Consider the following 144,179-nt stretch of genomic DNA (forward strand, 5'->3'; position numbering starts at 1 on the left):
TTGTGTTTATCTTAGAGAGTGAATGAGAAAGGAAGAGATAAAACTATCCTCAGCTGAAAGAAAAGAGAGTAAGTCGATTTCCCTAGAGTTTCTAAGTAATTCCCCTTTTTGTTTTATTTGACTTAAATCTAAAGGGTTACCTCAAGGCTCGGGGTACCAAAACATCCCCGAGGGCAAAATGGTAAATTTTCCCCAGTATTCCTGCCTAGACATTCTATCCTCAAATATATCTCCAAATATTTATTTTCATGTCCTTATAATCCCATAACACACCTAGTACCCAAATTACCCCTCGACTCACCCCGAGTCTGAATCCCAACCCCGTTGTGACTTTCTGGCTAAGTGCTCCTCAGGACTGTCTCAGATCGTGCTGCACAGACAAATCACATATATATAACATTTATCACATTTATACCCCTAATATCCAGATGGGGTCCACATGCGTATTTAACTTAACTAAACATGCATGACAATCATATATACACATAAATCCACATATAAGCATATTAAACCACTTATTGCCCTCCAGGCACACTAATCAGGGCCCTAAGCCCGATTAGTAAATTTGGGTCGTTAAAGAAATAGTCTGGCTAAAGAAGTTCTATTTGGATCTTGGTGTTATTCCAGAAATGGATAAACCGCTTGTATTGTTTTGTGATAATACATGAGCGATAGCCAACTCGAAAGAACCTCGTAGTCACAAGAGGAGTAACCATATAGAAAGGAAGTATCACATTATTTGAGAATATGTGGCCAGGGAAAATGTGAAGGTTATGAAGATTGAAACTGAAGACAATCTTGCAGATATGTTTACAAAGACACTACTAGAAGCTACATTTGATAAGCATATCAAGGAAATGGGATTAGTATAATTAAGGCATTAGTTTCAATTAGTGCAAGTGAGAGTTTGTTGGGGTTTTATGTCCTAATTAAATCCCAATTTCTTTGTAATCTCATTTTATTATCAATAAAATAATAGAAATCATTTTTTTTACTTGCTCAATCACTTTGCTCACATGTTTTATTTTCATGATTATTTGTTTAATATAAACTTCTATTAAATCCCGAGCATATATCTAATCGTATTTATAGTGACGTAATCACAGTGGAATATAAATATGATTATATGTTCAAAATAAGTTAGTCCTAAGATTAGTCAATGCACAGGATTTACATTGACTTGCTAATCTATGATATGATCTACTTACACATTGTGGTGTTATGTTCTTTCCAGAACATTAGCAAAGTAGATAAGATTAGATATATTTGTTACATCGAACATGACCGATATTGACAGTTTATAAGATAAGTAAACATACTATTATTATCTATTCTAGTCATATCATATAGTTGACCATAGGTCAATTCAATCTCAATTCTGAGTGGTTAGTATTCTAACTGATTGTATTATTTGAGTTATTTGACTTGTTCGTTACCTGCTTACCCTACAGACTAGCCCATACTTACATCTTGGGAACTCGGTAGTATAAGTGAGTGGGAGTGTTAATCATAGATATGAACATCTATATCTTCTGATGAAGAAGTGAAACGATGGTTTCCTTTTAGTTTGGTTCAAGGTGTTAAATGATAGAGATCTCATTTCAGTAATTAAATTAGTTTACTGAAATTTCATTTACAAAGAACTGAGTGTTTTAAGGATAAAATACAATGAGGGGTAAAACGATATTTTAGTCCCATCTCATTATAGACTGTCTATAGAGCATTGAGTGAAAATTATGGTTGTAACAATGGATAATTAATAGCGTGTCTATATTTGTTATAGAGCGTTCTATGAATTCAAGAGTGCCATTCTGAGTCTTTAGTGGAGTCACGAGGAATTAATAAGTTAGTATATTAATTTGTTAGATTTATGATAACTTATTGGAGCTTGATTTCATAGGCCCATGGTACCCATTGTACCTTGGATAAAATCATCTAGATAGTCTTAATTAATTAATTTAATTATCAATTAGAATTATCAAAGTTGACCAGGTTAATTTTGGATAGTTTCACAGAGTTATGTAATTTTGAGAAGAAAAGAGAAATTAGAGCAGATTTATTAATTAAGATAAATTGGTATCTAAATTAATAAATAAGTTTAAATCAAGGTTCAAATTATAAATAATTAATTTGATAAAGGATTTAAATAATTATTTAGTCAATTAAATCAATAGAAAATAATATAAGCCTTGATTTTAAGTCCAATAGACTTATAATCAAATGGGAAATTTCACGGGCCTAAAGCCCATGATAATTTCGACCTAGGGCTTCAAATTGGCTATTATTTTATTGATTTTTTAATTAAATCCACTGGCCTAATTGAGTATATAAAATGAGTGCTAAGTGAGAGAAGAAAACAAAAGTCACAAATCAGATTTTCTTATAGTTTTTAGATTCTCTCTAAACACAAGTCATTATCTAAGCCTCTTTGTTATTTTCTCTTCTTCTCTGTGTATCTATCTCATGTGTTGAGAATTGCCCACTCTAGTCTAGGTGATTCTAAGGATACTTTGGAAGAATGTGAAGATTATAGAAGATCGGTTCAGTTTCTTGGTAATACTCTGCGATAGAAAGGATACAAGGGTTAGAGAAACTGAAGGAAGGACTCATCCATTCTGCTACGTATACTATAAGTATTCTTATCATTGTTTCTCTTTGAATTCAATTTTAGAAACATGTTCTAGGTTATCTCATATTAATTTGTTTAATATTAGATCTACATGAAAATAAATAAAGATCCTATATGAGTTTCCCATAAAAAAAGTCCAAGATTGAAGGCAAGGGAACTATTGATTTGTTCTTCACATCTGACAAAAAGGTTCTACTCACCAATGTTTTGTATTTACCGGAAATGAGTAGAAACCTTGTGAGTGATAATTTGCTTGGCAAACAGGGAATCAAGGTTGTGATAGATTTCGATAAGCTTATTTTGTCCAAGGATAATGTCTTTGTGGAAAGAGGATATGCTTTAGGTGATATGTTCAAGCTTTGTACTTCAATTGACAATATGAACAATAAAGTTTCTTCTTGTTGTTGTTATATGCTTGGCTCATATTCTATTAATTTCTGGCATGTTAGACTTGTACATATAGGATTTAGTACAATTAAAAGGGCTATCAAACGTGGATTAATTGATTGTGGTAATGTTGGGCATGATAAATGTGAACTATGTGTTAAATCTAAAATGTTAAAGAAACATTTTCCAAGTGTTGAAAGAAACACTAAGTTGTTAGATTTGATACATAATTACTTATGTGAACCCAACGGAATGTTTACCAGAAGAGGAAGTAGATATTTTATTACTTTCATTGATGATTGCTCTAGGTTCACATACGTATATTTGCTTAAGAATAAAGATGAAGCATTTGATGTGTTTAAAGTTTATAAAGCGGAAGTTGAAAACGAACTTGAAAGGAAAATTAAAGGGCTTTGAAGTGATTGGAGTGGTGAATATTTTTCAAATGAGTTTAACTTGTTTTGTGAAGAGCTGGAATAATTCATTAATGTATATCCCCTTATACTCCACAACAAAATGGTATAGCAGAAAGGAAAAATAGAAAATTTATTGAGATGATTAATGCTATGCTATTGCATTCTAAATTGAATTTTAGTTTGTGAGGTGAAGCCTTGCTATCTGCTTGTCATATTTTGAATTGTATTCCCATGAAGAAAAATAATATCTCTCCAAATGAGTTATGGAAAGGAAAGAAATCAAACATTAGTTATCTTAAAGTGTGAGGGTGTCTTGCTTATTGCAAGAGCACCAATCCTAAAAGGACCAAGTTGGGTCAAGGACTATAAGATGTGCATTTATGGGTTATGCCCAAAATAAGAAAGCTTATAGATTATTAGACTTGGAGTCTAATGTATTAATTGAATCAAGAGAGGTCGAGTTCTTTGAGAACATTCCATGCGATGACAATAGTTAGAACCAACTCAAACTAGAGAGCCTCAAGAGGAGACTCCTAGAATAGTTGGTGAGCAACCTCAATTTCCTAGAAGAAGCAAAAGGCTCAGAGATTTGGGATCAAGTGAGAAGTGTTCTCAAATAGAGACACTATATCTTGTTGAAGGTGATAATGAGGAAGTTACTTGAAAACATCCAATAGTACTTAAAATAGAAGATGATCCCACAACTTTCAAAGAAGCAATGTCTTCAACAGACTCCACTTTTTGGAAGGAGGCAATTGATGATGAAATGGATTCAATTATGTCTAACCACACTTGGGAATTTGTTGACCTTCTAAAAAGGTCCAAACCAATTGGGTGCAAATGGGTATTTAGAAAGAAATACCATACCGATGGCACCATACAAACCTTCAAGGCTAGGATAGTAGCCAAATGATTCAAACAAATGGAGGGAATATTGTTGCGAAATTTATAGCTATGCAAGTGCACACAGTCGCAATTCGTAATAAAAATGGTAAAAACCAAGTATCGTCCTCAAGGACTGATTTATCAATTACCAATCAATTAATCCTTTAATTCTATTTGATTAAACAATTATCAGAGATTTTAAACTAAGAAAAATACTAATGAAGCGCAAAGAAGAATTAAACAAATTAACAAAGAAAATACAATTAGGACAATTATGATTCTCTATTTTTCCACCCTGTTATTTCCTAATGCAAGCATCTATATCCCCTTCTCCCTATTCAAGAATAAGTTGCAACAACAATTCATAATCTGGTCAAGACTTATGAAATTCAATCTAAATGACAACTTCCTATATTTCTATGGTAAGTTGAATCATGTAGAGGGCATTAGCCACGCAACTCAGAAAATAAGCAAATAATCTAGATACTTTCGTTCTAAATTAAATTTGCATCCAAACAATCAAAGCATATCAAATTTCACTTTTCAGATTTCAATTTGATTCATAAAATTGCAATTAGAGGTGATCAATCAATAATCGCACAAATAACATAGATTATAAGGAATTGAAAGAGATGAAGAAAAACATCAATTTTGCATTAAACCATAAAGAGGGTTTCCAAAAGATTCACATAATAGCCCTAAAAGAAAATTTAGCCTATGATATTCATTCTAGCCATATGATAGTTCAATTACAAACATGGAAATTTAAAGATAAAAAGATGAAAAACCCAGCAACCAATCCTCCAAGATGGTGTTCTTACTCCAGCCGTCGTTCTCCCTCCCAGATCCCCTTTCAGTCGCATCATATGTTTCTCAAAAATCCCTACCAAAGTTCCCAAGTGAAAGGACCAAATTGCCATTCAAAAAGTGGTAAAAAATGTGAAAATCGCGTCTCTAGCGCTGTAGCGCTACTTCTGGAGCGCTATAGTGCTATTAACAGTGGCAAAATACCTCAAAATCTGGTGCACTAGCGCTGTAGCGCTCTTATTATGGCGCTGTAGCGCTAAAGTCAGAATCGACAAAACTCGGTTCGAACAGCCTACAGCGTCAGCTCATCGTATTTTGATCATAACTCCTTCGATATAACTCCGAAATGAATTATTCAAAAAGATATGGAAAGCTAAGAAAAATATCTACAAATTCTATTTCTAGAAGTGTTTCCAGAAAGTGAATAAATCATGGTAAAAATGGGGCTTGAAGTTTCAGACTTGCGTTATAGAGTATAAATGACGTGTGTTGAGCATCTTCAATGTATTATTTTTCACACATAATGTCTTGAAACTCCACAATCAACACGAAATTCATCTTATTTATCATATTTAACATGTTTCTTCTCATTTCACTCCATATTATGTAATTGACCATTAAAACCTGAAACAAGAAGAAAACAATCATAAATCTGCGCTAAACAATCCTAAATAACTAAAAACACAATCTAAAACGATCTCTAAAACAAACCTAAAATGACCCTAAAAAATTCCCCCAAACTTAACCTTTACTCGCCCTCGAGTAAATAATCTAATTAGACTCAAACCTAACAAACCAAGTTGACATAACTAACCAATTAAAACACTCAAGACTGTTATGCATATATAATTCTCAGGAAAAATAATCATGCAATTTAAACTTTAATCTAGATTTTCAGTCTTAACCACTTCACAATTCACTTCAATTTCTCAACATCAAAGATCATTTACTCATAACTTGCAAATAAAATAATTGAACTACTTTATGTACATCAAATTCTCACCAACTAACCACAAACTCAAGTATTCCATATGCCTGCATCACTTACTATTCTCCATTAATATAAACAAATGCACAAATAAGAATCAATAGGACTTTATAAGGGTTGAAATAGAAGGCTTAGGTATAGGTGGACAAAGAGACAGTTTTTAGGCTTAATCATACCACAAGCATTCCACCAAACAAGCTTTCCCAACAATTTCACACCACTCATCCCTTGTTACCCCTTTTTCTGTGCAATGATTGAGTATATATATATTTTTTCAATAAACTCCCCCAAACTTTGATTTTTCAATAGATAATTGTTTGGGGGCATAATCCTTTTTCACTTTCTTTTCCTTTTCTTTAATTTTTTTTTTTCTCAATCAAAAGTAATTTTCTGAAAAACACATAATACAAACATCCCATTACACATTCACTCCCCTCATATAATAATTTTCATGCTCATGGTATGGGTCAAAAAGAGTAAATGGTATTTCATTTTACAGTTAGGCTCAAAAGAGTGTGTTAATCAAGAAAATGGTTATAAGGCTCGAAAGGGTTGACTAAGGATAAACTTTAATAGGGTTGACTAAGGATAAACTTTACTTAGTTCAAGCTTTTAAGTAACTAATGATTTCAATAGGACTTTGTGGTATTTTCACAAAGGTAAGGGTTAAACTGAAACGTACTTTATTTTATGCACCAAAATCGTTTAAGCTAGAGAATGAGGCGTGTATTTAACCAAGTAGGGGATTGTTATGATTGGTTAAATACAGAAAGTTAATTGTTAAAATACAAACTAGGTATAAACACTTAGTAAATCTCACATATTAAAGATGTGAAATTTAAGCTTCAATTGTAGGCATTTTAAAAATGCATTTTTGGTCCAAAGTAATGCATGAAGGTATCTATGGGTTCCAAAAAAGATTGGTAGTATTTGGAGAAATTGTAAGACCTTTGGAAGTCTCCAAAAACAGAGAGGGTGGCGATGCGTCACCACCCAAGTGGCGTAGCATCGCCTGATGCTTAGGGTTTGAAAAAACCATAGCAGGCGATGCATCACCTGCATGTGGGCAACGTGTCGCCTGGCAAGCGATATATTGCCTGCATGCGGGCGATGCGTCGCCTACTAGAGTCCGTACAAGTTACGTAAAATGCTCTAAATGACTTGTTTTACAAGTCTAATCCTATTGGTTAGACCTAATGAAGGTGCCTACTCTACATAAGGGTTAAAATAGAGTTTTGGAAGACTTTTTCACTCTCTCAATTCTCTCTCTACCCTCTCACTCTAGAGCTCCAAGAATCTCAAGTTTTCTCAAAGAACTCATAAATAAAGTGCATGACTTTGTGAGTATAAGGCTTGTTCAATCTCAATCCTCATTTCCTCCTAGAAAAGGCCTCAAGCATCCATGGTGGCTAGCAAATTGAGTATTAGGACAGCGTTAAGAAATATGCATATGCCTTGGATTTGTGATTTTGTTTTGTTCTAAGGATTTTCTCAAAGTGGTTGTTCCACAAGGGTTTTGAAGTTTCATCAAGGTTGAAGAAGATCACTCACCAACTTGGGTTTGCATAATCTTTCTCAATCTTTATTTAGTCTCTCGCAATCTTTTTTTTTTTGTAGATTCAATATTTTGAGTTGGTGTTATCTTACTCTCCCCGAAAAGTTGCTAGATCATTTTCTGTTCATCAGAGCCCCATGACATACATACTTAGACCATGAAACACCCCACATCACCATGCATGCCAATGAGAAAACCTATCACCTATTGCAACGACCCAAAAATGTTAATAGGGTTTAGTCCCTTGATTAGCGTGCTGGGAGGGCATAATTGGATATATGTGTGTGTAATTGGTTAAATGTGTTACTATGTGACATGCATGATTTTTATGATTATGTGAATATATGAAATGCATGTTTATGAGTATTAGATATGCATGTGGGCCCTTTACTGCTTATGAGGGCATATTTATAATTTTGGCCCGTTAAGGGCATAAATATGATTATATGTGATTAATGGTTGAGACCACATTATTATGTGGATATATCTGTTGTATATGGCTCGAGACGATCCTAGTGAGGGGATTAGCGAAATAGTCACAACGGAGTTTACTACCCGGCTTGAGGGAGAGCCTAGGGGTATTTTGGGAATTTAGAGAATATATTTTGGAATTTATTGAATAATGAATAAGTATTTAGTAATTAATTGGACTTGACGAGATTAATTGGTAAATGGTAGGAACACTTGAGGAATTAGCAGAAATCAGAGAAATGATTGTATTACCCTTAGAAATTATTAGGGGGTTGAGTAAGTTAAGGGGCAAAATTGTCTTTTTGGGTTAAGGATATATACAGAAAAATCTTAGGAATGTATCAAAATCACACAAAATCCTCTCCCTCTTCTCCCACACATTCCTACTCTCACTCTCTCTAGAACATAATTGAGTTTGGAAAGTTGAAGGAGACCAAGCTGGGAATTGAGCTGAGTTTGAGCTGGGGAAAACTTGAGGAATTAAGGCTAGAAGTGAACAAAGTTTAGCTGGGGGATTCAAGTTATCAATTCAAGTAAAAATCTAATCTATGCTTATTGAATTATGTTGAAATGATGATGAACCTAGAGCTTGCATGAGAAGGACTTCTAAGGTTGAGTTTTGGGTGTTAAGGAGAGTAAGAATGGTTTGTGGACTGAATATGATGTTTAGGTTATAGGGTTAAGTTTTATGGGTTCAATTCTGAGAATGGCCAAAGATTGGGGTTGAATTTTGGGGTTTAGGCTTGAGCAAAACGCTGGAAAAAGGATGGTTTTTCTTGGTTTGGGGACTAGGGTCGCGGCCCTGTTCTTTAGGCGCCGTGGCCCGTGTGCTTGAAGAGGCTGGGATACTTAGAGGGCTGCAAGTCGTGGGCTGCCTCCCCCAGATGCAAGAGGTCGTGTCTCTGACTTGAGGCACGCCGCGACCCTCAAGACCAGGTCGTGGCCCGCCTAGACAAATTTGGCCTAGGCTAGTTTTTAGGCTCAAGGAGGTTCAAGGATTCAAACCCAGGTGTTCGGGACAGTTTCTACTACCCTATTTGGTAGAATTCGAGGTCCTAAAGGCTAATATTTGTTCCCTAAACATTTATTTGAATTAGAGATTGATAGTTACCCATTGTTATTGTGACTAGGGTTGTTGCTAAGGCTCAGAACTGAGGATCGTGCTCGGGACAGCTCTTAATTTATTGCTCGGGATTCGAAGTAAGAAAACTGCACTCATATGGTTGTGAACGAGAGTGAGGTTCCCAGTAATGGAATATATGTAGTATGTGATTGTATGGTTTTTATGCATTGTATGAAAGTACGACCTAAGGGTGTCGGAGTTGATGATAAGCGTACTGAACGCAGCTCGGCCTAAGCGAGCCGGGGTCAGCTAGATAAACAGAGGGCTCGGCCTAAGGGCGCCAACCTTGAACATTTGTATCACTGATTGAAATGTATGCTTGAAAACACATATTTATTGTTGTTTAGTTGAATGCTCATACTCTACTGAATTATTGAATTAACTGAATTAAGGTTGATTGGATGCTACTACTGCTATATCTATTTGTTGTTTATGGTTTTCTTGCTGGGCCTTGGCTCACGGGTGCTATGTGGTGCAGGTAAAGGAAAATGGAAAGTGGACCAACCATGAGTTGGAGAGATCTGGGGGCGGAGTGTACATCGTCAGCTGCTCGACCGCCATGGCCGAGGGAAAGTTACAGGAATAGAGCTCTAAATTGTATTTTGCCATTAGACTCGCTTTTGTTGTACCAGCTTTTGAGGATTGTATTTACCACACATACCCTGTTTTTGGGATCCCATGTTTCAAATATTTGTTTTAATGAAAATTAATTATTTATGATCAAAATCTTTTAACCATAACCTATTAGTTGACTTTAGGATCACATTTATGTTCAAATGACTTGATTAGCAAGTCTTGCACTATTTTAAAATACATAGTGTACCAGGCTTGGTTATCTAGGGCATTACAACTACCTTAAAGTTAAAATAAAGGGAGTGAGCTAAATGCCCAGTAAGGAAATGCAAACAAGAACAATAATTCACATAAGTACAATACAAAACTATTTTCATAGCACATAAGCTTAAAATGGCATATCATAGACATATTATAATCTCATACACTTTATATGCAAATTCATCATAAAAAATAAAGCAAAGAGTTCTATGAGGTAATTGGTTCAACATAATAGCATAAGAATTCTAGCTAACTTCCTTACCTCAAGTCCAAGAAATTTAAAGAGCAGGATACTTCACAACATGGCTAGAATAACAATCAAACACTCATCTTAATATCATGTAAAACACATATGAACACTTCAAGCACACCCCACGTAAGCATGGGCCATGCACACGTGGTACCTATCTCACATAAGTTGCACCATAGTCTTAATTATAACAACAAATCCATAGATCAAATCATACTCACAAGTCTCACATAAAATCATTAAAAAAATAATGTCATTTCACTCATCAACCCTCAATAATGTTAAACAAGAAACATAGACTTAATCAAATAGCATATAATTGTGCGTAAAAATGAATTTGCATGTAACATGCATATGTGAGACCATTCTCAACAACTCAATTAAAGTTGAAATAATAGACTTTTATTTTATTGATGATTTTACAAAAATGCAGCAAGTATCATTAATCTCAAAAATGAATTACAAACTTTAGTTTGCTATTATTTATTCTCTTAAAACTTACCAATATCATACATAAATTTTATGTCAAAATTTATTTTACTCATAATTCTTTTTTATCAGTATAACATTTTAACCTAACATGTTTCTACACTTTGGACACCTTAAAATTACAACAAGCATGCAAAACTAACAACAACAAAAATCAAACTACTCTAAACCAATCTATACTCACAATGCCAAAACCCACATAGCATACTAATATCCATTTTTAAAAATATAATCAAGAAGCAAAAACAAACTCACAATCCCTTTTTAAATACCCTAGGCTGAAATGCACATAACACATTACTAATATCCAATTTGCATCTTTTCATCAAGACATAAAATTTATCAAAACAACCCTGAGCCAATATTATTCTTTAGAAGAAAAATAAAATAAAATCATAACTCATAAAATATTTTGAAACCCCAACATGCTTCTATTTTTAAAAATATTAAACATACATATAATCAATGCTTCTGCTATACATAAGAATCCTAGATTACGCCCAACCAAAATCACCTCATCAAAAACATAAAAAAGATGATTGAAAATAAATTAGAAACTCCACATGCATATCTAGATCATGGAGAGAACATAAAACGAATAAGCCACACATATACATGGAACAATCCTAACAAGTTTTATTACAAAATTTTACATAGGTGAAACCCAAAAATAAAAACAACATCAAGAAAAAATCCTTCCTCATCTTGAGTACGCTAGGCCAAAATCTACAACCCTCTACTCTTGATTGTTAACTCCAACACCTTAGCATAATCATCAAACTATTAGACCACCCAAAACCAAATTCTCATCAATCAATCATAAGAGACTAAGAAGAATAATCTTACCCTTGTAGACAAAACCCTAATACAAAACCTCCACAAATGCTCTTGTGAAATTCACCTAACATCACCATGAATTTCACAAACTTAGAACCAAGAAGAAGAAGAAGAAGAAGAAGAAGAAGAAGAAGAAGAAGAAAGAATGAAACCATAATCCTCAATTCATACCTTAGAAAATTCAAAGACCCTTATCTTCTCTTCCTCTTTCCTTTCTATATTTTCGCAGCCCCAAGGAAAAATGAATCCCCAATATTCATTTTTTCCTTTTATACTTACCCTAAATCAAAACCCTAAAATAATCTCGCAACCCAAAATATCTCGTAGATTGGGGCCCTATTTTACTCTTATTCGTTGCGTTTTAGGGAAAACTCTATTTCACAAAAGTTGTATATATTTTACTTAGATTTCTAACAGTACCAAATTCATCAAAATCGGACTTCTATAGCTCAAGTTATGGTCATTTTACTGAATCTGGGTCCAGAGTTATGGGAATTTAAAAAAATGGCAACTCTTTTCCTCTTGCTCACCACTTCTCTCTCTTTTTCACTATCTTGTCCAATCATGGAACAACTCACATAATCAATTCCAATTTCCACTTACTCAAAATTAGCAAAAGACAACTAATAGAATCAATCACATAGTGATTACTTACCTAATATTGTTTTCTCTATTTTCAATCAAGGAAAAGAAGACAATGAATAAATAAGGAAAAATACTTTCTCCCTAGTTCTTCCAAGCTCACGCTGTTAGAATATCTTATTAAATTAATTAGAGTTACCAAAAATCGTAATTCTAATTAATCATGATTAAAGTCAATATTGAGATTAATTAACAGATATTCTTAATATGGTCAGTATTTAAGGTAGTTACCCAATATTTCATATCATGTTGATTTTCATATATTCTGACATAAATTGTGGCAGAGATCTTGATGGAATGTCTCACCTATATAAATATCGGGTTCTGGTCCCCAAACTCAACAATCATTCTCATACTCCATCTAAATAGTTAGTGAGAGCTTGGAAGTCCTATACCCTCACTAATACTCTTTTCTTTTCTTTTTGCAGATCTAAAGATGTTAGATCGAGATTATCAAAATCAATGGCTGGAGGTATACTCTAACGATCTCGTTAATTTTGTGACAATCCTATTCAGTCTATTCCTAATATTAGGATTGTTATGCATCTAGATAAATCATCTTACATTTGGTATCAAGAGTCATGTTTGCATCTGTCTTGATATTGTTCCATGCATATATATATATATATTTATATGATTTATATATGTTTTTTCTTCATATATACACATACTCGTTCATGAATATGAATTGTATATTTGTGTTTTATTGCTTGTTGATGTTATGATTAATGCTTCATTTATTAAATTTCTAACAAATTTGGGCAATAAAATTAAAGAATAGGTTTCATTATATATATATATGAAAGTTTTGTTGTTAATTCAAAATTGTTTTTCCATAAAGAATAGCATTAGAAATCATTTAGTTCATGTGTTATAATGATTTTGTGAAAGAAATATGAGTCTAAAAAAGAAAAAAAAGTTTTTAATTTTTTTTTTTTTGCATATATGTTCATGGTTGAAACTTAAGGAAAATAAAAATTTGATTTATTGTTGTAACGCCCTGGGTAGCCAAGACCGTTACACTGTGTGTTTATAAAGGTGCAAGACTTGCTAATCAAGTCATTTAACTCGAAACATGTCACTGAAATTACAATAGAACTAGGGTTAAAAGATTTTGGTCTCAAAAGCTTCATTTCTTTTAAACAAACATTCTTATTACATGGGATCCCATAAGTAGTAATGTTAAAGATCGTTTACAAAAGATTTAGGATTTAAATATAGTTGTTAGCCACTCTAAGGCAAAACAGACAAATGGGCTTTTCTCGTCCTGTAGCACTCCTCGGTCGTGGCGGCCGAACAGCTGACTATGTACCCCTGTAGCTCTCCATCTCAGGATTGGTCCAACTTGCCCTTGCCTTTACCTGCACCACGCAGCATCCATGAGCCAAGGCCCAGCAAGAAAACACAATAGCAGAGCATAATCATTAAGCAAACAACCAGATAACTCATACAGCATAAACATATACTAACCAGTTCAGACATTCATGTTGTTCAAGTATTTAGCATACCAAGTACATCATCTCATATCATTAATCAATTCACATACGATAACTAGGGTTAACGCCCTTAGGCCGCACCCTCTAATTATCCCACTGACTCCGGCCCGCTTAAAGCGAGCTCGGTGAATATTAAGCTGTCCTCAGCTACCAGTGGCCGAGCCGCGCCCTGTGCGCAAGTATTACTTACAGCACCCTTAGGTCGTTTATCACATGTCCCATGGCATAATTGTAATGCCCCAAATTTCCTAATAAGGTTTAGGACCTTGATTAGGAGGCCGGGAGGGCCATAATTGATTTATTATGATATTTAATGATTATATGCATGTTTATGTGAATTATATTATTATATGATGGTGAGTGCATGCATATGGGCTCATAATTTTAATGCAAGGGCATTTTGGTAATTTGGCCGTTGGGGGCGTGATGGTGTAATTTTATGCATATGGGTTATAATTTTACCACATTATATGTGGATTGGTTCGAGCCATTCGCCATGAGACGATCATGGGAATGCAAGTTTTCGGTCTACTCATAACAGGATTAAGTTCGGGGCTCGGGGTGAGTCTCGGGGTCATTTTGATGATTAGAACATTACCGGGAATTAAGGGGTAATGGGGTATGATTTGTTGGCATTTGAGAATATTGAGAATAGCGGGAATTGGAGAGCGTTAATTATAATTAACGGTATAGGTTGGAAATGACGTATTTACCTTTGGGAGTGTTTAGAAGCTTTAAATTGGCCTAGGTGCATTATGGTCTTTTGACCTTAAGGATTTATATCAGCTTTGGGGTTTAGAAAGCTGTGGAAACAGAACAGAAACAGAGTCTTATCCCCATCATTTTCTTCTCTCCCGTACATGCTCCACCCTTCACTTTCCTTTGAATTTTGAGAGGCCAAATTGAGGAGTTAAGCTAGGAGATTAAAGGTAGGAGCTTATGAACTTGATTCAGCCATGGAAGGGGATTCAAAATCAAGTTTGAGGTAAGTTCCAGCCATGAGTTTCATGGTATACCCCGTTTTTCTATTAAGTTTTCAATTGAGGTTTTTGATGTGTTAGTTGTGAATTAATGGGAGTTCTTGAGTTTGGAAACTTGGGTTTTGATGAGGGTGAGATGTTGATGATGTTTAGGGGTTGAAATGGGTGTTAGGTTGGTGTTTTGGGTTGGTTTGAAGAGCTGGTTCCAAGGGAAAAACGCAGGGGAGTTTGCTGGTGCATTGCTGGTTTTTGGGCTGATCAGGGTAATGTGCCGCGGCCTGGCTATGGCGTGTCGCGGCCTAAGTGTGTTTCTGAGGCAATTATGCCTCTGTCAGGGGAATGAGCCGCGGCCCATCAAGGCAGATTTGGCCAAAATGGGGTTTTTGACTTAGGGATGCTTGTCGTAGGCCTCGGGGTTGATCCTAGTACCCGGTTAAGTGGGGATTGATGTCCCGGAGGCTAGATATTGGTTTGAGAACCTATGTTGGTCATTTTTATTAATGGTATCCTATATGTTTGGTTATGACTAGGTGACCGCTAAAGGACTAAAAGCTAATCGTTCTCAAAGGTCGTTTGTTTTATTAATTCTCGCTCGAACCCAAGGTAAGAAAACTGCACCCCATATGTGACATGCGTGGCTATGATTGATGCATGTTGGATGTTTAAATATAAACATTGATAGCATAATGAATGCTTGGCAATCTTGCCCATTTGCATATGATTATTACTGAGGCATGCTGGATGGTTAAGTGTGATGCATGTGATGCACGAGAAACATGTGATTAGGGCATGCCATGAATGATGAATATGAGATTGGTCAGAGCTTGTGTCTCTGTGTTTGTGCATGATCATAATTATGCTAGCAACTGTTTAGTAAGCATGCTGAATGCCCTGTTCTTGGATAATTGGCATATGATACACATTGATAGCACTGCTTACTTGTGCATGGTACTGACTAATTAGTCAGATTTGGCAAAGGTGCTAGTATCAACTGTGAAGCTGTGACTCACTAGTCAGGTTCGGCAGTGGTACTGGGCACTGGTCACACAGGGCTGACTCACTAGTCAGAATTGGCAAAGGTGTTAGTATCAACTGTGAAGTCGTGACTCACTAGTCAGGTTCGGCAGTGGTACTGGGCACTGGTCACGTTGTGCTAACTCACTAGTCATGACAACCCTAGTGTGTAGTGCAAGCTATGTCGATTGGACCTAATCGACCCTCTGCATTGAATGACTCAAAGAGAATTAATGCAGGACCGACCTCAAGTTCGATGAATATAAATAAGCATTTATCTAGCCAAGGGCTAGCCATGTAGAGCCATTGCGGGAAATGGGCACTGGGCCCCTAGTGACTTGGTTGTCAGTCACTCAGTATGGTTTACTAGAACCTCAAGTGATATTCACTCATTTGATTAGAGCTATGAGCTCTGTATGATCATTTTGATCATCATATGCATGACTTGGGCACTGAGGCCCCTAGTGACTTGCTTGTTGGTCACTCAGCATGGTTTATCGGAACCTCTAGTGTTACGACACTCATCTGATTAGGATTGACTTGATAGTCCTCCAATCAGAAGGCCAGGACTTCTTGTCCTGGATACCCCAGGATCTGTTTGAATTCATTTGCGTGCTGAAGAGAGCTATGAATGCTAGGCATGCCAGATATGATTTGGTATCATGATATGACTGTTTATTAGCATATGAGTTTTCTTGCTGGGCTTCGGCTCACGGGTGCTTTGTGGTGCAGGTAAAGGAAAAAGGAAGCTGGACCATCCTTGAGTTGGAGAGCTTAGGTGATGAAGTGTACATATGCAGCTGCTCGACCAATACTTGGGCGAGGTTTCAAAGTGGAACTAGGGCTGAACCCTGTTTTGCCGCTTAGAACGGCCTGTTGTAAACACTTTCTTGTAATAGACTCTGAAATTATATTTTTGGGATCCCAATGTATACAGTAAACGTTCTAGTGAAACGTTATATCCTTAACCAAAGTTTTTAACCCCTAAACCGCTAATCATACTTAGATACACGTTTATGGCCAAACAACTCGATTAGCGAGTTTAGCACTGTTTGCAATGTGCACTGTAGCGGTCCCTGGAGTTGGGGCGTTACAATAATACCATGTATGACATCATACAAATATAGGGAGCTCTTAGTCCCATCACAAACACATAACCGGGTATAATTTTCTTACCTTTAGATTCGCTAGCTTTGTTCAATTTAATCCTCAAGCACGATCCCGTCTGAGCCCTAGCGCACACCTAGTCATAGCCATAGATCAGAATCATCACTAAACCTCAAATCCAAAATCCTAGCCTCGGGACCAATCCCGAGCCCTCGGGAAGCCCTAATTCTACCAAACGAGGTGGAGGAATCAAACCCCGAACCTCCGGGCAAAAACCCTAAGAAATAACCCAAAAACCCCTTTTTGGAAACAGGGTAGCACTATAGTGCCCTAAGGAGAGCACTATAGCACTACAAACAGAGCCAAAGGGCTCTGGAACTTTGGGACATAGCGTTGTAGCGCTCCCAGTGACTAGCGTTGTAGCGCTAGTCACAGCACAGCCCAGCACAACTTTTTCTCCTTCGAGTTTTCCCAAGCCAAACCTACTCAAAACTCAACCAAACCTCAACCAAACTTCAAAGCAAGCCTCCCAACATCCTCAAATCATCCCATAAGTCCCAACCACACAAAACTCAATCACATGCACCCCAAATCACAAAATTTACCATGGTTGATCCTAGAGCTCAAAACTCAATAGAAATCAACTGAAATCACAGAACTTGAACTAGAGTTTCTTACCTTTGATGGATGAGATCAACCTAAGCTATCTTCCACACTTGCTTTGCCTTCACCTCCTCAAAGCTTTAGCCTCAATATCCCTAGAATTCCCACCAAAGCTCAGCTCAAAATCCATGTTTACATAAAACCAGAAACTAAAGAAAAACAACCCTGGACTTTACCTCAAGTGGATGGATTACTCTTGCTAACTCCTCAAGCTAGACCAAGGACCCTAGCCTCAAGCTCCTGCCTAGAATCTCCCTGAGTTTCAGCTCCAAATTCCTTCAGAAATGAGGAAGAAACCTCCAACCGAGAGAGAGAGAGAGAGAGATAGACTCCTAATTCCCCTTCTTTTTTCCTTTTCTTTTCTTTCTTTCCTTCAGACTTCTAAAACCTTCTACATATTCCACTAAGGTATAAAGCCTAATAATACTTATCCCTTATAAGACAAATGACTAATTTTCCCTCCCTTTATTCCTAAGCCTTTAATCAACCTAGGGGCATTTTGGTCATTACACCAAATTCCCGCTAATTCCTCGAATGTCTCTAATGTTTACCGCTTACTTCTCGACACCTAACTAATCACCAATTATATTCCTCAATATCAAAATAGACTCCAATATATTCTCTAAATTCCCAGAAATACCCCCAGGCTCGTCCCGAGCTGGGTATAAATCCCTGCCATGACTTTTTCGGTGAACCGCTCACTAGGATCGTCTCGAGTCACAGATTACAAATATATCCATATAATAATGTGGTCTCGACAATTTATCACAAATACATACAGTTATGCCCTCAACAGGCCAAAGTTACGAATATGCCCTTCTAACCTAATCAGGGCCTACATGCATACTAGTACACATAGTCATGCACCACAAATATTTAAATAATCATATAACATGCTTTTAAATCATTAAATCACATATAATCCAGTTATGCCCTCCCGACACACTAATCAAGGCCCTCAAGCCTTATTAGTAAATTTGGGTCGTTACAATTGTTGTTTCTTTAACAACCCAAGGTTATAAATCTTTAGGTTCATGATTTTAAGAATGGAAAACTTGTTATAAACTCATAAAAATGAGCTTTTGATATCACATGTTCATGTTCAAAGGTTCATGGACTAAGTTTTTGGTTTTTTTGATTCAAATCGTTTTTAAATCTAAATAACATCATAAACTCTTAAGCTTATGTTTTCTAATGTTTTGGTGCATTAAAATCGTGTTTTCCAACTCTTGAAAGTCATAGAAACTTCATAACCCGTTAATGGCCAAATTTTTATTTTGATATTCATGATCGATTTTTGGTTATATTTTAAGCAATGAATTCCATAAATCACTTTAGACATGGTTTTCAATTAGATATGGGCTGAAAAACCATTGAAATTGACGTCAAAAAATGACATTTTACGACAGTGTATGAACTGGGTCACGTGATTCGCTAGCAGAAAATTGGGTCAAAATGACCCGACTGAAGGAATGGGACGATTGAAATGACGTATTGTTTCTGTCCCAGTTGAAGAAAAATGTCCCGTCGTTTAAAGGGTCATACGACACCAATATGGGGAAAACGACTCCCTAAGGTAGATTTAAAAAGAATAAAAAATTAAGAAAAATCCGAAAATTAATGGTTTTTAAAATATTTCTAGAATTTATATTTTTTTTCTTAATTTCAGCATTAATTTAGGAAATAAATTTAATTTTTAATTTTTCTTATTTTAGTTATGCATATAATTTTGGTAATTTATATTTTATTTGGAAATTAATTAAAATGTTCAAATTTTTTGATTTAGTATATTTATTGCATGATTTATTTTTATTTATTGAGCATGCAATAATGATAATTGTAGTGATATAGGTATGTAATTACATTTAATGTTTTACAATTAAGCTGTAGTATAATTATTTATTAATTTACCAAATTAATTTATTGTCTTATTAAGTATTATTTTTAAATTAATTCTGCCATTTAGTTATTTATGGAATCATTGCATTTATTTTGTCATAGATATAAATGTAGTGGATTGTACTAACTTTTTATGTTTAAATTCATGCAATATTTATTATTAGTACAATTAATTTTGAGATATTATATGTATAATTTTAGGGTTTAAATGCATGATATATATTCTATATTTGTACTTTCATGTTTAACTACTATTGACATAAGATTATTCATGTTATGTAATTTATTACATTTTATGAGTATAATTATGTGCATAAAAATAATATAATATACATTTAATTATAATTAATTTTTTCTATATAAAATATACTCATAAAATTTCAGAAATTTTTAAGCATAAATAAAATATGTCTAATTAAATCATATATTTTTATTTAATTATAGAGTAGCCACAATATATTTAATTAAATAGAATTATATATCATGGCAATAAGGATCACATAAATATTTTAGACATTAATTATAATTTAAGTGCTAAATAAAGTAAATTCATAAAATTTTCACATACGGTTAGTTAAAAATTAGCACTTTAAGATTCATAAAATATTATCTAATTAATTAGAATAATTAAGTTATGAATGATACATTAACAATTTTGTGGTTAACATGAGAAAGCATGAAACTGAGACAATGCTCAATCTAGAACGGTTTTTAATGATCTTCGAACAACCATACTAGGAGCACTCTTAGTAATTGCCTATTATGTTGTTACATAGTTGTTCTTAAGAATTAAGTAGAGCCTAAAAACATAATGTCTAGTGAACCATATAATTTTAAATAATTAGAGAGTAGCGACATCATCTTTAATTATATAAAATTATATATTAAGATGATAATGATCACATAATGGATATAAATTATGATTAATTATATAGATATAATAATTTTACCCCACATAAATTTTATTATGTTTATATAATTAATTAGGATATTATATTATTTTAAGTTTCTTAATCTACCTACATAAGTTATGATAATTAATTTAATAGTTTTATCATAAAGTTTATTTAGATAAAAATATTGGACCTTAAGTTTTTCAATTGTTTGATTAAACTGTCATAATGTACATATAATCTTATTAAATTAAAAATTTAGCCCACGTGCAATTTTTGTTTCATTAGATTTCGTCTTCAGCGTGTTTTTACATTGGTAAAACATGAATTCATATAAACCTCAAAAACTGTATACTGTTAAACTTGAAATCCTATTCATGCAACATCACAAACTCATTTATGCTAATGTCCCAAAAGAACTTCCCAAAATTTGGGGTGATAACTCGAAAGTGTGGGAGGAGAGTATTCTCCTCCATCCAAGTTGAACATACATTTACTGTGCAATTAAGATCAATAAAACACCTGCTATCACCACTAGAACTCCAATTTCATATGTATATTATGAATCTAATATGCTAAATGTTAATATTAACACACAGTGAATTGATTATGGGTCAACAATTCACATTTCAGATTTCATTCAAGGTTTACGAATCTTAATGAAGCCAGTAGGAAGTGAGCAAAACATCTTATCCAGAAATAAGACGGGTTCACATATGGAAGCTAAAAGAATGTGCACTTTAGTTTTAAGTAGTAGTTTTGTTTAAAAGTTAGAAAATACATTTTGTATTTCAAGTTTTTCTAGAAATTTGATTTCAGTTTCAAGACTTGTACCTTTTGGATATTCTCTTACATTTTCAGACAAATATTTTAATCTATTGTATCAGTCTGAATGTGTTGGGAACGGTACAATGTCTGATGGTCTTTACTACATTAATATGCAAACAATATAACTCATAATGATATGCATGTTCAAACTAGTATTAAGAGATGTGTTATTAATTTAGGATTTCTCTACATTGTATCACCAGAGATTGGGACATATCTCCATTAATATAATTAAAATGTTAGTAAATGATGAGGTACTCAATACCTTGAATTTTACTGATTTTGAAACATGTGTGGATTGCAATAAGGGAAAGCATAACCAACAAGTCTAAGAAAAGTGGTGTACATAGGAATTTCAAAATATTAGAAATCATACATACAAATATATGTAGTCTAGATATGGACTCATATGGTCTGAAATACTTCATCTCCTTTATAGATGACTATGCATGTTACATATATCTCTACTTACTTCATAACAAAAGTAAAGCATTGGACGTCTAACACACTTAAAGCTGAAGTAGAGAAACGATCCAATAGACAAATTAAGATAGTGAGATAAGATAAAGGTGGAGAATATTATGGTAAATACACTAAAGAAGGACAAACACCTGGTCCGTTTGTGAGGTTTCTTGAAGAAAATGTGATCATTGCCCAATACACCATGCCTGGTACAACCGAGCAAAATGGTGTTGCAGAAAGAAGAAACCGAACACTATTGGACATGGTTCGGAGTATGCTTATCAGAAACTCCAAACTTCATAAATCCTTGTGGAATGAAGCTCCAAAAAAAGGTTGTGTACATATTAAACTGTGTTCCAACCAAGGCCGTCTCAACAATGCCTTTTTAATTATCAAAGGATGGAAAAACGAGTTTGCAACATGTACGAATTTGGGAATGCCCGTCTGATATTAGGGTATATAATCCACAAGAAAATAAAATGACCCTACGACCATTAGTAGGTATTTCATTGGATATGCTGAAAGGTCCAAAGGTTACATATTCTACTTTTTATCTCATAACACTAGGACTATGGCATCAAGAAATGAAAAATATCTTGAAAATGACACAATTAGTGGGAGTGATCAATCAAAGAATCAAATTCTGAAACCTCCCATCCAAGGATAAGATTGATAGTAGTTCATGTTGGGGTTTTATGCCCTGATTAAAACCCAATTTCTTTGTTACCTCATTTATTATCAATAAAAGAATAGAAATCCTTTTTTGACTTGGTCAATCACTTTGCTCACATGTTTTATTTTCATGATTATTTGTTTAATATAAACTTCTATTAAATCCCTAGCATATAGCTAATCATATTTATAGTGACGTAATCACAGTGGAATATAAATATGATTATATGTTGAAAATAAGTTAGTCCTAAGAATAGTCAGTGCACATGATTTACACTGATTTGCCAATCTAGGATATGATCTACTTACACATGGCAGTATTATGCTCTTTCCAGAACATTACCAAAGTAGATAAGATCAGATGTATTTGTTACATCGGATATGAACAATATTGGGAGTTGATAGAATAAGTAGACATACCGTTATTATCTATTCTAGTCATATCATATAGTTGACCATAGGTCAATTCAATCTCAATTCTGAGTGGTTAGTATTCTAACTGATTGTATTATTTGAGCTCTTTGACTTGTTCATTTCCATCTTACCCTACAGACTAGCCCATACTTACATCTTGGGAACTCGGTAGTATAATTGAGTGGGAGTGTTAATCACAGATATGAACATCAATAGCTTTTGATGAAAAAGTGAAACGATGGTTTCCTTTAAGTTTGGCTCAAGGTATTAAATGATAGAGATCTCATTTCAGTAATTAATATTAGTTTACTTAAATATCATTTACAAGGAACTAAGTGTTTTAAGGATAAAATACAATGAGGGGTAAAATGGTATTTTAGTCCCATCTTATTGTAGACCATCTATAGAGGATTGAGTGACAATTATGGTTGTAACAATGGATAATTAATAACGTATCTATATTTCTTATAGAGCGTTCTATGAATTCAAGAGTGCAACTCTGAGTCTTTAGTGGAGTCACGAGGAATTAATAAGTTAGTAAATTTATTTGTTAGATTTATGATAACTTATTGGAGCTTGATTTCATAGGCCCATGGTCCCCACTGTACCTTGGATAAAATCATCTAGATAGTCTCAATTAATTGATTTAATTATCAATTAGAATTATCAAAGTTGACCAGGTCAATTTTGGATAGTTTCACAGAGTTATGTTATTTAGAGAAGAAAAGAGAAATTATGGCAGATTTATTAATTAAGAAAAATTGGTATCTAAATTAATAAATAAGTTTAAATCAATGTTCAAATTATAAATAAATCATTTGATAAAGGATTTAAATAATTATTTAATTAATTAAGTCAATAGAAAATAATACAGGCCTTGATTTTAAGTCTAATGAGCTTATAATCAAATGGGAAATTCCATGGGCCTAAAGCCCATGATAATTTCAACCTAGGGCTGTTAATTGGCTATTATTTTATTGATTTTTTAATTAAATAAATGGCCTAATTTAGTCTATAAAAGGAATGTTAAGAGAGAGTTTAAAACACAAGTCAGAAGTCATAAGTTGAAACAAAATTTCTGATAGGTTTTAGATTTTCTCTAAACATAAGTCCTTTTCTAAGCCTTATTGTTCTTTTCTCTTCTTCTCTTTGTATCTATCCCATGTGTTGAGAATTGCCCACTCTAGTCTAGGTGATTCTAAGGATACTTTGGAAGGCTGTGAAGAAAATTGAAGATCGGTTTAGTTTCTTGGTAATACTCTGCGACAGAAAGGATACAAGAGTTAGAGAAACTGAAGAAAGGACTTTATTTTTCCGCTGCGTATAATCTAAGTGTTCTTATCATTATTTCTCTTTGAATTCAATTTTAGAAACATGTTCTAGGTTGTCTCATATTAACTTGTTTAATATTAGATCTACATGAAAATAAATAAAGATCATTTATAAGTTTCTTAACAAATGGCCTCAGAGCCTTTGGTAATCTTTATTTTCATCCATTAACATGTTAAAAATTGGATTATTTGATGTGTTTGAGTAATTTGATGGATTTCATGATTTTATGAAGCATATTAAATTCTATGTGATTATTAGAAATTTTTAGGTTATTTAGTTGAGTTTTCTATGCCATTAATTTGTATATATGCTTTATTTTGTGTAACACATGGTAAAAATCAATTAGAAAATGATTTTGGTTTGAAAAATTGTAAAAAAAAAAAATTCGAATTTTTTTTTGGCCTCACTGCCAGCACCCACGCGCACCACCCTACAGCTGCGTGCGCACTCGCACACGCCTTCACGTACGTCCCTCGACATTGTCACCCAGCCTCCGCGCGCGCCTTGCGTGCAGCTCCTCCATGTGCGCACGCCCATCTGTCAACGCGCACTGTAAACAGTACCCATCTCGGGTACTGTTCATCCGAATTTTTGATTTTTTTTAAATAAAAATTTTGAAATTGATTATTTATAGTCAAAGCCAAAAATATCAGATTTGTTTTTGCATTTAAAAATGTTTTTTAAAATAAGATATTTTTGTTGGTTTAGATTTAAATAATTATATATTTTCTACAAAGATTCAAATTCAAATTTAAAAATAGACTAACAACTTAATTTTAAATCTTTTAATATATTAAAATATTAGGATTAAGATATCAAATATTTAAGATATTTTCTTTTAAATACTTTTTATTTTTATTAAATCTTTATTTGAAAATATAAATATCTGTCTATTCTATAGTTCTCTAATATTTAAATTATTTGAAATTTGAAATTTGTTAGTTAGAAATTTTCATGGATATTTGAATTTGTTTAACTGTTTTGAGATATTTTAGAGTTGTTATAACTATTAATATTTTATTTTTTTAAAATGGTTAAAATATTAGTTTATTGTTGTAACAACACAAGATATTTTTGAAAAATAGTTAAGATATTTTTACAACCAATTAATATTTTTTTTTTAATAAATTGGATTTAAATGAACTTTGGTTAGTTGGTAAATCCTATTTAAATTAAATTGATATTTTTTTTCAAATCAACCTAAACTAAGTTGATTGTTAATAAATGAATTTTTTTTTTTGATAAATCAGTAAGATTATATTGCACCACAAACAAATACAAAACAGAGAACAATCTAACAACAATTAATTACAATCTCTCAGAAGAGATTCCACCCAATTCTGATCTACCCTATTGAACTTACTGAAATTTATATTAAAAAGCCTCTCACACACACTATGAATAATATTCCTAACAATTACATCAATTGGAATACTAATCTGGTTCCACAAAACAGAATTTCTACTGTGCCAAATATGGTAAACCAAAGCTGAAATTATGCTGATAAAAATCTTCCTTCTGCCTTGAAATTTTTTTTTTTTCCCAATCCACTTCAGCAGGTACTTGAGATTATTCCCCTGATAAGCTATATTACACCACTGCAGAATCTCAACCAGAATTTTAGAACTAACACAACAAGAGAAAAACAGGTGTGAGTGGCACTCTACAGCATTCCCACACAGCAAACAAGCAAGACTCTGAAGAGGTTTATATCTCTGAATTCTATCAAGAGTCGGTAATCTGTCAAGGAGAGCTAGCCAAATAATAACTCTATGTTTGGGATAAGAAAATCTGTCCCAAATCATAGCAAACTGCCACCTGCCAGCAACTATATTCAATTTAGACACTAGAGACGCTATAGTAAAATTGAACCTGTGAAACTCTTGGTGAGAAAACACAGATTTGAGTTTATCTTTCACTTGTACTATCCGTTTCCAATGCCAGCTAGCATCTATCGGCGCTACATGATTCCAGCAATCTCCTTGTTTAATGTAGATTGTGTTCACCCATTTAACCCATAAGTTGTCCTTCTTAGAGGAAATATCCCAAACATGTTTACCCATGGCACAAAAATTCCATAAGGCAATATCTCTAAACCCCAATCCTCCCTCTGATTTAGACCGGCAGATAACAGACCAAGAAACATGGCCCGGATTACAACTCCAATCAACCCCTTTCCACAAATAAGCTCTACAAACTTGTATAATTCTTTGCAAAACTGAACGAGGAAGAATCACTAATTGAGACCAGTAGGGGTTTATAGAAAGAAGAACTGAATTTATTAACACAATTCTACCAGCATAAGACAAATTCCTACTGCTCCAAATTCTAATCCTACTAACCATCTTATCCACCAAACTCACACAGTCAGCTTTAGAGATCCTTTTAGCACAAATCTTCATGCCTAGATACTGAAAAGGCAAGCTACATTTCTGAAAACCAGATAAAGCCACAAGTCTATCTATAGTATTCGAATTCATACCTGCCCCATAGACCGCGAATTTACTGATATTCGCTTTAAGACCAGAGGAATTAGAAAACAATTTAAAACCTTTCAACAATAAATGAGCAGAAATGTAATCTCCTTTACAGAATAAATGAAATTTAAATTAACTATTGTTGATAAATTTAATTTAAATTCACTTATATTTTGTAAAAATTCAATTAATTCAAATTTTTGATAAATTCTAGATAATTTATTGTGATATTTTTGCAAATGAAATAAATTGTGGTATTTTTGCATAAATTCATAGACTTGCTCATATAGTAACATGATTAGGCACATCCAATTATATCATGCCTGTTTGCACTATATGTGGTATTTTGCAACTTGGCTTAGATGCATATAATGACTCATATGTTTGCTAGATATATGGATTTTTCCAAATAAAATATTCATAAAATGATAGGTTTTATTTGACCCCATTAGAAAATGTAAAGTTTAAATTCCTCTCTTGTGGGTGATTCTACTTGTGAATGCCCATTTGCTTTGCATAACTATAGTGGGCCTAATCAATTAATAACAATTAATAAAACAAATGTTTAAATTTCTGTCTTTTGGACCTTGTATGGAAGTATCACATGCTAGACCCAACCCTCCTCCATACAAGCCTAATTGTTAAGACCCATTTACCTACGTTGGATTTAATTGTATAAGTTCATTATATTAGTTAAACCTAAATATTGATTAGCAACAAATTAATTCTAAATTAATTGAATTTGTTTCAATGTGACACTTTAGAATTAATAGGAAGTTGTAGGACCTTGGTTTTAAAAATTTAATCTTTTCAATTTTTTGGAAAACCATAGTCATTAATTTTCTAAATATAAATAATAAAAAATATTGTTTTTAATTTTATAATGAGCTTATTTTAAGAATTATATTCAATCTCCACTGTTGGTTTAACAAAATCAATAGTTTAATGGGGCCTTGAGACGATTTGATTCGTCCCCCTACGGAAGGTGTTCATTAGTTATTTTGACAAGGTTAAATTCCGAAAGATAGATAATTATAGGTCAAATTATACTAGACTCAATCCTACGGTGACTACTAGGACTTAATCTATTGATTATCGGAACCGTGGGTTTAGCTCATAAAATAAGAGATTTTGTTTTCTTATTTTGATCGAATAGTGGGTTGTTAATAATGGTGTCCATTATTAAATAGGTTTACAACTTTATTTAACTAGTAGTATTTTTGACTCTCACCGACCGGGACAAGGATATCATAGATTTGTTAAAAACCTAGAGAAGTAGAGATAAGATTATTTTGGTATTTTTTCTCATATCTTACATATTTTGTGTATATGTTGTGCTATTTCTTCAAATTTGTGTGAATAGGTGTATTATTGAGGAAAAGTGAATGATTTCTATTTTATTGATAGTTTGTAGTATAATTATGGTTGTGTCGACTCTCATCCTTTCTCAACTTTCGATGGAGAAACTCACTGGAGAAAACTTCCTTAAATGGAAGTAGAACATCAACATTGTGTTGATTGATGACAACTCCAAGTTCGTCATGACTGGGGAATCCTCGGAAGTTCCAGCAGAAGGAGCTACCAAGTCTGTGAGGGATAAGTTTGAGCGTTGGCAGGCAGTTAACAACAAGGTGCGGTACTACATGTTGACTAGTATGGTCGACACTCTTAAAACAAAGATGGAGAATGTCGAGACGACCTACAAAATCATGGATCAGCTCCAAGACATGTTTGGTGCCAAGTCAGCGCAGACTCATTTTGAGGCCACCAAGAAATATGCCAATGCTTGGATGGGACCTTCTCAACATGTCCGCGATCATCTGATCAAAATTACAAACTACTTTCAGGAAGCTGAATTGCATGGAGCAACAATAGATGAGAAAACTCCATTTGGCTTAATCCTCAACAGTCTCCCTCCAGCTTTCCTGCCGTTCACCACCAACTATGTGTTGAATAAACTCAACTATGGTCTGACGCAACTCGTGAACGAGCTTCAGAGTTTTGAGTCTATCATGGGTGGATCGAGTAAGGGAGGAGAAAAGAAGAGAACTACTACTACTACTACTACTACTAAGCCTTCAAAGGATGCACAGATGAGTGCACAACCAAATGCACAGACACCTAAGGGGAAGAACAAGAAAAGAAATAAAGGTAAAGGTAAGTGTTTTCACTGGAAAGAGAAAGGGCATTGGAAACAGGATTGCCCCAAGTATCTAGCAACAAAAAACAAAGGTAATGATAATAGTTCATTTATCTTAGAAACATGTGTTTTAAATAATTATAAATCCGTTTGGATTATTGATTCTAGATCTACTAACCATATTTGCAACTCTTTACAGCTTCTTGAATCGTGGGAGGAAGTGGACGAAGGCGGCTTAAAGCTTAGAGCTGGGAACAGAGCGTTTGTTGCGGTCCAAGCTAGAGGAAGAGCTTGTCTGAAGTTCAGAAATAAATTTTTAATCTTAAATGATGTATTTTTTATTTCAAATTTTAGTAGAAATTTAATGTCAGTTTCAATGTTGCAATTAGAACAATTTGTTATGGCCTTCACAAGTTTATATATCTATTTCTTTCAATAGAACACAATTGTGTATTGCATGTTTGGGAAACGGGCTTTATATTCTCGCGACCGAATGAACCCCTCGCTCTTAACTATGATTTGTTCAAAGTAGCTAAACCTAGGACCAATAACCATCAAAAGACCGATAATGATAATATGACATATTTATGGCACTTGAGACTAGGTTACATTAGCTATGATAGAAATCAAAGACTTACAAAGGACGGGCCTTGAGGGAACTCACCTTAGGTTAATTACATGTCTATGAATCTTATTTAGAAGGCAAACTGACCAAGCGTCCATTCTCTGCAAAGGGTGATAGGGCCAAAGAAACACATGGACTTTTGCATTTAGATGTTTGTGGACCTTTGAATGTACAAGCTGAGGGTGGTTTTGAGTATTTCGTCACTTTCATTGATGATTACTCTAGATACTCATGTCTTTACCTAATGCATAGGAAATCAGAAACATTTTCTAAGTTTCAAGAATTCCTAGAGATGGCTCAAAACCAATTTGGTAAAACATAAAGATCTTGCGGTCTGATAGGGGTGGAGAATATTTGGATATTCAGTTCCAAGATCATTTAACTGAACTTGGGATTTTATCACAACTTACTACCCCAGGTACTCCGCAACAAAATGGTGTAGCGGAACGCCAGAACAGAACTATATTTGAAATGGTTAGATGCATGCTTAGTTACTCAACTCTACCAACTTCGTTCTGGGGACATGCATGTTGGAATGGTCGTGAACCTAGTTTACGCCATTATAGAATCTGGGGTGTCCCGCCCACGTCTTGAGGAAATAGGAAGGAAAGCTTGAACCGTGAACTGAAGATTGATGATAAAGTGAAACGATGGTTTCCTTTTAGTTTGGTACAAGGTATTAAATGATAGAGATCTCATTTTAGTAATTAACATTAGTTTACTTAAATATCATTTACAAGGAACTAAGTGTTTTAAGGATAAAATACAATGAGGGGTGAAACAGTATTTTAGTCTCATCTCATTGTATACCTTCTATAGAGGATTGAGTGACAATTATGGTTGTAACAATGGATAATTAATAACATAACTATATTGCTTATAGAATATTCTATGAATTCAAGTTAGTAAATTTATTTGTTAGATTTATGATAACATATTGGAGCTTGATTTCATAGGCCCATGGTTCCCACTGTACCTTAGATAAAATCATCTAGATAGTCTCAATTAATTGATTTAATTATCAATTAGAATTATCAAAGTTGACCAGGTCAATTTTGGATAGTTTCACAGAGTTATGCTATTTAGAGAAGAAAAGAGAAATTAAGACAGATTTATTAATTACGATAAATTGGTATCTAAATTAATAAATAAGTTTAAATCATGGTTCAAATTGTAAATAATTAATTTTATAAATGATTTAAATAATTATTTAATTAATTAAATCAATAAAAAATAATACATGCCTTTTTAAGTCCAATAGGCTTATAATCAAATGGGAAATTTCACGGGCCTAACGCCCATGATAATTTCAATCTAGGTCTGTTAATTGGATATTATTTTATTGATTTTTTAATTAAATAAATGAACAAATGAGTCTATAAAAGGAATGTTAAGAGAGAGTTTAAAACACAAGGCAGAAGTCATAAGTTGAAACACAAATTTCTGATAGGGTTTAGATTCTCTCTAAACATAAGTCCTTTTCTAAGCCTTATTGTTCTTTTCTCTTCTTCTCTTTGTATCTATCTAATATGTTGAGAATTGCCCACTCTAGTCTAGGTGATTCTAATGATACTTTTGGAAGGCTGTGAAGAAAATTGAAGATCGGTTCAATTTCTTGGTAGTACTCTATGACCGAGATGATACAAGGGTTAGAGAAACTGAAGGAAGGACTATTATTCCACTGCGTATAATGTAAGTGTTCTTATCATTATTTCTCTTTGAATTCAATTTTAGAAACATGTTCTAGGTTGTCTCATATTAACTTGTTTAATATTAGATCTACATGAAAATAAATAAAGATCTTGTATAAGTTTCTTAACAGTTCAAAACATCCCTTAAGTTCAAAGGTTGTTGAACAATCACAACAAGTCATTGAAAATCTACAAGTCGATGATGAAGTTCTAATGGATCAAGTTGTTCACAAATTTCCTACAGTTGATGAACAACCAACTGAACCACTTGCTCCCCAAGAGCTTGCTTTTGTAGCTTTAAGAAGATCCACTAGAAAGAAAAACAGACAATTCATAGAGACTACATTATGTATTTGAAAGAATTTGACTACAATATCGGAGCCGAAAAAAGATTTAGAAACATTTTCACAAACCATGGATAGCCAAGAGTCAAAACTGTGGTACAATGCCATGAATGAAGAAATGAATTCTATGAAAAACAACGAAGTCTCGAATCTTGTTGAGTTTCCTAATGGGGTAAGGGTCATTGGGTGTAAATGGGTCTTCAAACAAATAAATACTCATTTGGCAACATTGAGAGACATAAAGTGAGAGTTGTTGCTAAGGGATTCACTCAAAAGAATGAATTGATCACACGGAGACCATTTCTCCTGTTTCTAAGAAAAATTCCCTTAGAGTAATCTTAGCATTTGTTGCTCATTTCGATTTAGAGCCACGACAAATGGAAGTGAAAACTACTTTCCTAAATGGTGACCTAGAGGTGAAGGTAAACGGTAAGCACTGGGTATGCAAGCTTAAAAAGTCCATCTATGTGTTAAAACAAGCGTCCCGCCAATGGTATTTAAAATTCCATGATGTCATCTTGTAGCGCACTAAAATTTTTATTTTATTTTATTAATTGTATGCTTTGTTTTATTAATAATTGTTAAGTGTTAGGAATTATTTTAAGTGTTTGAATTGTTTGGTAGGAATTGTGTGAATTTGATTGTTAGTTGTTTTACTTGTTTATTAAATTAATTAGTAAGAAAATGAGTTTTGGTTGAATTCACCAAAGTGCATGGTAGGTAGTGATGCATCTTAGCACTTGCGTATGTGCATGTGCATGATTTCAAGTGAACATGCAATAGATTTCCCATGCATTATTATAGATTTTTCCTATTATTTATTATTTATTTTTAATTTAATTTGAATGAAAATAATAGGAGAAATAAAGGGAGAAGACTTGGGTTCACACAAGAAAGAAATGGAAAGCAAATGCTAAAGAGTTGACTTTTTTTTTTAATTCCCGTAACTTTGAACCCAACTACAGTAAAACAGCCATAACTTGATCTGTATATATCAGATTTTGATAAACTTGGTACCGTTAGAAAGATATTTTAATCATCTACAACTTTTGTGAGATATAGTTTTTCCAAAAACGCAACGAATAAGAGCCAAATTCGAGTTCCAATTGGAAGAACCCTAGAACTACGAAAATTTGACATTTCCTTATTAGTGTGGTGTGCCAAGGAAGGAAAAAGAGAAGTTAGTGTACTGTAAATTGTCTAAAGGATTTGATTGGATGAGTACAATTATTATTTATTGATTAATGGAAATAAATGATTAATAGAAATTAGGTTGATTTTTCTTTATATTGGAAAACCTAGACACTATAAATAGAACCCTAGAACCCTAGAGAGCATTTTTGCTCATCTCTTCTCTATACCACAGCCGCCCACCTAAAGAATGAAAGAGAGAGAGGAGAGAGAGCTCGTGGAAGAGGGAAGGAAGAAAGAAGGAGAGAAAGAAAGAAAGCAAGAGGAAGAGGTAGTTAGGGATTTCGAAATTCCTAAGGGTAAGTATTAGTTCTTAGTGTTGATTTCATTAGTCTTCTTCTTCCATTGACTCTAAGAGTATATATATGTTTTTTTTCTTCTTCTGTTTTCTTGATATGGGTTTCGAAAACCCTAGGTGTGTTCAAGAGAGTGGCCATAGTTTTTGGGACCTTGATTTCTATCAAGAGAGGTAATGAGAATTCCTAGCCTTTTTGTTGTTTGATTGTGACTTTGTAATATTGGTTGGTGTTTTGACAAGATATATGCATGTTGGATCTTTAGTTTTGGAGGAGTTATTGCTTTGTTGTAGATTAGAGATTTTATATTAAATAATGAAATGGTATATATAATTTGATACTTGCATTTTAGAAACATGCTAAGGATCTCTATGTTTTGTCATGGGTTTGGAAGAATTAGTTATTGTTTTGAGCATATGGATTTAGGCTAGGGCCTTCTTTGGAAATCACGATCTTGTTGCATGTTATTGTTCTAGGTGTATTCTTGTTTTATTAGGAAGCATGTTAGAGTAGAATATGTGTTATTTTCATATTTTGTAACCTAAAGTTTCTTGGAAATTGTTTAGAGTTTTATGCATTTATTTATTTATTTAATTATTTGAACATATCTTTGTGAAATATTAAAATGGGAGCGTAGTGGTTTTAAGAGGCAATGATGTCTTATGATAAAACTTGCAAAAGTGATGCTAAAGTAATGATAGGGGTTTCGGCCATGGGTTCATATTATGGCCTAGACTTATTTGACTTAAGGTTGTTAGTTTTGCATGTTTAAATGTGGAGTGATGTGCATAAAAGCATGCGTTTCAATTTTATGCTTGCTGATTTTGTTATGCCTTCAATGGAAATATATATAATTTTGCAAGAGAACCAATCATGTTTTGGTAATTCAATTTATTTGATGCACTTGTTTTACTTATCTCATTTAAAAGATTTTTCTTATTATCAACCAACAATTCCATAAGCTATTTATTTAATTAAAATCACAATCTTAGATTAAAACTATATTTTCTTTCATAAAATATACAAAAAAAAAAAAATCTGCATGCATTAGATTGAAGAAAAATGCATATTTTCATGTGAAATGTACCCCTTTTGCTTGTCTTTGTTTTAAAATGTGGTTTAAAATCATTTTGTGATATTAAACAAATATTTAGCTTGCTGAAACTTTGAGTTATTAAAAGAAAAATGTCTTTTAATTTTAAGATAAGTTAGTCAAACACCCCAATAAATTAAGTCTTAAATAATATATATGAAAATGTAATTTTTTCACACTTTATTTATGAATTTTCACATTTATAAACATGCAGTTTTTTTAAGAGATTAGTAAAATTATTTTCTAAAAGGAACAAGAAACTTATTCAGTTACTCTAAATGACTATAAATTTTGTCATTTTTCTATGCTATTTAAAATAATAAATGGAATTATTATTTTATGAGAAATTAGGAAAGGTTAAATGAATTATTTTATAAAGTAAATATAATGTATTAAATTGTTTGATCAAACTTTGGGATTTAAAGAAAAAATTAATGGTAATTGAATTATGTTGCTAATTTTTTTTTTTAAGAGGCAGGAAATAAGCATGTAGTAATTATCGTTTTAAAACGTTAAATTTTAAGAACGCTCCGACGTATGCATGTTGTATGAAAATGCATTTTTACGTTCAAATATATGCCTATTGTTCAAACATATGGTTTTTAATAGGTCAAATTAACATTATTCTTTTATGATTTTATGTGAAAATGTGTATGTTTAGAAAATATGAACGGTAGATATCCGTCGTATCCCAGACGGTTGATCGCTGTCACACTGCTTGATTTTATTATGTCTGGTTCATTACTACGATGAGTAGCCAAGAGGTGAGGATTGCTGGTTAAACCTAGGGGCACCAAAATGAATGGGACCTAGGGGCCCTCATGCTTACTTAATCAGTGAACAGTTAGAACCCGAGCAACTGCTCTAATAAGTTATTCCCAGATAGCAGCCGTGAATATTGGCCATTGAGTGAGAGTGCGTAGAGATACTAGGGGTTGCCAAGTTGAGTGAGGCTGAACACCCTGGGGGAAACTGCTCACCAGCACCACTGATTAACATAGAAGTCTCTATAAACCCATGTAACTTCGATTATACTCTTGGATAAGTAGTGATGCCCTAGGTAACTTGATGGTTACCCTTGTGAGGGATTAACTCTTGAATAAGTAGTGATGCCCTAGGTAACACGATAGTTACCCTTGATGGGGATATTTATTGGCTAGATCTTAGTGTTGAGACTCGGTTCTCTCTTACAGATTAGCATTTATGCTAGAGGGTGTGTTACACCCGAAATGTTGGAAATTGTCGAGCGTTGGTCTCGAATTATATTGTGATATATTATATCTGCTTGCTCTGGGATTTTCTGAGTGCAGGAATTTATCTGTTTATATGATATAATTTTTCATTGGTTATCAGGCATGACCATGAGTTTGCCAGGACATTTTTTCGTTCTTGAAATTGATTGTGTAGGGTCCGAATGGATCTGGAACCCTAATTTTCTGCATGCTTTGTTTTAAGGATGAACTTACTAAGTGTTTTCGCTTACCTAGTTGGTTCCCGTTGTAGGTAAGAACAAGGGCAAGGCAGAGCAGTGAGCGCTGGAGTCTACCTTTCAAATGTACATGTGGACCGACCTTTTGGGAAGCCGTTTTATTTTTGGAGATGTTGTGTAATTTTCCTAAACTAGGTTCACTTTACTCTTTATAAAATATGTTTGTAATTAAATGTGAAGTATGGCCATACGACTTTTAAAAAGTTTTTTTATACGGGTTTTTGAGACATTTTGTTAAACGAAAACATTTATATTTTCGCATTATCGAGTCTTGAAAATCCGGATCGTAGTGTTAAAGATAGCTCTACTAAGAGGAGTTATGAGGTTCAGGAAAAAGGGCAAGTTGAGCCCTAGGTACATAGGATCGTTCGAGGTTTTGGAACACATTAGAAAGGCGACTTACCGATTAGCCCTTCTGCCTGCATTCTCTAGAGTTCATGATGTATTTCATGTGTCAACCTTAAGGAAGTACGTGAACGACCCCACTCATGTGCTCAGTTACGAAGAACTTACAATAGATCCTGAGCTAAGCTATGAGGAAAAACCGGTTGCAATTCTGGATCGGAAAGAAATGATGTTATGAAACAAAACAATACCTTTCGTAAAGGTGCAGTGGTGTAACAACGACATTGAAGAGGCCACCTGGGAGACAGAAACCAAGATGCGGGAGATGTACCCCCATCTGTTTTGAGTTTCAGGCAAGAAACTTTTATAAATTGTAGTTATTGTAACATCCCGTGTTTTGAACACCCGTTAGTAACCGGTTGGAACCGATGAAGAATTATGTGGAATATTATTTTGATAATTGATATTAAATGAATTGGTGATGATTAGTGAATTTTATAGCCCTTGTAATGTTCCAGTAAAGGATTTAGCTTTTTGCAAAGAAAGATTGGTCTCGAACAAGGAATAAACCCTTATGGGAGAAAATAGGAAATACTATGGCATAAAAATATTAATTTTGTTTGGCAACTAAGACTTTATAGACGAGCTAATAAGTTTAAGAAAAATTGATTGAGGTTTGAATTCCAATCAACCGGGCTTAAGAATGAGAATTTCTTGCTCGGGCTCTAAGGGCATTTTGGTCAATTTAATAAAATTACCAAAATTATGTGATATGTGACAAGTCTTATTTTTGGGTCACATTTAATTTAATTAATTAAGCTTGGTGATACTTAAAAACTATAGGGTAAAATTTAGGGAATTTTAGATAAGTAAAATTACCAAAGGGCCCTTGAGTGTCTAAGGAGAGAGGTGAAGATGATAAAGGGCATAAAGGTCTTTTCCAAGAGAGGAGAGAGAGAGAGGGTTTGGCGACAAGGATATGCCTAGGTCTCTCATGAGCCTAGGACATATACCCTATGAAGAGTAAGAGCCTTACCCCCCCCCCCCCCCCCCCCTTTCATTGGCTAAACCCCAATCATTTTCCTCTTACACATCTAATAATTTTTTTTTTTAATTTCCTTTTCCCTCATGAAAAAAAAAACAACCTCTTCCATTATCTCTCCCCAAAACCTAACCTATTCTCTCTCTACTCTCCATTGCTGCAATTTTTGTTTTCTCTGCAAGAGCCAAGAGCACTCATTCCCCCATTGAAGGAGGGAGAAGCTCAAGAGCACACAAGGGAAGAGTAAGTTTCAAACCCTACTCTATTTTCTCCCATTGCATGCATGTGATCTAATAGCCATCCATGGCTTTGATCTTTTTTTCTAGGGTTTAAGACAGGCATGTATGGGTAGTACCTCAAGGAGTTAGCACTTTCGTGATCTGGTGGAAGCAAGGTAAGAAATCTTGGTATTTTGCATGTTTTCTTCCTCTTCTAAGTTTTCTACCCTAATCCTTTTCTTAAAAATATGCATGTGAAACTTGGGGCTCAATTTTGAGAGTTTAGAGCACTAAGGAAAGGTGTTGAAGAGCTAAGGAACATATCTCCAAGCAAGGGCTTCGAATGGTAGAATCTATAGTTGAGTTCTTTATGTTTTGTGGTGGTTCTTGTAGATATAGTTGTATCGAGTGTTTAAATAGTTTTTCAGCTTATTTTATGCTTAAGGTTGAGATTTATGTGTGGTATGATGATTTGCATGCATGCATGTGGCTAGAGTTATCCTAGAAATGCTTATTGATGTAGGTTGTGTAAAAAAAAAATGCATGCTGCCAAAATTTCGTGGTCTAGCTTCACACGGGTCAGATCACTCTCTACTGCCTCTTTCTGTGTAAAAATATTTATGTTGCTACATATTTCTTTGTGAGTACTTGATGATAGGATTTGGAAAATCGTAAAAAGGTATTTTTAAAACCAAGTTATGAACGTTTTGACATTTTGATGTAAATCTGGAAAAAATTTATAGGAAGCATGCACCGCCCAGATTGTTTTGACTGTTAAACGAGTTTTACTAATAAAAAAGCTATAAAATTCTGTACGGTGATAGTTTAAACATGTATAAGGGTCACTGTAAATGTTTAGAGGAAAATGTCTTGAGGTATAAGAGATACGATTTTCAATGTTTGCCCTAGAATCTGGAAACAAAACATATAGGCAGCAAGCACTACCCAGATTGCATTATTAATTTCGATGAGTTTCACGTATGCATGACTCATGCACACGTGGGGTATATGTGTTGGACATGAGTATTGATATGGTATTCTAAGAGATGATGTTTGATTATGATTATAGCCTCAATGTGAAGTTTTTCTCATTTTTGCTTTGCTCAGACCTGAGGTAAGGAAGTTAGATAGAATTCCTATGTTTATGCTATGAATGTTGGGTAAAATTATACATGTTCTTTATTTATTATCATGTATATCTAATATTAAACAAGTTAATATGAGACAACCTAGAACATATTTCTAAAATTTAATTCAAAGAAAAATAATGATGAGAATACTTACATTATACGCAGCGAAATGAATGAGTAATTCCTCCAGTTTCTCTAACCCTTGTATCCTTTCTGTCACAGAGTATTACCAAGAAACTAAACCGATCTTCAATTTTCTTCATAGCCTTCCAAAGTATCCTTAGAATCACCTAGACTAGGTGGGCAATTATCAACACATGAGATAGATAGGGAGAGAATAAGAGAAAGAATAATGAGGCTTAGAAAATGACTTATGTTTATAGAGAGAATGTATCAGAAAACTAGTGATTAAACTTGTGTTTCGACTTATGTTTTCAACTCTCTCTTAGCATTTCTTTTATAGACTCAATTACGCCATTTAATTTAATTAACAAATCACTACTACAAAATTGACATGGGACGATGGTTTTAAACTGTCGTATGGACTCTAATACGTCGGTTCTATTACTGTCGTCTCATATAATGTCATGCCATGTAAGGCATGAAACGATGGTTTAAATAAAAGCGTCATCTCATGTCGTACATGAGACGATGGTTCATATACAAACGTTGTCTCTTGTAGTACATGAGACGACAGTTTCTGTGCAAGCATCATCCACTGCAGTAAATGAGACGATAGTTCCTACTCGAGCGTCATCCTCCTGTAGTACATGAGATGACAATTTATGTGCAAGAATCGTCCTGCAATACATAAGACGAAAGTTTTGTGGAGACCAGCGTCCCATGTAGAATATGAGAATTTTTTCATTTCTTTATCTTTAACCACTATATTCATTCATAATTTCCTATGTAATTACGACATAGTTTAGACAGAATCAATAGGCAGACAAAATCAATAGAACTCAGTATGTTCCAAATCTAAAAATTACAAGATCAAAATATACACTTGGAATAACTATGTAAGTGCTAACTAAAAACTACAATTAGTATATTTTTTAATTCTGATTTCAAAAGTTACTCTAGCTATGAATCATCCGCTCAAGAAGCTTGGCTGCCCATTTATTTCGAGTTTCATTAATTTTGCCAAGTGTATATGTATTCTTCCCACCACACTACAAAACACAAAATAAAAAACTAAGTCAGAAATTAAATTCAATAGAATTGTGGTTCAATAATAATAAATACACTTACATTACTAGTTAGTCATCGCATGGGTGTCTCATTCAAGCAATAGTCCTTCATCATCCTTATGATATAAAAGCCGCACTCTACTGAAGATGTTTGACGAGGGCAATTGACTATTTTCCACTTGTAGTTTTTTTCATTCCTTCCCGTCTTTCACTTAATGTGTGAAGAGATACTATATATACATCAATATGAAGAGCATCTTAATTTTTTATTTCCATATCAAATAACCATATTATATTCTAAAATGAGTTTCAAATGTATTACCTATTCATAAGGTTCTTCAAATCATTTGGAGGAGATTTTCTAAGTTGATCAAGATAGTGACATGTATGGTCATCTGGATCAATGATCACTAACATCCAGTGTCGTCTGCATTTAAAACAAAGTTATTAAAATAAACATCATAAGGTATAATTAAAATTAATATTAAATGAAAATTAATATTAACCCACTAGAAAACAAAAACATTCCCTCCTTTCTTTTCTTCCACATTGTATAGCACCATTTAACCTCCACATAAGGTTATATATTGTCATAAAGGATTCTTGATTTTGACCAATTCACTCATCTATAGGTTGAACTAGTTGGTGAGATAGTTAACAAGCATGGGTTCCGTTCTAGCCCCCTATATAGCCCAGACGGTGAAGGATTATTGCTAAGATAAGCATGACTACAGCCAAAATCATACCGGGTCTACCTAAAAGCCAATTCTTTGTCGTCTTCACACCTTCCACTCCCCTTTGCATCCTATCTGCCCATCGCATCTGTATCAAGAAGTAGCACCAAGATTTAACTTTCAAATTTGTACAAAGATAATATACACTATTGGCACCATTAAAACAACAAGTAAAGCTTTTTAGTTTCTCTTATTTTTGACAAGCTCAGGGGTGATACTCTTCCATGTAGCAAAATTTTAGTGAAGTCACAAAAACTAGTGTGGTATAGGGAGTGCGTGATTGCTCACCTATCATTAGTTTGACTTGCACTCAAGAGGACAAGGAAGCAAAAAAAAAAATCCAAGCCGTTAATTATACAACATTACCTTACTGGCCAACTTCTACAAAAAGAGAGGTCCTTAGATCAAGTTCCTCAAGGCAAGGAAAGGAGGAGGTTGTTTTAAGCATTCAAAAGGCCTCATTCATATTTACGAGTTCTACGCAGCGAACCAGGTTGTTATAACTCAAGTCAGTTGTGAACTCCCTAAATTCATCCAAGTCTAAGTAAATTAACTCACAGTCTCTATATTACATTAACTACTTTGGTATCATGCCCTAGTAGTACTAGGTTACTAGTACTAACACAACACCAAACTGAAAAAATTATAGCGATTAACCTAATAAAAAGAAATTTAGGGTATACATTGATAATTGAATAACATAAAGCCAAAACTTGGGATCTAAGAAAGTACCATTTTATCCAAGCTCTTTGGTGTTAAAGATGACATCACTTGTTGGGCTTTCTCTGCATCTTCTAGGGAAAGCTTGAAACCGAATTGTTCACCCATGTTTGCCATCATTTCTGGGCTCATATTTTTTTATCATTGATGTGAACATTTGCATATCATTTTAATGAAAGTTTAATGGATGTGTAAGAAAATTGTATAAGTTGAATGCTTTCCATCATCAAATGGTCAAGTACCTAGTCAAAATATTGTCAACCCATCTTCACTCAATAATTTTAAAGCATGGATCTTACTCTATTAAAAAAACCCATATAAATTGGCCCAAGAAATAACAAAAAAACAAAAAAAATCAATAATTTATTGGAATCCAATGTTACTATTAGTGAGTAGAAAACTGATCCCAGTTTTGTAAATTTAGTCTTGAAAAAAAAATTCTATAATGCAGCAATTTCTTGGTCATAAGATGCTATCCTCTCGAGTCTGAAATGAAAATAATTCAATGTACATAGCAATTTTGTTGGTAAAATATTTAAAAATAATATAGACATAACAAAAGGCTTCAGAAGATTATGAAAATGTCTCATAAAGTAAAAAAGGCAAACCTGCCGCATTGTTGGATCTTTCATTTGGTTTCTCATCTGTTCTTGCAGATCACCAGTGGGGGCGGGGAAGCTCAATTGAGCTGGAAAACTTCTTGAATTTAAAGATGTACCGTATGAACTACTTTTGCCTTAAACATTAGTTTCATCTATAACAGAACTAGGTCCTGCTATAAAACCACCATCTGAACTGGGTCCAACTGAATTTAGAGTTGTTGGCATTGGAAATGAGTTATTTCCCCTCAATTGTGATGCCATTTTGAACATCTTCTGAAGTTCCTCTGGGGACATTTTATTCATCATATCAGATGTTGTTTTAACATGTCAAATGTCAGATTTGGAGGAACTGGCCTAGGTTTGAAACTGTCATTAGTACCAAGGCCTCCCATAATACTTGGGTTATCCCCCTGAAATGAGGAAGCCAATTCAAACATTCTCTGAAGTTACTGAGCTGACATTTTGCCAATCATGTTTGATACAGACTTTACCATGTCAGCATTTACCACTCCAAAATTACCAGCATTCAAAGTTGCAAGAGTTTCAGGATCATCATTTGCGATGAATTTCTGGAATGATCTATTAATGAAGACACACATGCACAAAAATAAATTGCTTGGGTTGCAATGCTATGAATGAAAAAAAATAGACTAGAAAAAATTGCAACAAATAAACGATGAGAATAGTAGATTTTTTAAAAAGAAAAAAAGTAACCAGTTTTCCAACGTGAAAACTACAAATCTTGTATGAAATTTTAGTTCAGCTCTGAGAAACCTTACAACAAAAGAGACCCTAAAGGAGTAAAATAGCACTTCGATAGCATATTAGAATAAAAACACAATGTTGGCTTAGCTTCAGCACTAAAAATATCAAGCAAGAGGTTGTTTATATATAAGTTTATGAGAGAGGGAGGGAGGGAGGGAGGGAGAGATGTACAAAAGTATGTAGCATGAGCAAACAAAACTAGATGTCCTCTTACACAAAGAAAAACAAAAACAAAATTAGAGTGCCTAAAAAAAAGAAGACAACTCCTTTAGAGCAGAAACCTACAAGCCGCAAGATCAACATGGATGTTAAAAATAAAGGTTATATTTCTGTATTAATAATGCTCCCGCTAAAAATTCCTACACAATCTAATGCATCAAATTTTAATAGTAAGACCTACTTCTAACATTTGATATGAAGATACCAAGTTACCAACCTAATAGATCCAGGATCATTTTTTAAAGCCTGCAGATGCTCTTAATTGGTTGACAGACCACCATTGGAAGACACTCTCTGTTTTATCTGAGTCACTGATTTCTCCTGATTGTGTGACTAAACATTGTGTTGATGATCGTTTAATGTCATAGGAAGTTGCAGTCTCATCTTCATTTATCTCTTCAATTACTAAGCCTAAAAATTAATAAAAAATAAAATAAAACTTAAAAAGTTTAACATAAAGCTTCATACGAACTGCATGAAAAGTAATGAACTAACATCATCTGAAAATAAAATAAGTACAAAATTAACAAACGTCTTGGTGTACGTACACCTCCCTCCTTCATTAATCTTTCCTCAACAGCCATGTTAAAACAATATATGCAAGTTAAAAAAAGAAAAAGAAGGAACAATTGATGTTAATCTGCTATAACAAATTCCAAGAAGATCATTCACAAGAAATCACACCTCAAGACCTCTGCAATTGTTTCATCATCAGGAGAAACTTCATGAGCCTTGATAAGATCAAAGACAACATCCTAACAACAAGAGTGTCCCCCAATGGTTAGCAGGGCAATTGCACAAACATCGTTCAGAAGACATTTAAAAGAAACTCACTTGTAGTTGACCTAGTTCTTTATACGCTTGACCTCTTCGGTAAAGTGCTTTCACATTCTTCACACATATCCAATACCTGTAACAATGTAAAACATTTTTAAACTGATGAGCAAGTTAAAAAAGAAAAAGAGCATTATTGAATTGTTAATATCTTCATATACCTTCTGAACATAAAAGCATTATTTTCTAAAACAATTTTTTTATTATAAGATCAAAACTGATCGATTGAAAATGAGAAAATAAAAAAGCAATATTAGAGACAAATAGTCCTCTGGCTTTGGTGCTATTATTATAAATGTCTTGATTATTAATCACAGTTGACTTATATATAGTATAATAGAAAACAAAAGGAAAACAACTCAATACCTCAGAATCTTCTTTTGTGCATTTATCAAACTACTTTGTTTTCAAGTAACATGACATCAAGTTTAGTGAGCATGCCAACTATAGTGATTGACCTTTCGATGATGGAATGCCATTTAGGTTCTTTTTTGCCTAATATTTCAAAGATGAAAAGTACTAATCATACTCAAAAACCAAAAGTTCACATTGAAAGTAGAGAAAGTTTTCTTCAAGTAGGCCAAAGTAACAGTAAATATACTCACAAGATAGTACTTCTTCAAGGCATCATTGTACTTTCCTTGGCTGTGAAGCTCATTTCCCTGCCAAATTATATGCAAAACAAGTGTGAATGAAGAGAATGAAGAAAGACTAGGGGAATCTACGAACACTTTATGAAATATATGTTCCACTATATAATCGAATGGTTGACCATTGATGTTCTAATCAGTCCTTAATCAACAAAAACTGATAAAATAATTTGAATTGCAGGTAAGAGTTTTCTAAAGACAATATTTGATTTTTTCCCCTGTAGAAGCAGAAACATTGTAGATTAAGTGATATAGTTAAGATTTTCTATGATTAAAAGCAGTTATTTCTCTATTAGCAAGAACATTGCAGATCAAGTGATATAATTAAGATTTCTAAAATTACAGCAGTTGTTTAAAAACATTGCAGACCAAATGATCTAGTTAAGAAAGAAAGGGGGGAATGGTTTTATTTTTTAGTGGATCAATGAATCTTGCAAAGTAACTAAAGAAGAGGCCTTTAACTTCCAAAGATAGCAAGACTTGAGAGCCAAATCAATCAACTTAAACTTGGACTGCAACATGAACAAGAAGCAAAAAAAGAATCAAACCAATAGTAGCTCTTCTACAATATAAGACAATTTCTATAGTTTTATAAACCAATCAAGGTAAGATTTAACAAAACAAAACTCTACAAAAGACCCAATTCGGCATTCTGAATCTTCAATCCCAGAAATCAGAAGAAAGAAAGTTGAGAAGAATTTTTGGGAGTTTGAACTTTGAGAGAAAAAAAAAATAAAGAAAAGGGAAATATGAGACATGGCGAAGGTCCATACCTGGGGAATCCGTAGTGCACCTGAGGTGTTGTCGCATAAGGAGGAAACCAGTCGCCGGAGAAGAGAGGTTTCCTCCAGTCACACGAGCTATTGTGGATGTCGAACAATAGTGGGGTTGGTGTCCTGGGGTCGAACGGCGGCTGGGCTACTGTCTTGGGGTGCTGTCCGAGTTGTCGAACGGAGGTGGGGGGCGTCGTCACAGAAAAGGTGTTGTGCGCAGGGTTGTCGAACAGAGGTGGAGGGGGTCACGATTAACCTAGAAATAAGTCATTCTTTAAAAAAAAACAATGAAGAGAAATTTTTTTATCTATTTTAAAAAAAATAGTTTTTATTAGTTTTAAAAGAAAAAAATAAAATTAATACTATAAATTTTTAATAAGTATGGTTGTGTTTAATTGGTAAAAAAATTTATATTGTTTGGTAACACTTAAAAAAATTATTTTTTATTTAATTAATTAAAAATTTTAACAATTAAACATAAAATGTGTTTGGTAACTTTATTTTTATTTGTCATTTTTTAAAATTTTAATTAAAATTTATTAAATTTTGAAAATAGAATTTTTTCACTTTCAAATTTTTTTTTAACTGTTTTCGACTTTTCCTTTCTTTTTTTTTCTTCTATTCTTCAAATCAAAACCCTATATTGTTAAACAAAAAATAAAAATAAAAGTGATTTAACGTGTTTATTATTTTTTGTTTTTAAAAACAAAAAACAATAAACGTGTTTGATAACTTTTATTTTTATTTTTTGTTTAACAATATGAAATGAGGTGTTGATTTGAAGAAGAGAAGAAAAAAAAAAGAAACAAAAGGTTGAAACGGTTTAAAAAAAAAGTGAAAAAAAAATTCTATTTTCAAAATTTAATGAATTTTAATTGAAAATTTTAAAAATAATAAATAAAAATAAAGTTACCAAGCACCGTTTTATGTTTAATTGTCAAATTTTTAATTAACTAAATAAAAAAATTATTTTTTTAGGTGTTACCAAACAACACCATCATTAATGAATTTTTAATAAAAGAAATCTTTGTTTATTAAATATATAATAAGTAATTAAATTAGCAATTAATATTATAAAAAAGTATTAAAAATTTAAACAATTATTTGAATAACTAATTTAAAAACAAAACTCATTCTTTTGCATTAGACAACAGTTTAAGTAGAAATGTTGTCTCATGTTAAAAATAGACATGTTACAACAGTCTCATTAGAATTGTCTTTTCATGTGAGTTTTAATTTGCATGGCACAACAATTTGCGAGCGACTGTTGTGTCATGTATATTTTTAACATGACACGACAGTTCTACTACAAACGTCATCTCATGCATGTCGTCTAAGTACAATTTTGTAGTAGTGAATCAATAAAATAATAGTCAATAATCAACCCTAGATCGAAATTATCTTGGGCTTTAGGCTCGTGAAATTTCTCATTTGATTATAAGCCCATTGGACTTAAAATCAAGCCCGGTGTATTTTCTATTTATTTAATTAATTAAATAATTATTTCAATCATTTATCAAATTAATTATTTACAGTTTGAACCTTGATTTAAACTTATTTATTAATTTAGATACCAATTTATCTTAATTAATATATCTGCCTTAAGTTTTCTTTTCTTCTCAAAATTACATAACTCTTTGAAACTATCCAAAATTGACCTGATCAACTTTGATAATTCTAATTGATAATTAAATCAATTAATTGAGACTATCTAGATGATTTTATTCAAGGTACTATGGGCCTATGAAATCAAGCTCCAATAAGTTATCATAACTCTAACAAATAAATTTACTAACTTATTAATTCCTCGTGACTCCACTAAAGACTCTGAATTGAAGTCTTGAATTCATAGAACGTTCTATAAGCAATATAGATACATTATTAATTATCCATTGTTACAACCATAATTTTCACTCAATCCTCTATAGACGATCTACAATGAGATGGGACTAAAATACCGTTTTACCCCTCATTGTATTTTATCCTTAAAACATTTAGTTCCTTGTAAATGATATTCCAGTAAACTAATATTAATTACTGAAATGAGATCTCTATCATTTAACACCTTGAGCCAAACTAAAAGGGAACCATCATTTCACTTCTTCATTAGAAGATATAGATGTTCATATCTATGATTAACACTCCCACTCAATTATACTACTGAGTTCCCAAGATGTAAGTATGGGCTAGTCCGTAGGGTAAGATGGTAATGAACAAGTCAAAGAACTCAAATAATACAATCAGTTAAAGTACTAACCACTCAGAATGAAGATTTAATTGACCTATGGTCAACTATATGATATGACTAGAATAGATAATAACAGTATGTTTACTTATCATATCTACTGTCAATATCGGTCCAGTCAGATGTAACAAATACATCCGATCTTATCTACTTTGCTAATGTTCTGGAAAGAACATAACACTGTAATGTGTAAGTAGATCATATCATAGATGGGAAAGTCAGTGTAAATCCTATGCAATGACTAATCTTAGGACTAACTTATTTTGAACATATAATCATATTTATATCCCACTGTGATTACGTCACTATATATACGATTAACTATATGCTCAAGATTTAATAGAAGTTTATATTAAACAAATAATCATGAAAATAAAACATGTGAGCAAAGTGATTGACCAAGTCAAAAAATGATTTCTATTCTTTTATTGATAATAAATGAGATTACAAAGAAATTGGGTTTTAATTAGGGCATAAAACCCCAACAATGAAATGGTAAGATTTGTATGTTATGGGGATAATGATGTGCTATGTATGATGGTAGACCATGTAACATGAAAAAATGGAGTTCGATCTTGAAATTTTATGATGAGTATGATGCAACATGTGTTTCCTTGTTTTGATGTGAAATGGATTACACGTGTTTGTATGATGTATGAAAAGTAAAGGGTTGCTAGCGTGCTGAACGCGAAACAACAAAGGAGTTACTAAGGATATGACGTAACAAAGGAGTTACTAAGGATATGACGTAACTCATAGGGTAGACACACCGAGATTATTCGAGGACCTGAGATCATGTTTACCTCATAGAGGAGGTCTTTCCAGTTTTATGATTTTGTTGGTTACCTCAAGATGTGGCATGGACAATAGCGGTGCCATGATCACAAAGAGTATGATTATGATTATGATGTGTGATTGTGATGTGTGATTATGATTTTGATTATGAAGGTGATACGATGTAATTATGAAAAGAATATGTTTTGGCTATGGTATGATATGCTATGAGTTTTACGATATGAATATGTTCGTCTTGTGTTTCCTTGAATATTATTGTATTGGTTTGTACTTCCTTACTGAGCTTTTAACTCATCCTTTACTTTTCCCCTTTTAGGTAATAAATAGGGTTTCTCTCTGGCACGCGCTGTGATGTGGGAAGTTCCAACATCTGGGTGTATATGGCGTAGGGGTATCCTATGAATGAATAGACGATCAACATAAGCGTTGAGTTTTAAAAAATCATGTTATGGACTTTAATTTTAAACTTATTAGTGGGAATTAAAATTTTTTTTTCTTTAAACATTGAATAAGAGCACTTTTATTTTTATTTTAAACTATTGGGCCCAACTTGCATGTTTTATCAAGGCTCCACTAAATTTCATATGTTAAATGGTATTTTCTAATTATTTATGAGATGAGAGACGTTTTACGAAGTAATAGAATATGGCGCTTTACACATCTCTTCCTTTGGATTTTAAGAGAATGTCATGGATCAATGTATATATCAGAAGGTCAGTGGGAGTAAGAATTATTTTCTTGTTTTATACATGGAAAATATTCTTCTTGCAACCAATGATAGGGGTTTTCTCCATGAGGTGAAACAGTTACTGTCAAAGAACTTTGAGATTAAGGATATGGGTGATACATCTTATTCCATTGTCATTAAGAACTATCGAGATAGATATTAAGGTATTTTAGGTCTATCTCAAGAAGCCTACATCAACTAAATTTTAGAGAGATTTTTGATAAGAGAATGTTCATCAAGTGTTGCTCTTATTGTTAAGGGTGATAAATTAAATTTGAGCCAGTATTCAGATAATGATCTGGAAATGGAAGAAATGAAGAACATTCCTTATGCTTCTATTGTCTGAAGCCTGATGTATACTCAAAACCAACATTGCATTTACTGTTAGTATGATGGTATGATATTGGAATAACTTAAGTTTAGACCACCTAAGAGCTACATGGAAAGTGATGAGGTATCTTTATGATACTAAGGATTACATAAATATATTGAGACGAACTGACAATCTGGAAATAGTTAATGTAGGAAATATTCTTATTGCAGGATCTTTATTTATTTTCATGCAATTTACATATTATCAAACAAACATGCAAATCCCTAGAACATACTTCTATGAAATTGATACAAATCAGAGTAAAGTAAAAACTTACATTATGCAACAGAACTAGAACAACTCCTTCATTCAATGTCGCTAACCCTTGATTCCTTTCTGTGGCAAAGTATTAACCAGAGATTGAACTAGATCAGCAACACAGTCTTCCTCGCCAAGCCTTTGGTCAACCTAGAACTAGTGTGGATTAGTTCTCAACACATGAGATAGAGATATAGAAGAGAAGAGGAAGAGAGAGTGGCCAAGAAAAGTTAGACTATCTAGGTTTTCACTTACCCAATGAATCAACTGAAACTGACTTCCTTATGAAAACCCTAGATATCATATTCCTTATATAGGCAACTTAATGGGCTTTATTTAAATTTAACTTTAAATTTTAATTAATTAAAAATAATAAACAAAAATAAAATAACAGCCTTGGGTTGCCATAAATGGACTTGGGCCCAATCTCTTTGTTTTGAATTTAAATTCCAATTGGGCCTAAATTCAAAACCTTTTATTTATTTATTTTTAATTAATTAATTAAATCATTATTCAAATTAACTAATTATAATTTGAAACTTGATTTACTATTATTTGTTTATATTGATAGCAATTTATCAATATTAATAAATTTACCCAAAGCATCTCTTTTATTCTCCAAATCTCACATCTTTGTAAATTTTCTGAAATTTCCCTAGTCAACTTTTAAAATCCTAATTGATAATTAAATCAATTAATTGAGACATTCTAGATGATTTAATGAAAGGTGATGCGGGGACCATGGATCCATAAAATCAAGCTCCAATAAGTTACCATGAATTTATTTATGAATAATTTCACTACCTTATTAATTCCTTGTGACTCCACTATGGACTCGGAACTGAACTCTTGAATTCATAGAATGTATTTTCAAAACCCTAAATACGTTATCCATTGTTATAACCATTACAGTTAGTCAATCCTCTATCGATGACTTACTAACGAGCTGGGTGTAAATTACCATTTTACCCCTCATCAGTATTTTATCCTTAACTTCCACTAAGTTCCTTATAAATGATATTTCCGTGAACTTAATCACAGAAATGAGATCTCAATCATGTAACCTTTTGAACAAAGAAATTAAGGAAATCATCTTTTCAATTCTTATATAGTATTTATAGATTTCATATCTATGAATAATACTCCCACTCAATTACACTACTAAATCTCCAAGATGTAAGGATGGGCTAGACTGTAGGGTAAGCTAGTAACGAACGAGTCAAAAGATTTAAATAATATAATTAGCATAATATTATCACTCATAATTAAGATCGACTTAGCCTATGGTCAACGTTGTGACATTGATTAAATTTGATAACAATGACACTTATTTATCAATCAATAATGAATATCGGTCCTACTCCGATGTAACCAAATACATCTGATCTTATCTACTTGGTCAATGCCTTGGACAAGATATCACACCCCGAGTGTGTAGTATATCATATAGTAGATTGCATAATCAGTGAAAATCTAATGCACTGATCTAATCTTAGGACTTGTTCTTTTGAACATATAATTACAATTAAAATCCACTGTGACCTAGTCACTATAATTGTAACTATCCATATGTTCATAGTTTTATAAATGTTTGTATTATTTCAATAATCATGTCATAAAACAAGCAAGCAACATGGTTGTCAAACTAAATTATTTCTAATACTTTTATTGACAATATGAAATCGTGTTACATGCCCGACATGGTTTTATAAGGGCATAAAACCCAACAGTTAACTACTTAGATTCAGACCTCTCAGGTTATATTGATTCGTATAATTCAACATTTGATTATGTTTTATAAATATTGTTAGAGTTGTGAGGATTACGAAAAACCCTGATTGCAATTTCCACTTTAGAAGTCAGATTCATTTATTGTTTTGAGGATACATCATATGGTGTATAATTATAGAATTTTAGGTCTTAGAGTTGTAGATTGTATTTCTAAACCATAAAGAAAACTTTGCGACAAATTCAATTGTAGTATTTATGGCTTGAAACAACAATAATTGTAGTTGAAGCTAGTGTATTGACATTAAGTATCTAGCCATGAAGGAGCGTGCTAAAGAAAATGAAAGTGGTCATTAAGCACACAAGTACTAAATTGAATGATCGCAGATCCTTTGACTAAAGGCATGCCACTACATAAATTCAATGATCATAAAGTGAATATATGAGATTCTTCTTCCCTTGTGTAATTTTTCATTAAAAGTTATCAATGATTCTTATTTAGATATTTTCTCATATTCATGTGCGCCTTAATTTCATTTGAGAAAATTTATCTTCATTGGACCTGAATAAACATAAGGTTTATTCATTAAGTTGCATCGCCACATAAAGTTTATTGTTAAGTAATAAATATATTGTAGTACATGGAAGATAATACTCATAATACAAGAGGACCTATCGCTATGATTCATGTGTTTGTTGCCTAACAAGGATAATCATTGAGCTTATGTGGTACTTTAGTTTAAAGGCAGACCAAGTGGGAGAATGTTAGAATATTTTATTAAATTAATTTGAGTTACCAAAAGCTATAATTATAATTAATCATGATTAAAGTCAATATTGGGATTAATTGATAGATATTCTCAATATGGGCAACATTTAAGGTAGTTACTCAATATTAAGTTACCCAATATTTCATATTTTATTGATTGTCATATATTTTGACATCAATTGTGGCAGAGACCTGGATGGAAGGTCTCACCTATATAAATATAGAGTTTTGGTCCCCAAGCTCAACGCTCATTCTCATATTCCATCTAAAGAGCTAGTGAAAGCTTGGAAGTCCTTTACCCTCACTAATACTCTTTGCTTTTATTTTTGTAGATCTAAATTTTTTAGATCGAAATGAACAAAATCAATGACTGGTGGTATACTCTAACGATCTCCTTAATTTTGTGACAATCCTATTCAGTCTATTCTGCATATTAGGATTGTTATGCATCTAGATAAATCATATTACACATGCCACTCTCTCTCTCTCTTTCTCTTACAATTTTTGTTTCCTTTTCTCTCTTGTATGAAGCACAAACCTTCTAGAATTCTTAAGTTGATAGTCTTTCTAAAAATAGGGAAATCACTAACATTCTCACTATTTAGTCTAGGTTCTCTTGCATGCTCACCAAGCATGTCGTGCACTTGTACATACATGACCATGCATGTCTATCACTACTTACTATGCTCCCACATGCACACAATCAAAACTCATGCACAACCAATCGCCACTATTCAAATAAATAAAACAATTGAAATTATTTCAAACATTTAAAAAATTAGCAATTAAATAGTTAAATTCAAAATAACCAAACACATAAAATAATAATAATAAAAATAAAAATTTGGTGCGCTACAACCACTTCCTAAAGCCCTCAAATGAGAGTTTTACGTGACACGTTGCCTGACCATTTTATAGTTGTGACATGTTTCCACTTTTGCAGCCTGATGACGTGTTTTAACTCCAAAATATATGTTTTTTCATCAATTTAAACACATTGGAAAGATGCCTATTACAGTTTAACACTATATAAATTTACAAATATATATATATATTGTGGGTTTTTAGAATCCAAAGGCCTTAATCACACTTTTGAAATTTCTCTCTATAGCTTTTTCAGATCAACCCTTTTCTCTAAGAAACTCATCAAAAAAATTGCTTGATTGTTGAGTTTCAAGGCTTGTTATACCCCAATTCTCATTCTATCTTTGAAGAAACCTCAAACAATTCTCTTTAGTGGTTTGAAATAAAGAATTTGGACAAAGATTCTCATCTTGTTCAAATCTTTGTTTGATTTCTCTCTTTTGTTATTATTATTTTGTGATTATAGATTTTTCTACACTGTTGATTTGTTGTCTCATCCCCAACAATCAAACTCCCTAATCCATCTCTTGTATTCTTCATCAATTCAACCATTGAGGAAAGTTCTTCATCAATCTATACTCTCAAATTCATGTCGCATGACTTTGCACGACTTGATCGCTTTGATGGCTCACATTATGTAAGGTGGGAAGATAAGAGTTCCTTCTCACAACTCTCAAAGTCTCCTACATTCTTGATCTGAATTTAAAGCCACTTCCAACTCCTACTGTGGAAGAATCCATTGAAGGGATTCCTACAAGGAAGAAAATGGAGAGAGATGAGTTAATATGTAGGGGTCACATACTCAACGCGTTGTCAAATCGCATGTATGATCTCTACACTAATACAAGTTCTGCTAAAGAAATTTTAGAGCATTGGAAAACAAATACAAAACGAAAGAAGGTACTAAGAAATTCCTTATTTATCAATATATAGACTTAATTTTGTTTTTGATGAAAAGTGTAGTGCACCAATTTTTTTTATTTTATTAATTTGTGGGCGTTATTTTTTTAAAATTAACTGTTAAGTGTTAGGAAATTATTTCTAATTGTTTGCTAGAAATTATGAGAGTATAATTTTGTTAATTGTTTTATTTAATTATTCTATTTTAAGAGCTTTCTTGAGTTTTGGTTGGGTGCACTAAGGTGCATAGTTAGTAGAAATGCACCCTAGCGCTTGTGTGTGTGTGTGTGCATGTGCATAGTATGCATGGTGAGCATACATTAGTTTTCTATGCTTAATATGTTTTTCCTTTTTATTTATTTTTGTTAGTATAAAAAGAGAATATTTCTAGAACACTTGTGAGTAAATGGGAAATCTTTTTTTTTTCATTTTATTTAATATAATTTTGATAGAAAATTTAATAGAAAATAAAGTTAAGAAAGAGGCAAGGGATTGATTGGTTGACTTGAGCTAATTTTGGAAGGTGGAGAAATGAACATGGTGGTGTGAAAAGGCCATGCTTGGCGAGTATATATAGAGAGAGAAAGGATAAGGGGGTTGGTCAAGGGGAGAGGAAATCAAAACTTGAGATTAGTTTCCTTTTTGCTAGGTTGACACAATTTCCTTTAATTGTCTCCATTATTCTAATTGATTCCAAGACAAAAATCAAGGAAATTAGAATTTATGACATACCTTTTCCCATTAGTTAGGGTTTGGCTACTAAGACCTTTATAATAACAAAGAGAACTTGAGGGTTCTCATTTTTCTTGGCTGCTGTTTGCATAGAGGAGGAAGAGAGAGAGGGAGGCTCGGCTAGAGAGAGAAAGGGAGGAAGAAAGAAGGAGAAGGAGAAGGAGGAAAGGAATAGGATTTCAAAAATCCCTAGGTAAAGATTTTACTTTGTGCATTGAATACTCTAAGTTCACCATCCCATCTTCTTGGTTCTAAGTTTTTCTTTGCTTTTTGTGTGTGTTTCGAAATCTCTAGGGTGCCAAGATTGTGTGCTCTTGTGTTCTTGAACACCATCAAGGATGTAGTAAATCTCTAGCCTTTCTCTTGTCATGTTGATTATTTTGTTGTTGATTGTTGTTTTGATTTTCGAATCCCTATGTGTGTTGATGGTTGTTTTCCATGTATTTATATTTTGTTCAAGTTCATAGCAACATGCTAGGGTTGTGTGTGTGTGGTTTATTTTTATGAATGAATGTATTTATGGATATATGTATGTGTACATGTGGTGTGGGCATGTGTTTCCTTTTGGGTAGATGTGTGTGTGTTTTGTACAAGCATGGGAATTAAAATAAAATAGAGATCTATGGATGTGGTGTAGTGTATATAATATTGTTTGTGTTATATAAAGATATGCGAGGTTGTTTTATTTTTTAAATTGATTTTCTATCAACTTATTCATGTAATTGGAAAATAGGAACATGCTAGGGTTCATGTGGATTATTGAGTTTTTGATTGAATAATTTTTAGAATATTGATATTATTTTATGATCAAGGATTAATATTTTAATTATTATTGCTCCAACAAATCTTAAAGTTTGGATAATAAAAGAATGCAAGTTGGATATTAGAAACATGCTATATAATTTTCGGCATAGGCATCTTTTTAAAAATGGATGATGAGTTTGTGTTGTCCCTTGTTGTTATTTTTGAAACCATTAATGTTGAATAAGATTATTGGTATTATGTTCATGACTTCTTTGTCATGTAGGTTTCGGCCTAGGGATTATTTTCGCATGTTGGTTTATATTTTTGTTTGTATATCATGTTGTCATTTGTGATCTTAGGAGTATGCTAGGTTTTGCTTTGGGTTTTTGAAACAATAAGAGATAGGAACATGCTATAGGTTTCGACCTTGTGAGTATGGTAGGGCGTTAAAGTGGTTTGATTTTTTGTTGATTAAATTGCATGCTAAATTGTCATATTAAAATGCATAAAGTATAGAACCATGTTAAATTATTGTGAGAGTAGTATTCTAGGTGGATTTATGCTTCTTGAATTTTGTTAACTCCCAATTGGTAATTTGTGAATTAATTGGTAAGAAAGCAAGCTATGACTTAAAATGCATATTTTTAAACCAAGACAAGAAACAAAAAGTGATTTTCATAAGTTAATTAAGTATTTTCTTCAATCAAATGCATGCATTTTTTTTATAATGTTATGAAAGAAACTATACAACTTTTATGCTTACACGTTTTATTATTTATAAATTTATGTAATAAAATGCTTGCTGGAATTTTTGGTTTATTAGGAGAAAATGTCTTTCAAATAAAGTAAGTAAAGCATGTGCTTAAATAAAGTAAACTTTAAACTATGTATATGGTAAATGTAATTTTTCCACACTTTGAATATGTATTTTTCTCATTTATATGCAGTTTTTTTTTTAAATAATTAAGTAAAAATAATTTTGTAAAGATGATCTAGGAATTTATTTTATAATTATAAGTAGCTACAAAATTTTGTCACATTCTTTTCAATGTTATTAAGTAATATATGGGATTATTATTGTTGACTGTGATTTTAGCCAACGACGTAAGGACGTCAAATACGACAAGCCTTCAAGAGAATTATAAACGACAACAGACAGTTTTATCAATGAAAGTAAATAACACGAGATTTTATAGTGGTTCAGCCCCGATAATCGGTAATAGCCTAATCCACTTAGAGATTTTATTACTGTATTCACACTCAAGATCAGACGAACCAGTGTCAACTGAGTTTCTTCAATGCAAATATTCCAGAATACAAAAAAGGGTTCTCTCAGGAAAAACACACTTTCTCTCTCTAGAACACAGATTAACTCTCAATTTGCCAAAAAGTCCTTTTACGATCCTCCCAACCCTCTATTTATAGACCTGGGATTCTTAACTGATATCCCCTTTAGATAGGGATATTTTATTATTCACCTAATATTTATATTACAAAATAAATGTTTGAAATACAACTGGTCCTAAATTCGAGTGAGGAGTGAGAGATTCCCGGATTCTTAGACCAATTCTCACTGAAGTCGTTTCGGGAAGTTTGACGTAGTCTCACATGCATGTTGATTACTCCTTCAAGCTTTTCATGGGTCAAAGGTGGTATGTGCATGGCTCTCCTTGGACCAAAGGTCATGTAAGTTTAGCTCTCCTCGGACCAAGGTGGTCCGAGGCCACTTCCTTTGCTCCTTACCTCGGGCAAGTCCGAGGTATACTCCTTCATTGTGTCCGATCGGACACAATGGTTTTCTCCTTGGCTTAAGGTGGTTCGAACCACCCTCTTTGGCACCTCACCTCGGTCAAGCCCGAGCCCATTTCCTTCAATCAAGGTCCGATCGGACCTTGTACTCTCCTCCTCGGACCAAGGTGGTCCGAGCCATCTCTTCATGCCATCTCCTCGGACCAAAATGGTCCAAAGGCTCCTCTCCCATGGGCATGTCCGATCGGACATGCTGCCCTTCTCCTCGGACCAAGGTGGTCCGAGCCTCTCTCTTTCAACCAAGGTCCGATCGGACCTTGTACTCTTCTCCTCGGACCAAGATGGTCCGAGCCTACTTTCCTCCTCCTTCTCACTTCGTTCAAGCCCAAGGCTACCTCTTCCAAGGCATACCCGATCGGCCATTATGTGGCTTCCCCTTGACTAAAACTTAAGCCTTAGTCATTCTCTTTGGACACGTTCGAGCCAAAATATCAAGAGGTCCCCTAAGCTTAGGTCCGATCAGACCTATTGCTTTTATCCCTTGAACCAAAATCCAAATCTCTCCTTCAATCTTCTTGGACTTGGCTTCAAATCAATTATTAGGGTCTTCAAACTGGGGTCTGAGCCAAGCAACCCCCAGACCAAATATTCTATTCGGTCGGGTGTATTTGGCTTGACTATCTGTCCAATTTCTTAACTGATGTATTGGGCCATTGCTAAGCCAGATCACCTCACTAACTCATGCCATGTGCCAATTTTACTACCACGTCATTCTTTTCAAATTTTTGGGATAACATTTGCCCCCCAAGTTTATTATATGATTCATTCACATAATAAACTTTTTCTCCAGCTGACGTCATTACAAAAAATAATAACTGTTCATCTCCATGCAGCAGACCCACGATCACTGCAAAAATCCACCCATGATCGTGGAGAGAAAAAATAGTCCCAGAATGCCAAAGGTCCAAAAGTAAATAAAAACCCACTTTTTTTCCCTTTAAATATCCCCCCACAACACTCTTTTCTTCACCCATACAAAAATAACTTCTCAAAAACCTCTCATCTTCTCTTTTGGCTGAAATCCCCAAGGATCTCTTCTTCTTGCCGATTTCACAAGCTTCAAGGGGGAGCTCTTCATCTTCAAGCATCCTTCAAGCAAACCCAAAGTCCTCCAACCTTGGGTAAGTCTTCTTTTCCATGCCTCTTATATTGTTATATTTTTTTTTTTTTTAAATTTTCTAAAAAAAATTGCCATGGTCGAACCCCATTGCTTTGCATGTTCTTGAAGTTCTTGTGAATGTTTTGTACAATGTGTTTCCTTGTTGTCTTGATGAGGTTTGTGGCATGGGCAACCCGAAATTACCCCTAATTTCATAAGAATTTCAAGACAAATAAGCTATTTTGACATGAATATGAATATGGGTTTTGAGGGTTTTGATAGTGTAATGGGTTTCTATGAACATGAAGAAAAATCTTTCATTTTTATGCTTTGATCTTGTTTTTTGTATGTGTGAATGAAGGAATGTGTTTAAACTAGGGATTTTAGGGCTTTGCCCATTTGATTTGGATTTGGGGTAGGCAAAGTGTGCAATTAGGGACTTTGTCTACATGATTTTGCCAAAAATTTCTGGGTATACGTGTGGTCTGATCGGACCACACTTTGTCCTCCACGGGGGCTCACGTTCGATCGGAGATGGTGAGCTGTGGCTGAAGCTTGAGGCGTGCATCTCTTTTGAACGAGGCGAGTGATCATGTCCGATCGGACATTGAAATTTTTTAGACAAGTGTGTGGTCCGATCAGACCACACTTTCCTTCCTTTGCATCTAAGTGCCCAACTCCCTTGACAGCCAATTTTGAACCCCTTTAGACACCCATGCCCAATCGGACATAAAGTGTTGCTGCTGGCTACGAGTTTCGGAGGCACAAAGCACTGGACACTCGGACCGTGAGTGCATATCCTCTCCTCGGGTGTGCTACGTCCGATCGGACCTCCAGGGAACTTCACGCTGTGCTCGCGCTGAGGCAGGGCTGGACGTCTCCTTGGACTCCCACGGCTGTCGAACGCTTCCTGGGTCATGAGTATCCAACCATATCTTGGCATTCGATTGAATGCAATGGGCTAGGTCACCTGTAAGCACACGGTCCGATCGAACCGTCTCCAACTTCCTGTGGCTCGTACGCTCCTTTGGTCATGCCCACTTAGTGGGTCTAGGAATCTGATCGGAGGCATTTAGATAAGACCACCCTTGAGCCCAAAATGTGGTCCGATCGGACCACACTTAATTTCTTAGGCCTTGGCCTTCTTTCCTTCCAAATGCATAACCAACCTCTTAGCATGTTAACTTACACGCATAAGGCACTTAATTTTATAGGAAAACCTCAAAAGTGCCCCTTTCTATAAACTTTAACAAGTTCAACACCCCAAGTACTTTTTAGGCACTCTTGAGCATTAAAATTATTTTTTCCATATGTGTTATATTTTTATAACTTAGACAAAATTTTCCAAGTATAAAAATAACTCTTATTTTTGATGAATTTTTTTTGTATGGTTACTCACCTCCCCATTTTTTATTCATTTTTGTAGATGAATCGCCCTGACTATAGGGGAGGTGACAATCATACGGACTCTGAAACATCCGCCCCGCAAACAATCGAGACTCCCTTAAATAGCGATTCCTCACCAAACTCGTCTACTGGTTGCACTCCAGAGGACCGTCTTCGTCGTTTCAAGCAGATCCTCCCTTGCTCAGCCTTGTATCTTCTCCACAAGGAACAGTTCCTTCGACAAGCTTCTCAGTCGACGATGAGGGTGAAGCAATCTAACAGGCTCCCTCAGGAACATGATCCGCAGGTTGCCCGCAGAGCGGTGCAGAAGGTGGTAAAGTGCAATCATACTCGCACTACCACGGCTTCCAGAAAACCTTCTCAGGAATTTGCTACGGCGATCCAGGATTTGGCTGTCCAGAAGCCACGTAATGAGGGAGAAGAAGAACCCTCCTGGTTCATTGCTGAAGCTTCAAAACTTAATCCCGCGTTGTTTCAAAAACACATTGAAGCTTTAGGCTTGAGCTGGGCAACCGTGATATGTCCGGGCTCGCAACAAAGAGCCAATAGGCCCGGCGGAAGATACTGCGCCTAGTCCAGGCATCATGTGCACGCTGGAGCAACACTCCCACTACACATCTATTTCCGATCTGTAGCAGATTACTTCAACGTCTCCCCATTCCAGATCGCACCGAATGGGATCCAGGCACTCTCGGCGTTGTACATCCTGTACTTTTTGAATGGTTGGGACGAGCCCACCCCTCATGAGGTGCATTACCTGTTTGATCTTAGAACCAATCCTTCCCACAACAACTCAGGCTTCTTCCACTTCTATCATAGGCATAGGGGGATTGCATATCTCAACGGTATTTCTCATAAATCGAACCCCGGGAAATATCATAAAGAATACTTCCTTACATTGGACATTGAGGCCAACAATTTGGCCTTTACACACTCGGGTCCATTCGAGCGACCTTTGCCTACTAAAGGGATGTTCAAGCGGGCCCAGAAGTTGGCTAACATAAGTCTTAAAGAGAAGGATGTGAAAAAATTGGTCACCTTGGACTTCCTTCAGATGGTGGGCCTGGTGCCATGTGACCAAGATTTGGCAGTGGAAAGTACCACCGGGGAGAATGACACTACCGATCAGTCCAACGCGGGAACGGAGCTAATGACTGATCAGCTTTCTCCTGGACCTTCTCCGCTTTCTCGTAGACCTGGCGACTTAGTCATTAGAGAACCCGAACCTCAGCGCAGATCTACTATTCCTGCCCAGCCTGGGAAAGGAAAGGTTATCCAGGTTGAGGGGGAACTTAGCTCATCCTCGGACGAAGAGGATGAGTTCCTTGATCAGATCCTCAATGCAGGTAAGACATGTCTAGTGAACATAGGAAAATTTTTTATAGCTTGGTGATTCGAGAGTAACAAAATTGTAGTATACACTTGTACACATTTCATTATGTTTATATCTCTAACAACCTTGTGTTTTCATCCTTTGCAGATTCAGACATGTTCAGAGAGTGCGTTGCTTCAAAGAGGAAAACTGGTGATGGAAGTGGCTCTATGCCCCCACAGAAGACTCAATAGGTAGCACTGCCCAGTCAAGGGAGGCAAACTGAGGGACTGATTACACTTCCGCCATTGACTCCCTCTTCCCTTCCTCCTTCTGCGAGCCTAACTCCTACTCACCAGGGTAGTTCGAGCGAGCTTTTTAGTGCTGTTAGTGACCTAGGCAAGGGACTTCTCGAGGAGATCGGCCACGATGCTTCAACGCTCCAAAGCTTAGAATCCTACCCTCGACTTAGTGTTGAAGTCGTCTTGAAGAGAGGACTTGCTCAACTGATGAAGGTAAGTATTTTCTCTTAGGACAATTTATTATTAGTATTTCTGCATGTAATAACCTTTTGTTTTCCGTGCAGTCACTTGTCACCATTGGTCACGCTCAGCTCCGAGCCGTAGACTACAAGGAGTTGATCAACGTGCTGAACGATCAACTGGTGGAGGCCAAATCCAAGCTGGAGCAAGCAGAGAGGACCGTAGCTGAACGAGACGAGTCTCTCAAGAAGCTTTCTGACGAGAACTAGAAGCAGGCTCAAAACAACGCTTCCTTGACAACTCAATTGGAGAAGCAGTCCCTCGAGAACAAAGAGTTAGCTCGAGACAATGAGAGGTTAATCAGCGAGAACGAAGAGCTGAAACAAGAAAAGGAGCTTGACTTGATTCGCTTTGAGGAGGCCAGTTTCGACTGCTTTTATAAGGTCTGGCAGTTGAACAAACCTCTCAATCTTGATTGTTTCTCTAAGGAGGCTCAGGCAGAGGAGCTTGCCAGATGTGAAGCAAGGGCCGCTGAAGAAGCTGCCAATCCTCCTGCACTCACCCCCGCCTCCTCTGCTTTATCATTCCGAGCGAGAGGGGCAGTTGATGCCGAGGAGGGAGTCGATCAACCCACTAGAGGAGCACGCCAGTGACTCCCTCTCGTAGTTCATCATAGTTTATTTTACTTTGTATTTTGTTGCTCGAACTAGTGAGCTATTTTGACACTTAGCACTTTACTCTTTCTTTTTCGACAACTTTAAACTTTTAAGTTTTTATTGTACATAGCAAAGTTCTTAGATGCCTTTAGTTTCGTATGAGTATTTAGTTTTTTAACTTAGAAATTTTTACCATTCCATAAGTCCATACTAAATATACTTCCTCATGCTCTTATTGCTCTAAATTTTTATGAGCATAAATTTTTTATTACACGAATATTCGTTTCTAACTTAAAATTTGAAAAATTCTAAGTTACTTAAGCTTTGTAAAACAAAGTTAGCTTAATGGCTTTTTTTAGACTTCCAAGCTTACAAGTCAGCCCAAACAAATATATTTGCTCGTGTTCTTATTGCCTGTGTTGAAATACATATCAGTATACCCTATGTGCCCCCCAAGTGATTGAGGGTTGATAAATCCTTGATCACTTGCTACTTGACCGAATTTGTCCGAGTAGTTACTACTCGTGAAACACATAAAGTATACTAAATATCTTAGTAGTTGATCACTACAAAAACATTATTTAAACGTTGGTTCTTCATATCATGATATCGATCAGTTGAACACTGTCTGGTATACATTTAACTTAGCTTTTAGAAGACCTGTTTTGTTTAAATCATTATGACAGTTGAACACTGCCAAGCAAAAATAATCAACACATATGCAAAATTTGTAGCAAGATGCGACCATGCTGTGCGTGGTCTCTTTTATTACTCGTAATAATAGGTGACAAAACGTGTCTAACAACGAGTTCCAAACAAAATAACATTGTTCAAAATAGTACGACTGGGTAGCAAATAACCAGTTCACAAACAAAAATCTTTAAATAACAAGTTAAGCACTTGATACAAAGCTACTACTCTGCAAGCAGTATTTACTGATAATATTTTCTCAAGTGCTCGCCATTCCAGTAGTTCCTGATCAGTTCTCCATTCAACCGAGCAAGCTTGTAGGTGTCGGGCGGTAAGACTTGCTCAATTTGATACGGTCCTTCCCAGTTTGGTCCTAGCACACCAGCTGCTGGGTCTCTAACAAACACCTTCCTTAGGACCAAATCTCCGACCTGAAACTTTCGATCTCGCACTCTAGAATTGAAGTAGCGTGCTACTTTTTGCTGATGAGCCGCTACTCTGAGGCTTGCTTCCTCTCTTCTCTCCTCAAGGAAGTCCAGTGATTCTGCTAACAACTGATGGTTCTCCTCTTGGTTGTACATTGTCCTTCTATGAGACGGTGGGTCTATCTCCACAGGTAACATGGCCTCATACCCATATGCCAAAGAGAATGGAGTATGACCAGTTGCCGTCTGAGCAGTAGTCCTATATGACCAAAGGACCTCTGGTACCTCTTCTGCCCAAGCACCCTTAGCTTGCTCCAGGCGCTTTTTTAGAGTGTCCTTCAATGTTTTGTTCACTGCTTCAACCTGCCCATTGGCTTGAGGATGGGCTACCGAGGAGAAACTTTTGGTGATGCCAAGCCGAGTGCAAAAATCGGTAAATAAGTCGTTGTCAAACTGGGTGCCATTGTCAGACACTATCTTCTTAGGTAGACCATAGCGAAATATTATGTTTTTAACCACAAAATCTAATACTTTCTTCGATGTGATCGTAGCTAATGGCTCGGCCTCAGTCCACTTAGTAAAATAATCTACCGCGACCACCGCAAACTGCACTCCTCCTTTTCCCTTGGGCAACTTCCCAATTAGATCAATGCCCCACACTGCAAAAGGCCACGGACTTTGCATTTGTTTCAAAACATTTGGGGGCGCTCGGGGAACTTTAGAAAATCTTTGGCATTTTTCACACCTTTTCACATATTCTATAGAGTCCTCGTTCATAGTCGGCCAGAAAAATCCTTGCCTCAAGATCTTTTTGGATAGGCTCTGTCCCCCAGCATGATCTCCACAAAACCCCTCATGCACCTCAGCTAATAAGTTCTTTGACTGGTCGGGAGTTATGCACCTGAGTAGAGGTAAAGAGTATCCTCTCCTATACAACACTCCATCCACCATGGTGTATCTAGCAGCTTGCCTCATAACCTTCCTTGCTTCATTACGACCATTTGGGAGGGTCCCTTGCTCAAGGTAGGCAATGATGGGAGTCATCCAGGTGTCGGCTATCGTAATCGGCATGGCCTTTTGTCTATCAATGCTCGGCTCTGCCAAGTATTCTACTGGTACTATATTTAGAGTTTCGGCATCCTTTGCACTAGCAAGCTTTGCTAGAGCATCGACATTGGAATTCTGCTCCCTTGGTACTAACTTGATGGTATACCCCTCAAACTGGGCTAGCAAATCCTTGGTTTTATTTAAGTATGCCACCATGCGTAGGCCCCTTGCCTGGTACTCCCCCAGTACTTGATAAACCACCAATTGGGAATCACTATTTATCTCCACTGACCGGGCACGTACGTCTCTAGCCAGTCGCAAGCCTGCTAAGAGGGCCTCATACTCCGCTTCGTTGTTTGAAGCATTAAATCTGAATCTTAGTGCACAATGAATTCGGTGCTTCTCTGGTGTGACTAGTATAATCCCAGCTCCTGAGTGGTGCTCATTCGATGATCCATCAACGAAAAGTTGCCAAGCAGGAATTTCTTCTTTTAGCTCAGTAACACTCTCCTGCTGATCGGGGACCTCAACGATTCTGGTACATTCAACGATGAAATCTGCCAAAGCTTGACCTTTAATAGAAGTCCTTGGTTGCTACTTGATTTCAAACTGGCCTAGCTCGACCGCCCATTTAAGTAGCCGACCAGACGAAGAGGTTGGTCAGTAAGGACCTTGATGGGGTGTGCCTGAAAGTACGGCCGCAATTTTCGTGACGCAAGTACCAAACAGTAAGCCAACTTCTCGATCATGGGGTATCGGGACTCCGCTCCTATCAAACGCTTGCTAACGTAATATACTGGGTGCTGCACCTTATCCTCCTCACGTACTAAGGCAGCACTAACAGCGTGTTCCGTGACTGCTAGGTACATAAATAGGTCCTCTCCATCAACTGGCTTAGAAAGAACAGGAGGTTGAGCCAAATGCTCCTTTATCGCCTGGAAAGCTCGCTCACACTCTGCGGTCCACTCAAACTTCTTGCCTCCTTTAAGCAGGTTAAAAAATGGGACGCACTTGTCCGTTGATTTCAAAATGAACCTGCTTAGAGCTGCAATCCGCCCAGTCAAACTTTTCACATCTTTTATTCTTGTCAGAGACTTCATCTCTATGAGAGTCTTGATCTTCTCTGGGTTTGCCTCTATTCCTCGGGAGTTAATAATAAACCCAAGGAATTTTCCAGAACCCACTCCAAATAAACACTTGAGGGGGTTTAACTTCATGTTATACCTCCTTAATATTGCAAAGCACTCCTCTAAGTCTCCCACGTGCCCCTCAGCTTCCTTTGACTTCACCAGCATATCGTCTACGTACACCTCCATGCTTTTGCCGATTAAGTCACGAAACATGCCATTCACCAAGCGCTGGTAGGTAGCTCCTGCATTCTTCAATCCGAAGGGCATCACTCTATAGCAATACAGCCCTATATCCGTTCGGAAGCTGGTATGCTCTTCATCAGGAGGATGCATGCTGATCTGATTGTACCCCGAATATGCGTCCATGAAGGACAAAGTCTCGTGACCAGAGGTTGCATCTACCAACTGGTCTATTCTTGGTAAAGGAAAGCAATCCTTCGGGCACACTTTGTTTAGATCAGTAAAATCTACACAAGTCCTCCACTTTCCATTGGGTTTGGGCACCAAGACTGGGTTTGAAACCCAAGCCGGGTAGTATGCCTCTCTAATAAACCCGTTCTCCTTCAATCTCTCTACCTCCTCCTTAAGAGCCTTTTCTCGATCCTTGTCAAGCAACCTCCTCTTCTGCTGTACCGCTGGATATCTTTCATCCACGTTGAGCACGTGGCTGATGACAGTTGGTGAGATACCCACCATATCCTTGTGAGACCAGGCGAAGACATCTTGATTTCTTCGCAAGAATTCTATCAGCTGTACTCTCACCTCAGCTTTTAACTTCTTCCCAATCTTGACCCCTCTTGTCGGGTCGTTCTCATCTATAGGGACCTCCTCTAACTCCTCGAACGGTCCCACATCACTCTCATAATCCCCAAAGCGAGGATCAACATCTCTTCCCTCGCTTTGGGCAACGCCCTATTTGGTGACTTCATCACCTGATGGGGTCTTCTGCTCTTTTAAACTAGGAGTGCTCTCTTGGCCACACTCCTCCAACATCTCTTCATCGTTCACTACTACAAGATTATGGTCTACATGCATCTCATCCACCTCCTCTCTTTCAACACATACAATCATGTTGTTCTCCTTGGCACCTTTCTTCGCCTTAGCTATCGAGGCATTATAGCACTCTCTAGCTTCCCTTTGGTCTCCTTGGACACAGCCTATGCCAGAGCTGGTCGGGAATTTCATAGATAGGTGCTAAATTGAAACTACTGCATGCAAGTTGGTGAGTAGTGGTCGACCAATAACCACATTGTAGGCAGACGGGCAGTTAACAATCAAAAACTCAGTCATCACGGTTTCATGCTTGGGGGCTTCCCCCGTGGTGACTGGTAACTTTATTGTCCCAGCTGGTGACAGTCCCTCTCCAGTAAACCCATAAATGACGTGAGAGCATGGCTTCAAGTCATTGATGGATAGCTTCATTTTTTCAAAAGAAGACTTATAAATAATGTTTACGGAGCTTCCCGTATCAACCAGACATCTTTTCACCTTCATATTAGCTATTTGGACTGTCACAACAAGGGGGTCATTGTGAGGATACCTCACGTGTTTAGCATCTTCTTCAGTGAAAGTGAGGGACTCACTTTCACACCTTGGGTTCTTGGATGGTCGCTCCTCCACTGTCATGACCTCGGAGGTGGATGCCGCACCCAACTCATGACGAAGGGTGCGAGCATACCTCTCTCTCGCCTTGTTGCTATCCCCAGCAAGATGCGGTCCTCCACATATTCTATCTAGTGTGAAGTCCACAGGTTCAGGTTGTAAAGGTGGGGACTGTTGCCGCTTGAACCCAGGATTATTGCTGCTCCCCTCTCCCTGGGTCTTCTCTGCCTTATACTTTTTTAACTTCCCCGACTGGAGGAGAAACTCTATCTCATCCTTAAGGTGATTACACTCATTCGTGTCGTGACCATAGTCTCCATGGAAACGACAGAACTTGTTCTTATCCCTCTTACTCATTTCCTTCTTGATTGGTGGGGGTCTCCGGTAAGGGACCTCCTGATGGCTGGCTAGATAGATCTCCGCTCAGGTTGCCGAAAGAGTGGTGTAGTTGGTGAATCGAGGTTCATACTTCGTAGGCTTGTCATTCGATCCCGACTTAGCTTTTTTCTCATTGCGGCGGTCAGACCCGTTATTCCCACGTTTCTTACTACCGCCTTGATCGTTTCCGCTATCCTTCGGAGTTTCATCTGATCCACTTGGGTTGTTCAACCCGTTCTCTCCTTTCTCAATGGCGTCATCCAACTTCATGTACTTATCTGCCCAGTCTAAAAACTGCTGTAAAGTTGAAATTGGATGGCGGTGGATGGTGTCCCACAAAGGACTTCGATAAATAATACCGGAGGAGATTGCAACCATTTTCCCTTCATCTCCAACCGCGGTAGCCCGATTGGCTTCTCTCATAAACCTTTGAATGTAATTCTTGAGAGACTCATCTTTACCCTGCCTAATGTCCACCAAGTGGTTGGCATAAACAGGAGGGGTTCGGGCAGTACTGAACTGCCTGCAGAACTCCTTCCTAAAGCTCTCCCAAGAGGTGATGGAGTCGGGTTTGAACTTCCAGTACCACTCCTGGGCAGTTTCTGACAAGGTGGTGGGGAAGACTCTACAGCGGTAGTCATCACTCACCCCAAGCAGCTCCATCTGATCTTCGAACTTCCCAACGTGTCTCACCAGGTCTGCCTTTTCTGTATAAACTGGCAATACCGGTGCTTTGTATTTCCTTGGTGGTTGGGCCGCTCTTCTTCTAGCACAAAAAGGGCTACCACTTCTGTGGTCTACCGGATCAATAACTGGTTGTTTTGACAAACTTTGGACTGCTGCCGTTAAAGCATCAAGCTGGGCTTGGATGCCCGGGGCCACTGCTGGGGACACACTCTTGGGACCGTTTGGTCGGGCATTCCTATCCGGCGTATCAACATCGAGTATTTCTACTCGACTCGTAGGACGGATTGGCTCCTGCCCTTCGATCGGAACGGTCCACCTTCTGTCATCAATGACGTCCCTTAGGTCCTTCTGAGCAGTGTTCTTTCCCAACCGCTCGAACACCGTACTCCGAGTCTTCTCGGAAGGTCTGCTAGGTGGAGCGTGCTCTTTGCCATTACGCTGGTTGGGATGCCGTGGTGGCTTCCCCGTTTGAGCCGGTTGATCCTCTCCTCTTTGTCGATTATTATTCTTCTCCTTCGACTGGTTGGTGTGGTGACTGTCAGCTTCATCACGCCCATTCCATCTTTGAAGTGGGAAGTCTCCTTGCCACGAGGAGCTTTGTTGTGCCCCTGTTCAGAAGGTGTTTTCTTGCTGCCTGACTTATGACTTCCTGACCTGGAAGTCTCTGCTCTGGGGCTCCTTGAGGGGGTCTTGGAGTTCCCCCTCTGAGTCGAGGTAGTGCGCGATCGGACTCCTTCTTCCTCATGACCAGGTGGGTTACCACCATTCCTGCCTGGCCTATCAGTTTTCTTATGACCAGCCTCTGTGGCCCTTGCCTCTGGGGTGGATGTCACCCCAGGCACAGCTTGAGCATTGGCTCGGGTCAATTGCGTAGCTGCCTCCAGAGCAAGTGCAGCTTCGTGATGTCGCCTGTCGGCCTCCTCTTGCTGCCGATGGATCTCCTCGCTCCTAGCGTCCATATCCCGCCTCTACTTGGCCATTTCCTCAGCAAAGGCCTCCTGCCTAGCATTGAACTGAGCCAACTCCTCCTGGAACGCACTCATGGTCTCCTGGAGCTCCTCAACTTCAGGAGCTACATCCTCAAGCACGACCCTGGGCTCATTCTCACGATCTTGAACGCTGGGACCCTTTGATCTGGCATGTTCCCTAGAGGTGCTTGCCCTCTTGGAGGCCGCGGTGGTGTTCTTAGGCGCCATATTGCTTCAGGGATTGTTTGTCTTCTCTTCAGGCTCTCAATGAAAGCACCAAAATGTTGACTGTGATTTTAGCCAACGATGTAAGGACGTCAAATACGACAAGCCTTCAAGAGAATTATAAACGACAACAGACAGTTTTATCAATGAAAGTAAATAACACGAGATTTTATAGTGGTTCAGCCCCGATAATCGGTAATAGCCTAATCCACTTAGAGATTTTATTACTGTATTCACACTCAAGATCAGACGAACCAGTGTCAACTGAGTTTCTTCAATGCAAATATTCCAAAATACAAAAAAGGGTTCTCTCAAGAAAAACACACTTTCTCTCTCTAGAACACAGATTAACTCTCAATTTGCCAAAAAGTCCTTTTACGATCCTCCCAACCCTCTATTTATAGACCTGGGATTCTTAACTAATATCCCCTTTAGATAGGGATATTTTATTATTCACCTTATATTTATATTACAAAATAAATGTTTGAAATACAACTGGTCCTAAATTCGAGTGAGGAGTGAGAGATTCCCGGATGCTTAGACCAATTCTCACTGAAGTCGTTTCGGGAAGTTTGACGTAGTCTCACATGCATGTTGATTACTCCTTCAAGCTTTTCGTGGGTCAAAGGTGATATGTGCATGGCTCTCCTTGGACCAAAGGTCATGTAAGTTTAGCTCTCCTCGGACCAAGGTGGTCCGAGGCCACTTCCTTTGCTCCTTACCTCGGGCAAGTCCGAGGTATACTCCTTCATTGTGTCCGATCGGACACAATGGTTTTCTCCTTGGCTTAAGGTGGTTCGAACCACCCTCTTTGGCACCTCACCTCGGTCAAGCCCGAGCCCATTTCCTTCAATCAAGGTCCGATCGGACCTTGTACTCTCCTCCTCGGACCAAGGTGGTCCAAGCCATCTCTTCATGCCATCTCCTCGGACCAAAATGGTCCAAAGGCTCCTCTCCCATGGGCATGTCCGATCGGACATGCTGCCCTTCTCCTCGGACCAAGGTGGTCCGAGCCTCTCTCTTTCAACCAAGGTCCGATCGGACCTTGTACTCTTCTCCTCGGACCAAGATGGTCCGAGCCTACTTTCCTCCTCCTTCTCACTTCGTTCAAGCCCAAGGCTACCTCTTCCAAGGCATACCCGATCGACCATTATGTGGCTTCGCCTTGACTAAAACTTAAGCCTTAGTCATTCTCTTTGGACATGTTCGAGCCAAAATATCAAGAGGTCCCCTAAGCTTAGGTCCGATCGGACCTATTGCTTTTATCCCTTGAACCAAAATCCAAATCTCTCCTTCAATCTTCTTGGACTTGGCTTCAAATCAATTATTAGGGTCTTCAAACTGGGGTCTGAGCCAAGCAACCCCCAGACCAAATATTCTATTCGGTCGGGTGTATTTGGCTTGACTATCTGTCCAATTTCTTAACTGATGTATTGGGCCATTGCTAAGCCAGATCACCTCACTAACTCATGCCATGTGCCAATTTTACTGCCACGTCATTCTTTTCAAATTTTTGGGATAACAATTATTTTATGAAAACTAACACTAAGAAAATTATTTTAGTGAGTTAAAATTTTGTAATAAAATTTATGAATGACAAATATGTGATTTAAAGAAATAATGTAGGAGTAATTTAAGTGGCAAATTATTTTATACTTGTTGAATTTTTGTGAAATTGACAAGAAAATAAAGGAACAAATAATTCCAACTTCATCGCGGGTTTTAAGAACCATCCTACGTATGCATGTTACATGCAACCTAAGTTTTAGGTTCAAATATACGCCATTTGATTAAGTGCATGATTCTTGTTTTGCAAATACTAAGGATTCTCTAGTAGACTTAAGATTATGATTTTATGATTTTATGTGAAATTGTTGAATGTTGAGAGTGTGGTACAACATGTGCCACATGTCCATGACCCATGCACATGTGGGGTATATATGTTGGGTATGTGTAATCTTACTTGATATTAAGACGAGTATGTGATTGTGATTCTAGGCTCGTTGTGAAGTATTCCACACTTTACTTTTGCTTGGACTTGAGGTAAGGAAGTTAGCTAGAATTTTCTATGAATTTATTTTATGAAAAGTATGAACTATTATGTTGCAAGAGTTGTTGTGTTATGAAAAGTATGAGTTATGGTAAGCTATTGTCTTATGAAAAGTATGAACTATGGTAAGCTAATGTGTTATGAAAATTATGAACTATGGTAAGCTAATGTGTTATGAAAAGTATGAGCTTCTATGTTATGATATGTGTTGTTGTATAGTGCTTGTATGTGTATGAAAAGCAGTAGGTTGTTAGCGTATTGTACGCGACACAACAAAGAAGTTACTAAGGATATGACATAACTCATAGGGCAGACGCGTCGAGGTTATTCGGGGACCTGATATCATATTTACCTCATAGAGGTCTTAACAGTTTATGCTTTTGTTGATTACCTCATGATGTGACATGGACAATAAGGGTGCCATGATCTCATGATTCATGACTATGGTTATGAATATGAATTCTTATGATTATAATATGAGTATGAATATGATATAGTTACGATATGTTTTGCCATGAGTCTATGAAATAAATTTAGTCTTGAGTTTTCTTGAATATTGTTGCATTTGTTTGTAAGATGCACAATTTACAAAAGGCGATGCTGTTGGGAATAGTGCCCTTAAATCAATTGTAGTTGACAAATGTTTTAAATGAAATAAATAATTGAATTGAATTATTATTATATATATAGACTATGTCCAATATTATATTGATAATATTAAGTAAATATCATAAAATTCCAAAGTTTATCTATGTGGTCTTAATCTCATATTGGTTTGAGAGGATCAAGATTAAGATAATAAACTTAAAATAGTTAGTAGTAAAATAAAGTTAGGGAATCTTTAGATTAATTACTGCTAGTACAGTCCACTAGTATTATGAATATATGTGACCTAGATCCGGGTTACTAGTGTAGTAGGACACTTTAGTGGAGGTACTTTGCATGCTGAGAGCAAGTAGAACTGGACCAGATGTGATTTGTTAATACTTGTTTAAACATTGTTTCATAGTATTAATCAAACACATCAAACGATGATCATATACACCATGATCTTAATCCTGAGGTTGCTATGAACTCCTATATATGTCATCTAATCCTTTGATTCATGCGTTAAGGTTTGTCAGAATGATCAGGCTAAGAAAAATTATTTTGGGGACTCAATGATGTATATGGCTACGGATGTAGTTTAACAGATATGGAATCTATACCTTCTTATAGATTGAATAATGGTTTCCTATTGGGTTGGATTTTGGAACTGAAATGGTTATGAACTCCCACGTTGCAAACTTGTTGTGAGACAACCTTCACTGCCAAAGTCAACGGTACTCTAGGAACAAGATAGAGCTAAAAGGGGAAAACAGTAATTTTACTTCCTTTTAACTATGAACCATTAATAGAGGATTAACACTGTATGTAATGATTATATCAATAGATACTTTATTCTTTAATAAAGTTCTCAGTAAATATATGTCTATAATTATCAAGAGTTCAATCTCATATTTATAATGGAGTAATCATGAGATTAACAAATATGATTATTTAATAAAAGAGATTTTATTAATAATCTAATATTTATTGGAGCTTGATATTATAGGTCCCTAGGGTGGCTCTATCAACACCATATGTGGTAAGAGTTGATACAAGGGTAAAACTGTAATTTGAGAATTTGAGAAGAATTTTAATCTTCGGGTCAAGTATGTACTTATATGATAATTGAGGTTGAATAATTAATTTGGAATTAATTATTAATTAATGAAAATATATTTTTTAATTTAAATATGTAAATGTAACGACCTAAACTCGCTAATAAGGCTTAGGGGCGTTGATTAGCATGCCAGGAAGGCATAAATGAGATTAGAGTGGATATTGTTGACTTAAATGTGTGAATATTTGATTAATGTTAATTATATGATAGTTGATGATATTATGTGATAATATGAAATAAATATGTGATATATGTGAGAACCACATTATTATGTGGACAAGTTCGCAGAGCACGACTTGAGACGATCCTAGGGTCAGATAGTGGGAAAAGTCACAACGGGACTTAAGATATGACTTTGGATAAGTCAGGGGAGTGTTTTAGGTATCGGGTAGCGATTTTAACTATCGGGTCATGAAAATAAATATATGGAGATATATTTGAGGTTAGGATGTCTAGGCGGGAATATTGGGGGATTTTACCGTTTTGGCCTTGGGGACGGTTCCGACACCCCGAGCTTTGGGATTAATCTAGCAATAAGATAAACTTAAGGAAACTTTTAGAAGGAAATGATAAACCGACCGAAACACTTTTCCTCAGCTCTCTCTCTCTCAAGGAAAACAAAGGGAATAAGAAACACTGAAATTCTAAGGGGAAATCAGCTGATGTTTGGTGAGATTCAAGAGTAAATCTTGAGGTTTAGCTCAGTGAATAGACCAGGACTGAATCAAGATTAAGGTAAGGGTTTAATCCATCTGTTTTTTTTTTTTTTTTTTTTTTTCTGAAATTCAACCTTAAGCTTCAGCTGGATTATTGATGGTATTGTTGAATTGGTGATTAGGGTGGAATTGAGCAGGGGAAATCCTTGGAATCATCTGAGTTGTGGCTAAGGGAGGAGTTCAATCAAGAAGGTAAGCCTTGTTTTTATGAATTGGTGATTTGAGTTTGAGTTTTGACTGGTTGTAGCAGGGTGTTTGTGTTCATAGAGTCTCAAGGATTGGAGGTGAATCTTCTATGGTTTATTGAGCTAAATTTCTGTTGAAATTGTGTAGCATGAGTTGGGGATATGTTGGGTGTTGAAGTAGGAAGCTTAGGGGTGATTTTGGTTGAGGTTTTGGGCTTTAAAATGATGGCTTTTCTGGGCACGTAGGGAAGGGTCGTGGCTCTGTTCTAGAGCGCTACGGACCTAGGATGAAAAAGGGCCAAGGAGGCTCGGCCATGGGAGGGCGCCGCGGCGCCCAAAGCAAGGGCCGTGGCGCGTGTTTTGTTTGAGATGGAAATGGTTCTGTTTTGAGGCTAGGGCTGCAGCTAAGCTTCAAGGGCCACAGCCCTTGGTTGCACACATGAGCTTTTGAGGATTTTAGGCACGGGAAAGAGGTCTAGTGTGCTCGGGGTTGATTTCACCACCGTGCTTGGTGGAATTTGGAGTCTCGGGAGTTAGTTTGGCAGTTGGAAACCTATATTCGAGTATTTATGGCACTCTATACTTTGATTGTGACTAGGTGATAAAGGCTTAGGCTCGAGAACGGATCGTGCTTGAGGGGCGTTGCTCGTGATTCAATAACCGTACAGACTAAAGGTAATAAAACTGCACCTGGTTGAATATATGTGACGGGACTAAGGGCTCCCTATTGTAAACGCTTGAAAAGATGGTATTATTCCATGCACGCCATTTAGTGAACCAACGGCCTAAGGGTGCCAAGGGTTTCACTAGCGCACAGGGCGCGGCTCGACCACTGGTAGCCGAGGACATCTTATTATGCACTGAGCTCAGTTGAAGCGGGCTGGAGTCAGTGGGTTAAACAGAGGGTGCGGCCTAAGTCGTCAGCCTTGAATATTATGTGATATGAGTGTAATATGTGATTGATTGTATCTTGAATCTGAATGTACGTGTCGAATATTTTTTGTGGATTATCTGATGGGAATACATGCTTAGTGAATTAACTGTCTGTTATCATTGATTGAGTTGTATAAGATGTTTTCTTGCTGGGCCTTGGCTCACGGGTGCTACGTGGTGCAGGTAAAGGCAAGAGCAAGTTAGATCAGCCTTGATTGGAGAGCTCAGCGAGTAGAATGTACATAGCCAGTTGCCCGGCTGCCACGGTTGAGGTTCAGATAGGGACGCGAGACCTGAAGACTGTCTATTTTGCCTTAGTATGGCTTGTGATTACTCATGTACTTTTGGGAGTCTGTAAACTTATTTTAACTCTGTTTTCTTATGGGATCCTGTGTTTATAAAAGTTTAAATATATGAAATGAGTCTTTTGAGACCAAAACCTTTTTAACCCTAGCTCTTACACGTTTAGTGACACGTTTTTAAAATAATGACTTGATTAGCGAGTCTTGCACTTTTATAAGTACACAGTGTAGCGGTCTTGGCTATCCAGGGCTTTACAACTTGGTATCAGAGCGACCTAGGTTTAAGGGTTCCTGAAGACAGCCTGGACATGTACATTCACTGCTGGAGACAAGCTCAAATCAGGGTTTGGTAATGTGCATATGTGTGTTTATGTGCTTATGTGCCTGAGATGAGCTATGAATGTTGTTATTTACTGAATTACTAGGAAGCATGAGATACTGATAGGGCCTGGCCCTTGACTGCTGTGTGAAAATATTGAGGCATGTTTATTAACATCGCCGTGCATGTAAATGAAAATATGGATGATTAATTGTATATAGTGCATGGATGCTTATATGTTGGTTATCTGTGGTTGATTATGCTCTATTGATGAGTTTTGGAGAAGCTTTTACCCTGTCATCATGGTCTGACCGCCGAGTCATTATTTGCAGATTGACTTGGATAGCTATGTGTCCAAGAAAATCCGCACGACTAGCCGGCACTAGGTCCAGGACCGGTAGTGATGTTCAGGGCCAGATTCCCCCGCCAATCCCTGAGAACTGGCAGTAGTTAATGGCAAAGATGTAGGCTCGATTACTGAGTCAGGATGAGCAGATCCATATTCTGCGATAGCAGGCTCCATCAGGGAGTGTTGCCCCTGTAGTACCACCTGCAGTGGTACCAGTTGTGCAGCCTGGGGAGGTTGTTAACAGGTGGGAACCGTTATATGAGCGGTTCAGGAAGCAGTAACCCCTAATCTTTGAGGGTGGACCGGATCCGCTAAAAGCCGAGCAGTGGCTAACTATGATTACAATAATTCTGGATTTTATGAGAATTGAGGGGCAGGATAGAGTGGCTTGTGCCACTTATATGTTGAGGGAGGATGCCCGCATTTGGTGGGAAGTGGCATCGCAGACCAGGGATGTTACCACTTTGACTTGGGAAGGCTTCAAGGATTTGTTTGGCTAGAAGTACTATAATGTAGCTGTCAGGGTAGGAAAGGTTAATGAGTTTGTGAGTTTGGTACAGGGCAATATGACTGTTACTGAGTATGCCCTGAAATTTGATAGGCTTGCGAAATTTGCACCAGATCTTGTGCCTACTGATGCTGCTAGGCAAGATCATTTTATCAGGGGGCTTAATTGTAACGACCCAAATTCGCTAATAAGGCTTAAGGGCCTTGATTAGCGTGCCAGGAGGGCACGATGGGATTTATGTGTGATTTTATGAGTTAAATGCATGGCTACGATTTAAAGTATGTTATATGACTATTTGTTTATCTGAGATGCATGACTATGTATATTAGTATGCATGTAGGCCCGGGTCGTGTTAGAAGGGCATAAATGTAATTGTGGCCATGATTGGGCAAAACTGTATTGATATGTGTTGATTGTTGAGACCACAGTGGTATGTGGGTGTATCTGTGCTTTGTGACTCGAGGCGATCCCAGTGAGCAGGCTAGCGGAAAGTCATGACGGGAATTTATACCCGGCTCGGGGCGAGCCTGGGGGTACGAACAGGAATTCAGAGAATAGATTGAGATTTATTTTGATGATGGGGAATATTTATTTGGTGGTTTATCAAGTGTTGGAAAGCAACGGGAGAATATTAGGGACACTTGAGGATTAGCGGGAATTGGGTAAAATGACTAAAACGGCCCTATTTGGACAAAAGGATTAAGAGTTAATAGGAAGGGCATTTTGGTCATTTGGCTTTTAAAGATAGGTTTATGAGGCTTTACACTTAGTGGGATTTATAGAGAGTGTTGGCTGTGGAGAGAAAGAAAGAAAAGAAAGAAAAAGGAAAGAAAGAAAAGAGGGGAAACAGAGGGGTTTTCACAAGGGTCGGTTTGTGCATTTTTTCACCTTTTCGCTCCATTTTTCTTGGAGCAAAGCTTAGTGGAGAGCAAGGATAGGCTGAGCATCAAGGATCTTGGGTTAGACTTGAAGATTTGGCAAGAACACATCCATGTTTGAGGTAAGTTTTAGAGATTTTCGGTTTTAAGGGTTTTGATGGTTTGAGCTGTGTTTTGAGCTGAGTTAATGGGAATTTTAGGGATTTCTGGGCACTCTTTGAGGGAGAGCAAGCTAAGGAGGCCTAGGGTTGAATCAAGGTCGAAATTTGCATTAATGGTATGATTTCTAAGACTCTATCTTTGTGGTTTGCATGAATTTCTGGTTTAGGGTTGTTCATGGTAGATTTTGAGATTTGAGTTGAATGTGATTGGGTTTTGAGTTCTTGAGATGTTTGGGATGAGTGTGAGATGTTTATAAGCTTGATTTTGGGCTTGGAAAAGGTTTGGACAAGTTTGGGATTGAATTGGTTGAAGGAAATCGCAGAAATGCGATTTTGGGTTTTCTGGGCTGCAACTAGCGCTACAGCGCTAGTCAGTGGGCGCTGTAGCGCTAGTCCCTGTTTCTGGGGGGGTGCATTCTGCTTGTAGCGCTACAGCGCCCTCTTTAGAGCGCTGTAGCGCTGCACTGTTCACAGAGGGAAATTTTTGAGTTTTGATGAGGGATTTTGACCTAGGGTTCGGGGCTTGATTCCGCCACTTTGTTTTGGGGATTTAGGACTTCCCGGGGGCTCGGGATTGGTCCCGAGGCTAGGTATTCGGACTTGGGGTTCGGTGTTGACTTTGACCTATGTTTGTGCCTAGGTGTGCGCTAAGGCTCGAGTGGGATCGTGCTCAAGGAGTCAGGTGATTTAAGCTATCGAATTGACAGGTAAGAAAACTATAACACCCGTAGGATAGGGCATGGGCCCATAGTGTGATTGCGGGGCACAGCCCTATATTGCATGTTGCATGATGAGATGATTGTCGGGCATGTCCCTATATTTTTCATTACATGTTAGGGTGCAGATTTAAATATATTGGCATATATTTGAATGTTGCTTGATTTATGCTATATATGCTTGTAATGGAATGAACGGCAAGGGCCGAGTGCGGCGTAGGCCGGGTACGGCAGCGGAGCCGGAAGTAACACCTAGCACATGGGATGCTATAGTCAGGGTGGGACCCAAGGGATACATGAGTTATCCTCGTGGTGAGAACCGATACCCCAGGGCTTTGGTAAGGTTTCTGGGGCGGCATGGCCGTGTTTGCTTAGTCTAATGATTGACTTGTTTATTTGTGGATTATCTGTTATGATAAACTGTATACATTGCATATGTTATGTTCTGCATGAGTTTTCTTGCTGGGCTTCTGCTCACGGGTGCTCTGTGTTGCAGGTAAGGACAATGGCTGAGTCAACCAACCATGAGTACGGAGAGCGTGAAGCGACGCGTACATGTTTGGCCTGCCCGACTGCTTTGGTTGGGGGTTTATTCGAAAATGGCTGTAATAATCTATGATTTTTATGATTAATCAACTGTAAACTTATTTCAATATGTAAATAGTTTTCAAACCTTATTTTGGGATCCCAAGTGTTTAATACTACAAGCTTTTAATGAAACGTCGCATTTTCAAAGATTACAGCCCTAACTTTTAATTAGTCACACTTTTGTTTCAAAACCTCGGTTAGCGAGTTCATTGCACACTGTTTTGTCTTAAAACTCACTTAGTAACGGCTCTAAGGAAGTAGGGCGTTACAACTTGGTATCAGAGCGAGCCAAGGTTTATTGGTTCTGGAGATCGACCGAACATGTACGCTCGCTGTCAGTGACAAGCTCGACTCAGGGTTGGTTGGTATGATTAATTGACATGTCTGAATATATGTTTGAATGCCCTGTTTGCCTGCTTATTTATATGGAGCATGAGGAATGAAATGACATATGTATGAGATACTGATAGGGCCTGGCCCTTGACTATTGCATGTTGAGATTGATGCATGCTGAATAATACTATTATGCATGTGGATGAATATTGGCATAATGGTTCGCATATTGAGTGTATGTGGTTAATTTTCTGAATTTATTCATTAGTTATATCTGTTTATTTGCTTGTGTGAAGCATGTTGAGATCTGGGTATACTTAGTGATGATAGAATCTGGTAGCTAAATGTTTATCATTGTGATTTTGGCCTATTTATGCTTTTTGGGTGCATGATATCTGTGGTTGTTGGAATCTAGTTGTGGTTTGGTTCGGAGTATGAACCACGGAGCTCGGGAGTTGGTCAGCTTTGACAGGTGAACTCGTGTTGTTGGTTCCTAGAAGGGTTTGTGAATCTGGTATTGGATTGAAAGGGGGAATTCTAGATATAAGTTGGAGTTGAGATCTCCAGTTATCCCTGTTAGCAGCAGCAGAAAGTCGTTAGTGTGTGAGTAGGCTGTGGGGTTTGTTAGTTGAGATGGGATAGAAGAACAGCGGATTTCTCTGGGGGGGGGGGGGGGGGGGGGGAAATAGCAGATTTGGATGTTCTAACAGTAGGGTTGCCAGTGTTGGTTTACTGTGAGGGTATGGACAGATAAGGGTATTATATGAAAGGCTTAAGGGGTGTTATCCTCAGGTTTTGAGGAGAGTTCGGGCTGACAAGGAATTTATCAATAGACGGGCAGAGTTAATTCCACCCTTGGTTAAGAGGATGAGAGATCCTGATTAGAGGGTTGTATTAAATGTTGAGGCAGAGAGATGCCTGGAATTGGTACTCGGGCTGAGGTACTGGCTTGATGGGTTGAAAGGAACCTAGTTGGTGATTGATAAAAGAGGTTATAAAGACATGGTTCGAACCGTGGAGACTGGTGGACTTATAAGTTCGGTTTGGAATGTTGGGGGTAACAACAGTGTAAATCAATTGGTTTGGTGAATCGGGTAATTCATTTCAGGAAGTTATACTGATGTATGTAGCTGAAATGGATGGCGACCCATTTAAGGATATGAGATCTGGAATGGTCTAAGGTAATTGGGCTGCTCTGAGATAAGAGTTTATCGTCTGCATGTGGATGGCAGAGAGGGCCATGTTGTTCGAGGAACTGATGATTGATGTATAGAGCATGAGTGCTAGAGCCGCAAGGGCAGTGCTTCCTTTGATGGAATTAGTAAAGATAGATTCGGGACAATCAAGTTAAAAGAACCCCGGATAGGGTTGTGGCTTCTGGAATTGCCAAGAAAGGGGAGAGGTCTGGTTGAAAGGATGGTACTTTTATTTGATGGAACGCAGCAAGGTTGGATTCTCGATTTTTGAGGTAGAAGGACCCCAGACAGTGCTTGGGCACCTAATTTGAGATTGGGAAGAAGCCTGATTGAAATGGTAGTTATCAAGATGGCGACAGGAACCAGGGAGGTTATTTGGTATGCATGAGGGAAAGGATGCCACCTGAGAGGAGGTCAGGTGAGGGCATGACTTCTACATGAAATAACTCGATATGTTAGGATGAATTTCCCATGGTGAGGGAACGGGGAACTGGAATGCATCGATACATTCAAATTTCGAGGCTGAGTCCTCAAAGATGAGTATTTAACTGACGAGCTTATGCTTTGGGCATGTAACGAACTGGAAGAACTCGGTGTCGTGAATGCTCCGAGAGGGTCATGGACATAGAGAGGTTGCCTCAAAGGTGCCACTTGAGAGGCTGAGGACAGTAATACCTATTGTGAAGGAATTTGAAACTTTGGCAAATGGACTGTAGAGGATATCATCTGGAGTACGAAAAGGAAGACTCAGGAGTATTTCGAGGTTAGACTACAGATAGGATTGGTATAACGAATGTTGTAAAAGACGGTTCTGGCCGACGGAAAGTCTAGTGAAGCAATCGAAGGAATTGACCCTAGTGTAGCCAGTGTGTTATACTGCAGGGATTGTTGGCATCGTCGGGTTAGAACAAAAGTGCAACGTTGGATACAAGGTGGGACGATGTCTCAAAGAGTGATCTATGACCTGGTTATTACCAGTTGGAAACCAAGGATAGAGACATTTCGGGAATTTGTCTAGTTTGCACCAGGTAGGGTGTGACGAGTTGGTAACAGAGACTATGGAATGGTTCAAGCTGCAGCAGCACAGGTAAGTTCTTTAGGCAGGGAATGCGTGAACGGTATGGGCAAGTTTCCTTCAAGCTCACGAGCAGTGCACATGGATTGCTCTCAGACGGAAATGGTGAGCAAATGACTATACGGAAGGCGTTTGTACCCAGAAGGCAGAGTCTATGGTAAGGTTCTACGGAGTGTTAATTTGGGTGTCGTCAAGAGCACTCAGATGGGAGCTACAAGAAGAAAGGACAGATATGAGAAGATTTGATCTGAAGCCGCAAAGAAGCCAGTGATGAATATCTGAAGAATTGAAGGCATAACAAGACTGGTAAGCGCGTCATCTATTGCACAAGCACCTCCGGGGACAACTACAACAGAGATGAAGAGAACAGTAAACTTGAGGTTAGACGGACTGAGTGGTGTCAAATCAGAAAGAAATTCCGAAGACAAGGTAAGATTTGAGTGGTTACGGATGATGATGGAATTTGCGTGTGTTTTGTTCAAGTAAAGAGTGATTGCATAAAGGACCTGATCTATGGTAGGGTTATGGAAATGTGGGAGTGTACCACGATTGGGCACGCCCAGGAATAATTTGGCGCGAGGATGGATCGAACCTTGCGGGAGATGAAAGAATGAACGTGGTTGCTATACTTGGAGCGTTAAGTTAACAGTTACGCGTATCACAAGGTGCTTGAGTCTTGGGTATTAGTAAGAAAGATAGCATTGAGACACAGAGGTGGTGAAAAGTAACAGACGGATGATCAGTGTTTAAAATCCTCGAGGGAGCGAGGGGAGATAATGGGAGGCGGAACTCCTAGCTGTGAGGCATGTGTCAGTCAAGGAATAACGCTATAGGCTGTAATGGAGTGGAAAAGGCAACGACTGAGATCGGTATGATGTTAGTAGGTAATGGTTAGCTGGTGAGTGTCACTGAGCTACGGAATCCGAAGTGTCGGCTTGGATTGAAGCAGGGAAGGACCCTGCTAAGGTGGTACAAGTTGGGATACCAGGAATGGATGAAGGATCTAATTAGATTCGATTTATGAATGAGAATTCTGAATGGATATCATTCCACCTCCTTGGGTACGTCGTACCAGGAGGGTCGAGCGGGTGATAGAATCTAGTGCTTTCCTTTGGACCCTGAGGGGTTAGGTGATGTGGTAGTGTATCACGGGAATAGGCCACTTTGGACCTTGAGTAAAGCGACTGGACATGAAAAGTTTTAACTCGGTGGTTTGAGTTAATGTAGTTGGTTCAGGTGAACTGGTAGCAGGGTAAAACGTCGATGATACGGAATTGAGACCCAAGAGTATTTTAAATTTTAGAATGGGTCTAGAGAACTAAAAAGAACAGAGTGGGAACCTGGGTTTATCAGTTGATTGCAAGTGGAATGGCAGTCTGAAAGATTATCAGATATCTACTAAATTGAGCGCTGAGTATGCGAAAACTTGAGATTTTAAGGGAAGCGTTATCCCTGGTGAGTTAGCCGTGGTGGCAAATGTTGGCGTCTTGTTAAAGTAACACGACATAGGACATGGTAAGAGACGAAGGATAATGAATACTACTAGTTGGCATTGGTTTAGAGAGAAAGCCAGAGAGGTTGTTGGAATCCTTAAGGCAGAAGTGTCTGCATATTCGAAAGAATAAAGAGCTGGTAAATTGCTAAGTTATGAGGAAATAAAGTTCCGGAAGGAAAGAGTTGCGTCTCTGTGTAATAACAGACGAGGATCTGTAAGGTGTTCAGAGAAAGAAGGGAGAGTTCTGGCTCTTAATTCAACATAAAATTATGAAGTTGTACTAAGGGTTAGGCCAGCGGGGCCTACAAGTTGATCCCACCTAGTTGAGGTGATGACTTTTGAGTATCTCTGGAATCAGGTATAAGACAATGAATTGGTCATTGTAATCTAGGCAGACCCTGGGCTTCGGCAGGGTTGCAGGGTTAACAAGGGGCTATCGAGAGCATGGCTATTAGACAAGATCTTGTGGGGCAAGGTTGTTACTCTTGTAAGAGTGTTGTTAAAAAAAGTAAAGTAAAGGCGGTGGGCCTTGGGAAGTATGGTCAGAGTTGCGGGTTTATACACTGATATGTTGGACAAATTTCGAGGACGAAATTTTTATGAGGAGGGGATAGTTGTAACGACCCAAATTCGCTAATAAGGCTTAAGGGCCTTGATTAGCGTGCCAGGAGGGCACGATGGGATTTATGTGTGATTTTATGAGTTAAATGCATGGCTACGATTTAAAGCATGTTATATGACTATTTGTTTATCTGAGATGCATGACTATGTATATTAGTATGCATGTAGGCCCGGGTCGTGTTAGAAGGGCATAATTGTAATTGTGGCCATGATTGGGCATAACTGTATTGATATGTGTTGATTGTTGAGACCACAGTGGTATGTGGGTGTATCTGTGCTTTGTGACTCGAGGCGATCCCAGTGAGCAGGCTAGCAAAAAGTCATGACGGGAATTTATACCCGGCTCGGGGCGAGCCTGGGGGTACGAACAGGAATTCAGAGAATAGATTGAGATTTATTTTGATGATGGGGAATATTTATTTGGTGGTTTATCAAGTGTTGGAAAGCAACGGGAGAATATTAGGGACACTTGAGGATTAGCGGGAATTGGGTAAAATGACTAAAACGGCCCTATTTGGACAAAAGGATTAAGAGTTAATAGGAAGGGCATTTTGGTCATTTGGCTTTTAAAGATAGGTTTATGAGGCTTTACACTTAGTGGGATTTATAGAGAGTGTTGGCTGTGGAGAGAAAGAAAGAAAAGAAAGAAAAAGGAAAGAAAGAAAAGAGGGAAAACAGAGGGGTTTTCACAAGGGTCGGTTTGTGCATTTTTTCACCTTTTCGCTCCATTTTTCTTGGAGCAAAGCTTAGTGGAGAGCAAGGATAGGCTGAGCATCAAGGATCTTGGGTTAGACTTGAAGATTTGGCAAGAACACATCCATGTTTGAGGTAAGTTTTAGAGATTTTCGGTTTTAAGGGTTTTGATGGTTTGAGCTGTGTTTTGAGCTGAGTTAATGGGAATTTTAGGGATTTCTGGGCAAACTTTGAGGGAGAGCAAGCTAAGGAGGCCTAGGGTTGAATCAAGGTCGAAATTTGCATTAATGGTATGATTTCTAAGACTCTATCTTTGTGGTTTGCATGAATTTCTGGTTTAGGGTTGTTCATGGTAGATTTTGAGATTTGAGTTGAATGTGATTGGGTTTTGAGTTCTTGAGATGTTTGGGATGAGTGTGAGATGTTTATAAGCTTGATTTTGGGCTTGGAAAAGGTTTGGACAAGTTTGGGATTGAATTGGTTGAAGGAAATCGCAGAAATGCGATTTTGGGTTTTCTGGGCTGCAACTAGCGCTACAGCGCTAGTCAGTGGGCGCTGTAGCGCTAGTCCCTGTTTCTAGGGGGGGTGCATTCTGCTTGTAGCGCTACAGCGCCCTCTTTAGAGCGCTGTAGCGCTGCACTGTTCACAGAGGGGAATTTTTTAGTTTTGATGAGCGATTTTGACCTAGGGTTCGGGGCTTGATTCCGCCACTTTGTTTTGGGGATTTAGGACTTCCCGGGGGCTCAGGATTGGTCCCGAGGCCAGGTATTCGGACTTGGGGTTCGGTGTTGACTTTGACCTATGTTTGTGCCTAGGTGTGCGCTAAGGCTCGAGTGGGATCGTGCTCAAGGAGTCAGGTGATTTAAGCTATCGAATTGACAGGTAAGAAAACTATAACACCCGTAGGATAGGGCATGGGCCCATAGTGTGATTGCGGGGCACGGCCCTATATTGCATGTTGCATGATGAGATGATTGCCGGGCATGGCCCTATATTTTGCATTACATGTTAGGGTGCAGATTTAAATATATTGGCATATATTTGAATGTTGCTTGATTTATGCTATATATGCTTGTAATGGAATGAACGGCAAGGGCCGAGTGCGGCGTAGGCCGGGTACGGCAGCGGAGCCGGAAGTAACACCTAGCACATGGGATGCTATAGTCAGGGTGGGACCCAAGGGATACATGAGTTATCCTCGCGGTGAGAACCGATACCCCAGGGCTTTGGTAAGGTTTCTGGGGCGGCATGGCCGTGTTTGCTTAGTCTAATGATTGACTTGTTTATTTGTGGATTATCTGTTATGATAAAATGTATACATTGCATATGTTATGTTCTGCATGAGTTTTCTTGCTGGGCTTCGGCTCACGGGTGCTCTGTGTTGCAGGTAAGGACAATGGCTGAGTCAACCAACCATGAGTACGGAGAGCGTGAAGCGACGCGTACATGTTTGGCCTGCCCGACTGCTTTGGTTGGGGGTTTATTCGAAAATGGCTATAATAATCTATGATTTTTATGATTAATCAACTGTAAACTTATTTCAATATGTAAATAGTTTTCAAACCTTATTTTGGGATCCCAAGTGTTTAATACTACAAGCTTTTAATGAAACGTCGCATTTTCAAAGATTACAGCCCTAACTTTTAATTAGTCACACTTTTGTTTCAAAACCTCGGTTAGCGAGTTCATTGCACACTGTTTTGTCTTAAAACTCACTTAGTAACGGCTCTAAGGAAGTAGGGCGTTACATTAATGCTATGATAGCCCGGGATGTCAGGATCACAACTGTACCTAGAGGAACAACTTATGCCCAGGCCATTGAGAGGGCTCTTACCACTGAGGAAGCGGAGAACAAGATATGGAAGGAGAGCACGGTGAGGCGTGAGGGCCGCAGAGCGGTGCCTCCTTATTCAGGGATAGGTAGGGGCGGAGGCCCCAGTGACTTCAAGAGGAAGACTCCTGACACCTCGACCGCTCCTGGTCCTGATAGGAGGGGTCGGGGTGGTCAGGGTGGCCGCCAGGGTGGCGGTGAGGCATGGCGGACCTATCCAGAGTGCCCAAGGTGTAGAAGATGCCATCTGGGCGAGTGTCGAGCCAAGGCATGCTTTGTGTGCGGGGCAGTAGGGCATCTCAGGAAAGACTGCCCAACGGTGAAGATAGGTGAAGCGGGAAAGGTGGATAGCTTGACTCCAGCTCGAGTATTCACCTTGACTCAGGCAGAGGCTGAGGCTAGTCCCTCAGTAGTGACAGGTCAACTTTCTAGTGATGGCTTTCCTTTTACAGTGTTGATTGATTCTAGTGCTACACATTCTTTTGTTTCTAGTAGAGTGGTTGATAGACTATGTAGACCTAGTGAGTATCGGACCGCAGGGTTTGGGACTTTGTTACCTATAGGGGAGCTGGTAGTCTCTAGTTTATGGATTAGGGCACTGCCAGTGATGGTTGATAGTAGGGAACTCTCGGCGGATTTGATTGAGTTAGATTTGGAGGATTTTGATATGATCTTAGGGATGGACTAGTTGGCCAAATATGGAGCTACGATTGATTGCAGGAAGAAGATGGTTACTTTTGAGCCTGAGGGCAAGGACCCTTTTGTTTTCGTGGGTGCGGTGTCTGGACCCCGCATACCCGTGATCTCAGCATTAAGAGCCAAAGACTTGTTGCAGGGGGGATGCATAGGTTTTCTGGCTAGTGTAGTGGATACTGCTAGAGTCACGCCGGCAGGGCCAGGAGAGACTAGATTGGTGTGTGAGTTTTTGGATGTATTCCCTGAGGATCTGCCGGGGTTGCCGCCGCGCAAGGAGATTCAGTTTGAGATTGAGTTGACACCGGGGACAGAACCGGTATCAAGGACACCATACAGAATGGCACCAACAAAATTGAAAAAGTTGAAGATACAGTTGCAAGAACTTTTGGATTTGGGGTTTATCAGGCCTAGCTACTCTCCATGGGGCCCTCCAGTGTTGTTTGTCAAGAAGAAGGATGGCACTTTGAGGATGTGCATCGATTATAGAGAATTGAACAAGTTAACTATTAAGAATAAGTATCCCCTACCAAGGATTGATGACTTGTTCGATCAGCTGCAGGGTAAGACGGTGTTCTCAAAGATTGATCTTTGATCTGGTTATCACCAGCTGAGGATCAAAGATGAGGATATACCGAAGACGGCCTTCCGAACATGGTATGGGCATTATGAGTTCTTGGTCATGTCTTTTGGTCTGACCAATGCCCCAGCAGCTTTTATGGATCTGATGAACAGGGTGTTCAAGGACTTCTTGGAACAGTTCGTCAATGTCTTCATCGACGACATTTTGGTATACTCCAGTTCAGAATCAGAACATGAGCAGCATCTCCGACAGGTTTTGCAGAGATTAAGGGAGCATCAGTTATACGCCAAGTTTAAGAAGTGTGAGTTCTGGCTACCAGAGGTGACCTTCCTTGGACATATAGTTGGGGCAGAAGGGATTAAGGTGGATTCGTCCAAGGTAGAAGCAGTTAGGAATTGGCCAAGGCCGAGGAATGCCTCGGAGGTGCAGAGTTTCCTTGGGTTGGCTGGTTACTGCAGGCGGTTTGTAGAGGGGTTCTCGAAGATTTCTTCACCGATGACAGAGTTGACAAGGAAGAATCAGAAGTTCATTTGGTCAAAGAAGTGTGAGAACAGCTTTCAGGAGTTGAAGCAACGACTTATTTCTGCGCCTGTGTTGAGTCTTCCTTTGGAGGAAGGGAAGTTTGTGGTCTACTGTGATGCATCGAGGTTGGGTTTAGGCTATGTGCTGATGCAGAATGAGAAAGTTATAGCCTATGCATCTCGACAGCTGAAGGAGTATGAGCAGCGGTATCCGACTCATGACTTGGAGTTAGCGGCAGTGGTGTTCACACTGAAGGTATGGCGTCATTATCTGTATGGAGAGAAGTGCGAGATATACACCGACCATAAGATTCTGAAGTATTTCTTTACTCAGAAGGATCTGAATATGAGATAGAGATGTTGGTTGGAGTTGGTTAAGGATTATGACTGTGATATCCTTTATCACCCTGGGAAAGCCAACGTGGTGGCATATGCATTGAGCCGGAGGGGCCCAGGACAGTTGTATAGTTCTACTCAGATCTTGAGAGAATTGGCTGATGAAATGGTCAGGGCAAAGATAGAACTGGTGGTGGGCCAGTTAGCCAATATCACTTTATAGTCGACCCTGTTAGAACGGGTCAAGGAGGACCAGTTGACAGATGCACAGTTGCAGGGAAGTAGGCAGCATGCCTTAGCGGGGACAACTAAGGATTATTCAGTTTCAGAGACAGATTTGCTCCAATATCAGGGACGGATATGTGTTCAGGCAGATGAGGGGATTAGGTGTGAGATATTGGACTAGTCTCACACTACGCCATACTCACTTCATCCGGGTACCACGAAGATGTATCAGGATCTACGGACATTATACTGGTGGCCCAGGATGAAGAAGGATGTAGTTGAGTATGTGTCTAGATGCTTGACATGTCAGCAGGTTAAGGCTGAGCATCAGCGACCAGCGGGATTGCTTCAGCCTTTGGGTATCCCAGAGGGGAAATGGGAGGATATTACAATGGATTTCGTGGGAGGATTACCCAGGACAGTTGGGCTTCATGACTCGGTGTGGGTGATAGTGGACATATACACCAAGTCAGCTCATTTTCTACCGGTGAGGTCGACTTATACCGTGGAACAGTATGCAGAGCTGTATGTGAGGGAGATAGTTCGTCTTCATGGGGTTCCAAAGTCTATTGTATTAGATCGAGACCCTATCTTTACCTCTAAGTTCTGGGGAGCTCTGCTGAGAGCCATGGGGACTCAGTTGAAGTTTAGCACAACTTTTCATCCCCAGACTGATGGACAGTCTGAGAGGACGATTCAGGTATTGGAGGACATGCTTAGGGCATGTGTGATTGACTTCGAGGGTTCGTGGAGTAAGTATCTCCCATTGATTGAGTTTTCATATAACAACAGTTATCAGTCCATGATTGGAGTGGCTCCTTATGTGATGTTATATGGAAGGAAGTGTAGATCGCCCATACACTGGGATGAGATGGGTGAGAGAAGGTATTTGGGGCCAGATATGGTTTAAAAGACTAATGAGGCCATTGAAAAGATTCGAGCTAGGATGCTTGCCTCGCAGAGTAGACAGAAAAGCTACGCTGATCCTAAGCGTAGGAACGTGGAGTTCCAGGTTGGGGACCACATGTTTCTGCGAGTTTCACCACTGAGGGGTGTGAGGAGGTTTGGAGTGAAGGGCAAGTTGAGCCCTCGGTTTGTTGGACCCTTTGAGATCCTAGAGAGGATTGGGCAGGTGGCTTATAGGCTGGCCTTGCCACCATCACTATCAGGAGTTCATAACGTGTTCCATGTCTCTATGTTGCGGAAGTATGTTTCTGATACAACACATGTGCTGAGGTATGAGGACTTGGAGCTGCAGGCAGACTTGTCCTATGAGGAGAGACCAGTTCAAATTTTGGATCGGAAGGACAAAGTTTTGCGGAATAAGACGATTCCGTTAGTGAAAGTATTGTGGAGGAATAGCAAGGTCGAAGAAGTGACCTGGAAGTTAGAGACAGCTATGCGGGATCAGCATCCCGAGCTATTCGGGTAAATTTCGAGGACGAAATTCTCAGTAGGAGGGGATAGTTGTAACAACCCAAACTTGCTAATAAGGCTTAGGGGCGTTGATTAGCATGCCGGGAGGGCATAAATGGGATTAGAGTGGATATTGTTGACTTAAATGTGTGAATATGTGATTAATGTTAATTATATGATAGTTGATGATATTATGTGATAATATGAAATAAATATGTGATATATGTGAGAACCACATTATTATGTGGACAGGTTCGCAGAGCACGACTTGAGACGATCCTAGGGTCAGATAGCGGGAAAAGTCACAACGGGACTTAAGATATGACTTTGGATAAGTCAGGGGAGTGTTTTAGGTATCGGGTAGCGATTTGAACTATCGGGTCATGAAAATAAATATATGGAGATATATTTGAGGTTAGGATGTCTAGGCGGGAATATTGGGGGATTTTATCGTTTTGGCCTTGAGGACGGTTCCAGCACCCCGAGCTTTGGGATTAATCTAGCAATAAGATAAACTTAAGGAAACTTTTAGAAGGAAATGATAAACTGACCAAAACACTTTTCCTTAGCTCTCTCTCTCTCTCAAGGAAAACAAAGGGAAGAAGAAACACGGAAATTCTAAGGGGAAATCAGCTGAAGTTCGGTGAGATTCAAGAGTAAATCTTGAGGTTTAGCTCAGTGAATAGATCAGGACTGAATCAAGATTAAGGTAAGGGTTTAATCCATCTGTTTTTTTTTTCTTTTTTGAAATTCAACCTTAAGCTTCAGCTGGATTATTGAGGGTATTGTTGAATTGGTGATTAGGGTGGAATTGAGCAGGGGAAATCCTTGGAATCAGCTGAGTTGTGGCTAAGGGAGGAGTTCAATCAAGAAGGTAAGCCTTGTTTTTATGAATTGGTGATTTGAGTTTGAGTTTTGACTGGTTGTAACAGGGTGTTTGTGTTCATAGAGTCTCAAGGATTGGAGGTGAATCTTCTATGGTTTATTGAGCTAAATTTCTGTTGAAATTGTGTAGCATGAGTTGGGGATATGTTGGGTGTTGAAGTAGGAAGCTTAGGGGTGGTTTTGGTTGAGGTTTTGGGCTTTAAAATGATGGGTTTTCTGGGCACGAAGGGAAGGGTCGTGGCTCTGTTCTAGAGCGCTGCGGCCCTAGGATGAAAAAGGGCCAAGGAGGCTCGGCCATGGGAGGGCGCCACGGCGCCCAAAGCAAGGGCCGCTGCGCGTGTTTTTTTTGAGATGGCAATGGTTCTGTTTTGAGGCTAGGGCCGCGGCTAAGCTTCAAGGGCTGCAGCCCTTGGTTGCACACATGAGCTTTTGAGGATTTTAGGCACGGGAAAGAGGTCTAGTGTGCTCGGGGTTGATTTCACCACCGTGCTTGGTGGAATTTGGAGTCTCGGGAGTTAGTTTGGTAGTTGGAAACCTATATTCGAGTATTGATGGCACTCTATACTTTGATTGTGACTAGGTGATAAAGGCTTAGGCTCGAGAACGGATCGTGCTTGAGGGGCGTTGCTCGTGATTCAATAACCGTACAGACTAAAGGTAAGAAAACTGCACCTGGTTGAATATATGTGACGGGACTAAGGGCTCCCTATTGTAAACGCTTGAAAAGGTGGTATTATTCCATGCACGCCATTTAGTGAACCAACGGCCTAAGGGTGCCAAGGGTTTCACTAGAGCACAGGGCGCGGCTCGACCACTGGTAGCCGAGGACATCTTATTATGCACTGAGCTCGGTTGAAGCGGGCTGGAGTCAGTGGGTTAAACAGAGGGTGCGGCCTAAGTCGTTAGCCTTGAATATTATGTCATATGAGTGTAATATGTGATTGATTGTATCTTGAATCTGAATGTATGTGCCGAATATTTGTTGTGGATTATCTGATGGGAATACATGCTTAGTGAATTAACTGCCTGTTATCATTGATTGAGTTGTATAAGATGTTTTCTTGCTGGGCCTTGGCTCACGGGTGCTACGTGGTGCAGGTAAAGGCAAGGGCAAGTTAGATCAGCCTTGATTGGAGAGCTCAGCGAGCAGAAGGTACATAGCCAGTTGCCCGGCCGCCACAGTTGAGGTTCAGACAGGGACGCGAGACCTGAAGACTGTCTATTTTGCCTTAGTACAGCTAGTGATTACTCATGTACTTTTGGGAGTCTGTAAACTTATTTTAACTTTGTTTTCTTATGGGATCCCGTGTTTATAAAAGTTTAAATATATGAAATGAGTCTTTTGAGACCAAAACCTTTTTAACCCTAGCTCTTACACGTTTAGTGACACGTTTTGAAAATAATGACTTGATTAGCGAGTCTTGCACCTTTATAAGTACACAATGTAGCGGTCTTGGCTATCCAGGGCGTTGCAGTAAATTTCGAATTTCATATGTTTATAAATAAATAAATAAAATTTTGTAATTAATTCTTTTATTTGAGTCGGAGAAAATAAAATTGGTATGTCAAAAATAGTTTTTGATTTATTGAATTTAAAAAGATGATGATAATGATTATCATCAATTTGAATTTTGAATTTAAAATTTAGATTTTGAAATATGGTTGTCATCTTTTCCTTAAAAAGATTAATACCTTATTTTGTGGAAAATTGATTTTAGTTAAATAATTAAATAAAAGAAAAACGCAATATCCCTGAAAAAGGGATATAGCAGTACACGCATGACACAGTTTAAGGACTGTGCCATGCGTGTATCAATATACTGATATTGTATCAATGTTGTTTTTATTTTATTTATTTAATTAATTAATAATTTTAAAATATTTTTTCAAATTTGGTAAGTTAGATATTTACCTAAATCAATTCTTATCATCATTATGATATTATTATATTACTATTATTATTTGGAATAATATGGCAATATAAATATCTATATATATGATATAGAAGAAGAAGAGCAAATACACAAAACAATACAATACAATACACAATTCATAATAGTTCTGAGAATTTTTGTCAGACAAAACTCTTTATTCTAGCCATTTTGAGACCATAATTCAAGTTCTCATGAGAAATACTTGTGATTCCTAAAAATACAAACCAATGTTCTCTATGTACCCACACAAATCTTGAGGTGTAGAGAACACTCTAGAAGATCGTGGTTTGAGTGCTTAAAGCTTGGATAGGAAGATCGATAAACATACGAAAAGACTCAATGATATTTGATAGGCTTTAAGAGGTAATTGTTCATGTTCTTGAATATTCATATGTTTATGTGTTTATATGTTATATATAAATATATTGTATATTTATATATATGTTGCATGATTAATAATATTGTATGTTAATATTTCTGGATTATTTTCTTGTTCATATAAATAGTTTATATGTGTGATGAAAATTTTGATTATTGTTGTTCCTGAAACAATGGGCCCACCACGCTCATTTCGCTGAGTGCTCTGAATGTTTTTCCAACAGACACGTCACTTGCTGGTTTTGTAAATGTCACATTTTTTTTCTCTAAATTGTATTTTAAAAAGGTCTATTCCTATTTGTTGGACCTAATGATGGTTCCTAGCCTATTTAAAGGAGTTTTTTTTTCCCCTTTTCTAGAGTTTTTGAGACTTGAATACTTTAACTAACTCTCGCTTTCTAGCTTTCCAAGATTCTCAATCTTTTCCAAGAAAGTCATCAAGATTGCTTGATATGAGAATTTCATAAGCTTGTTGTATCTCACTCCTTATTCATTTTTGCAAATTCCTCAAGCAACTCTCTTAGTGGTTTGGAGTAAAGGATTTGGACAAAGTTTGTCAACTTGTGCAAGCCTCTTGTGTTATTGTTTCCTTTGGTATTGTAATTTTGTTCTATAGTTTTTGTAGATCTCCATATTAGGGTTTATGCTTTAAAAGCATGTGAAAAGATATTTTATTGATTTAAATAAAAGTACAATTTTATTATATTTGAATGTTATAATTTGTTTGAATAATTTGTATAAATATCAGAAAATTTCATATTCATTTATGAGAATATGATCTTATATGTATACGAGAGAATTAAGATCATATATAATGAATAAAATAGTCAGTAACGTATTAAAGTAATGAATCTTTAACGAATGGTTGCTAGTACAGTTTACTAAGCATATGTGATGCGAGTAATCTACATTCAAATTACTAATGTGGATAGACATCTTGGTAAATGTATTGTATATAATAGTGATTATATATGACAAGACTGATATAAATTGATTATATTTATAAAGTTAATGTTTGCCATAAAGATTTAATTCATATCATAATAGATGATCAATTGTAGATCATTCTAAATCGTGAGTAATCATGAACTCATGTGTTATGTTTATTTGATCTTTTGATTCATTCTTTAAGGTCTCTTAATCTAATGAGGTTGTGACTTTTGTTTTGGAGATTCAATATCATGATTGGCTGGGAACATGGTTCTACAATAATGGAATCCATGATTTCCTAACAGATCGAATATTGGTTCCCTTAAGAGTTAATTCTGTGACTGAATAGTTATTGAGCTCAAATCTATAATTTGATTATAGATTAATTATTCGCTAGTGAAAATAATACTTAAGGAACAAGAAGTAATTAGAAGAGTAAAATTGTAATTTTGATCAACTCTAATTAGTGAACCAAATAGAGGACAAAACTTTATTTATTAATTACATCAATGGACTGCAAGAGAAAACTCTTTGAATATAATTCTATAAATAGTTAGAGTGGAATTCCATATTTATAGTGGAACAATCATGGAATTATTAAATAAGATTATTGAATTAAAGAGTTTAATTAATAATCTTGTTTATTGGAGCTTCGTATTATACGTTCATGGTCCCCGGGTAGCCTCTGTCCTACACTGTCAAGGGTAAGGATGTGACAAGGAAGATTAATAGAGAAATGACTAAATTGCAAAGAAATTAATTTTCTAGGACAAAAAGTTAATTATGGGCAATTGATTAATTGTGAATTAATTAATTAATTGACTAATTAGTTTTTATTTGAAAAACTTTATATTAGTTAAAATTAATATTAATCATGTTTGGATTAATATTTGAGAGAGTTTAATTATTATCTTATTATAAGATAATTATTTAAAACTGATAGTTTTTAAGATAAGGTTAATTTTGAATTAACTTATATTATTTTGGGAATAAATATGTTGTCTTAAAATTAATAAAACAAACAAATGAGAAAATCAGGGATACCACATATAGTGGTGCCACACATGTGTGTCACATCATCCTTGTGATTTGAATTTTGAATTTCAAATTAATTTATTTATTTAGTTATTTAATTATTCATTTTAAATATGATATAAATTAAATAATTAAAATAGGTTATAACTGATCAGATTTAATTTAATTAAATAAATAATATTAAAATAGATTTTATTATCTTTATAAACCTGAAAATAAGTGTTTGTTTTCTAGGTTGCTGTTTTTAGGTTATTACTCTCTAAAAAAGAAACGATAGAATTTTCTCTAAGTCTGAAATTCTAGAAGTTTCCATAGCCTTCTCTCTTCTCAAATCTCTATAGATCTTACGTGCTGAGAATATCTAGAGAGTCTAAAATCAACCTGTGAATCCTACGTACCCACACACATCCTTTTGTGTTAGAGGAATGACTTTGAAGGCTAGGTGTGGGCTTTTAACTTGGATTGGAAGATCATTGATTTTTACGAAAAGATTCAAGGATACTTGATAGGCTATGAGAGGTAATCTCTATATCCTTGTATGTGTTAATTTAATGTATATATATGTATGATCCTGACTGGTATTAATATTTTTTGAAAATCCCCTCCCCTACCTTTCGCTGTGTATTTTGATATTTTTCTACTTAATAGTAACAATTGGTACTGGATGTAAAATACCCTAGACTAATACTTTGTAAAACATCTCCATGCTCACAAACTTATAGAAGAAAACCTGTTATTATATGAAAATTTCAGTGGGGCCTTGCTAAAACATGCAAGTTGAGCCCAATAATTTAAAATAAAATAAAAGTTCTAATGCAACATTTTAAAATATATATATAGTTCAAGTTCCACTGATAAGTTTTGAAACCAAAATAAAACATAACATCGTTCTTTAAAATTGGCATTTAAGCTGATCGTTTACTCGCCCATAGGATACCCCATGCCATACACACTCTGACGTCGGAACTCCCCACATCACCACACGTGCCAAAGAGAAACCCTATTTATTACCTAAAAGGGGGAAAGTAAGGGGGTGAGATAAAAGCCCAGTAAGGAAGTACAAACAACAAACAAAGAAACACACAAAAAAAACATAATCATATCGGAAGACTCATACAACATCATATCCATACATCGTACTTAACGTCATCATCATACATCATACATAAACGTTATCATCATACATCATTTTCATGCATCATATATCGTTAACATATTCAAACATCATCATCGCATCCTTGTGAATATGACCCCCTCTCTTGTCCATGTCACATCTTGAGATAAACAGGAGGCTCTAGTCCTTGAATAACCTCGGCGCGTCCGCCCTATGAGTTACAACGTACTTTAGTAACTCGGGTTATGTCTTTATATCCTTAGTGACCCTTTTGTTGTGTTTTGTTCAACACGCTAACAACCATTTGTTTTACATACAACATACAAAATACATGTAATCAAGTCATATCAACATAAAGGAAATACACGATTCATCAAATTCATCATATCATCTCAAAATAGCATTTCATACTTCATATCACATGGTACATCATCATACATAACATTAAACCTCAAACAAACTTGTCTTACTGCTTATAGCATAAATAAATAGAATTCTATCTAACTTCTTTACCTTAGGTCCGAGCAAAGCAAAAATTGAATAAACTTCACAACGAGCCTATAACCATAATCAAATAGCATTATTTAGCATCACATAAGATTTTCTTGTGCCCAACTCACTTATCCCATGTGTGTATGGGGCATGCACACATGGTGCAATTTACACATAATTTCCCAACATACACATTTTTTTAGATAGAGTCACAAAAGAATAATGTTAATTCTACCCATTATCCATGCATGATTTTCAAGTAAAAATTATTTGGTTGAATAATAGACATATTTTTTAACATAAAAGTGCATTTGCATGCGACATGCATACGTGTGAGCATTGTTAAAAAGTGACGTTAAAAATGAAAATTTCTACACGCTTATTTCTAACATTTTCAAAATAAATATTTAGCAACATAATTTCCTCACCATTATTTATTTCCTTTAAATTCATAAGTTATTAAACCTCTTAAGACATTATTTTTATTTCATAAAAATAATTTATTTAGCCATTTAAAAAAAATAATTCCACTTATTATTTTTAAATTTCATAGAAAATAATAAAAGCTTGAAATTATCTAAAAGTACTTATAAATATCATGTCTCCTTTAGAAAATAACACTTTATTTAAATTAATAAAATTACAAGATATGATGTGAGAGAAAAAATATATAAAATATAATTTTAAGTGTGAGAAAAATATATTTTTGCTTATATTGTTTAATGCTTAATTTATGTAGTGTAAAATCATATGTGATAACCAAAATAATTATTTTTAATTTATTAAACTAAACTTTCAGCCATCATTTATTTTGTTTAAAAATCACAGATGAGTCTAAACTCAACGTTTTTCTTAATTAAAATAAAGAAAATCATACTTATTAAAATATGAACATTTAAGGTTGCATTTAAAATATCATTTTTAATATTTACATAGTTTTAGGGTATTAATTTATTTCAACAAACACACAAACTTCCATTCATTTAAATGACATTTCATAATTTTTACCAAAACTTCCAGCAACAAATTAAACCATAAAAAATAACCATCTTGGAATTAAAATTCATATTTTCTTTATAAAATGTATAAAAAATGTTGTAGGTATTTATTTGAGTAAAAATATCATTTTAATGTAAATTAAAATACATTTTTAATTTCATAAAATCATCATAGCACTTGCAAAAACATTTATGCATGCAAATCATTATTTCACCAAATTTCTCATCACTTAAACACAAAATCAACAAGCATATTAAGTCATGAAATTCATCATTTTACATCATGCTTCACAAAACTCATACATGTTTAATAAAAAAAAATTTAAACACAAACCCTACCATGCACCTATTAACATATTATATCCCTATAGACCGAAACCCTCATGACATAAACATAAAATACCAAAAATTTCAGTCATATCCTCATGGACCTTAACATGCTTCACTCTTGAACAACCTAGGGTTTTCGAAACCCATAACAAGAAAAAGAAGAAACAAAACTTAGGATTGAGGGGAAAAACCTTAGACTTAGAAAATTAACTCAAGAATCAAACTAGACAAGAAACCATACCTAGATTTTTCAAAACCTCCTTCTTCTTCCTCTCTTTCTTCCTTTCTTTCTCCTTCTCTCTCCTTCTCACGTTCACTCTCTCCCTTTCTCTCTCTATGGCTGACAGCTCCAATGCACAATATGGCCTTCTTTTCTTTCATTCCCTTTAATCAAATCTAAGGCAATAACTAGACCAAATAAAAAAAAAGGTAAGTTTCCTATTTGTCTATATTTTCATTCATTTTAATTTTTTATTTGATTTTCCTAATTGGAGGAAAATAAAGAGTACATAAAAGATGACAACTCTTTTCCTATTTTAGCTAATAGTCATCCAATCAACTCACTCCATTTCCAAACCAAAAAGGAAAGAAATCCTCCATTCCCATTATAGCCTTACACGCCCACATTCCTTTCCCCTTCTTTATTTTATTTTTTTCATTTTAATTAACTAAAATAATTCTAATATAAGGAAAAAAAGTGTGTAGAAAATTCTATGCAAGTGCACCATGCAACCATACACATGGACACATTTAATTACTAGGGTGCATCACTACCTACCATGCACCTTGGTGCATTCAACCAAAACTCATTTATTCACAAATTAAAATTAATAAATAAACAAAACAATTAACAATTAAATTCAAACAATTTCTACCAACAATTCTAACAAATAAAAAAAATTCACAACACTTAACAATTAAATCAAACAAAGCACAAAATTAATAAAAATAAAAATAAATATTTTGGTGCGCTACACTAGAGCAATGTACATATATATATATCTATATTAAATGACGTGTGAGTTTCTTGCATTTTTTTATATGTATGTTGATATTTATATTGAATGGATGATTTTATTTTATGAATGTGTGGTTGAATGATTGATTGTTAATTATATGGTACTATTGAGTTAGGAGTTTAATTCTAATTTTCTTAGATATTGTGTAATCCATGTATGAGGCATAGTGCCCAAGCTCCCTACCGAGCATTAGTGCCCCAGGGCCCTAGCTATCAGAGGCAGTCGCTCATGAGTTGCACGCATTAGCGCCTCGGCGCTGCAGCGCTCCGAGAGGCAAAGGCCTCGTCATGGCTGCCTCGGTCCAAGCTTGAGCACCAAGTTAGGTCTCAACAAAATCCCTACAATTTTGCATTTATCTTTTATTTAATTAATTTTTTAAATTATTTGAATTTGAAAAGTTAATTATCTTATTTTATTTTATTTGAAAAATAAAATATCTTTCAGTTGGTTAAGATCTTATATTAAGTTTAAATAATTATTTTAATTCAAATAAATTAAAAAGAGTTATTTAAATAAAAATCAGTTTTAATTAAATTTATTAATTAGAAAATTAGTTTCTAATTAATTATTGTGATTAATGAATTCCTAAGAATTATGAAGATGAGCCTATGAGAAGAGAAGCAGTTTGGAGTCTTGAAAACAACTGAAGCCCATTTTATAATTTAAATTTGTATTTTTCAAGGGTTGTAAATTTAGAAATACCCATTAGTACCCAGTTCATCATTTACTTTTTAATTATTTATTTATTGTATTTATTTAAATAAATATTAATTGATATTTGATTGATAACATGATCGTGCATTAGTCTATTACATGCAATACATGAAACTCCACACAATTTTTGTTAATCATGCATCTTTTAGAAACATGATTATCTAGGATTGTCCAAGTGTTTATGTGAATTGTTTTGGTGAAATCAATTGCATGTAAACTGCTATGTCTTAAATTAGTTAAAACTTGATAAATCATATCATAATAAATGCAATATTTATTATAGGCCTTTTACGATAACCAACTTATTTTAAAATGTGTTTTAGTAATGTTAGATGAATGTAATGGGTAATTCTTTAGATCACTTTAATTGTAGAAACAAACTCTTTTATAATTATATGTAATTAATTACATTCATAGGGTCATTAATAAACTAGTAATTAATTTAGAATTAATTGATTAGTTTAATAAATACATATATAATAAAATAGTATGTGGGAGAAGGTTAACATCTCAATGTGATCTATGGTCTCCATTATTAGTACAACACCGTGAAATATGATTAGGACCTCAAGGCGGATTTGTTTTCGTCTTCATAAGGAAGGTTTTTGGTCATATTAATATCAAGGTTGGCTTCTTACGAAGATAGGAAATAGTGATGTATTTTAGGTTTGACCGACCTTAAGGCGACACTCTCTAAGTTAAGTCATACAAGGATACACTTACAAAGATACAATGCTTTTGTAGTGGATCATTGTATCTTGACCAAACAAACGATACTTTATTTTTAAAAGAGAAAATATGAGTTATTTTGAGTTTTAAATAATAAAGGTAAGAGTGTTTTATAAGCTATCTGAAATTAATTTGACTGACCCTAAGGCAACACCTTATTTGTTGGGTAGTTTTATCGTGGAATAGTAAATATTAAGTTTATGTGTTTTAATTGTTGCATTCATGCATCATGTTTACTTTCTGAATTATTGATATTTATTTTTAAATCATTATATTTTTTGTATTTTATTTCTTTCAATACTGTCAAACGTGGGCAATCCTATTACTGCTTTACTGTCACTTGAAAAACTTAACGGCTATATTTTTATAAGATGGAAATCAAATCTAAATTTGTCGTAACTGAGGAATGTCTTGAAGAGCCTTCTACCACTGCCCCGAAAAATGTTCAGGAGAATTATGATGCCTGGATTAAATCCAACAATAAGGCTAAGTGTTACATGTTTGTGAGCATGAATGATGTTCTGAGAACAAAGCATGAACCCATGGAGACTAATTTTGAGATAATGGAATCTCTACAGGCCATGTTTGGACAGAAACCTGATCAAAGTAGACATGAGGCTACTAGAACCTACATGACTACTAAGATGAAGAAAGGTGTTTTTGTGCGTAAACATATCTTAAGCATGATTAACGTGATGCATGAAGCAGAAATATATGGGTGTGTCATTGATGAGCGTACCCAAGTAAGCATCATATTTGAATTGCTCACTTCTACTTTCTCTGCGTTCACAACCAACTATATTATGAATAAGTTGGAGTTCAACTTGACCCAGTTGTTGAATGAATTGCAGACATTTGAGTCTCTTAACAAAACCATAACAAATGAGGCGAAGGCAAATGTAATAGAGGAGAAACCTTCATCCTCTAAGGATAAAACCAAGAAGAGGAAGAAGAACAATGAAAAAGGACAAGAGTAAGGGCAAGAAGTCCAAGAAAGGCGAGAACACACCAAAAGCCAAGGAGAACAAAATGACAATAACTCCAAAAAGAACCAAAGGGAAAGTGTTTTCACTGCGGAGTTGAAGGTCACTGAAAGAGAAACTGTAAAAAGTATCTTGCTGAGTTGAAAAAGAAAGGTAAATTTGATTTTTTGTACTTGAAGCTTGTGTAGTTAAAGACAATATGTCATCCTGACTCATTGGCTCAGGGGCCACTAACCATGTTTCTTCTTCTATGTAGATATTTGAGTCATCAAGGGTACTTGCTAATGGCGAGGTGACTATGTGAGTTGGAAGTGGAGCGCTTGTGTCAGCAAGCGCATTGGGAACAATCCGTTTATATTTTGGGAACAATTTTCTTATTTTGAATAATTTTTATTTTATTCCTAGATTTTCAAGAAATTTAGTTTCTTTATCTATGTTGCATGAACAATATCTTGACATTGCTTCTGGTAATAATGTGATTGTTATTTCGAAGAATGGTTTCAAGATTTGTGAAGCGAAACAAACAAACAGATTGTATATGCTCAAGCCAAATGAACGATCGCTAAATAACTCTGAATTATTAAAAGAAGCTAAACCGGAAGGGAGCAAAAGACAAAAAATTTCAGAAGAGGATGAAAAATATCTATGGCATCTAAGGCTAGGTCATATTATTCTAGAAAGAATCAAACGATTAACAAAATATGGACCACTGAGAGAACTAATTGTTGGAACTCTACTAATTTGTGAGTCTTGTCTGGAAGGGAAAAATGACCAAACGATCTTTCGCAATGAAAGGCAATAGAACCAAAGAGCCATTAGAACTTGTACACAGTGATGTCTATGGTCCAATCAATGTACATGCTAGAGGGGGTTATGAGTACTTCGTCACTTTCATTGACGATTACTCAAGATATGATCATACTTACCTAATGCTTAGGAAGTCAGTAACCTTTGGCAAGCTCAAAGACTTTAAAGTTGAGGCTGAGAAGCAATTAGGAAAGACTCTTTAAACACTTCAATTAGACTAAGGTGGTGAATATTTGGATTTAGAATTCAAAGATTTCATGTTTGAGCATGGTATTTTATCTTAACTCACAACACCTAAAACGAAACAAAAAAGTGTTTCAAAATAAAGTAATAGGACCGTGTTGGACATGGTCAGGTCTATGTTAAGCTACTCATCTCTTCCTCTCTCATTCTGGGGATATGCACTTTAAAAAATGACTAACATTTTGAATGTAGTCCCATCTAAGACCATAAGCAAGGAACTGTGGAATGGTAACAAACCTAGTTTGCATCATTTTCGCATTTGGGGTTGTCCTGCTCATGTTCTTAGACCTAAGTCAGGGAAACTTGACTCAAGATCTGAAGTGTGCATTTTTGTGGGCTATGCTCAAGAAACACGAGGTGGTTACTTCTATAGTCACAAGGACCAAAAGGTATTTGTTTCCACAAATGCGATCTTCCTTGAACATGACTATATGAATAACTATAAACCTCAGAGCAAGGTAGTTTTGGAGGAACTCACAGCTGATAAAAGTACATCACCATCACCGTCGTTAAATGATAAATGGCAGACTGAGGAAAACACAATTCCTAAAACGGAAGCCCTATTGCATTGTCGTAGTGGGAGGATTGTGAGACAACCTTTTAGCTATGAAAATGAGGCACATGTTCTTGTTTCTGATACAAACAAGGACGATACATTGACCTTAAAAGAGGCAATGGAAGATCCAAAAAAGGAAAAATGGCATGAGGTCATGAACTAAGAAATGGAATCGATGTATTCCAATTCTGTCTGGGAACTTGTAGACCCACCTGAAGATGTCAGACTCATTGAGTGCAAATGGATCTTAAAGAAGAAAAGAGGTGTAGATGGGAAAGTAGAGACTTTCAAAGCGATGCTAGTAGCCAAAGGTTACACTCAGAGAGAGGGTGTTGACTGTGAAGATACATTTTCTCCTCTTGCCATGCTAAATTCCATATGCATCCTCTTATCGATAGTTGTCACCTATGATCATAAGATATGGCAGATGGACGTCAAGACAACTTTCCTTAATGGATATATTGATGAGAGTATCTATATGGTAGAACCAGAAGGGTTCATGAAGAAAGGGGACGATCAAAAGATGTGTAAGTTTCTAAAATCCATTTATGGATTAAAGCAATCATCTAGATCTTGGAACTTCACCTTTAATGAGATAATTAAAGCATATGGCTTTGAACACAATGTTGACAAAGCATGTGTGTATAAATACGTCAAAGGTAAAGTGGTGTTTTTCTTAGTTCTTTACGTGGATGACATTCTTCTAACTGGAAACTGTAACATCCTGCGTTTTGAACACCCGTTAGTAGCCGGTTGGAGCTAGTGAAGAATTATGTGAAATATTATTTTGATAAATGAGATTATATGAATTTGGGATGATTAGTGAATTTTATAGCCGCTGTAATGATCTGGTAATTGATCTACCTTTATGCAAAGAAAGATTGGTCTAAGACCAAGGAATAAACCCTAATGGGAGAAAAATCATGGAGTAAATAAAATATGAAATACTATGACATAAAAATATTAATTTTGTCTAGCAACTGAGACTTTATAGTCATGCCAATAAGTTAAGAAAAATAGATTGAGGTTCAATTCCAATTAACCAGGCTCAAGAATGAGAATTACTTGCTCGTGCCTCTAAGGGAATTTTGGTCAATTTCATAAATTACCAAAATTATCTTATATGTGACAAATTTATTTTTGGGTCACATTTAATTTAATTAATTAAGCTTGGAGATATTTAAAAACTGTAGGTTAAAAGTTAAGGGAAATTTAGAGCACAAAATTCCCAAAGGGCCCTTGGATCCCTTAAATGTGAGGTAAAATAAGCAAGGGCATAAAAGTAATTTCCAAGGGTAGAGAGAGAGAGAGGATTGGGCAGCAAGGCTAGGTCCTAGGGATCTCAAGAGCTAGGATACATATCCCAACGAGAATAGGAAGAGTCCTACCCATTCACAAGCTAAGGGTTAATCATTGTTTGGTTTTTTCTCAAAACAATTTTCTCTACCATTTTCCCCCAAAACCGAGGCACCCACATCCCCTTCCCTTTTATTTTATTTTTTCAAACTCTGAAAATGAAGAATCAGAGGCTCTCTCTCCCTCTCATTTTTCTCCTCTCTCTTTCTCTCCCAAGGAGAGACTCCATTGAAGCTAGTGTTCAACCATAAGCAAACTGAGTTCAAGGTAAGAGAAATCCTCTCTTGTGATTCATTCTTCTCCTTCTTATTCATACCCAAAACCCTAGGGTTTCTTATGCATGCATGTGATCTAAAATCCATGCATGGCCTTGTTTTAGTGTTCTAGGGTTCAAGAGAAGCCTTACTAGTCGAATCTCCAAGTTGAGCACCATTATGATCAAATAAAGCAAGGTAAGAGGTTTTCGTGAGCTTGCATGTTCTTGTTCCTCATATAAGTTTCTTTCTACCCCAATCCTTTTCTTAAAATATTCATGTGGGACTTGGTGCTCGTTTTTGAGAGTTTAGAGCACCAAAGGAAGGCTTTGAGGAGCTAAGGAAAACATCTCCAAGCTAGGGCTTCGAAAGGTAGAATCTATGGTTGAGTTCTTCATGTTTTGTGATGATTCTTGTAGATCTGGTTGTATAGGGTGTTTCAATAGTTTTTGAGCTTATTTTATGCTTAAGATTGATATTTGTGTGTGGTATGATGATTTTCATGCATGCATGTGCCTAGAGTTATGCTAGAAGTGCTTATAGAAGTTAGGTTGTGTAAAAACGAATGCTGCCAACATTTCGTGGTCTGGCTTCCAACAGGTCAGATCATACTCTACTACCTCTTTCTATGAAAAATATTTATATATTTGAATATTTATTTGTGAGTACTTGATGATTGGCTTTGGAAAATCATAAAAAGGTATTTTTAAACCCAAGTTATGAACGTTTTAGAATTTTAATGTAAATTTTGAAAATTTTCTGGGCAGCATGCATTGCTCAGATTGTTTTCACTTTTGAATACGTTTTACTAATCCAAACACTATGAAATTTGGTAGGGTGTTATTTTAAACATTTATAAGGGCACTGTAAAAGTTTAGAGGAAAATTTATTAAGGTATAAGAGATATGATTTTTCAAACTTTGCCCTAAAATCTAGAAACAAAACTTCTGGGCAGCAAGCACTGCCAAAATTTCTTTAAGCATTTTGAAGCATTTTATTATTCTAAAAATTATGAAATTTTGAAGGAAGATAATTTAATCCTTGGTAAATATCACTGTAAATTTTTAGAAAGAACTGGGCTACGATGTAAGAGAAATGAATTTTCAAATTTACCTTAAAATCTGGGAAAAACTTCTGGGCAGCAGGACTGCCCAGATTGCTTTATGAATTTGAATGAGTTTTGCAATCCAAAAAATTATGAAATTTTGAGGGGTGAGTCCCCAGAAGGATACCTGGGATATCCTCACGGCATGGTCCGCGAACCCAGGGCTTGGTAAATTCCTGGGACGGCTAGGCCGTACGTGTTTAGCCATTGGTGGCATGTTTATATGTTTGATATATGTGTTGCATATGTTATCTGCTTGTGGGTTCTCTTGCTGGGCTTCAGCTCACAGATGCTCTGTGGTGCAGGTAAAGGGTACAGAGGTGATCAACCAACCATGATTACAGCAGGCGTGAGGCGGCATGTACATGTTTGGCCAGCCTGGCCGCCACGGCCAGAGGATTTTGGGAGATGCTTGTAAATAAACTCTGATTTTGTCGTCTAGTCAACTTGGTTTAACTAATATTTTGTAAACATTTCTATACTGTATTTTGGGATCCCAAGTGTAAACCTTTTATAATTTTCTATGGAAATTAATATTTCTAAGGTTTTTCCTCTGTTTATAGCTTAATTACACTGTTTGATCTAAAACCTCGATTAGAGAGATGAAAGCACGTTTAAAACTCACTTAGTAACGGCTCTAAGGAAGTAGGGCGTTACACTTTTGTAAGAGAACAACAAGTTGTCATTTCTCTAAAGATAGAAGAGAACGTTATTGCGTGTAGCTATCATAGAATATTAGCTATAAGTGTATGCCATATTTTAATCCGAGTACACTATCTTAGTTACAGTAATCGCGAAAAATAAAAATGTATAGCGGTGTTAAAGATCCTGTTGGGAGCTAAGGACTTCAAGTAAGTTAGCATTTCTATTTCTTGGCTACAACATGAATATACTAGTGTGGCTTGTAGTAGTAGATTACACTGGTTTTGTTTGGGTCATTAAGACTAGGCTATGCTTAATGCCTACTCTTGAAATGCTTTGGCATTCTACGGTTAAATGGTAAGTAGGTTCGGTAGGAGCCAGAACCCTAACGTAAAATAATCCAGGTTGGAGCCATGACGTGGTCAGTATATAGTGTGGGTTGAATCCAGGACATTATAAGTATATAGTCCGGGTTGAAGCCAAGACAATGGTAATATAGTCTGGGTTGGAGCCAGGGCAATGGTAATATGGTCCTGGTCGGAGCTAGGACATGGTAAAAATATAGTCCGAGTTGGTTCTAGGACAATTGTAATATGGTCCGGGTTGGAGCCAGGACATAAATGCTAGAACCGGGTTTAGGCCTGGATCCCTCCCTGTTAATCTATTGATTAGTTATTATATGTGTTATATATCTTGAATGTTCTGGGATTTTCAGAGTGCATGTTATCATGATATGTGTAACGTTGTTTGTTAGGTACAATTAAAGTATTTGATTTTGATTTGGTTATTGTTTGAGAATTGTATGATAGGGTTGGGATTTATCCAATACCCTAATGATTGGTAGTGATAACTACCTTACGAAAACATGTTATTGGGTTTAGTATATTTGTGTGCAAGGCTATTCTTACCAAGCGTTTTTGCTTACCTAGTTGTTTCATGTTGTAGGTAAGTGCAAAAGAAAAGTGGAGCAGTGAGCGCCGGAGTCTGTTTGCGGATACGTACATGTGGCCCGACCTGGGGAGGTTTTTGATGGAACCCATTTTGAAAATAAACACTAGGAGCTTGTTATTTCTTTATGACATTTGTTTTGTAATAACTCTGTTGAAGAGTAGTTCTATTTCTGTTTACTAAACTAAAAGTGTGTGCACACGATCTTTTAAAAGTAAATTTTTTTAAATTTCCACATAATTTGTTCTTGTATGTTTTGACATTCATTACAAGTGGTATCAGAGCTCGAGTTTAGCCGATTTTATAGACAAACCCACATGTACATTCTGCAAGATAGACCGACACTCACTGTAAGTACTGTCTTTTCAATATATTTCCTTTGTTTTCTTTTATTTACCTCGATTCTATAAATTGTAGGTTATGGCTGATATACCTGAGATATGTGACCTTGTTATAGAGAACCTACCCATGATCCTTACGCCTAGGAACGATTACTATAGACTCTTTAACTATGAGAATCCTTGATTCTTAGAGTACGATCAATGACATCGGTGTGTCATTTGGCAATGGACGCATTACATGAAAGAACCCTTTGATAGGGCCAACACACCCGAGCGACAGAGAGTGCGATATGCCGACATTTGTCTGAGAGGCTCAGCACGGATATGGTTTCATTGCAGACGTTGGTGGCTGGTTCGCGACACGTGGGATGACTTTCGTATGCAAATCGAGCTAGCGCTTGGCCCATGGATTGGCCTATCGCCATGGTTGATAGCATACCTCAAGGCAGGGCAGTAGAGCTAGAGGAGGATCCCGAGCAGCTGGATGAGGATTCTGACATAGAGTAGGATATGTTTATGGATAAGGTAGATTAGGTTTTGCTATGATAGTCTTGTTGATACTTTTGTAAAGACTTTGCAAAACTACTAAGTTGTAGAATTTTTTTTGAATAGTTGTGGCAGCGTATGTAGAAACCCCACACGTAGTTCGAGTTCTCTTTTGTATTTACTATTCTGCTAACTAAAACTTTAAAGCATGATCCGACGTGATCATTTTGTATTGCTAGGTTATATCGCTGAATGTTATGACAACCTGGTTTGAGTTGAATCATTATGGTTCTTCTTTCTTGTGTATGAGAAAAACTTGTATGCTCATTTAGTTCTAGGTTAGTATTCTTCCCCATTTTACATTGTTGTATAGAAATTCGCGATGGTGCCTAACACTCGAGCGAGGGGAGGTCGAGCTGTTAATCCACTAGACTCAGCCGAGAGAGCGGTCATTGACCAGGAAGTAGGTCGTGGCCGAGGCAGAGGAAGGGGCCGAGGCCGAGGGAGAGGCTAAGCACAAAGAGCACAGTTGGAACCAGATCTGGCAACTCATATAGAGGATCTGAGAAGGATTGTGCATGAGCAAAATGCAGCAAACGCTCAGATGTTCTTGTCAATGATGTGAAGATTTTTGGAAGTGCCACACAACCCCGCACTCCCAGCACCCCGGGAAGACGTTCCTGAACAACAAGAATTCTCGGTGCAAGAAGACCTACTGGTAGGAGAAAATCCACCGTAGTTACATCTACAATAGAACCGCCGAAATAGATCTCGGAACAATTTAGTAGGCAAAACCCACCTGTTTTCGAAACAGCTTCGGACCCCCTAATGGTAGAAGAGTGGGTCAGCGTGCTGGAGAGAATCTTTGGCTTTGTAGCAGTTACTGAAAGGGAAAAGTTAATCTGTGCGGTGTATATGTTGAGGAAGGACGCCCACATCTTGTGGGATATTGCTAGGAAGGGGTGTGATGTTGCACAAATGGAATGGGAAGAATTCCTGACCTTGTTCAATGCCAAGTACTACAACCAGACAATAATAGATTGGAAGGTGGTTGACCAACTCTCGAGATTTTCTCTGGATCTAGTACACACTGATTTGTTCACCAACCTAGTCAAATGTCATCTAGCGTACATGAGTACATGCAGAAGTTTAACCAACTCTCAAGATTTGCTTCGGATCTGGTACACACTGATGCCAACTAGGTACACAAATTCATGAAGAGGTTGAAAAGAGAGATAGCTCAGTTTATGGATACCAGGAAGACCAGCCCGAATACTTATGATAAAGTCGTAGAATGAGCAATTCCCCAAGATTCGTGGCTGGTTCAAGAGAAGAAAGAGCCCTACAAGGCTGAAGAACGAGCATATGTCTCCAATGAGAGCGGTCGATGAATGCTTAAGATCTTTTATGAGAATATGATCTTTTATGTGTACGAGAAAATTAAGATCATATATAATGAATAAAATAGTAAAAAACACATTAATGTAAGGAATCTTTAATGAATGCTTGCTAGTACGGTTTACTAAGCATATGAGATGCGATTAATATAGATTCAGTTTACTAATGTGTATACACATCTTGGTAAAGGTGTTGTATACAATAGTGATTATATATGACAAGAGCGATATGAATTAATTATCTTTATTAACTTATCATTTGCCATAAAGATTTAATTTATACCATAATAGATTATCATTTGTAGATCAGTCTAAATCCTAAGTAATCATGAACTCTCGTTTATGTTTATTGGATCTTTTGATTCATTCATTAATGTCTCTTAATCTAATGAGGCTAATGACTTTTGTTTTGGAGATTCAATAACATGAATGACTGGTGTTGTACCCAAAAATTAGCACGAGTTCAATTACTCAGCTCGGGTATAGCTAGCAGATGAATGTATGGAAAAATAGCCAAGTAAAATACCTGCCTAAGAATGATGTGAGCAACCCAGTTTGGGGGTTTGATAGCTCGATACATCCAACTTTGGGCACTCTTAGCTTACTACGAGCTAGGGTTTAAATAGTCGTTAAACACGAACTCAGATGAGACATTCAGCTTGTGAGAACCTAGACGGAATGCATACTGAAGGATCCCAAGAGACTCAGAGACTCTTTATTCGCTCATTAATGCCCATGCTATATCACATATCTATCATTTATTATCTGAGATAGTAGGAGTATGTTTATTATGTTATCAAATCATATCCTAATGTAAATGGGGATAATGTGTATTAATTATATACCTTATTTATCCACGCGGTTTATTCACGCGGTTACCCAGACCTGTCCATGGAATTCCCCTATAAATATTATGAATATTGGACAGGAAAGGGAGGACTATTTTTTGTATTACTGAAACTCTGCAGGAATTGAGAGAGAAAAGTAATAATATTGACTCGTGGACTAGGTGGATGTTAACCACTGAACCACATAAAATTTGTGCATGTTCAAGAGGGTATTTACTATTTCATTACAGTTTATAATCTAGCACTAATCTAACTGTTTAGTTTCTTAATACACTATTGGCGAAAAACCGCGTCAACAGTTTGGTGCTTTCATTGAGAGGAAATTAATGCTTCGCAAGTTTCAGTTGACTTTCATCATGGTGATTACTCGATTGATGCATGATAATGAGATGGAACAGATTGGTGGGAAGGAGGTCCATCATACCACTGTTCCCAATGAAAGGGGCCCAAATGTTCAGCAACGTCCTGGAAAACAACCGGTGGGTGAGGACGACGCTGGGAGTTCAGCATCACTACCACCAAATCCTAATCTAGGATACTTAACTGTCGTCAAGATGGAAAACGCCGAATTAAGGAGCCATCTCGCTACGGAAATAGGCAGATTGAGGAGTTTTTGGCTCGGTTACCCCCTCTTGCATCCGAGTTAATGTCGGAAAGAGGAAAAATGGGTCTCATAAGTCCCACAAGAATAACCAGTCTAAACAGAGCTGTTCTGTTAGAACTACCACTCTGAGTTCTACGCCTTCAGGGTGAAACCATCAGAGTGTTAAGCCCACTGATCATCACAGGGGTCATCATCAGCATGTCAGTCGGTCGGTCAGGACTTCGACCCCAAGCTCTGTGCCTTCTTCACAGATTCCTGAAAATGCCCATAACAACCCGCGGGGAGGGGCTGGGAGAAACTCACGAAGGACAAATGCTCCAGCAAATCCCTTTGTGTCACGATTAGAGCCCCGGGCACAGAGGACTAGGGACATTGGAATAGCACCAAGGCGGGCAAATTTAGCCCACCCTGATGGACCGACGATAGCTTCACCAATAAGGCATCATCTGTCACCTTTCAGACATCCAACACCACCTTGCCTTCAATGAGATGTTCCAGCTCATGGGAACAGTAGGAGAAATCCTCCCCCGTCCGTAAATATTTATGCCCCCACGAACGCGTGCTGAGAATCCAAGTCCTCGATCTCAACCGCGAGTAGTAAGTTTCGCAAACGAAAGTTATTGGATGGAGAGCCAGCGTGGAGGCATGTCCGCAAATGGAATTAAGTTTCACTTGAGTTCAGCACAAAGTCCTTGGTATGATCCACAGCCCGACCTGTGTGATCATTTGAACTCACAAAGAAGGTATCCAGCTCAAGATGAGGATGTTAGCTATACTAGGCATGAGGGAGGTTCATCCATTGTATGCAACAATGGGAATGTCCCACATAACCAAGCTCAAACTTGGAAGGACAACAACCCATCAAACGTGTATAATAGGATGAGAGTTGTTGAACAACCCCAAGCTAACCTAGGGACCATGGACCAAACCCTTGAAAGACTGGCTCTGATGGAAGAGCAAATGAAAAGACTCTTATCTGGGAAGGGAAAGGATGATTGCGACTTAGATGACTCTTATCTAGGAAGGGAAAGGACGATGCGACTTAGATGAAGAGCTTGAACCTTTTGCTCGAAACATTGTAGCTGCAACATATCCTATTGGCTTTAGGATGCGGCACATGCCGACGTTTGATGGAGACACAGATCCATCTAATCATCTCGGAATGTTTATCACCATGATGATGTCCCAAAATGTTGGGCTCAATCTAAGATGTATCTTGTTCCCTTAAACAATACAAGCATTCGATAAGCTCGTGGAAGAAATTTTCCTCTGAGTTCAAAAGAGAATTTCGAGCCTCACAGGCAGCTCGTGTTAAAGTCGATTCATTGGCCAACGTAAAGCAACAACCTGGCGAGACATTGAAAGCATATCTGAGTAGTTTTGCCAATGTTGCTGCATGAGCTAGGGACGTTGATGACGACTCCAAGCTCATGGCAATGAGAATGGGAACCTTCGTGGGGGGTGGGGGGGGGGGGGGGGGGGGGGTGGCAAGAACTCCAAAGAAAAGGGGTTAAAAGTGTGGACAAATTTCTGGCCTAAGGTCAAGATTGGATAAATGTGGAGGAGGCATGAGCTTCTATCGCGGGAACCAGTCAAACTCATGTCCAACCCATTGGAGTGGTAATGGATGTTGCAGCTATGACTCAAGATGTTACCCAGAATAACCAAGGGGGGAATAACAAAAGGAATGGGAATGGTGAGGGCAACCAAAATGGGACAAAGAAGAACAAGTTTGTGGAGAATTTCAAGCTCATTTACGCCACCTATACCGACCTAACAGACACCCGAGAGCATGTCGTTTTGGCCAATTCTAATCGCCTCCCATGGAAGAAGCCAGAACCTTTAAGGCACCAAAAGGCGAAGAGAGATCATTCAAAATTTTGTCGATTCTACAACAACATCGGTCATAATACTGATGATTGTCGGTAGCTGAAGGATGAAATCGAGACTCTCATTCGAGCTGGACCATTGGCCTAGTATGCCCAAAATTTGGTAGTCCCCAATCAAACTGCCGGGTAGAATTCTCAGTCAGTGCCAGAAACTCCGGTAGGCCAATCTGGAGTTCAGACAAATCATGTCGATCCTCCCCTAATAGTAGGAGGAGATATAACCACTATTGCCAGAGGACCTCATTTGGCGGGCATGAGTAGCGGGGCCCAAAAGAGATATATCAATGAGTTGAAGGCTCATAACAGAGTAGAGTTCGTCTTAGAGCAGCGGTTATCGAAGGAACAGTGGTTGGAAAAACAACCAATCATTTTCACAGAAGAGGATGCTAGCCACGTCCAATTCCCACACAATGATCCGCTGGTGGTAACCGTGCAGCTCGCCAAGCGAAGAGTACGGAGAATACTGGTGGATAATGGGAGTTCCATAAATTTACTTTTCAGTTCCACCCTGGAAAAAATGGGATTGTCCGTATCCAATTTGAAGGTGACCTCAATGACTCTGTATGGGTTTTCTTGTGAAGGAACATCGGCCATAAGGACAATCGGACTAGTGGTGACATTGGAATAAGAGTCACGAACTGTCTCCAAAATACTCGAGTTTGTGGTAATCGATTGTCCGGCCGCATACAATGCGATTTTGGGATGACCCGCAGTGATGGCATTCAAAGCTGTAACTTTAATCTGACACCTGGAAATGAAATTCCCCTCAACTTCGGGGATATGCATAGTTAGAGGAGACCAGCTCGCTATCAGAGAATGATAGAGCATTTCTATGAAGGGAAAGTCACAACCTGGGCAGCAAGCAATGGTCATAAGTGAGGGAGGTGAGTAGTCCTAGGAAATAGAAGTCACTCGTGGGGTAGAAGAACCTCAAGAAGAATGTGTTGAGGTCGCCCAATGCGACAACATTGATCTATGAGTAGGCGAAGATAGGTCTGATCTCAAAGCCATAGAAGCGCTCGAGGAAGTAAACATTGACCCAAAAGAATCTTCAAGGGTTGTAAAATTTGGGAAAAATCTTGAAGACAAAAGAAAGAAGGAGCTAGTTGATTATTTACAGAAAACCTGGATGTTTTCGCCTGGTCACATGAGGATATGGTGGGAATCAGTCTGAGTATAATAATGCACACCTTAAACTTGGACTAGAGCGTGCTTGCAAACTCCCAAAAACAAAGGCTTTTGGGGACATTACGAACTGAAGCATTAAAGGAAGAAGTATCTCGGCTATTAAAATGCGGGTTTATTAGGGAAGCAAAATACCCGATCTGGGTTGCTAATCCCGTGCTGGTTCTGAAGCCAAATGGGAAGTGGAGAACCTGTATCGAATTCTCTGACCTCAACAAGGTTTGTCCTAAGGACTGTTTCCCACTACCAAGGATTGACCAATTGATAGACGCCACAGTAGGTCACGAGCTCATGTCTTTCACGGACGCGTATTCTAGATATAACCGAATTGCAATGTACCCTGCAGACCAAGAGCATACCAGTTTCATGACCGAACAAAACGTATATTGTTACAAAGTTATGCCATTCGGACTGAAAAATGCTTGGGCTACGTACCAATTGTTGGTCAACAAATGTTCGCTAACTAGATCGGGAAAAACATGGAGGTGTATGTCGATGACATGCTCGTTAAGTCAAAGACTGCCAATAACCATGTATCAAACCTGGTAGAATGTTTTGGTATCTTTAGAGAGTATGACATGAAGATGAATCCCTAGAAATGCACTTTCGGGGTGGCATCTGGAAAGTTTCTGGGGTTCATAGTCAACACAGGGGGCATAGAGGTGAACCCAGAAAAAATGAGATCGTTGTCAGACATGCCTTCACCCAGGTCACGTAAGGAAGTTCAAAGCCTAACTAGAAGGGTGGAGGCTCTAAATCGCTTCATTTCAAATTCCACTAACAAGCGTCTGTCATTCTACAATTTGCTTAGAGGAAACAAGAAATTTAATTGGACCGAAGAATGTGAACAGGAATTTCACGATCTGAAAATGCATCTAGCGAAACCCCATGTACTATCCAAACTGACATCTCGAGAGTCTTTGTTTCTTTACTTGGTCGTGACAAAAAATGCAGTCAGTGCTGTGTTAGTTCGAGAAGAACACCGGACGTAGAAACCAGTATATTACGTAAGCAAGAGGCTTCTCGGAGCTGAATCACGATACCCACTAATAGAGAAGTTGGCATTCTGTCTAATTTTGGCTTCCAGAAAGCTCAGGCAATATTTCCAGTCCCATTCTATTAATGTCTTAACAGACCAACCTTTAAGGCAGATATTACAAAAGCCTGAAACATTGGGACGTCTCTTAAAATTGGCCATCGAACTTAGCAAGTTCGAGATATTTTACATGCCACAAACAACAATCAAGAGTCAAGCCCTTTCTGATTTTATGGCTGAGTGCACTGGTTTTCAGGATGAGCTCATGAGGGAGCCAGTGCAGGAATTATGGAAAATCTTCGTTGATGGATCATCAAACAAGAACAGATTGGGAGCTAGGATAATCTTAATCTCGCCTAAAGGGCATCGGTTCCACACAACTCTTAGATTCGAGTTTGAAGCATCCAATAACGAAGTAGAGTATGAGGCCTTATTGGCAGGGCTAAGGGTGGCAAAAGAACTGAAGGCGAAATCCATCCAATGCTATAGTGATTCCCAGCTCATGGTAAATCAGATATTGGGAGAATATCAAGCTCGAGGCATCAGGATGGCATCCTACCTGACTAAGGTAAAAGGTAAGTTTTCTAAATTCGAGTTTATCTCTGTTGAACAGATACCCCGCGAGCAAAATTCTAATGTTGATGCTCTGGCTCGACTTGCTACGACCAAAGAGGCTGAAACATTGAATGTAGTTGTAATGGAGTTCTTGGAAAGCCTAAGTATAACGGGAGAAACGATGGAGGTCGGAATGATTGACATAAGACCGGCTTAGATGACTCCTATAATGGAATATCTCACGACTGGAAAACTACCTGATGACAAGAAAGACGTGAGAAAACTGCTTTATCAAGCTCCACGGTATGTAATAGTTGAGGGAATCCTATATCGGTGAAGTCATTCGTTGCCCCTCCTACGGTGTGCTCTGCCCGAAGAAGCCAAAACCATCTTACAAGAAATACACTAAGGTTTTTGTGGAGATCACTTTGGGCGGCAAAACCTAGCACTAAAGGTATTGAGGCAGGGCTATTTCTGGCCCAATTTAATGAAGGACTCGATCTCGTATGTTGAAAAGTGTGATAAATGCCAGTGTTTCGACATAGTTTCCCAAGCTGCTCCAGTCAAGCTAACCATGATTTTGTCTCCTTGGCCATTTGCAGCATGGGGAATCGACCTGATAGATTCCCTACCTATGGGAAAGGGAGGAGTTCGGTATGTAGTAGTGTCGATCAATTACTTCATAAAGTGGGTAGAGGCTGAACCTCTGGCAACCATCACATCAAAGAGAGTCATGGACTTCGTTGTGAAGAATATTGTATCTTGATTTGGACTTCCTAAAAGGATTGTGTCAGACAACGGAACATAGTTCGAGAGTGATCTCTTCACAGACTTTTGTGAATGATACGGCATAACGATGAGTTTCTCATCGGTAGCATACCCACAAGCCAATGGGCAGGTCAAGGCTGTAAATAAGACCCTCAAGATGAGCCTGAACAAAAGGTTGGATGAAGCCAAAGAATTATGGCCCAAGCAGGTCCCACAAGTACTTTGGGCCTACCGAACTTCACATAGGACATCCACGGGATATAAATCTTTTTCCCTAACATTCGAAAGCGAGGCCATGCTTCCAACTGAGGCAATGGTAGCTACTCATAGATAAAGGACATTTGATCAAGATCAGAACAACGAGCTACTTAGTGCATCCCTCAATCTAATTGAAAAAAAATGTGAGGCATCGCAATTACAGCTCGCCCATTATCAAAAAAAATTCACTCGTTATTTCAATTTAAAAGTCAAAGGACGCAAACTCAGATTGGGCGATCTGGTTCTCCGAAGGGTCTGTTTGGTGAATAAAGATCCCAAGGATGGTGTGTTAGGTCCGAACTAGGAAGGACCATATCAGATTATAGAGGTCCTACGCGAAGGAAGTTTTAAGCTAGCCCGACTAAGTGGGGAAATAGTCCGATGGACCTGGAATGCTCTTCATTTGAAAAAAAATACTATCAATAGTGCTACCATTTATGTAAGGCTTACTTATATGTTCTGGTTACTTAAGGGGCGCATTATCGAGGAAAGTTTTTTACAAACCTAAGCTTACTCAAATAATGATTAAAGACTTAGGAGTTTGGATAAATTGATTATTCAACGGCTTTCTAAAGCTAAAATTTTCAATAAACCTAACGCAAACTAAGTTTATTAAAATCCCTGGATATAACCAGGTCCAAGGCCTAATTCTTAACATGTATAATGCTATTAATTTTATTAAAAACCTTGGATATAACCAAGTCCAAGGCCTGATTCTTCACAAGTATAATGCTATTAAGTTTATTAAAAACCCTGGGTATAACCAGGTCTGATGCCTGATTCTTAACATGTATGATGCAAATAAGCAAGCAAAATCTTGAATACAACTAAGATATCGATAAAATCTATCTCGATCTAAAAATCAATCCCTGATATTTCGAATGTACAAGAGTCTAAGGATTCATAAACATGAGAAAATAATAAACTAAGGGAAAGATGAATAGATCACAAGTTAGGGGTATATTCAGAAAATATATTGTCATCTCGAAGAGAAAAAACCTCGAACTAAGCTCAAAAGCAGTTGTTTTGGTCCCAAGGGACCGTTACAAAAATTTGAAAAAATAATAACAATAAAAAGGTTGAATAATAAAGTCACTGGGCTCAATTAGCATGCTTCATTTAGGTCACCTCCTCACCATCCCCCTTTGCAGCTCTGGAAGCTTCGCCGGTCTATGAAGGTTCCTGTGAGAACCAAACCTTGAACCTAGCAAGATACGGATCCCACAGCTCGGGCTGAATCTCCTCCATTTTCAACGAGGACACGGAAGCTTCCTCCTTCTCGTTAGCCTCGACCTCGATCAACTTTGTTTTGAGTTCTTTGTTTTTGGCCTAAAATTGATCTGCGCGACAACTCGCCTCCACGACCTGAGCCTAAGAGGTGGACAGGGCGGCCTTCGCAGACCGCTCTCCCTCCTAAGAAGAAATAAGAGCTACTTTGGCAGCCTGCTCATTCTCTTGAGCATCACTCAGGGCAGTTTTGGCAGCCTGCTCATTCTCTTGAGCAACATTTAGGGCAGCTCGAAATTCATCGTTCTTGGCTTTAACATGAGCTATGCTTCGATATTGGGCCAAGACAGACTACAGAATAATGAAGCAAGTCAAGAATAAAAAAATAATGAATCAAGGAAAGGTTATGAGGGTGAAAGGGACTCACGGTAAGGTTCATCCCCATAGCAGATTCGAGGACGTCTTCAGGGCTGCACTCCTCTATAGCCCTCAAATCCCTAGCACTAGCCTTGTAAGCATGGCCCACCATGTGGCTTGTTGTCTCATACACGATACCCTGAAAAGCCTCGGGGAGCACTCTTTGTGGCTGCTCCCGAGTGGTGCTAGTACCCTCATCCTTAGACGGGGATTTAGTGATACCCCTCATCTTTGGAGATGCTTTCTTTGTCACCCTAGGCCTTTTCACCACGAAACCAGTTCTGGTCCTGCCGACCTTAAAGGCACCCCTTAAATATGGAGCTCCTGGAAATTCCATCCCTTCAACTGAAAAAAAAGTGAACAGAAGATTTAGTTCACACGAGTAATGTTTCAAAAATATCGTAAATACAAGAAAAAGAGCAAGAACCCTACCCTTCGGGCTAGGGGAGGAATCTATTACGATCAGCTCAGGGGTATTGACCGGGCTAGGCACAACCTCTAACTCTGGGATTAACGGAGGAAGGGGGAGTCTAAAGATATGACCTCCTGGATCCTAGGGGGTTCAGGTCCTTCCTTGGGGTTGGACTCATCTACGTATTGTCTAAAACCAGGGGTGTACGAGCCCTGGAGCGGGGAAGGCCAGGACCTACGATTTGTCCCATACTCCTAAAAAATGGTGGATTTAAAATGTAAAGTGTTGTCAACTATGAAGGTGCCTTTGGGGTAGCTATGGTTATATCATACCACCAAATGATCCACACACTAAAGTAAGTTTATGTTGAGGTCCAAATCAGTAGGGTGACGTCTAACGAGCTGGTTAGGGTAAAATGAAATTAGCCTATAATTGGAAGCAGCCCGATCTAACTCTCCGAAAGGGTATGGGTTACCTTGGCTAGAGGGTCGGCTGCTACCCCAGACGCAATTCGCTCAAGATTGGGCCCCTGATTTTCTTCAGCAACTCGCCTTTTTTGCACAAGCGGTGCCACATTTTCTTCCTCCTCGACATCCTCGTCGATTGGCAAGGCCTCTTGAGAAGGGGGGAGCTTGGGGATGACTGGAGGAGGAGATTGAGTCCTCAGAGCTAACGTCTGGCCCTTGCTGATCAGTTTGTAAGCCACCATCGTGGCGTCGTTCACAATCAAACGATAGTCTTTCTCCCTGGGAGGAAGACTAGACAGGATCTCGTACTGACCTCTGAGGGTCTCAGATCTCCCTGTCCTCGCGAATATAGCTGCACAAAGAGCGAACTCAACCAGAATCTATAAAGCGTAGGTCCATTCTCTCTCAAGTGTAGGTGGAGCGACAAGACCGTCAGCTCCCATATCGATGCTATGACTCAGCAGGATCTTGTTCACTTTCCCCTGAGTTGTTATCTGAGAGACTATATGCTTGGCCTCAAAGAATGCATTGGGGTTGACTACAATCTCTCTCTCCACCCCAGGACCAAAGTGAGGGATGGGAGAATCAGAGGCGATCTACTTGCCTTTATTATTATTATATTTTTAGTAGAGGAGCTTGCAACATTCTTCTTTCCGGGTGCCATGATTCAGATCGCCTGATGACAGAGCGACCTATTAGTAGGCGACCTAAGATGGTTTCTAGCTACGGTTGTAGAGGTACGGAATGTCAAAGATTCAATTGGTTTACTTTGGAGATTTGAAAGTTTATATGAGCTAAGCTTCGCTCTAGCCTCAACGTGTGGTCCCACGCGAGGTCCTAGGCCACGCGCCTCAGTTTCTTAAAATTTCCAGATACTTTGCGATTCATGTGTCAGATCCGTCAGGCTCACTACTTTCCTTATTAAAGCAGTTTAATGCAAAACCATCTAAGGAGCCGTAACCTTTAAGCTACCTAGGATTAAACCTAAAATCCCTTCAGCTTCTACACCCCAAACAGGTATACAGATCGATTCACCATTAGAATTTTCTCAGAAAAATCCAGAAAATATGCCCATTTTTTAGAATACCTTAATTATAAATGAATTTGATTTCATTTATCTAGCCTAAATCAAATCCTATTTCCCATTTACACTCAGACGTAACCTAGACAGTTTTGTATTTTTGAAGTAAAAAAAAAAAATCACTGGAAAATAAAGAATTGAAAAATTCAAATCAGGTGAAGAAATACTCACATATTATATGCTTGTTCAAGGAAGATATTGATACGTCCACAGGAAAGTTCTTTGAAAGCTTCTGAAAGTCTGAAAGCCGATGGAGGGTTTTTGAGAGATTCTGGAGAAGAAAAAGGGAAACTTGGGTTTTTGAAAAGGAAATATTTTGAATGCAAAGGTGGTGAAGTTTCAGGATTGATTATCCTATTTATACGTAAACTCTAAAAACTAATCCGGGCCATCCGATTGGGTTAGTTCGAGATTCGAAGGCCAAGATTAAACGAACCATACCGCTAGTCCCGAAACTAGAAAGGACGCCAATTGCAGGAAGGCACGTATCTAGTACTTGAGTAGTGGGCAAGCACGATTTTATGTGACAAAAGTCTAAAAGGCCCTACTGTGCATGTCAGAGAATGACGACATCAAGCACGAGCAGGAACTTGGGGGGAAAATGTTGTACCCTAAAATTAGCACGAGTTCAATTACTCAGCTCAGGTACAGCTGGAAGATGAATGTATGGAAAAATAGCCAAGTAAAATACTTGGCTAACTGTGATGTGAACAACCCGAGATTGGGGGTTTTATAGCACGATACATCCAACTTTGGGCACTCTGAGCTTACTACGAGCTAGGGTTCAGATAGTCGTTAAACACAAACTCAAGTGAGACATTCAGCTTGTGAGAACCAGGACAAAACACATACTGAAGGGTCCCAAGAGACTCGAAGACTCTTTATGCGCTCATTAATGCCCAGGTTGTATCACATATCTATCATTTATTATTTGAGATAGCAGGAGTATGTTTATTCTTGTAAAAACGCCCTAATCTAGTACTTTATAAAACATTCGCATACTCATGGGCTTAAAAGAGAAAAGCCACTTGTTATAAAATTCCAGTGGGGTCTTGTTAAAACATGCAAGTTGGGCCCAATAATTTTAAAAGAAAAATAATAGTCTTCATGCAAAGTTCTTAAAAATAACCAAAGTTCAAGTCCCACTGATAAGTTTAGAATGTTAAAATAAACATAACATTATTTTAGAAAAATGGCATTTTAAACTGATCGTTTCTCGTCCATAGGATGCCCCCACGCTATACACACCATGACTATAGAACTCTCCACATCACCACGTGTTCCATAGAGAAACCTATTTGCTACCTGGAAGGGAAAGTAAGGGGGTGAGCTAAAAGCCCAGTAAGGAAGTACAAATAGCACACAAGTAAATCACAACAATTCATAATCACATTCATACATAATCATACTTCATAGCATCATTATCGTAATAGCATCATTATCGTAAACATAAACATAATCATCACAACATTGACATCATATGGAAAGTCATTATCATTATAACATCATAACATAAACATCATATCCTTGTGAACATGGCCGGCTAACTTGTCCATGCCACCTCTTGTGGTAAACAGGATCTCTGGTTCTTGAATAACCTTGGCGCGTCCGCCCTTGGAGTTACGTCTTCATATCGTTAATAACTCGGGTTACGTCTTCATATCCTTAGCAACCCCTTTTTGATGTGTCGCGTTCATCATGCTGACATCCATTCATAGCATACAACATTCAAAATGACATACAATCCAGTCACATCATCGCAATAAAGCATTTCATAATTCATAGCGCAAAAGTATCATTAATCATAACATTCTAATTCATACAAAAATGATCTTACCATTCACAACATAAATAAACAAAAAAATTTATCTAACTTCCTTACCTCAGGTCCAAGCAAAGCAAAATGACAACTTCACAACGAGCCTATACCATAACCAAAATAACATCCATTAGCATCACATAAACTCCATCTTTCCCACTCATATAACCAATGTGTGCATGGGCCATGCACACATGGTGAAAATTACTCAGAACATCTAAATAAGGCATATTTACACATAAGGTCATAAAAGAATAATGGACATTCTAACTATATTACATGCATGGTCTCTTTATAAAAACTATATGGTTGCATAATAGGCATATTTTTTAACGTAAAAATGAAATTGCATGCGACATGCATACATGGGAACGTTGTTAAAAAGAGGCGTTAAAAACAATAATTCCTACGCGCTTATTTCTATAGTTTTGAAAGTCATGAAGTTGTAACATGCTTTGATTACCATTGTTTGTCCTTTTAAAATTACTAGGTTGATTAAATCTCTCAAGACATTATTTTATTTCAAAAAAAATAATTCATTTAATCATGTAAAATATAATCACTCCATTCACAACAAGGAAAAGGGGCTTTTACTTCGGTTTTTAAGCTTGATTTACTTCGGTTTTCGCTAAAATTCGCAACCGAAGTAGTTCGGAGCGAAGTAAAAACTAGCTAAAAACCGAAGTAGAATCCCCACTTTCTACTTCGGTTTTTACTTAATAACCGAAGTAGAAAGTGTATATACGCTAGCATCCTGGGCACTTTCTACTTCGGTTTTTAGGTAAAACTGAAGTAGAAAGTGGGGATTCTACTTCGGTTTTTAGGTAAAACCGAAGTAAAATGTACACTTTCTACTTCGGTTTTACCTAAGAACTGAAGTAAAAGGGGACTTTCTACTTCGGTTCTTAGGTAAAACCGAAGTAGAAAGTGTATATTTTACTTCGGTTTTACCTAAAAACCGAAGTAGAAAGTGCCCGCATTTTTTATTTAATATATGTTTCTAATTATTTTTAAATGGATGGTTTCTATTTTTATATAAATATATATATATATATTTTGGCCTGATTTTATTTAATTAATCTAATTAATTTTTTTTTTTTGGCCTAATTATTTTTCAACAATTTAATTATATAATATTACAATTATATATATTTTTTCAATTGAAATTGGTTAAGAATTTTTTTTGAATAAATATATGATAACTTTTATTAATTAAAAATGTTGTACATAAACATATAAAATACAAGTACTTAAGTAAGATAACTAGCCTTAACATTAATACATTTACATAGCCTTAACATTAATACATTTACAAAATACTAAACTTACAACTAAACAAAAATAGGCTTACTGATAAATGTATGGTATCAATTTGGCTAACCATTCGTGTTGGATTGGCAAGAGGTCTGCAATCTCACAATATTGCGTCTTCCCACCAAACTGTAAAATTAATAAATATAAATTAATTTCATAGATTATCGATAGCAAATAAATTATAAAAAATGAACTTACTTTTTCTTTTAGGGTAGTCATTGCATTTGATGCCCGTACAAGATCTCTAATGTACTTCAAGACATAAAAACCACATTCATGACTTTGTGGTTGTCTTGGACATGTAACATTGAATATCTTTGTGGGATTGCCGAGTAATGCATTGGAAGAAACTCTATAATATGCACTATTTAAAAAGAAAATTATTAACAAAAGTTATTAAAATGTAGTAACATGTAATATTTGTTGCATATTAAGAAATATTTTAAAAAATTTAAAACTTACCTCATTATCATTGAATCAATTTCTTCTGGACGTTTGTGTGATTTCAATGGATCTAAGAACACGATTTTTCCTTTTGGCATAGCAATCACCAACATCCAATGTTCCCTAAAATAAGAAGCGTATGTTAAGTAAAATAATTAAATTTTTAATATATGACTAATCAAATAAAAAAAATTTACACTATTTCTTACCGTATGTTCCAAGGTATAAAGTAAAGTTGACCAACTCTATCCATGGTCATCAACCAATTCGCCAAGTCAATGGTTGATCGCTCTACATCGTTAACATTATTAATGCTAAGACGTTCAATGTCATAAAACTTGTAATAGACACGCTGATTTGGAAATAGAGACTCCCAAATGCATCTGCAAAATTTTCTTTAGTGTTAAATATTTTGAAAAATTTTGGCAGAGTTTCCCCTATAAATAGGACTTCCCAAACCTGTAAACATTCAATGTCTATGAAAATTTTCAACAGATCACAGAGCAGTACTCATAACTGATTCTAAATTCCTATCATTCCAAAGAATTAGTTTAAGGGATACCTTAATCCGAATATCATTGCTGAGCCTCCAATCATATGCAAGGTAGCAACTTGTTCCACATCCTCTGAAGTTAGGAATATTGACTCGCGATTCATGAATGTTGGGTCCACTGGAATGGAGACGACTGAGTTTATTCCCTTAACTCTGCAAAATTCTCTCACCATAAACTGAAGGCTAACATGGACGCGATTCATGATGTGATCGGCAAATGGTTGGCCTTCGGTCAGAGTGTTTTCTGGATTGATGTGAGACCCAGCTGATGACAGATGCGGGCTAGTCATAGGAGGTTTTGACATATCCTTGGATGAACTTTTTGACATAGGAGGTTTCTTTCTTAGAGGACCCTACACAACATCAAGTTAAAATAATATTAAAATACTCGACCAACAAATATTTTAATAGGTAACAAATTAAAGAATTCGTTTATACCTGGTTAGTCATAATTAAATCTTTTGGCCAAGGAAGAAATGTGTCATAAGTATCTCGAACATATTGTATCTCCCCAACAGAACATGGGATTTCAGCATCCTCTTGTAACATTTTGGTGACTCGCACCCTCGCATATTCGTCTGTCAGTTAAACACCATGAATAGTCAGTGGACCCACCCCATCAATGATAACACCCTCTGCCACCACATTATGAATATTATCCGAACAAAGTAACACATCCTGCATGTACGGTGTGTCATCCTGCATGTGCGGTGTGTGGTATTCTTCGTCGCTCTGCTCGTCATCATTGTCGTGTTCATCCATATCATCTAACCCACCTGCTTGTTTAGCTTTTTCCTCCTCTAAAGCTTTAAGTTCTGCTTTGAGCCTCGCAATTTCTGCATCTTTCTTACTAACAACATCAGCCATTTCTGTTGTTATTTTTGGTTTTCTTCCAAAGACGGACGAAATCTTCGCAAACGACCTACAATAATCAACCAAATTTATTTTAAAACTAAAATATTATAGAATTAAGTTAAATGCAACAAATAAAAAATAATATCATACCCAAGTGCTCTAACACGCCCTGGGTGCTCAGGTGTCCCTAAAGCTTGCGTTAATATGTCATTCTGACCCTTTGCAATGATTTCTCCACTACTAACTTTTTCTTTCAGCTCATTCTGTGGAACAAACCAGTGGTCACTTATATTAGTGACTTATAAGAACTTTATCATTCCTAAATTACTTTAAAATACTTGCTTGAAACCACTTACAATTCTTGCTTCAATTTGTTTGTCCAAATCTGTAACAAGAACCTTCCTCTTTTCTCGTGCTCTTATCCATACTTGGTACCGTTCTACATCTGCCACACCTAGTTCAATTTTCTACAACATACAACAATTAATTAAAGTTGGTGAGTGCAATATTCTTCATAACAAGTTGACAGTTATAAAATAGTGATGCGAATTACTTACCAGGTCCTCTCTAACATTGGCAAGCCCTCTACGAGATGTACGATGCCTCGAAGTATATTTAAGAGATCTTTCACGTTGTGCTTCCCGCAAAGCCTACATTAAATAGGTAACAATAAGTTTTTAAGCAATTATTAGTATTTCAAAACTAATAAATCATATACATAATAGATATACACAATAGTACCATAAACTCAGGAGATAAACGGTGGCTAACAAATGTCCTCCAATCTTCTAGGTCAAGTTCTGGATATTTCTTAGGAAGGATTTGGAGTTCATCTATCAGACCGTCTTCTGCCAAAGGGTAGATGTAGTCACTAGTGATGTTGGTCTTAAAATCTCTCATCATTCTTCCCGCACTTTTCATTAATTCTGGTTTCCAATTTTCTGGAATGTTAAAGGCACCCTGAAATAGAAAGAAAATGATTAATGAAATGCAAAGTAATTCATGAAAATGATCAATATATTAAAGTAATTAAAATATTCATAAAATATTCTCTTACATATACATCCTCCCATATTCTATTCTTCAATTCTTGTGGGACTTGTCTCCAATCTTTATAATTGAGAGAGACCGTTCTCCTAGTTTTAACTCCAAGGTACGATTGCATCTCACTATATGCTTTCCCTATAGGTTGACCTTTATCATTAAACTGAATATTTCTCTTTATTCCCTTAGCTTTTTTATTATTGATATTGTTCTTCTTTGTTGGGCCTCGCCTATTTGGTGTGTTCTCCCCTTCAGAAATTGTCATCTGCACATAAACAAGAATTAACGTTACAATTATGACATAAATAAATACATATTTAACATAAAAATGAATACATTACTCACTGGACACATTTTCTTTTCTTTTTTCTTTTCTTGGTTGATCCACAATCTACCCATATTCCGTCTCTAATATCATTTCTAATATATTCCCCATCATCATCAACTTCATGGAAATCATGAATTTTCTCAACTTGCTCATGTATTGGTTGTCCAACAATAAAATTGTCATGGAACAAATCATCGTTTTCTTCGTCATTTTCATCTTCCTAATCTCTTTACTTTTGTTAGGTTTGTACCGTGATAAACCACATTCTGGGCAAGCGTCCATGTCTGCATACTCCTTACGATATAAAATACAATCATTCGGACATGCATGAATCTTCTCATACTTCAACCCTATCAAACTTAATGTTTTCTTTACTTCATATGTAGACTCCGGAAAACAATTTTTTAGCGGCAAAATCTCCTTGAAAGCAGCTAAAAATTGACTGAAACACTTATCACTAACTCCATTTTCTGCTTTTATGTTATAAAATTTAACCATTGTGGGCAATCTTAGTTTATTGCAACCACTGAACAATTGTCTGTCTGCATCTCTAACCATACTATCAAATTTTTCTGGATTATGAAAAAACTCTTCTTGTGCTTCATCAAGCAATTCTATAGGATGATCATCAAAATCATTACTCTCAAAATCATCTACACCTCGCCTACCTAATGGATATGGGTCATCATTTAATAATTCTCCATGCCAATACCATTTACTATAACTCATATCAAATCCCTGACAAAATACATGATCCTTTATCATGGTAATATTCCCCTTTACTCCATTACCACAATCGATACAAGGACAACGAATTTTTTGTGGATCACTACAATTCTTTAGGCAAAACTCTAAAAATTTGTTGAATCCATCTTGAAATTGTGATGTTTCTCTCCTCTCAAGCATCCATGATTTATCCATACTAATAACAATATTCAATTCCTAATAAGTTAGAAAAAAAACTTATATTAGGTTCTAGTCTTATAAATTTTTTAAAAAATTCGGCAGAGTATCCTCTGTTTCTATAGCATACCGTAATTTCATAATTACCTATAAAATCAATACAAACAAACACAATAATCAAGCATATATGAATCCATCATTATTAGGTTCTAGTCTTATAATTTTTTTAAAAAATTCGGCAGAGTATCCTCTGTTTCTATAGCATACCGTAATTTAAAAATTACCTATAAAACCATTTAAAACAAACACAATAATCAAGCATAGATGAATCTATCATTATTAGTTTCTAGTCTTATAAATTTTTTTAAAAATTCGGCAGAGTATCCTCTGTTTCTATAGCATACCGCAATTTCAAAATTTCCTATAACAACAATACAAACAAACAAAATAATCAAGCATAAATCAATCCATCCTTATATCACCACAGCACGCAAATTTCCCAGAGCCTACTTCACTAATTTTCAAACATAACTTTCACTAAATCTAATATGCATGATTACATTAGTCTTATCTTTATACGTAAATCTTATAGTAATATAAATACAAAAAATAACTAACCTTCAATATTAATCTTCAATGCACCCGAAATGAACAACAAAGTTCACCACTCAATCAACGACCCTACTAAAACATTACATAATTAGTAAACTACATAATTAATTATCAAATCAATAAATAAAAAAAATCAAACTAGTTAATGAAACTAATGAACAACACTTTGATCATCTTCAAGTTATTTTTTTTCAAATATTTAAAAAAAAAAATTATCTATTGTAAAAATTTCTAAAACTAACTAATATGCATATATATATATTTATAATAAACCTAATTTTTATCACATTATTTAAACTAACAAAATAAACAAATAATTATAAAAATTAATAAAATATTAATTATATTAATTTTAAATTCGGAATAATAAAAAAAAATTAAAAAAACATGGAAAATTAAAAAATTATCATCAAAACCACATTTTAGTAATCTATACCTGTTTTGAAGCTCAAAATCCCCTTGCAATGTCAAAAATCCGGCCAAAATCCGGCAATAAACACCACTTTCAAATGGAGAAAAAACCCACGGCCAAATGCCTTTTTTTCTCTAAAAAACAAAAAAAAAAAAAAAGATTTTTGGACTATATTTCGGTTTATAGGGTAGAAATATTGCAAGAAATAAAGAAAAAACAAAAAAAAAAAGCTTGGAGAATCAAAATGGGTGTTGGCTCACGGTGGTTAATGGAGGTTTTGGGGGTTTCTTTTTGCACAGAAGGGAAAGGGGTTTTGAGAAGATGACCGTTCGGGTCTAGGGAATGGGCATATAAAGGACTTTTAACTTCGGTTTTTGGTAAAAACCGAAGTAGAAAGTGGACTTTCCACTTCGGTTTTTACCAAAAAACCGAAGTTAAAGGTCCTTAAGTTATACCCGTTGGAGACTTTTAACTTCGGTTTTTTGGTAAAAACCGAAGTGGAAAGTCCACTTTCTACTTCGGTTTTTACCAAAAAACTGAAGTTAAAAGTGCACAAGGGCCGCGTTTGGTTTGGCCAGTTTTTTGCATTTTTACTACCTCTAAACATAATATAAGGGCTTGTGCAAACAAACACGGCCCTCTCCACTATGAATTTTTCACTTCGTTTTTTTAAAAAAGCGAAGTAGTAAGTAATTTTTTTCAGAGCGCCAATTTGAAATGCGAAGTAAAAGAGTTTGAAAACGTTTTTACTTCGCTTTTTTTGTATGCTCACTATAAAAACCGAAGTAAAAACCTATATTTCTAGTAGTGATTACTTTCAAATTCCATAAAATAACCAAGACTAAATTTTTTGAAAAATACTCATAATTTAACAATGTTTATTTAGAAAATAACATTATAATCCAATTAACAAATTTACAAATTTAATATGAGAAAAAGTATCATTTTTAGTTGTGGAAAAATACATTTTTACTTGTATTATTTTTAAGACTAAATTTTTAAATATAATTAATTCACAAGTGATAATTCAATAACTATTTTTAAAAAAAAAATTTATAAACATTCGGCCACTATTTGAATTACGTTAAGATTCACAAATAAATTAAATTCACTATTTTTCTTAATTAAAATAAAGGAAAAATCATAACTATTAAAATGAACACTTATGTTATATTTTAAATACCACTTTTAATATTTCCATAGTTTGGGGTATGAATTTATCTCAACATACACATCAAATTTCTTTTTATTAAAAATACAACTTCACATTTTTTTACAAAAATTCCAGCAACCAATTATACCATTAAAATCACCATTTTTATTTTTAAAAATTCATATTTTCATCAAAATATAAAAAAAAAATCTGTAGGTAATTATTTGCACAAAATATCATCTGAAAGCACTTTAAAATCCCCCATTAACTTCTTAAATCATCAAAACAACTTGTAAAATTTACTTAAGCATTCAAAAACAATTTTCTCATCATTTTGACACCTTTCATACACAAAAATCAGCAAGTACCATAATCATGAAATTCATTCTTTTCATCATATTTCACAAAATTCATACATATTTATTTAACAATATTCCAACACAAACCCTAGCATGTTTCTACACCCTTTTTAATTATTTTAATGTTACCATTAGCATACAATAATTCATCAACCACCTTGAAACATATTCACAAATCATAAACAAATAATCATATTTGATCTTGTCTTAAATATACTCTTGATATATTACTATCATGCAAGTATTCCAAAGAAACAAAATCAACATATATCCATTTAAAATCTTACAACAACCTATCATGTTTTCTAAAATTTAAATTGACATAAAACATAAAAAAAAATAACCATCATGCTTTGAAAATCACCCTTAGGCCAAAATCCCCATAGCCCAAGATAATCAAATCATTTCATGTTATTTTAAAAAAAAATACTCATCATCATTTTCTTATAGATCACAATTTAAAACCCTTGCATGCTTTCACATAAAATATTTAAACCAAAACATACCCATCATCAAATCATAGAAAATCTTTAAACAACATATCATCAACACCACATATCAATAATCAATTCAAGACACATACTATGAATATATATATATATATATTACAACCATAAGAACCAAACCAAAACAACATGAATACCCATGGCATGCCTAGGTCTATTCCCCCATGCATTATCATAAAAAAATAATATAACCACCAATCCATGAATCCAAGAAACATCATAACATTAGGGTTGGAGATCCATGATCTCTCTTGATTGTAAAATCAAGAACACCCAAAGTGACCAAAACTCAAACTATATCACCCATTTGTTCAAGCCAAGGATTTTCGAAAACCAACATGAGGAGATGGAGAAAACAAAGAAAATCAAACTCTTGTCAAGAATACTAGAATCAATAGAAGAGAAATTAACAAGCATAAGAAAAACATACCCTAGAATTGAATCTCCCTTCTCCTTCTTCTTCCTTTCTTTCTTCTTCTCCTTCCCTCTCTAGCTCACGTCTCTCTCTTTCTCTCTAATTTCAGCAGCCACAAAGAACATAATGCTCTCTATTTTCTCTCTTCCCTTTTTATTTTAATTCCCTCATAATACCCCAATAAAGATAAATGGTAAGTCCCTCTTATTATTTATTCTAATTAAGCCTAAAATCAATTATAATAAAAGGATTTAACTTATAGAGAATGTCAACAAATCTCCTTATCCAAAATGGTTTTAGTCACCCAATTTTAGCTTATTTTATTAAAAAAATAAATGGAATAAAATCCATTCCATGTCCCACTCTATGTCATCCATCCCTTTATTTCCTTTTCTTATTTTTATTTTTATTTTTTTAATTAATTCAATGAATAAATCTAATGAAAGACAACTACAAAGTGTGTAGAAAATTCTACACATGTGCACTATGCAACCATGCACGTGCAAACACTCAATAACTAGGGTGCATCACTACCTATCATGCACCTTAGTGCATTAAACTAAAACTCAAATAATCACATTTTTAAATAAAATAAATAAATAACATTTAACAAATAAATTCACAAAATTCTACCAAACAATTCTAACAATTAATTTAAACAAACAAACAATTAAATAAAATAATTCACAACACTTAACAATTAAAAATAAATAAAACACAAAAATTTAATAACTAAAAAAATATTTGGTGCACTACAATATACCCGAAAGGAATTTTGTCCCGATATTCTTTCTTACCAAATAATTCAGGGTATCTTTCTTTCATGTCTTCCTCTAACTCCCATGTTGCTTCTCCTTCCGTACTATTCTTCCACAAGACCTTAACTAGTGGAATCATTTTGGATCTCAGTTCCTTGATTCCCTTTTCAATAACGCGCTCAGGCTGTTCATCATAACTCAGGTCATGCTTCAGTTGTACCAGCTCGTAACTCAAAACATGAGAGGGATTTGACACATACTTACGCAACATTGAGATGTGAAAGACGTTATGCGTTTCAGCTAATGCTGGGGGCAGTACCAAACAGTAAGCAACTTTCCTAACTCTGTCCAAAATCTCAAATGGACCTATATATCTAGGGCTTAACTTCCCTTTCTTTCCAAAGCGCCCACTGAAAACTCGATGTCCCTTCTCAATCACCTCACTAGCTTCCCTAACTGCCTCAGGGCCTAAAATCTACTTCTCCCTAACTTCATCCCAATGCAAAGGAGATCTACACTTACGTCCATAAAGCATCTCATAGGGAGTCATCCCAATAGTAGATTGGTAACTGTTATTATAAGAGAACTCCATTAGGGGTAAGTATCGGTTCCAAGACTCTGAAAAGTCCAAAGCACAGCACCTCAACATGTCCTCTAAAATTTGTATAGTCCTCTTAGACTGCCCATCGGTCTGAGGATGAAATGCGGTGCTAAACTTTAGTCTTGATTCCATAGCTCTCTGTATCCCTTTCCAAAAGTTTGACGTGAAAATTGACCCTCGATCAGAAATTATCGACTTTGGCACCCCATGAAGTCTCACTATCTCACTTACATACAATACTGCATATTGGTCCGCCAAGTATGTGGTATTGACTGGTAGAAAATGGGCAGACTTAGTGAGTCTATCTACTATTACCCACACAGAGTCGTGCTGCTTAGTGGTTTTGGGTAACCCTACCACAAAATCCATTGTTATATCCTCCCATTTCCATTTAGGAATATAGAGCGGTTGAAGCAACCCCGCTGGCCTTTGGTCTTCTACTTTGACTTGCTAGCATGTCAAACATCTAGCAACAAACTTTGCAATATCCCTCTTCATTCCATGCTGCCAATATAACGCCTTAAGGTCTTGGTGCATTTTCGTGGACCCTGGGTGTAAGGAATAGGGTGTTGTGTGCGCTTCCTTCATAATACTTTCCTTAATCTCAACATTGTCAGGCACACAAATCCTATTCTTATATCTCAGCAACCCACCATTATATCTCAGCAACCCACCATTAGATATTGTGAAATCACTGCTACCACCTTCTTTTACCAAAGCTTCTTGTTTCACTAAGGCTTCATCCACTTTCTGTCCTTCTCGAATTTTTTCTAGTAGGGAGGATTGCAATGTGAGGTTCGCTGAACTTCCCGTTACAATTTCGATGCCGACATTTATGATCTCTTTCTGAAGAGGCATTTGTATTGTATGTACTGTTGAGACATTCCCATATCCCCGCCTACTCAAAGCATCTGCAACCACATTGGCCTTGCCTGGGTGGTATAGAATTTCAAAATCGTAGTCTTTCACTAATTCCAACCACCTTCGCTGCCTCATATTCAGTTCCTTCTGTGTGAAGAAGTATTTCAGGCTTTTGTGACCAGTGTATATTTCACACTTGTCTCCGTATAGGGGATGTCTCCATATCTTTAGTGCGAACACTACTGCTGCCAATTCAAGGTCATGAGTGAGATATCGTTGCTCATAATCCTTGAGTTGTTTGGAAGCATAAGCTACCACCTTCCCATCTTGCATCAACACACATCCCAAACAATTCTTTGAAGCATCACAATACACCATAAATTTCCCGCCCTTAGTGGGAACACAAAGGATAGGCGCAGAAATCAACTTATCCTTCATGGTTTGGAAACTTTCTTCACATTTTTCAGTCTATGCAAACTTCTGATGTTTGAGGGTTAAGTTGGTCAATGGTGTTGCGATCTTCGAGAAACCCTCGACAAAATTCCTATAGTAACCCGCTAATCCTAAGAAGCTTTGAAATTCTAAGGCATTCTTTGGCTGGGGCTAGTCTCTAATGGCCTCGATCTTCGATGGGTCTACTACTATTTCATTCTTGTACACTATATTCCCTAGGAAAGTTACATGTTCCAGCCAAAATTCACATTTAGAGAACTTAGCGTATAACTGATGTTCTCATAGTCTTTTTAGAGTCAACCTCAAATTAATGCTCCTCGTGCTCATCCTTGGTCTTCGAGTAAATAAGGATATCATCTATGAACACTACCAAAAACTTGTCCACAAAATCCTTAAATACCATGTTCATCATATCCATAAATGCTGCTAAGGCATTCGTGAGTCCAAAAGACATCACTAAGAATTCATAGTGCCCATAGCAAGTTCTGAAAGCCATTTTTAGAATGTCTCCCTCTTTCACATTCAACTGATGGTACCCAGATCGCAGATCAATCTTCAAGAACACTGCTGCTCCTTGCAGTTGATCGAAAAGGTTGTATATCCTAGGCAAAGGATATTTATTCTTAATGGTAACCTTATGGAGTTCTCAGTAATTAATGCATATCCTCATACTCCCGTCCTTCTTTTTCACAAATAGGACTGGTGCTCCCCATGGAGAATGGCTAGGTCTTATGAACCCCTTATCCAACAACTTCTGTAGCTGGTTCTTAAGTTCCTTTAACTCTGCAGGCGCCATTCAATAGGGTGCTTTAGAGATCAGTGCTGTTTCTGATGCAAGCTCAATTACAAACTCGATTTCTCTATCTGGGGGTAGTTCTGGTAATTCCTCGGGAAACACCTCCGAGAACTCACAAACAATATGTACATTTTCCAGTTTTTGTTCTGACTCCTTGGATTTATCCACCACACTAGCCAGAAACTCCGAACAACCATGTTGCATCATATTCCGTGCTTCAAGTGCATATATTATGGGTGTCCAAAAACCCGCTACTTCTCCTCTAAAGGAAAAGACCTCTCCTTCTTTAGGCTTGAACTCTACAGTCTTCTTTCGACAGTCTATTGTAGCCCCATGTTTGGATAACCAATCCATGCCAAGTATGACATCATAATCTGGTATACTTAGTTCTATAAGGTCTGTTGGGCATTCCCTACCCTCTACCGTTACAGGTGTTGACGGTAACAACTTATTTGACAACATCATATGTCCCGATGGCAACATTGTACTAAATTTATGCTCAAACAGTTTATAAGGCATACTCAATTTATCAATCAGATTCATAGAAACATAAGAATGAGTCACTCCAAAATCAATAAGGACTCTACACATCGTACCAGATATAGGGAGTTGACCTGTTACTACGGTGTTGTTGTTGGCTGCTTCATTCTGAGTTAAGGCAAAAACCCTTGCTGGCACCCGATTGTTGTTATTATTTTGTCCCGCCTTCCATTGTGGGCAATTCTTCCTCAAATTTCCTGCCTGACCGCACTTGAAACATTTATTTGTGCCGGCCTGGCATTCTCCCGGGTGTCTCTTTGAGCATTAGGATAGATGGGATGCTCTACTCGGTTGCCTTGATGATTCCCGCAGTTCTGGTCATTGAAGCGATTGTTGCGGTTGCTGTGGTTCTGAGTGTTGTGATTGTTGTTATTCGTGGTCAGAGGTCTGGGTCTCTTATCAGTGCCACTCTTCTGCCCTTCATTAGCCTTTCTTTTGTTACCCTCATTGAAGCCCTTGTTTCGGTAGTTCTCTTTTCTGGCAGCATTATCCTTCCATATCCGTTCTTCCTAATATTCAGCTTCAAGTGATCTATCAAGTACTTCTGCATAACTGGCCACTTCAGCACTCGTCATCTTAACATCCCTAGGGATCATCAACTTGAGTCCTCTTACGAACCTTTAGACTCGCAAAGTTTCAGCTGGCACCACTTCAGGAGCAAATTTAGCCAAACTATCGAACTTCTGTGCATAATCAGTGACAGATAGGTTTCCTTGTATCAGAGTTACAAACTCGTCAACCTTGGTTGCTAGCACGGCCACACTGTAATACTTCTTACTAAAATCCTGGACGAATTCTGTCCAAGTCATGGTATTCAGGTCACGGGTCTATTTAATTACATCCCACCAAATCCATGCATCCATCTTAAGTAAATAAACTGCACAAGAGACTCTCTGGCGATCATTCAACTCCATATTATCAAAAATAGCCTCAACCGATCTTAACCAATCCTCTTCCACTATTGGATCAGCTTTCCCTTCAAGGTTGGTGGGGCTTGTTTTCTAAAACGTTCGCACACTGGCTCGAACCCATAAGTCACAGGTAGTGGTATTGGCGGATGAGGTTGCACCACTGGTACTTGAGGTACTTGGGGCGTTTGGGGAATTTGCGGTGCTTGCCTAGCATATGCCAATTCCTCATCTCTTAGCCTCAACTGTTCTCTTAACCTTGCTACCTCTGCGACTAGGTCCACAGATGGTGCTACTGGAGCTGTAGGTTGAACTGATGGCATTTCTACATTAGGGGTTGTCGTGGTTTCAGACCTTGTGGAGACACCCTTTCCTCTGTCTCTTCCTCTTCCTCTAGTCGACATAATGATATTCTAAGGCAAAAGGAAGGAACATTGCATAATGGTTTGATAGATATTTGCAAAATCATACATTCAAACAACATCATTTAGAGTTTGCAACAAAATAACCATAGCATTAAAAATGTTCAAATTATTCCAAAAATTTTAAAAATCCCAAAAAGTGTTTAATGACCAAACATAAATCCCTTAAGGTCTTAGAAAATATCCCATTTTCTTTATTAGCACCCCATGTAACGATTACACAACAGACTCTAGTCCTCAACAATGGACTCGTCCCCTGAACTGTAATCAAAGACGTTTCATGGGAATTCGAAAATAGCCGGGAGCGCTCGCCATTATCTCCATCCTAGCGGTCAAACGTGGTATAGCTCGAGTTACTTCTTCAATTGCCAAGGCTCCTTCCACATCGTGTACTGTCTCCAGATGCTCATATATTTCTCCATCATTCGTCTTTACTAACACCAGCTCCATACGACTGAAATTGTAATTTTCCATAAGATCGTGAATTACGTACTCCATGTTACTAAACTCCAGGTCATCTTGTTCAATGTCATTCATCTTCACTAACACTAGCTCCAGACGACTGAAATTGTAATTTTCCAAGAGATCGTGAATTACGTACTCCATGGTACTAAACTCCAGGTCATCTTGCTCAACGTCATTCCATGCTCGATCCAACTGTTGTAAGGCCTCAAAGTACTTCGACAGTGCTTCCCTCAAAACCCAATATTGCTCTATGGGCCATAGCAAGGCTCCCCTTTTGTTCATGATCCCCTGAATGCGATCACAAACCACCTTTGCTGTTTTCAAAACCGTTATCTGCTAATTGTAGGGATCCTCTTCAAGCTGGACCTTGGGTATTGCGCGAATCTCCTTGAGTAGTGGTTTCTTGGTAGTTTTCAAAATAGGAGGCATCTTACTATACTGCAGTTACGAAACTATAAAATTTAAATAAAATAGAAGCAAGTAATAACACATAAACAAATACTTACGACGCGGTGAGGTGAGGTGAGATTTTCCCGTCTTTAGCATGTATGGGAGGGTCCTTTGAAATATGGACAACCTGTCTCTGATACCATTTGTAAAAATTCCCTAATCTAGTATTTTATAAAACATTCGCATACTCATGAGTTTAAAAGAGAAAAGCCACTTGTTATAAAATTCTAGTGGGGTCTTGCTAAAACATGCAAGTTGGGCCCAATAGTTTTAAAAGAAAAATAATAGTCTTCATGCAAAGTTCTTAAAAATAACCAAAGTTCAAGTCCCACTGATAAGTTTAGAATGTTAAAATAAACATAACATTATTTTAGAAAAATAGTGTTTTAAACTGATCATTTCTCATCCATAGGAAGCCCCCACGCCATACACACCATGACGATAGAACTCCCCACATCACCACGCGTGCCATAGAGAAACCTATTTGCTACCTGGAAGGGAAAGTAAAGGGTGAGCTAAAAACCCTGTAAGGAAGTACAAACAACACACAAGTAAATCACAACAAATCATAATCACATTCATACATCGTCATACTCCATAGCATCATTATCATAATAGAATCATTAACGAAAACATAAACATAATCATCACAACATTGACATCATATGCAAAGTCACTATCATTATAACATCATAACATAAACATCATATCCTTGTGAACATGGCCCGCTAACTTGTCCATGTCACCTCTTGAGGTAAACAAGATCTCTGGTCCTTGAATAACCTCGGCACACCCGCCCTTGGAGTTACATCTTCATATCCTTAGTAACTCGATGTAATGCCCTAGATTTCCTAATAAGGTTTAGGACCTTGATTAGGAGGTAGGGAGGGCCATAATTGATTTATTTTGTTATTAAATGATTATATCCATGTTCAAGTGTATTAAATATGCATGTGAACCCATTTCTGACTAATTGGGTGATTTTCATATTTTGGCCATTTTGGGCATATTTGGCATATATGTGGTATATGTGTGGTGCTTCTTTATTATTTGGTTATGCTAGGGTTACTTAGCATGAGACGAACCTAGGAGGTAAGCTAGTGGGAAAGTCACAACGAGATTTATACTTGACTCGGAGTGAGTCAAGGGGTATTTAGTACATTACCAGGATATTGGGTAATGGGAATAAATATTTAATGATAAATTGGGAGTTAGTGAGATCAGGGGGAAATTCTGGAAGTTTTGACTATTTTACCCATGGGGGAATTTTCGGGACCCCGAGCATTAGGATTTATTTGAGGTTACATAAGCTTGAAGTAACCTGTTAAGAAATGAAAAGAACGTTCAAAATGTTCTCTCTCCCTCAAAGTTCCATTTTCGTCTCCCGATTGCATTTTCGAAGGAAACTTGAGTTCTAGGACTTGGATTCAAGCGAGGTTTGAGGCATAGCAATTCTAGGGAAGATTAGAAGCTTATAAGCTGGAGGATTTAGTTGGGAAACAACTCAATCGGAGGTAATCCAAGTTTTAAGTTCTAAGTTTGTATAGTTTTTAAGCTTGAATTGGATTTTGTGTTTTGATGAGTTTTTGGATGATTTAAGACTTGTGTTTTAATGGTTTTGGATGATTAGGATGTTTGGGAACTTTGATTTTTGGATTTGGAGATGTTTTGATAGGTTTTTGGAAGGTCTTAAAAGAGGAAAATTGAGGTTATGGCTGGGTTTCAAGGTGGGGTCGCGGCCCTGTTCTTGGGCGCTGCGGCCCGAGCTTGGTGCAGGTGGGCGGTGGTGCTAATGGGCTTGAGGGCTGCGGCGCTTGGAAGGTGGGTCCATGGTGCTTGAGGCCATTTGTGGCCAAAGTGATTTTTTGATCATGGGAACTCAAACCTTAGGCCTCAGGATCGTTTCTACTACTCGATTTAGTGGGATTCGACGTCCCGGAGGCTAGGTCTTGGTTCAGGGATTGGGTTTTAGAACTTGAACTCATTGGATCACTGTTTATGGTTGTGACTAGGTTATCTCTAGGGGCTTGGAATCAGGATCGTTCTTGTGGATCATTTATTGGTAACCTGTGCTTGGACCAGAGGTAAGAAAACTGCACCCAGTATGTGATGCATGTGATGCACGAGAAACATGTGATTAGGGCATGCCATGAATGTTGAATATGAGATTGATCAGAGCTTGAGTCTCTGTGTTTGTGCATGATCATAATTATGCTAGCAATTGTTAAGTAAGCATGTCGAATACCCTACATTTGGATATTTGACATATGATATGCCTGGTAGCATTGCTTACTTGTGTGTGGCACTGACTAATTAGTCAGAATTGGCAATGGTGTCAGTATTAACTGTGAAGTTGTGACTCACTAGTCAAGTTTGGTAGTAGTACTGAGCACTGGTCACATGGTATTGACTAATAAGTCAAGAACGGACTTGGCGTGTTTAACGCAAGCCAACTAAGATTAGATCTAATCAACATCTGCATTGAATGACTCAAAATGAGCATTAATGCCGGGCCGACCTCAAATTCGATGAAAACTAAAAGCGCTTATCTAGCCTTTGGCTAGTCACTTAGAGTCAGGGCCAGAGGGCCCAGGTGACTGCTTCGTCAGATGACTATGGGTGCTGAGTCGTGGTGACTACCCATCAGTCACTGATCTGTATAGGTAGTGACTTACCCATCAGTCACTCATCTGATTAGAGCCAGGGCCAGAAGGCCCAAGTGACTTTTTTGTCACATGGCTATGGGTGTTGAGCCCGAAGTGACTACCCATCAGTCACTCATCTGATTAGAGCAAGGGCAAAAGGCCCGGGTGACTTTTTTGTCACATGACTATGGGTGCTGAGCCCGTAGTGACTACCCATCAGTCACTCATCTATTTAGGTAGTGACTTACCCATCAGTCACTCATCTGATTAGAGCCGGGGCCAGAAGGCCCAGGTGACTTTTTAGTCACATGGCTATGGGTGTTGAGCCTGTAGTGACTACCCATCAGTCACTCACTGCGCACTCTCATGGCTATGCGTGCTGAGCCCCATAGTGACTTGCTCTTCAGTCACTCATTATGGTTAAACAGAACCTCGAAGTGATATTCACTCATCTGTTCAGGGCTATAAGCTCTATATGATTATAATGATCATCAGTCACATGGATGTGGGAGCTGAGCCCCGTAGTGACTTGCTCGTCAGTCACCCATTATGGTTAATGGAACCACAAAGTGTTAAATCACTCATCTGATTAGGATTGACTTGATAGTCATCCATTCAGGAGGGCAGGATTCCTCATCATGAATCCCCCGTCATTATCTGAACTTGTTTAAATGCTTGAATAGGGCTATAATTGCTAGGCATGCACATTATGACTTGATGATATGTTATTACTTTTCATGAGCATATTGAGTTTTCTTGCTGGGCTTCGGCTCACGGGTGCTACGTGGTGCAGGTAAAGGCAAAAGAAAGCTTGACCATCCTTGAGTTGAAGAGCTTAGGTGACGATATGTACATATGCGGCTGATCGATTGCCACAGCCGAGGGTTGAAAGAGGAACTAGGGTTAAACCCTATTTTGCTGCTTAGAATGGCTGGTTGTAAATATTTTCTTGTAATTAACCTTTCAATTATATTTTTGGGATCCCAATGTATACAGTAAACATTTTAGTGAAACATTATATCTTAACCAAAAATTTTAACCCTAAACCGCTAATCATACTTAGTTACACAATGATGGCCAAATGAATTGATTAGTGAGTTTAGCATTGTTCAAATTGCACACCATAACGGTCCCTGTAGTTTAGGGCGTTACACTCGGGTTACGTCTTCATATCCTTAGCAACCCCTTTTTGATGTGTCGCGCTCATCACACTAACATCCATTCATAGCATACATCATTCAAAATGACATACAATCCAGTCACATCATCGCAATAAAGCATTTCATAATTCATAGCGCAAAAGTTTCATTAATCATAACATTCTCATTCATACAAATGATCTTACCATTCACATCATAAATAAAAAAAAATTTATCTAACTTCCTTACCTCAGGTCCAAGCAAAGCAAAATGACAACTTCACAACAAGCCTATACCATAACCAAAATAACATCCCTTAGCATCACATAAACTCCATCTTGTCCTCTCATATAACCAATGTGTGCATGCACTACAAGAAAAAGGCTCTACAGCGACAACATTATTTTCTCTTAATTTATTAAAAAATAAGCTACAGCGACGACAACACACGATTTGGCCTCCAAAATTTCTGATATGCTACAGCGACGACATGTCGTCACTGTAGGGTTCCAGGAATTTGGAGGGAATAGGAGGAGGGAACTGACTATACAGCGACGACATGTCGTTGTTGTAGGGTATTCGTAGGAAAAAAAGAGGGAAATATCATTGTCTATAGCGACGACATGTCGTTACAGTAGGATGCTTAGGGAACTCAACCGCCAAAAGGTGGTTGCCTATTTTGCACAGCCTATAGTGACGACATGTCGTCGCTGTAGAATCCAATATATCAATTTGTCAGTTATTTTTTTTAACTCTACAGCGACGACATGTCATCACAATAGGGTCCCAAAAAAAAGCGTGGGAACGTGAACCGCCAAAAAATTTAAGTCAAATTTCACTTCCTACAGGGACGACATGTCATCGCTGTAGAGTGCAAAATATAGCACACGAGAGTATTCATGTACTATTCACTACCCTACAGCGACGACATGTCGTCGCTGTAGGGTCTCATCATTTGAGTTAAACGGTGTGTTTGATGTCAACGACGACATTCATATACCCTATAGCAACGACATGTCGTCGCTATAGGATCATGACATAAATCCCTCAACCCGAGCCTTCTTCTTCATTTTTTCCTCTGAATTTTCTGGAAAAACCAGAGCTCCTCTGCCTTCCAACGGCGCCCAACCCCTCCAGCGCCGCTTAGAGCCATTTTTGTCCCCCTTTTGTTAAGGTTAGTATTATTAAACCTTAATGCTTTAGTTTTTTACTTTAAATTCATTGTTTGTATGATTTTTTTTGTGTATTTTTTATGATTTTGTTAAATTTTCTATTGTTTTTTTTAGATTGTATTGGAGCATCTAGAGCATCTCAAGCTTTTGGGTATTTTTTTTAATTTTTTAATTTTTTTTTGTTTTGTGATTAATAGTGTGTAGATAATTCTTAAATTAAATTAAATTCTAGTAGTTTTTAAAAATAAATTTGTATATTTTGTTAATTTTATTGTGAATTTGATATTAATTTATTGTATGAAAAATAGGTATGTTAAATTAATTTTTTGTTTTGAATTGTATATATATGCTAGGTTAAATAAAATTAGTGTTTTGAATTATATATATAAGGTTAAATAATATGTTTTGAATTTATATGTTTTGTTGTTTATTTGTGAAGTAAAGATTGTATTAAATTTATGTATGTTCTGGGACTAGTTTATATATATTTATGCAGATTTTAAATTTTGGGGTAGGCTAGATTACAGTCGTTATGCTGCTGAAATTTTAGTAGATTTAGAAATATTAAACATTACAAAAAAAAAAAATTAAAGTTAGAGTGATTAAATTTTGTTAATTAATTTTAAAGCAACTAATAAAAATTTATAAAAAAAATCATAAATTGGAAATTAAAAAAATAATTTTACAATTATAAAACTTTATTGTTATTTTTGAAAAAATAAAAAGTGAAAACTAAAATAATAATTTGATAATTATGCAAGAAATTAATAACAATCATTAATAAATTTATAATTAAATATTTGTATATATAATGAAACTTTATAATAAATTCATAAAATTTGATAATATATATTCATAATATTATAAAGTAGAAATTAAAAATAATAATTTTACAATTATAAAAATTTATTGTTATTTTTTAAAAAATAATAAAGTGAAAATTAAAATAATAACTTGATAATTATCAAAGAAATTAATAACAATCATTAATAAATTTATAATAAAATATTTATATATACATAATGAAATTTTATAATACATTCATAAAATTTGATAATATATATTCATAAAATTATAAAGTGGAAATTAAAATAATAATTTTACAATTATAAAACTTTATTGTTATTTTTAAAAATTAATAAGTGGAAATTAACAATAATCATTAATAGAAAGTTATAAATTTATAATCAAATATTTGTTTATTTAATTAATTTTATAATAAATTATTAAATTTTATGATATATATTCAGAAAATTTAATAATTTATTCATAAGATTCAATAAGATTTCACAATTTACTTGAAAAAATTAGTGTTTTGGTGATAAAAAATTATTAGCAAATAAATGTAATTTTTTATGATTATCACATTGTGATAATTTATTTTCCACTTGAATCAGTTATGACGATTGACAAGAGTTGGATAACTAATAGACGACGTAACTCTGATGAGTTTTGGAATGGTCTTCAAGCATTTATACAAATGGCCAAGAATCATGTGAATGCTTTCGGAGAAGTTAGATGCCCATGCGTTCAGTGTGTCAATATGCTGAAGCAGAAAATGGATGTGGTGGAGGCTCACATACACAGATATGGATTTCAATGGCGATACGTGAAGTGGACCTACCACGGTGAAGTTGATATGCCTCCAGTAGTGGACGACGAGGCTCCAGTGACTGATGAGATGATTGACATCATCAATGATGTTGAAGAAGGCGTAAATGAAGTAATTTCAGATGGTGGTGGAAATAGTGAGGAGAATCAATTTGATGACCTGTTTCAAGAGGTCGAAGCTGAGTTATACCCTGGTTGTACATGGTTGTCTTCCTTGAACTTCTTGGCGAAGATGATGCACATGAAGGTTATGAATAAATGGACAAATAGTTCCTTTGATGAACTTTTGAAGTTTATGAAATTTGCATTCCCGAATGAGAATAAGATTTCAGCTTCATTCTATGAGTCTAAGAAAAAAATGAGGAAGTTAGGGTTAGGTTATTAATCAATTCATGCTAGCAAGTATGACTATTGTTTGTTCTGGAAGGAGAATTCCCAAAAACATATTTGTCCTGTATGTGGTGAGAGTCGATGGGTTGACAAAGAAACAAAGAGGAAAAAAGTTGCCCACAAAGTGTTGCGATACTTCCCTTTGACTCCTAGGCTAAAGCATCTTTATGGTTCAAGGCATACAGAAAATGATATGACCTGGCATAGTACGAGACGGTCGAAAGAAGATGGTGTGATGCACCATCCTGTTGATGGGGGTGCTTGGAAATAATTTGATTCCAGATATCCTAATTTTTCTGAAGAACCCAGAAACATTCGATTGGGTTTGGCTGCTGATGGTTTTAATCCATTTGGTAACATGAGTTTATCTTACAGCATGTGGCCGGTAATATTCTACACATACAATATGCCTCCTTGGTTGTGCATGAAAGAGTTATCACTCATGCTGACCTTATTGATTCGAAATCACCTGGGAAGGACATGGATGTCTTTTTGAGGTCTGTGGTAGACGAATTGAAGGAGTCTTGGGATGAGGGAGTTCAAACCAGAGACGCTGCAACGAACAGTGTATTCAGAATGCTTGCAGCACTATTATGGACCACTACTACAAATATAGGCTTTCTCTGTGGTTTTTTTTCAACAATAAACAAAAAGCGCAGAGAAAAGGTTTGAAAGAGTTGAAAAAAATTATATTTAATGTCTGCGCC

The 144,179-nt window shown here is 36.8% G+C and overlaps 1 long non-coding RNA gene and 1 pseudogene across 1 annotated transcript; one reads left to right on the forward strand and one right to left on the reverse strand.

The window, feature by feature from the left end:
• Positions 1-32,696: 32,696 nt before the first annotated feature.
• Positions 32,697-36,262, forward strand: LOC133829347 (uncharacterized). The gene is made up of 3 exons (XR_009891705.1): positions 32,697-32,840; positions 32,957-33,010; positions 35,434-36,262. It is a non-coding gene; the product is annotated as an uncharacterized LOC133829347 (long non-coding RNA).
• Positions 36,263-39,868: 3,606 nt separating this feature from the next.
• Positions 39,869-108,338, reverse strand: LOC133832767 (outer envelope protein 61-like; annotated as a pseudogene).
• Positions 108,339-144,179: the final 35,841 nt, after the last annotated feature.

This window comes from Humulus lupulus, chromosome 4 (genome assembly GCF_963169125.1).
Source record: "Humulus lupulus chromosome 4, drHumLupu1.1, whole genome shotgun sequence".
In the NCBI taxonomy this organism is placed as follows: domain Eukaryota; kingdom Viridiplantae; phylum Streptophyta; class Magnoliopsida; order Rosales; family Cannabaceae; genus Humulus; species Humulus lupulus.